The 144,179-nt window shown below is 37.1% G+C and overlaps 2 protein-coding genes and 1 pseudogene across 2 annotated transcripts; 1 reads left to right on the forward strand and 2 right to left on the reverse strand.

Annotated features, from left to right (window-relative positions):
- The first annotated feature begins 17,185 nt into the window (after nucleotides 1-17,185).
- On the forward strand, nucleotides 17,186-17,755 carry LOC131046103 (uncharacterized mitochondrial protein AtMg00810-like). Its single transcript, XM_057979769.2, has one exon. The coding sequence runs from the start codon at nucleotides 17,186-17,188 to the stop codon at nucleotides 17,753-17,755; it is 570 nt and encodes a 189-aa protein (XP_057835752.2).
- A 3,332-nt stretch (nucleotides 17,756-21,087) lies between these two features.
- LOC131046107 (uncharacterized) lies at nucleotides 21,088-89,910 on the reverse strand. Its single transcript, XM_057979774.2, has 4 exons — nucleotides 88,416-89,910; nucleotides 76,898-77,469; nucleotides 76,425-76,644; nucleotides 21,088-22,689 (listed from the first exon to the last, which is right to left on the reverse strand). The coding sequence occupies exons 1-4, from the start codon at nucleotides 89,634-89,636 to the stop codon at nucleotides 21,379-21,381; spliced, it is 3,324 nt and encodes a 1,107-aa protein (XP_057835757.2). The 5' UTR covers nucleotides 89,637-89,910; the 3' UTR covers nucleotides 21,088-21,378.
- Nucleotides 89,911-132,467: 42,557 nt separating this feature from the next.
- LOC131046104 (uncharacterized) lies at nucleotides 132,468-141,011 on the reverse strand (annotated as a pseudogene).
- Nucleotides 141,012-144,179: the final 3,168 nt, after the last annotated feature.

The raw sequence follows: 144,179 nt of genomic DNA on the forward strand, positions 1-144,179 counted from the left end.
ATTTGGGGCAAAAGGTTTGAAATCCAAAAAATCTACTTACGAAGAGAAATGGGATTCTAACTGACGTAAGTTGACTTCCAAAGAAGCGGAAATATGTAAATAATAATTTGTAAATCAGATTTAAGCAGAAATCTGTATACGTTAGTGTTTTAATTGCACGCATGGGTGACAAATCGAAATAATAATTTGTAGATCAGATTTAGGCAGAAATCTGTATGCAGTGGTATTTTAATTGGACGCATAGGTGACAAATCGCACTATCATTTTACGCATTACAAGCTTTCTTGTTAACTTCCTCGACTTTCCTTTGAATCATTCGATTATTTCAAAACCAACAGTGTAAAAAGCTTTTGGGATTATCCCAAAAGGCAGTTGGATGATTTGATGTGAAGATGAGCGTTGTCGAACGAAGATCACATTCATATTTTAATCTAGTGGCTATTAAAGCTTCATGGGGTTCAATTTCAGGTTAGATGGCCTGATAATTTGTGGACACGGAGAAGCTCATTGGTCATCAGAGCTTCCAAGGTATCAATGGTTTGTAGCATTGACATCTTTTGATATTAATGCTTTCTGAAGCTTGGAATTCTTGATCAAAAAAATCATGTAAACCTCAAATTTGACCTCCTCTTTCAAGAATTCATGGTTTTTGAAAAGCGAGGCTTAATAATGGTAACCGAATTAAATATTGAAATCGTTGCTTTCCATTTGTAGGAAAGAAATTTTAAGGAAATAAAGATAACATGAAATAAATTTGGTTGTTGAACGTTAAAATTAATCAAATGGATAATTGGCTTTCTCAAGATTGATTGATTTGTATTTGGGAATTGCCTTCACAAAAGGCAAGATAAGTTACAAATTATTAAATCCTGATTTAGATCAAGGGAATTAGAATCTTTTACCTGACATATTAATGCCTCACAAGTCTCTCGGAGAGCACAGTTGATTTTGATGAAGATTTTGTGTGGCAGATTTGATATCACCAACTTGAGTGAAAAATTGTGATGCAAGGCCCTTTTAGGGTGACAAGGTAGACCAACAGTTGATTTTAGTTTAAATCAAATAGATGAGATTGAGTATCTCGTTCAACCAGTCATTTCAAAGGACATAAATCAAATCTTACATCGGAGACCTTAACCATCTAATACGAGGGAGAATCAAAGGTACGAGATTGACTGGGGTTTAGGCTTTAATGAATGGACTGGACGAAAGTAGTTGGATCGAATTCATTTTGGTTCATTAGTAAACTAATGAGAATCATCATTTAGAGCATCGTCAATAAGATGTTTGCTACACTTTCAAATTCCACAGCCACCAAAGATATGTTTGGCATACGTCTCATGGATTATGAACAGCCAAGTTATTAGTGTTCCTAATATCCATATATCTAAGCTTAAACAGGCACAACAAAAAACATTAAGCTTCACAAGCTTATTAGTGCCGCTTTAATCAACCTTGGAAGTTACTCCCAGTGCAGGTAACATGTTTCCTTCATTAATTATTATTTAACTTCCCTAAGACAATATTGTAAAGATTCTACAAGCAAATAATTCTGTAAAGATTTCATTATACAAGAATAAAGCAAGTTGGGGAGGGATACTAACAGTAGTACATTTAACGTTTGAAACTTTGAAATATTGGTTTAGAAATTTAGCAACTGAATAACAAATTATAGATTGAGACAAAACCCCGACCATTTTCTGCATTTAAAGTCACTGTAGCGCTATATGTGTCAACCAATGCAACCTATTCTCCTAAGCTACAGAATGCTATATTTATATCAACATGGACCCAACAAAATTATGAATTTTAGAGTACCCTGAGCAACACCGCATACTATATCTCATGGGGAAAATACCTAAACTCCGAGCATCTCAAAAAACACCCACATGAAAAGATCAAGGAATATAGAAATTCCTACTTCGGTGTTCTATTTCAACTCAGAAAATTGTTTTCCTAAGATCATTTTCAATTACTGTGCTCGCTAGTTTATCATTGTCTTGATCTATAAGAAGGTTTGGAAGTTGGAAGTTTTTCCTACCCTTTCCCTCTATTGGAGATTAGTGTGTTTAGCCAATTCTTGTATTTAAGTGAATCGCAACCTGTGGGTGATTTCCACTAAATCGTTCACAGTTTACAATTTTTTTTTTAGGTTACTTATTTTTAAAATGTCTTTTCTCCCTAGTCAATTTCTTTTCTTTTTTTGAGGTAAGGCCCTAATAAATTAACACACTCCAATAACTGCTATGGTACAGTGCAATGGCCCTTTTCTTTCTTAATACTTTTATCCAATACTTGTAATGTAAAGCACTAGCATCTGTTATGTTTGTACTTATAAAAAATAGTCACATAAAACAAACAACCAATCACATGGTCCCACATAAGGCAACCAATAATACATGCCTGGATGCACATGTTTAAATCTAACTTCTTTCAAAGTGTTTTTGGACAACTTAGCAAAGATGTAGCTGATGTGACTACATTGTTGATGCCGAAAACCCCAAACAATAGCTTTAAGCTCTTAACTCATACAGTGGTATGTTGAATTTTCAAAATTCAATACACTGTTTAAGAGCTTGAGATGCGCAAGTTAGAGTGCATAACTGCCGCACCCTCTCCCATAATAGGATAAAATTCATGTTTTTTACTAGGTGGTAAATATGTTCAGTCTTTTATTTGATTGTTTCTCCAAAGTTCTATGCCATGCTTTCCTGCAAATTTGTACTTTCAATATTCCTTTACGCTGCTTCCTAAATTTCTAACTTTTTCTCAGTTTTCCTGCCAAAATATCAGCATGTTATCCACATGTTCTTATATTGATGAGGAAGGTATTACACCTACTTTCCCAATTGTCTGACAATATATGGCTATGGGGCATGACTTTTTAAACTCTCTCTGTTGAAGCCCTTATTTTACAATGAAGCAAATCTAGCTTCCAACCATATGGAAGCACATATTTGTTCTTCAATCTAAAATATAAATAAACAACAGAATCACAAACCTTTAATTTCTCAATCCTGTAGACCACTTTTAGATAGACAATAGCAAAACAAAACAACCTTCAATTATAAACGCGTGGGATTATTTTAAAGAGCTTAATCATGCTTACGGGTTTAGATCATATGCCTATTACCTTTTGTTTCCATCTGCTGAGACCCTTCTTTTAAAAGAAGCAAATCTAGCTTCCAACCATATGGCAAGCTTATGTTTGTCTTCCATTCTAAACCATTAAAAACAACAGGATCCACAAACCCTTATTTCTGAATCCTGGAGGCCTCTTTAGACAGTCTTACAATAGCAAAAAAAAAAAACATTCAGTTCTGAAGAGCATCTCCTGGTGTGTACTATATTTAAAAGGAACCTCGCATTGGATCACTTTGTAAGCTTAATCATACTTGCAGAGCCTTTAATGCCTATTACTTTTTCTTTTTTTATATTAGCTGCTTTAAATGTGCAGAATGAAAATATAGATTTACCTCAACAAATGAACTATAAATACTAGTAAAATCGATCATTAAAATAGTAAGTAAGGTTCATGATAGTCATTTTTCTTTTTAATGCCATAGCTTTAGCATTGTTACTTTTCTCTGGTTTATGTTTTCTATTGTATTTGTTTTTATCTGTACTACTTTTGAATGTACATTCTTCAATTTTTCCAATGTCCAGCATTATCTTATAGCATGTATAAAAAAGAAAGGGCCGAATACATGCATTACAATATAGTTTGACAACAAGACTTTCTCTCGTCAAATACAATGCAATAAGTTTCACCAATTGATTCCATTTTTTTATGCATAACAAATACCTATATCCAGTATTTTGACAAGTTATGTGCTTGATTGCGTGGAAATGGAAGCACCACATTCTTATCAGAGTAATCACAATCTTCTATAAAGTGAATACATTAAATTTGAAACTATGCATGTCCCACAAGGACAAGAAAAAATGCATATAAAACTAGTCATAACACATCTCTAAATATACTTCCTTAAATGACATCAACTATCTTCAATTCAATGAAAATATGAATTCCATGCTGTTGCAACTGTGAGTCCACTGGAGCTCCCATAGATGACTTCGTCAAAGAAAAATTCAAAAGGAATAAAGTGAAGACATTGAAAGAAATGAAATACACAGCACCGCCTAAACATAATTGTAAATATAGTTAAGAGGCAAAGAACCAGAGACAGAGATATGGGAATGCCAGACACCTCAAATGTCACAGATAATCCAAGCTCCTGAAAACAGAAGATTAGAAAGTAGGCAGCAAAGAGGAATCTGAACAAATTGAGCTCAAGGCTTAATCTTTTTGACATACTGGATGTATGCTTCTGTTGCCAGTTACAATTGGTAGTTGGTTGTCTATCATCCTTGATCATGACATGAATTACTCAAAACATTGCAGAAACGATATCACAGCTACAATTTTGAAGTTTTGAGAATCCACAGTTCTATAATTAGACAAATGATTACAAAATAGTAGAATTAAAAATGAACATGTACCTGTCATTGGCTAATATTTGTTAAGACTACTATATTACTTGGGGAAGGGAAAGGTTAGAAACTTAGAAGGCAGCCAGGATTGCAGATAGCTGACTTTATCAAGATGGGCGACAGTGGCTCAAGAGGTGGCACTGGTGGAATGGTGGTTAGCTTGGTTGTAAACAGGTTTATAACTAGTTTTTTAACATTGTAAAGTATTTATAGTCTATTGACATCTTTCAAGCAAATGTGTGTGAGTTAAGCATGGCTAGACTCAACATGTTCAAAGAAGGCTGATGAAGAGAAGACCGCAAATATATTTTTTTATGATATCTTTGCCAATAGTTATAAAGAATATCAAGGTAATTTCAACTTCAGAATTAAATTTCAAATTCAGCACTTTGTTTGTAAACTTTAAAAGCATTTAGTTTCATTGTAATTTTAATTTGTTTGTACTTCATAAGTATCAAAGCCACTAGTAAGGGTTTTATGACTGATGAATGGAGAGAAAAACCTAATGGGATAAATTGATGACCATGGATAGGGTCAATGAAGCCATTCGAAACTATTATTGGGGTGATGCAAGTAGATTTGCCCCCACTTGAGAGATCATTGATGCTAATGGGGAGGTTATGGAGGGTCTCTTAACATGCATTGAAAGGACGACACCCAAGGCTAAGGTGAGAGATCTCATCATTTGCGAGTTGCAGAACTATAAACAATCTTGGGTTAGGCTCTTTCATTGGCCACTAGCTAATCGAGGAAGATCAACCCAAACATCAACTAAGAAAAAGTGAAATCCTATATGTTGCAAGTTACAAATTACAATCATTATTAAAATATTGTATATTTACAAAACTCTTAAATATCTTAGTTACAAGTTCTTGATCAAAAGATTGGGGTGCAAATGCCTAAAATCTCCAAAAGCTAGCCCTCTGAATTCTGTCTCAACCTTCTAGAGCTTTGGTTTGTGACTGCCACTAGAGTGTGTTTAACACCATTCATATAAAAAAGCGTAATAAGTTGACTCAACAATGCCTCAACAACCTACTTTTTGTGCAATAGAACCTTCAACTTTGCAAAAGAAAGGTAGAGGTCAAATCTAAACAACCTCTTAATTTGGATGAGATTAATCCCTATAGTGATTGGACCATGTAGGATGATCAGTCCTTGTTTATAGAGGATGGGATTGTTGATTTTGTGAAGCAAGCTATGGAAGATATGGTTGCAGCAAATGCAAGGGAAATTGGATTGTCATTGGATGACATTGATGCGATAGAGGAATAATTTCCATCTAGTAGCAAGGTGGAGCAACAAGCACAATCTTCTACACCAAGGAAGGAGCGACAATTGAGTGCAAGGACTAGACCCTCTAACCACCAATTTTCCACTAGAATGGGGAAGAGGAAATTGTAAACAACTTGTAATTTTTAACTTGCACACAAAAGTAATTTATAATTGATTTCCAAAGACAATCATCATACATTAGCAATAGTTATCATTTAACTACTGTATCTAGCTCCACATGGTGCAATTTTCTATTCCATTTGTACTCAAGAATCAAATCTAATAGAAAACACTTCCCTGTGGTTTTTTATACTCATTCGAAATATTTTGTAAATTACTAAATATAGCATATGTGGCTTTTAATTTTGCAGAAGCTAGGAGCAATTCTTTGGATGAGGCAATTTGTGTGCAAGTCTTTCTAGGAGTCTAAGTGAACAACTACTTCTACAACACATGGCCCAAACACAAGTGGAAGAAACATTAATTCTTTCTTCACACCTCATAATACACCAAAATCACAAACCACTTTGAAGAGTACATGATGAAGGAAGAACGTCCATAAACAAGCAAAAAACGTGATAGAAAATTTCTAATACTACTCTAGCCTATTGTTCCATCTTGTCAAGTCTCCATATTGGTAAGGTGTAGTGTTGTAATGTCCCCTCCTCATTGATGTCTTTCCAGTGGTCCATTAGCCTATTCCTGAGACCCGTAGGCTAGGTGGAATGAAGAATGAGGGTCAAGCATTGATGAGGCGAGAACTTACTATTTTTAGTAAGTCAGGGGTTGGCCATTTTGGTGATACTGTCCTACTAAGCTTTCCATGCTCTGTCACTGGGTGCGAAGATCATGCTTTTCGGAGCAATAGTTCATGACTTACTATTTTTAGTAAGTGGCAATATGGCATATTTCTATTTTTGGCAGTGGACAAGGTCCCGATCCTGCAACAGTTCAGTGGTCTTCCTGGCGCAGCTTCATCCTAGTTTTGCCAATAATCAGTATTGGAGTCATAAGTGATATAATTAAATATTATTTCCTTATCCTAAGGTTTAATATTTAATTAATTTGATTACTTGTACTATTGATTAATGACTATGGAAATTGCGCATATTATCTCCTAAGTGCTAGACGAAGTTTATGTCTAGATAGGGACGCCAATTTGATGTGGGAGATATTATTTTATTCACCGCAAATGTTTGCTATGTCAAAATCGTGGTCTTGTGCTTTTTGGCGTAATTCTTTGACTTGTGGTTTGGCCGCCATCCTTGGGTCCACATGGTAAAGGAAATGCAAATGAAGAAGTTGAATTTGGGCGAATTTGTAAGCATTTGCATTTGGTTTTGGGGAGTTAGAAGTTATAAATAAGAGCCTTGGGCTCCCATTTTGGTTATCATATGAATTTGCATCGTTATGCTGCCAACTTGGCGGTGAAAATTTGAGCTTCGAAGTGTGGCTTCCTAGCTAAGTCTCAGTTTCGTACTTGCAAGATAGTACCTAGCTGTGTCCATGTATTTCCAGTGCTGTTGGTGAGTGAGTTGCAGATTGTGAAGTGTTTTGTGTGAGATTGGAGTGTTTTCCGGTTGCTGGTCGCAGAACTGTTGAAACTGCATTTTGCTCATACCTCTTGGCCAAGCGATTCCATCATTCTGGGTACCGGCTCATCCATCCTTCCTACCACTGGCGATGCATCTTGTAAGTTTTTGGCATCTTATTTTGAGTGTGGATTTTTATATTGAAAATCGAACTCCCCAAGTTAGGCGTTGGGTTTAGTGAGTGCATTGGGAAACGTGCAAAATAAATATGGGTGTTTCGATAGCTTCCTTTGGGTTTGTTTTCATTGTGGCTAGTGTAGCATTAGTTTAGAACTGATTTTGGGTGAATTGGGTGAGTAATGAGAGAGATATGAGCATTTTCGTGAATCCATAGGCTGCTGGTTTTGCATTTCTGGCTTGCAGATTTTGATGTTAGCAGAAATTTCATGCTTATTATTTGGATGTTCAGCATTACTCTTCTTCTCTCACTATCTTGATTATTGTAAGGTTAAGTAGTAGTACTACTAACCAATTCTGGCTTGCAACTCTCATCTCGCTGAAAAGTGGAAGAGGCTGGCTTGCCACCTATTTCAATTGAAGTGTAATTCAGTCCTCCTGCTGCATAAGTGGTCGAGTGATGATTGATTGTAATGGTCCTCCCACTGCATAAGCGGTTGAGTTGAGTTTGTTTGAAATTTTAGTCCTCCCGCTGAAATATCACGGTCGAGTGATTTGTGCCTTTGTATGTTTCTCTTGGCAGGTTCACCGCCAAGTTTCTTGCATTCCCGCTAGATAAGCAGAAGGGGCTGGCTTGCCGCCCAGTATTGTATTCCACTTCATTTTTCAACAAAATTGAGATCTAACGATCCCCTATTCACCATATGCTCTCACCTTTCCACATTGGGCACTTGGCGATCAGAAAGTGGAAGGGTTGCATCTTTCAGCAAGTTTTCAGTTTGTGCTTTCTAACCTTAACGGGTTATCTGTTTGTGGATGATTATTATTGGCCTAAACAAAAAAAAATAACTGGGATATTACAATTGTATGCTATTAAAATTGTAGATCTTGGGTTCAAAGCCTTGTCTTATGAGACATTGAGGGTTGGTATGTTTAATGACCCGATACAAGATGCTAAGGATGTTATTAAGGAACGCTAATTAGAGTAGACAAGGATTGGATGCACTATAATGTCAAATGAGTGGACAAAGAGAAAGAATTGAACTCTCATCATCTTCTTTGTCTCTTGTGATATTGGCATGATATTTTTAAAAATCCTTGAATGCATGAGATAGGATCAAATATGCAACTACATTATTCAAGTTGTTTAGTTTATTAGAGACAATGTTGTTGGTTGTGTTGTTGTTGGGATACTTTTGATAAGCAAGTATCCCTCCATGATTTTTATGTCATGCATGGCATACTGTCTTGATCTGAACCTAGAGATCATTGAAAAAATTGAAAGGGTTAGCGAGGTATGGTAAAAGGCTCACAATTACTAGGTTTATCTACAATCACATGAGGAATTGTGTATGATGCACTCCTTCACAAAGCGTAAGGAGCAAATTCAACCAAGGGTGAACAACTATTTACCAACAAAAAATGAATTTGAGCAAATGTTCATTTCAACTAAGTCAATTAAGTCTTGCTTCACAAATCAAACAAATTATTAAAATAATATTGTAATATTTAATTATAATGTGTTGGAAATTTGAGTTTGGTTGTCATTGATGTCAAACTCAGTAGTCCGGATGGAGTTTGGTCCAGATATGACCCTGTATTGTTGCAGGTTTTCCTTGTCTAGCGTTTGGTGTTGCTATTGAGTTTGATGCTTTGGTGTTGGTCGTGGCAAGTTCAATATGCAAGAAAGGGAAATTAACATATGCGGGAAACAATATTTAATGTTCCATTGCTAGAATGCTTTGCATTCCTTTGGATGGTAAGGATTATGTCTTATGGATGTTGCATTGATTGGTTTTCTAGTTCGTGGATGGAAGAAGTTGTTTGTTACTGTTCTCTAACAGCAAGGGTGTCTGTCAGACTAGTTCGGAAAGTTTTTGGTGGCCTCCGGATATGGTGAATCTTGTGTTGCAGTTTCCTGTACATGTTTGTGTGGTTCGTAAGTGTTTCTCAATTCATTCTCTAGTGGTGTTTATGTTTCGGAAGTAAGTTGTATTGGTTTGTGCATGGTATATTCAGCTATGTTATGCTTCAGTGTGTTCATTTGGATTATCTTGTTTGGATCATACCTTTCTGGGTCGGTTATGCATTGAAGATTGAGTTAGAACATTGCTATGGGTCTTACCATGATGGGTAGAGATCTGTGTTAGGAAATTTGTATTGGAAGATGTCTTTTGGCCGACTAAGTGCTAAGCCTTATTGTTTATCTACACGTTTCATTTGGTGGCGGCTTTGGAGGATGTGTTGGTGTGTGCGGTTTGTTGGATTCGACTTGGAAGGATGTATTGTGATGTTTTTAGGTCCCCTCTTTCTCCTAGAGTGGACCAGTTTGAGTATCTTGGTCCAGGTGGCTTATTTTTGTGTAATAATGTTTATTTTGTTCTCGACCAATCCTCAATTAGGTTTTTGATGATCTATCTTATATTTAAGGAGTGTGGATGTGTGAGTTGTGCATCGGATAGTGTGTGAATTGATGAGAAGTGAATGTGACTGACATGCAAGCAGATTTGAGACTGCTAATGTCTGAAAAGTTAGATTGTGAAGAGCTTTGAAAGAATACATTCAGTGAGACAGTGTGTTGTGACAGTGGTGATTATCAGAGATGTTTGCCATGATGTTGGTCACTTGAGACAAAGGTTCAAATACAATTTCATGATCAGGTCTACTATTCTTTCTATTGCCGAAAGACAGTGGGTCTCTTGGCAGCCTCTTTTGTATCTTGCCCTAAAGCAGTGTGCCTCAATTGAGCAAATCCATGTATCTTGCCCTAAGGTAGTGCGCCCTAGTTTTGCAAGTCTATCAAGTGCATGTTGCTCCTTGGCTATAAGCCTAAAACTTTGTAATCAATTATATTTATATTGTGAGTATGATTCTCACCATGGTTTTTCCCTTTATGGGATTTCCACGTAAATCCAATGTTCATGTGTTGATGGTTGATGTTTTTAGTATTGTTCTTAAACATCGTTTATTATCAGTTAGATCAGATTTAAAGTGTTTCGGACTGATTCTCAACACCCCCCCCCCCACCTCTCTCTGTCCCAGTCCTAGAGTGGGTTTAACATAATGATCAATTAAGTTGTTAGCTAGACTTTAGGAATATTCATTATTCTTTTATTTGTCATCTGCTTTTCTTAGTTGTCAATCTTATCATTATCAAATAAAACATTTCTAACTCTCATTGAAGGAGACTTTTGTTATTTTGTTAATATTGAATATCTTGGTAATCATTCTCCATGTCATTACTTTTCATAATATCTTATTACAGCACATGTTTTTAAAACCTTGGGATCAATGAATATGAGTTCATATTCGTGATAGAGGATTTACCAAAGCAAACTATACATTTACATCCAAAAAAAAATTCAAAAAATTTTTTAATAAAATTCATGGGTGTGTTTTTTACCCAAAATTCAAAAAAAAAAAGATTTTATGGCAGATTTTTGAATAAAATTCATGAGATTTTCTACTAAAAATTGCACTTCGTTTTTTGGGCTTGAAATCATATGGGTTCTTTTGTTGGCAACCGTGTGCCATTTTTGTATGCAAATTGTGCATATTTTCTACTCAAATCCTGGCTTTTTTGGGTGAAAAACATGTTTGGTTGAACACAAAATCACACCAGGGTTTTTCGAGGAAAATCGTACAAGATTTGGATGATATTTTTCTGCGTTTTGAAGCCACAACAAGATTGTTCGACCCGGGCAATGATTTTTACCAGATTTCTAATGGATTTTTTTGCAAATTTTGGGCATCATTTTCAGTGTTTTTGGCCCACAGCGTATTTTTTTGGGCATGCAATGATTTTACAAACCTATTCCTTGCACAACTTTTGATAAATCTTGGGTATTCTATTCTGCATTGGGCATTTTCCAGCGATGCCTAGGGTTTGATGACTCATTTCTGCTGATTTTTAATAGTTTTTTTAAAAATTGTGGTGCTTTTTGGATGGCTAGGGTTTTTGCCGACCTATGCAAGTTTTCCAAATAAATATTGCAGATTTTATTGTTGATTTTCATTTTTTCTATAAAAATCGCATGTTTTGGTCGATGTTCAAGTTTTGCAAATTTTACGTAGATATTTCAGTGATTTCTCCAAACATCAGCAAGTTTCTCATTTTCCGTGAATTAGGATTGCGGGAAGGATGGCTTCATTGACTAGTATCATGCTAGAAGATAGCCAAAGGTTCACTAGCAAAAATTACAACACTTGGAAATAGAAGATGATCACTATTTTCAAATATTGGTGCCTTGATCAAATCGTCCTCAAGACTATAGCCAGACCAATGGTTGCAAGTAAAGACCAAGACAATTGTGAAGCCATTATGCTCATTGAATTATCAATTACAAATGAAATGCTTCTGAAGATTCCTTCAAGAAAATCTTCTACGAAGATTTGGAAACACCTTTGAGTTTTGCATAGAACATCAAATAAAGGGAGGGCCTTCTTATTAAAGAATATGTTATTCTCAATCATGATGGACGAGAACATGTCTTTGCAAGATCATTTGTTTAAGACCTTCTTATTGAAGAATATGTTATTCTCGATCATGATGGACGAGAACATGTCCTTGCAAGATCATTTGTTTAAGATCAAAACATTTGTGATCAACAATAGATGATGATCGCACAATGGAAGAAAACATGGTCATTATAACACTAAAAAGCTTACCAGGGTCCTATGAGCATTTCATAGAAATAGTCCAAATGTTGTCTACTAATGTTGACCTACAGTTCAATGATTTGTGCAACAAACTCTTGCAGCTGGACAAATTGAAGAAGCAGTTTGGTAGCAGCAGTGATTCACTGAGTGTAGAACAAGCCTTTACAACCAAGGACAAGGGCAAAGGCAGGTGGCCTTAAAAGAAAGGTCAATGAAAGAATGAAGATACTCTAAAGAAACAAAAAACTATCATATGTCATTATTGCGGTAAACTTGGTCACATGAAGAAGCACTATACAAAGTGAAAAGAAATTCAACCAGGGAGAGCCTCCACCAAAGGCTCACGTCACAGAGCATTATGAGCAAAAGGAGTCAACATTCTACGCCAAACAACCAGCTACTCGCTCCAAGTCTTTTGCATAGTACATCACTTCTAGAGAATCCGAACAATTTAAACACACGAAGGATTGGTTCCATGAGTATACGACTTGCTCAGATTCAGTGATCTTTGGTGCTAGTCAGGAGCATACAGATGCCAACAAAAGAAATGTTCAAATATGCTCTGGAAGGAAATCTCTATTTTCTTCAATGTATACTATGTTCTGGGAATGGATCTCAATCTACCCTTAGTGAGTCAAATTATGTGCCATTGTCCCAAGTTGGATGTCATTTTCAGTGAACAAAAGTGAAATATTGTTGACAAGGAGTCCAAGAAAACCATTGCACGCAACACCCTATACCCTCAAAAAAATGGCGTGGTTGAGAGGAGGAACCATACTATTACGGAGATGGCCCAAAGCATGTTGGAAAACCAAAGTGTTCCCAAGAAGATTTGGGCAGAGGCAGTTTACATTACAGTGTACCTTGTCAGCTAATGTCTCTAACACAACCAGTAAAGGAGAAGACCCCAAAGGAAGCATGGTCTAGGAGGAAATCAAGAGTGAGCCATCTTAAATTTTTTGGTTCTACTAGGTACACCTGGATTTTAGATGCCAAGAGAACTGCCACGACCCATATTATTTTCACTATTATTATTTAATAATTAAATTGGTTTTATATTTATTGGGATTTTCCAATGTGTTTATGTCGATGCATTAAGTGCTTGTATTTTGAATTCAAAAGGACTCGCTAATGGATGAGCAGTTATGGTATGCAATCTGCCACATTCCATCCATTTAAGTATTCCAAAAAGATGATGAGAAGAAAGTGGGGATTTGGCATGCCAAGTATGGATAGATTTCACCAGTAGTTATGCATGGAGGGAGGCCAGTAGTCATGCCATTGGTATGAACAAATAACCATTGAAACAACATCACAAAAAAAATGGCGGATAACAATAATTGTGTGCTTGGTTTGGGGATTTTACCACTCCACCTTTGAAACAGAGGTGGGGGAAGACGGGAAACAAGAAGTGTAGAGGAAGTTCTTTCGCCATGTGCAGAAGGAACCCTTTTAGATTGTATTTTAGATCAGATTTGATAAGATGGAGTTGGGGAGTAAGGAATCGAGGTGGAATATATAGGAAAAGCAGCCGAGGAATTCTTTGATACAAACTGCTATCGTTCAAAGGTATGTACCCAAATGTACTGCACCCATTAACTTGAATGCTTGCATAAATATATTTGTAAACAAGTTATTAGGGGCAAATGATAATGACTTTACTTTGTTGTCACCCATATCTTTAACCTTCTAATCTGATAATATATTATATGAGCTAAGTTCAAGATTCAATATCAGGCATTAACCAACTTTACAGTTAGGTTGAGATCCAATGAAATAGTGAATACATGTAGATGGGTGGAATTGTGATTTTCTTACAAACCGTTTCCTGCATATTGTGTTTGCTTAGAAGAACCAATCTCGACTCCAAGAATCAAAAGTTAATACTCACAAGGTAAAATGACAATCATAAAGCCTATAAGGTGATTGATGAAGAAACTATTATGATAATAGATAGTTTCTATTTATTGTTAATGGTTATCTATTGTAATATTCTGTAAATACTTATTTAGCTGTTAGCTAGACTAGAATGTTTCTATTCTTCACGATCGTTTCCTAAGGAAACATCGTCTTTCTTCTTGTATATAAAGATCTTTTGATCTTTGTTAATATCAAGCAAATATTTACCAATTACTTCGTAATATGGTATCAGAGCCTGAATAAAGAATTTGTGAATTCTTTTCTGAGATTTTTCAGGCCTCTTGGTTTTGCTGCAGATTTTCGGAAACTTTTTGTTTTCAAAAGTTTTTCAAACAAAAAATCGTGAAGAATTTTTTCCGTTTTCTTTTTTGAAATCTTCTTTTTTTCGAGGTTGTTAAGGACTGTGTTCATCCCGTGTAATGGGATTCTTCCTGTTTGCCTCTGTCTGGCGAGGGTTTTCAGCATTTTTCGGCACAGTATAGACCCACCATTTTTTTTGCAACCTGCAACTTGGTCAAACCCGCGTTTTCTGACTTTCGGCTAGGGTTTTGACCCTCCAGATTTAGTCGAAAAAATTTTCTGAGCACAGATTCGTGGTGGGTTTTTCGAGAGCTCAACTGGGCTATCCTCTGTTTTTTTGGGTGCCTTGATTTTTGTGCCAAGATTTTTGAGTCAGTGGATCCAAATTCTGACAACATATTCTTTCTAGGTTTTTCAAGCTCTCTTCTGGGTCCTCCAACATTTTGCCTCGAAGTACGTGCCTTCTCAGCTTTTCACGTTTTTCACATAAATTCGTGCCATGGCATCTCTGACGAATATTTTGCTCGAGGGAAATCAAAATTTCAATGGTCGGAACTATAGCACGTGGAAGCAACGGATGCTAACCATCTTTGAATATCGTGGCAGCGATCAGGTGGTTCTAGGTACTACTCAGCGTCCGACTACAGCACACTGAGCAGACAGAATCTGCCTTTTACGCCTTCATGGCTAAAAAACCCACAGATCATGTCAAATCGTCTGCCTCGTATATTGATTCAGGTGCCTCTCGTCATTTCACCCACTGTCGAGACTGGTTCACTGACTACCAGCCTTATTCAGATTTTGTTATATTTGGTGGTGGGGAAGAATACGCGATTGTCGGCAAAGGCAACATTCAGATTCAATCTGTTGGGAGGAATCTCATTTTCCTCAATGTCTTCCACGTTCCAAGGATGGAACTCAATCTACTCTCAATCAATCAGATGTTGTGACACTCTCCACGGTTGGATGTCACCTTCAGTTCACATTAGTGCACCATCACTAATCGGGAGACTCAGTCAGTTGTTGCAATTGGTCTTGAGGATCATGGTCTTTTCAGATTTGCAGATTCTGGTGTTTCTCAAGACCTAGCTATGGCTGCTCGGCAGTCTTCTCTCAGTACACTTTGGCATTAGCGATATGGCACTTAAATGTGCGCTATCTTGCTCAGCTTGCTCGGGACGCACTTGTCCTCGGATTGCCAGAGATTCAGACTCAGCAGCTTGGAGTTTGTGATGCATGCCAGACTGGGAAGCAACATCGCACACCCTTCAAAAGTGGCGATTCATGGCGGGCTTCTCAGGTACTTCAGCTTGTTCATGTTGATATATGCGGCCCTATGGCTACTCCTTCTGTTCTTGGGTCCAGGTATTTTCTGTTGTTTGTTGATGATTTCAGTAGAAAAATGAGGGTCTATTTTCTAGCAAAGAAATCAGAAGCGTTTACTTTATTTCACAAGTTTAAATCTCTAGTTGAAAAAGAGTCTGGGAAATCTATTATTGCTCTTAGATCAAATAATGGAGGGGAATTTTGTTCTAATGAATTCTCTAGCTTCTGTGATATTTATGGCATTAAGCGCCAGTTAACCACTCCCCACACACCCCAACAGAACAGTGTAGTTGAACATCGAAACAGAACAAATACTGAGATGGCTAGATCCATGCTCAACCACAGACATGTTCCGAAGCAGTTTTGGGCAGAAGCAGTTAACACTGCGGTCTACCTTTTGAACCGGTCACCCACTGTGGTGGTCAAAGGCAAGACTCCGGAAGAGGCTTGGTCAAGCCGCAAGCCCAAAATCAGTCATCTGAAGGTTTTCGGCTCCCTTGCTTATGTTTGGATCCCTGATGCTTCACGCACCAAGTTGGATGCCAAGAGCCAAAAACTTATGCTTATTGGATATAGTAGTCTTCACAAAGCCTACTGCTTGATCGAGATTGAGACATCTCGTCTCCTGTATAGTCGTGATGTAGTCTTTGATGAGCAGCAAGGACCTTTCATGTCTGTCTCTCTTGTTCCTGATTCAACAAACCAGCCTATGAAGGCTCATGACTTGGGAGTTAGACTTCCATTAGGTCCACCTGATGGGAGGGCTCCTGCAGCTCCAGTAGCTCCAGTTATCCCAGTGATTCCTGTACATACACCTTCAGCTTCTCCTGCAGGATCACCCAGATTTGCAGATGCTTCACCTGATTTTGAACCGGATTCTTTTGATGAGGAACCTGATCATAGAGCATTTCCTGATGCTAATGTTGATCCTTCTCCCCTCCGGCCTAAATGGTGGGCCAAGACACTTGCTGATCTTCGGGATGATGAACTCATCGATGGGAGCCCTGTTCGAAAAAAGAGCAAACCTGTGTGTTTGAACCTTAGACATACTCCGAGGCCAAAGGTATTCCAAAGTGGGAACAGACTATGCAATCTAAACACCAAAGCCTGTTGAAGAATCACACCTGGGAACTTTCTGATCTTCCATCAGGGAAGAAACCCATTGGCTGCAAATGGGTCTACAAAATCAAATACAAGTCTGATGGTAATTTGGATAAGTACAAAGCTCATTTAGTTGCAAAGGGCTTTTCTCAGCGTCAGGGCATTGATTATGAGGAGACCTTTGCTCCTACAGCAAAGATGAGCACTATCAGATTAGTCCTAGCCATGGTAGCACAGTTTGGCTGGAAGGTACATCAGATGGACATCAAGAGTGCTTTCCTGAATGGTGACCTACAAGAAGAGGTCTACATGACGCAGCCTCCAGGTTTCAAGGTTGCAAGTAAAGAACACCAAGTTCTCAAAATGGTGAAAGCTTGAAGCAGGCCCCTAGGGCATGGTACATGAAAATTGATAAGTACCTCAGTGATCAAAGCTCCAAGAGGAGTTCTTTAGACTCAAACTTGTACATCAAAACTACTGACAGTGATATCATCCTTATGGTCCTTCTGGTCATTTATGTGGATGATTTGATCATCACCGACAGTTCGGCATCTTTGATTCAGGGAATCAAACAGAGTTTATGCCAATCTTTTGACATGACTGACCTTGGGCTCATGCATTATTGCCCAGGTGTTGAGGTTTGGCAGCAGCCTTCTGGTATATTCATTTCTCAGTCGAAATATGTTAGGGCTTTGTTCGACAAGTTTTGTATGCAGGATTGCAAGAATGCATCTACACCTACAGAGAAAGGTCTGAAGTTATCAGCCCAGTCTGATTCTCCTCCTGTTGATGATACTACATACAGGCAACAAGTAGGTAGTTTCATCTACCTCTCTGCTACTAGAGCTGATATCAGCTTCGTAGTCAGCTACATTTCACGCTTTATGACAGCTCCAAATTATATACCTCTCTGCTACTATACCTGTACCATAAGATTTTCTTCAAGAGAATCTAGATCAGCATCCAAATGATATAGTCCCGAAAGCTGGTGACCATGCTGATTTGGATGGAGAGGTTTCTACAAAGAGGCCTAAGTTGTGGGAAAAACATGTTGGTGATGTTTGGGATGATGAATTGATTTCAGGCAAATCATACAAAGGCAAGAGCAAGCAAAACACAGTTAACTTCACTCTTATGGTCAACATTCAAATGTTTATGAATCCCAAGATTTTGTAAAGGCTAAAGGTAAACGTGAATGGGAAAAGGCCCTGGACATCGAACAACAAAGCCTTATGAAAAATAAGACTTGGGTTCTTTCAAATCTTCCACCACGGAAGAAACCCAATGATTGCAAATGGGTGTACAAAGTCAAATATTAAACTAATGGTACACTTGACAAGTACAAAGCACGATTGGTGGCTAAAGGATTCTCGTAACAAAAGGTATTGATTATAAGGAGACATTTGCTCCTATAGCAATGATGAGCACCATATGATTGGTTCTAACCATGGACGTACAGGTTGGCTAGAAAGTCAATCTAATGGACGTAAAGAGTGCCTTCATCAGTGGCAACTTAAAGGAATAAGTGTACATGACTCAACTTCAAGGATTTCAAGTTGCAGGAAAGGAGCATCAATTATGCTGACTGATGAAGGCTCTTTATGGCTTTAAGCAGGCACCAAGGGCATGGTACATAATGATTGAAAAGTCATTTGGGTGAACAAGTGTTTCAAAGATGTCTTTCAAATCCTAACTTGTATGTCAAAAGCGTAGACAATGACATCATCCTTCTGATCATTTATGTGGATGATATCATCATAACAGATAGTGAGACACATTTGATTGAGAAAATCAAATTAAACATAGGCAAGGCTTTTGATATGATAGAATGAGGCCTCCTACATTATTGCTGAAGTGTGGAGGATTCGCAAACAAGAAGTGGTATTTTCATTTCTCAATAAAAATATGCTAGGAGTTTGCTAGAAAAAAAGTTCAAAATGATAGATTGCAAGACTACACCTATGGAGAGAGGGTTGAAGCTTTCAGCCAAAGCAAACTCAAAGGTGATCAATTAATCAACATTCAAGCAATTAGTGGGCATCCTTATCTATCTTACAACCACTAATCTGACTTGAGCTATGTTGTGAGTTACATTTCCAAATTCATGACAACACCTAAGGCAAAACATCGGGTTGCAGCAAAGAGGATGTTGAGATATGTAAAAGGGAAACTCGACTTTAAAATTTTGTATAGCAAAAGAAAAGATCCTAGGTTGGTTGGGTCCACAAATTAAAATTGGGCAAGTTTTGTTGATGACCTGAAGTCCAATTATGGGTATGTTTTCAATCCTAGTACGGGTGCCGTCACATGGACCAATAAGAAGCAGCATGCAATAGCTCTTTCCTTGACAAAGAAAAATATCAAGGAACAATCAAAGCAACATGTGAGGCAGTATGGCACTGAAGGATTCTTTCAGATATGCACATGTCTCAAGCAAGGCCTTCACCCTTGTTTTGTAGCAATCAAGGGGTGCTAAAGCTGGCCAAGAATCCAATCTTCCACTAGCATACAAATCATAAGGAGCTTCATTATCATTTCATATGGCAACTTGTAGAAGATGGATCAGTAATGTTGCAGTACGTTCCAACTAAGGACAAGATTGCATACATTCTTACCAAGTCTTCGAGTCCTGACAAATTTGTAAAATTTTGGGATAAGCTTGGTGTAGTCAACAAATTGACCATTAAGGGAGAGCATTAAAATAATATTGTAACATTTAGTTATAATTATCAATTAAGTTATTTAAAAGACTTAAGGAATATCCTTTATTATTTTACTTGTCATCTACTTTTCTTAGCTGTCAATTTTATCCTTATCAATAAATTTTGTAACTCTTATTTAAGAAGACTTTCAGTCCTTTGTTTATATTGAATGTCTTGGTAATCATTCTCTCTGTCATTACTTTTGGTAATACAAATAGCATAATAGTGGCAAAGTACATTTATTCTACAAGTTTTTGGGATGTGATTGAACAAGTCATAGAATTTTCAGAGCCTTTAGTAAACGTTTTGAGGCTGGTGGATGGAGAGAAATCCCCCACAGCCTATTTGTATGGGGCCATGGAGAGGGCCAAGGAAGTGATGAGGGGTAAGATGGAAAATAAAAAGTGCAAGCACAAGTCATTTTCGGACATAAAAGCTAGGAGATGGGATCAACAGTTGTAGTCCCCTCTCCATGCTATTATATATTATCAAAGTCCAAAACTATTGAATAGCCCATCATATAAGGATAATGACGTTGAGGTCAAATATGACCTATTCATGTGCATAGAGAAAAAATTTCCTAGCACAGAAAAGTTGAAGGCAGTTATGGCAAAGCTGCCAACATACAAGCAAGCAAAGGACTTTTACTCAAATATGCTTGTCATGCAAGAAAGGACGACCTTCAAACTAGGCAGACTCTATAAATTTCCGATAATATCTCAAAATTGTGAACATGTACATTAAAGATGTTAAGCTTTTACTAGGTTTTACATGATATCAAACCCCAAATCCTCCCTATAACATAAAAAATGACAGCACAGATCTTAATCATCAAAATTAAAATTGAAAACAAATTTAACAAAAATTAAAGTCAACGCTAAAGTTTCCAGAACCAAAATCAAAGTTAAATTCAAAAGGTTCAAGCATTTCTAATTATTAATTTCAAATTGCAACCAAATTATTATAGTTGCTATAATTATATCAAAAAACATCAAACATTATATCTCAAATTTGATGCATTATTTGAATGTGTAAATTTGAATCTTGATGAACACATAACCACACACACACAAACATATGTATGTGTGCATCCACACACACACACACATATATATGTGCATGTGTAAAAAGAACACAGATACACATGTAATATATATGGATGAATAAACACATACAATATAAATGCATGTGTATGAACACACGCAATATGTGTGTGTGTGCACATGTTAGTGTACAGCCATCCCAGACGTGTCCCACCATCCTCATCCCAGAAATGCCATGGAACATAGGAAAGCAAAGCTAAATAGAAAAAACACAATTTACCATCTGTGAATGAACACTTGTATACATTATGGTTGACCTCGTTAGTGTACCACATCAATCATTGTTTCAAATGCAAATTAAATGATAGAAGGGACAAAGCTTTTCATTCAGTTTGGGTTATCAGCAAGTGTTGTGATATAACCATAATCAATTGCTAGAAAGCCCGACAAAGTAACAAAATTACAATACATATAGTTTGTGAGCTCCTAATTCTGAGGTTCAAAATGCCAAGCACACTGATGTGACAATGTAGCATGCATAATTCCACAAAAGTCAAAGATCAAAAATTGAGTGATTTTATTTTAAGTTCCATATATCGTTCAAGATGTAATTTATATGCAACTATGGCAGCTTTAGCTGCTATGAAACATTGGTTCATCACTTCTGAACTATCTAAAACCAGCTAATGTATATCAGCAACCAAAATTCAATTGGTACCAAGTTACTCTTGTTTTGTGAAAATGAAAATTATTCAGCCCACAAAAAAGGGACTACCATGCAATAAATGATATGAACTATTCAAAAGGAGCCGAGTTCAAAAATTTTCCAGTACAACCCTTTTCTCTCACTCAAATAAACCTCATTCCCTTGATTCTAATGTGCCTTGAAACCAAATACTGGACTAGAGCATACATAATGCCTAACAATGCCAAAACTTTAATAGCGATTATATCAGTCATTACAACTGAAGGCAAATTGAGAGGCATGATCAATAATAATATTAAATCTGACTGTCTTGCATAGTCCCACATGAAGCGATTGAAAAGTATATGATTAGGTAAAGTTAGCATCAACAAGGCTGTGTTTTTCACAACAAAGAACCAACCTGGACCTCCAGTCTCAAGTCCCCACCCAGCATATCCATGCCATACTTCATCCCATAGTTTGTATATGCTAGATGCTACTAAATATAAAGAGATGACAGCAGTAAGAGGGAAGTACCTTTGTCGGTCCCCAAAGCCAGTAAAGAAGCTTGAATCCTGATTGAGCAGCAGCAAAATTGGTGCCAGAATAAATATTGCCCGATTTGAGCCACCAGATAAATGTAGATTCAGTATTAGACATATTAAGAAACAGAGTCCTGTAGCAACATTGCCAACTGCCGGCATCCATGCCCCTTCTGCTGCTAGTTTCTTTACTGTGAAGGAAGCTACCATGGATGCCCGACGTTGTTGAAGAAGGCGATACTTTGGAACAAAACTCTGACTTGATACCTTTGGCAATCCTCCTTTCTCCAAGACTTTATCTCTCATCAATGATGCTAGTTCAAACTTAATCTCCAAAGCTATCAGCATGAAAATTGCAGCATACAATCCCAACAGAGATATCCGAGCACCTTCAAGAGCTAATAGTGCTACAAACCTTTCCTCATCTCCATTTTCTGCAGTAGTTAACCGCAGCTGACCTTCAATCAAATACATAACAGGTAAAAGTGCAACCAGAAACGCAAATACCCAGGGTAAAAACCTTGGACTCGACGAAGAAGGAAGATGTGTAAAGACCGCAAAGACGGATGCACATGTAACAGCTCCTACAAGCAAGGCATGTAGAATGGGAGCTTGAATAAAGAACTCAGCACAAATATATATACCCAATGTGATCCCAATGCCAACAGCGTACAGTATCCTGAGCTCTACTATGTATTGCACTGGAATAATTTTAGTAACCGCAGCAAGAGAAACCATTATTATTCCGATAAGTAACCATGATGGCCAGGAAGCCTTCTTTTCAACTAAACCATATATAGTAATATCATCAACAGAATAATCTGATATGTACATAAACTTAGACTTAAAAGTCCATGCCTGTGGCAAAGGGGGCTGCATGTAAATTAGTAAGACACCAACCACCACCACCAGCAGAAGCACACGCCTTGCCAACTGCACAAAAATGAACACATATGATTAAAGAATTGATGAGAATGTTAAATGCAAAGCATTACTAGTATAAATTATTCTCATTGAAAGTTCAATAGGATACTAAAATTATTTTTGATTGAATATAAAATGTTATCATTATCAAAGAGTCTCTGACAATGTGGATAGCATAATTCAGAGATTAAAAACAACCAGCATATTCCTCAAATTCCTAATAACTCAAATAATATCAACATAACCAGCATATTCCTCAAATTCCTAATAACTTAAATAATATCAACATAACCAGCATATTCCTCAAATTCCTAATAACTCATATAATTTCAACATAACCAGCATATTCCTTAATATAATAATTAAAACTTTTCTTATTACAATTTTGTTCCTTAATATGATAATTAAAACTTTCTCACATTAATATTAACTATTATTTGATTTCTATTGTTCCATTTCTTTTGTTCTTTTTTAACTCTCTTAGATCTCATGCTCCCTGTAACTCTACTCTCTCCTCCTGGTGAGCGATCATAGAGTGCAAGCCAAAACATTGATTTTAAAACACTCCTACAGAATTGCATCCAGAAGCATTCTTGATCTCACTAACATGGACTGTGTAAATCTTATGTCTGTTATACAAAAGGGGGGCAATATTGAAAACATCCACCACATTCAAAGAAACATATTTCCACTGCAAAGTAAATTGTTATAGTAGGACTACAAAAATTTGTCTACAGGTCATTGTAAAATTCACAAACTAGCGATCTATAATGAAACTAGTTATTCCATTTCTCTACACATACTATGATATCATCCATAGAGTTTTAAATTCAATCTCTGAAATGATAAACTTGTGCAGAGAACAAATGCATAGCTTCCACATCATTGTGAAAATAGACTGCTTCTGAGATACACAGTAGGTGTAGCTGTGCTGACATAATGGTTGTATCATCTGTAAAATCCTCGGTGATGTCACCCAATTTCTATAAAGTTGGCAATTTGCTGATAAAAGTCAGGGTGCCACTGAATGTTGGAAAATTACAGACAAACCTTAGGGTACAGTGAGGATGAAATGTCAGAGATAAAAGTGGAATTTGCAGCCTGCCAATGACAGCAACAGCATTTTTTTTCAGTGCAGCCAATTTGCCCAATTGAGAATCTATGGCAGTTACTTTACATGCATTTTGGCCACGAACTTGACATTGTAGATGCAACTGTATTGGAAATTTGGAAGACGAGGGAGGAGAATCTTCTGTACTCTGTAAATCTGTAAAAATTGGGTTAAAGGTTAATTGAAGAGGGGGTGATGTTTATTGGAGGTATAAGAAGCAATCCTAGAACTGATAACATATGAAAACGTACAGTTCTACATGTGCTTCGCCAATTCACTACTTGCAACTATTGATCATAAATAACATCTGGGCACCTAGCACTCCATCTGAGAAACCTCAGCATCTACAGCACCAGTTATTCTCTCCCTTCCCTCAAGTGATTTTTGGCACTGACTCAACTCTAATGCATAAACCAAACCTTCTGATGCCTGCCTTTGCAATTGCACATTTTTATTTCTTTCAGATGATCAGAAATTAGCCTATGCATAGAGCATGAAACCCAAAATTACAATGAATGGAAGCATCTAAGCATCTCTTCTTTTAAACATGCAAGATTTAGATGCCCAGGAACTATGCTGCTAAGATGTGTACCTCATCACTAAGTTACCATGCCATGTTTTGAAGTAGTGAATTGACTTTACATAATTTACAATGACAAATGAATGGTCTTCACATAATAAGTTTGCAAATCAATACCAAAACTAAGAATACATCCCAGAGAAAACTGGTGTGAATTCTGCCATATTATCTGAGATCTTCCCAAGCCCAATAATAGAACACTATGGCATCAACATGACAGTTGAAGAAGATTTTGCCTGAACAATCAATGCCTTCAGTTCACACAAACAATCAATAAAACCAAAGCCCATGCTTGAAACTCATCTCTTATAGCGTTGTGTAAGATAATTACAAACTTACAAAATGGACACTTGCTGCACTTCTGAAACATTGTTCTGCCAGTAAAATAACAGTTTTTAATTCTTATTGGTGGGTCTCCAAAGCCTGTTCAACATTCCTTCCTCTTTCCTTGTAAAATCTGTTATAGCTTATAATTTTATGGAAGCTATTAATAACCCAAATATAGATATTAAATACCACTCTTTACACAAAACTTCTTGTACACATGAGGTCCTTTGTGCCTATATGCTTCCACTTTCACACAAGTACATCTACATTGAAACACTTTGCCAATTGATATAATCATGCCTTCCCATCATATCTGGGTGGGCACCTGTAAATTTGACAGAAATGTTGGCAATGCATTTTGTGAAAACTTGTATTTTTTGGAGGCATCAATTATCACAATCTGTAATATCCCCTTTTTGAAACTGAACCAAATCGGAGTTCCCAAAGCCTATGTGTATTCCCCATAGGCTGAAAGGAGGATATGCAGGAAAATAATACAATAATGATTTATTTAAATGTCCACATAGCACCTAAAGTTATAAAATTCAAAAAATGACACTTAAAGTTAATTTATTATTATTAAATGGAGTGAAAAAACAAAGAAAATTCATAAAGAGAAAAATGGTGAATATTCAAATAAAAGGGATATTAATAATTAAAAATATTTATATATATTAATATTCAAATAAATTTTTTTTAAAAAGTAAATTTTTACTAACTTTTAGAGTTAGCTGGAAAAACCATAAAAAAAAAAGAAAGGAAAACTGGAAAAAGGTAGTTCATTCTACCATTGCAAGTTTCCAAAAACACTTGTCCAAAGCTTTGGTTCAGCAATTTTCTTTGAGGATGAAAACCCTCTCAGATCTTCAGGAATTGGAGGTCAGAAATCTTCTAGTTATTACGGTTTGTTTCATCCAGAGGTCAAAATGGGCTTATAGAGGATTCCGGATTTTCACAGGTTTATGCAAATCAGAAAATTCAAAAATTTAAAGAAAACATATTTGTTGTTTTTTTGAATAAATCAGATACTATAGTTTGTTGCTAGTAAAATGCTTTCAACCCAGCCATGATAATATTGACCGCAAAAGAAGGCGCCATACCAATGTAAGGGTATGGAAACTGTTCTAGGAACTACTACTGATCTGGACACTTGTTTGGAAGGCCCGCTCCTGCTAGATTATTACAGGAATGTTTGAAATTGGAAGGAGAATAGGTGTCACCACACTTTTGAAGCATTGATACAATACCAATGTAATTGCCTCCTTTTGAAGTGTGACTTGGGGATCAAACAAGTCAAAAGTTCCAAGAAAATAAGGTAGTACAAAATTTAAGGTAGCTGCAGGGATTTGGAAGTCAAGAAACTATTAGTTGGGCAGTTGGGGCTGTGGCAATATCTTCATCCCCGCGGAATCTGCAGCTAAGACAAATATTTAATAAGGAATCCCCATTCGATTGAGGTGTTGATTTTCGACAGGTAAAATGAGTGGTTCACAGTTCACACTCTTTTGGGGGTAACGTGGAGACAACAAAACTATGCAATTTGTCTTTTAAGGCAGGTGCATCCCACCTATTCCATCTGACTTCTTTGATATCATTCAGACTAATAAACAAGGGAATTGCCAAGCTGGCCACAGCAGTGTGTTCAGAAAGGGACAAAAATAATAATAAAAATCGTTACACCGACAAGATCTGAGGTCTTAGATGAGACACAGTGATTTGGAGAGGTAAGCATAGCATTCTGCAGCATGGGACAGAGATGTGGAACCCTGCATTCCACTAAAAGATAATTCCGTAATTCAGATAGCCTGCTTTTTTTCTGCTATTTGAATTTCAATAAAAAAAAATTTGAAATTTAACACATGCATGTTTATGAGTTTAATTTTGCTGCAACAAAACAAAAATTCAGACAGTTGGAAAGAGAAAAAATAAATAAATAGGGAAATTGCCAAATAATATTTGCAAGGAATATTTCACAATCTGATCTGTGGGCATCTCATTCAGCATATGGCTGAACAAAGTAGCCAGAAACTCCTATGTCCCTCCCTGGGCACATGTATCCCTGTATCTAAAACAAATACGAATCCAATACAGCCCAAATACACATCGGATATTGTACCCATGCTATTAATATAATATTATATTATTTCTATAATGGTCATCTTAGTTGTCATCTTAAGTTATTTTTAGAGTCAATAGCTTGTCACTATTTTTAGCTTCTGTTTTAGCAGCAGTTAACTGATTGTTTCTTTTTAGAAACATCATCATGTAACCTCTATTTAAGCAGCCTTCGTCTCCTCTGTTTAATACATCGATTATTTGAACAGGGTATCACAGCAGGAGCCGGTCTGGGTCTGACTCCCTCACAGGGGGACCCAAGATTTTGGGAGGGTTCAATAATTCGCGATTTTTAATCGTGTGAGACCTCGAGGTTCATGTTTGGTGACTTCCACGACTTTTTGTGAGGGCATAACAGTCTGAAGCTATAATTCGAAGAAAAAAAATTTGGGGCAAATTTTCGTGGGTGGGCTTTTTCAAGCAGTTTTGAAGGTTTGTTTATCGTGGCCTCAAATCATGTCTATTTTTCGAGGGTTTGTAGAAGCTTTGCGGGCCAAGTTCTGCAAATTCGTGGGAGTATTTATTTTGGATTGCGGGTTTGCTTGTGTGGCGTTTTTTTTCTGCAGATCCCAAGGTTGTTATTGTCTGCATGAAGGCTTCTATTGGTTTGTGGCCGTTTTTCTTTGCGACCGACCTCTCTCCCCAACTCAGCTCTATGTGGCATTGGCTCTATCTAGGCGCCGTTTTTTTGTGAAGGCTTCCTGGGCGCTATTCATTTTTTTCGCACGGCATCATTTGGATGCGAAAGACTGCAAACTTTTTCCCGTCGGCAACCTGTTTTTTGGTCATTTTTGACAGTCGCAATTTTCTGAGGGATTTCCTACGTGCATGATTTTCAGCCCAAATTTTTTCCGTCCTTGGGTCTCTTTGCAGCAGTAGTATTTTTTGCACACAACGGCAGGGATTTCGCGAATTTTTGCATGCGACGATTTTGGGCAGCACTTTTGATGGGTTTCTGCAATGTGTAAGCTGCCAATCTGGGTGCCTTTTCCCTACAGCAAGGGTTTCAAAACATTTGTTTTTTTAAAAAAAAGAAAAAAAACATGGACAGGTTTTTAATTTTTCCCTTAAAAATTATTTGGTGGTTTTTGTAATTTTTTTGTCCTTAAAAAATTATTCTGCAAGGTTTTATAATTTTTTTCCTCAAAAAAAAATTCTATAAGGATTTATAATTGTCTGGGTTTTTATAATTGTTTCCTCAAAAATTATGACAGGTGTTCCTATTTTAGGGTTTTTACCGTTTTTCCTGAAAAAACAATGATTTGTAAAATCCAGTTTTCAAGGTTTGACAGTTTTTTCCACAAAAACTGTGGTATCTTGCAACTTGGAGTTCCTTGGGCGAACATCTGCAAACGTGGTATCTTGCAATGTGTTTTGGAGTTACTGCAACGAACAGTGCTTAGTGCTCATCTGCAAAAGTTTTTGCAGTTTTTGCTAAAATCGTGTTTGTTGCTCTTTGGAGGGTTTGCCAATTTTTCCTCAAAATCGTGGTTTCAATTTTATTTTTTTCGACTTAGTAATTCGTGTGTACCGATTCTGTAATTCACATGTCAAGGTTACATCAGGTTGAACGGATTCTAGTACTCTTGGTCATTAACGTTCTACAGATCCAAGGAGGTTCTCAGCAGCAACAAAGTGCTCTAAAGAGAAGGGGCAACATTCTTTGCGTTTGTGATCAAAAGACCTGCAGTGTCTTCTGTAGGGTAGTTAGTATGATGACCATAAGGGAGGGTATTAATATAATATTATATTATTTCTATAATGGTCATCTTAGTTGTCATCTTAAGTTAATTTTAGAGTCTTAAGCTAAGTTGCCAGTACGGGTACGGGTACGGGTACGCTGGTATGGCATTTTTTTTAGGGGGGGGCCTGGGTACGTATGGGTACGTCAGTACAAAAAAATGTAAAAATCATAAATATATACATATATACACTCTAATAAGTAGAAACAAAAATTAAATTTAGAATCCCACATATCATCCATATGCTAAACAAAACTTGGAACTATCATATATGATTCATATTGATATAACTATAAGTCTATAACAAAATTACAAACTTTGAATGTTATGATAGATATCGAATTCATTGTTCACTGGCTCAACCGTTCAACAATAAAATAACACAACTAATAATCAGCAATAGCATCATATGGGTCACTAGGAAGATCAAGATCAACATCATCATTGACATTAGATGATGTAGGTAGAGTACTGGAACCACATGCAGCCTCACTGCCACTTGCACTAGTAGCACATTAGCTATCAGACTCCCCAGAAAGTAAAGATTGTGTGGCAGCTGAAAAATCCAAATCAATTCGCTCTGGATCTACATCCCAAAACTTTGTGCTCCCATCCTTATACTCATTTTGTTTATGAGTAAGAAGGCGCAAGTTTGAATGCACATAAACGAGCTCTTCTGCCTTACTTGCTGCCAGTCGGTTGCGTTTCACTGAGTGGATAAAGGAGTATGTGCTCCAATTTCGCTCAGATGAAGAGGAACTAGCAACCTATTGAATAATTGACACAAAGTGAGAGGGTGACAATTATAAAATAGTAAAAAATCTAAATTTAGAGAGCAATAAAAATTAAGAAACTTACTTGCGATAAAACTTTGATTGCAAGAGTTTGAAGGTTTGGTGATGTATGGCCATTGAGGTACCACCAAGCATGAGAATCCTTTTTATACTTGTCACGGAGAGCGGAAACACTTTGACCATTGGAGGCTACAAAATCAGCAAACTCACTTGTCATTAAATCCTCCATTTCAGAATCTGGGAAGAGTTTAGTAAGTGCTGTCCTACACCCTTCACTGACTTTTGAATCTCTATATGGTGGTACCCTTGATGGCTTAGCAAGCATTTCATCACTATAAAATTTGGGAGTCAATGCAAATGCAAGAAGATGTAGTGGGGTGGTCATTTTGTTCCACCGCTCAACACAAATTGATTGAACCTCTTTGAAGAAAGTTTCTTCGGGATCTTGCTCTTTTGCATTGATGATGGCTTTCATTTTCTCAATCATCGAGTCAATGCCATCATATACCTCTCCCAAACATGGGTGATCCATGTCAGTATAACGGATCATACTCATGATGGGCTCAGTGAAACTCAAAAGATATTCAACTCGATCCCACCAAGTGTCATCTAGGATCATGCCCTTTACATTTGCTGCCCTTTTAGTATTGGATTGCCTCCATAGGGACCAACTTTGACTAATTACCATGCTAGCAAGTGGCTGTCGCACCTTCACAAGTCGCCTCAAGACGATTGTGTTGGATGCAAATCGGGTCTCGGCAACCTATTCAAAAATTAAAAATAAAAATTAGAATACAAAGAAGACATGATAAAAAAATAAAAATTAAGTAACCATCAAAGTGAAATGTAGATTTTAAAAATTGAAGTGTTTCAATTACCTTTAGCAACTCCAACTATGAAAATGATCTGAAAATGGCCTGTGACATGTTATGGTTTGTGATGAACATTTGGATCTCTTCAGCCTCAACATAAATTTGTTTGATCCAATCTATTTTCCTGCCTATCTTTTGTAGCATGAGGTTGAGAGAGTGGACAGCACAAGGTGTCCAAAATATGTGTTCAAACCGTGTCTCAATAAACATACCTGCAGCTCTACAATTCTTTGCATTGTCCGTTATTACTTGGACAACATTTTGAGGTCCCACATCTTGAATGCATTGTATAAGGATGTTAGCAATAAATTGTGCATCCTTCACCTGTCCCTCACAATCCACAGCTTTCAGAAACATTGCCCCTTTAGGGCACACTGCAATTACATTAATTAATGGCCGATTTTTGGTATCCTTCCATCCATCTGAAATGATGGACACCCCTATTTGTTTCCATGAATTTCTAATGGGAGCCAATGCATTGTCTATGTTTTTTACCTCCTTTGCTAGTAAGGTGCTACGCACCTTCTCATAACCTGGCCCTGTGTACCCTTGTGGAGCCTCATTTACCTTTTTCAACATATCCTGCCAATATGGTGATCGTACCACATTAAATGACAAACCGTTTGCATATAGACATCTTCCAACGGATTGATCTGCAATCTCTCTAGCATCATTCTTAAATGCTCTCTCTAATGGTCCCCTACTTCTCTTCACAATAACAGGTTCTTCACTAATTGGGTCCAAGAATGGGTGGCTCTCTACCACGATATCAGGAAAATCGCTATAAGATGGAGAAGTAGGGGGCCTCTTTGATTTACTTCCTCTTCCTGTCAACAAAGGATGGTTTGAGGCACGACCAACTCTTGCATCTGCTTCCTCTTGCTCTCTAATATATCCTGCTATTTCTTGAGGTGACATCCCATTTCCATTCTTTCCTAGACATGGTTTGATTCCTTGTTGGGGAATGGCACAAAAATGGGCTTTGACACGACTGTAGGAGCTAGTTTTTTTCGTACTACAGAAGTTGCATATCCATAAAAATGTTCCACCACCTTTTACTTGGTCTATTATTTTGACATATTTCCATAAAGGTGAATTTGGGTCAGTTTTGAAAGTCCGTTGAGGAGTAGAGCTAGTAGTCGTTGCCATTATGATTTCTACAACAAATTAAAAAAAAAAATATTAATATTTAATATTAAACAATAGATTATAAATGTTAAATATATAAAATTAAATTTAATAATTTATTTAAAATGAAAGTGAAATTATTATAATATTAATTATGAAAGTAATAACAACATTTAAATTTTTTCGAACTTCTAAATTACACAATAAGTAATTAAATATACCTATTTAAAATTTTAAAATAAATTAAATAATAAAACTATTTTGCTAGTTAATAATTACACAATTAGTAATTAAATAATAAGTCTGCATCTTAATTTAATTTTAATCAAAGAGGCCCCCTACTTCTCCATCTTATAGCGATTTTCCTGATATCGTGGTAGAGAGCCACCCATTCTTGGACCCAATTAGTGAAGAACCTGTTATTGTGAAGAGAAGTAGGGGACCATTAGAGAGAGCATTTAAGAATGATGCTAGAGAGATTGCAGATCAATCCGTTGGAAGATGTCTATATGCAAACGGTTTGTCATTTAATGTGGTACGATCACCATATTGGCAGGATATGTTGAAAAAGGTAAATGAGGCTCCACAAGGGTACACAGGGCCAGGTTATGAGAAGGTGCGTAGCACCTTACTAGCAAAGGAGGTAAAAAACATAGACAATGCATTGGCTCCCATTAGAAATTCATGGAAACAAACAATGTGGGACCTCAAAATGTTGTCCAAGTAATAACGGACAATGCAAAGAATTGTAGAGCTGAAGGTATGTTGATTGAGACACAGTTTGAACACATATTTTGGACACCTTGTGCTGTCCACTCTCTCAACCTCATGCTGCAAAAGATAGGCAGGAAAATAGATTGGATCAAACAAATTTATGTTGAGGCTGAAGAGATCCAAATGTTCATCACAAACCATAACATGTCACAGGCCATTTTCAGATCATTTTCACAGTTGGAGTTGCTAAAGGTAATTGAAACACTTCAATTTTTAAAATCTACATTTCACTTTGATGGTTACTTAATTTTTATTTTTTTATCATGTCTTCTTTGTATTCTAATTTTTATTTTTAATTTTTGAATAGGTTGCCGAGACCCGATTTGCATCCAACACAATCGTCTTGAGGCGACTTGTGAAGGTGCGACAGCCACTTGCTAGCATGGTAATTAGTCAAAGTTGGTCCCTATGGAGGCAATCCAATACTGAAAGGGCAGCAAATGTAAAGCTCATGATCCTAGATGACACTTGGTGGGATCGAGTGGAATATCTTTTGAGTTTCACTGAGCCCATCATGAGTATGATCCGTTATACTGACATGGATCACCCATGTTTGGGAGAGGTATATGATGGCATTGACTCGATGATTGAGAAAATGAAAGCCATCATCAATGCAAAAGAGCAAGATCCCGAAGAAACTTTCTTCAAAGAGGTTCAATCAATTTGTGTTGAGCGGTGGAACAAAATGACCACCCCACTACATCTTCTTGCATTTGCATTGACTCCCAAATTTTATAGTCATGAAATGCTTGCTAAGCCATCAAGGGTACCACCATATAGAGATTCAAAAGTCAGTGAAGGGTGTAGGACAGCACTTACTAAACTCTTCCCAGATTCTGAAATGGAGGATTTAATGACAAGTGAGTTTGCTGATTTTGTAGCCTCCAATGGTCAAAGTGTTTCCGCTCTCCGTGACAAGTATAAAAAGGATTCTCATGCTTGGTGGTACCTCAATGGCCATACATCACCAAACCTTCAAACTCTTGCAATCAAAGTTTTATCGCAAGTAAGTTTCTTAATTTTTATTGCTCTCTAAATTTAGATTTTTTACTATTTTATAATTGTCACCCTCTCACTTTGTGTCAATTATTCAATAGGTTGCTAGTTCCTCTTCATCTGAGCGAAATTGGAGCACATACTCCTTTATCCACTCAGTGAAACGCAACCGACTGGCAGCAAGTAAGGCAGAAGAGCTCGTTTATGTGCATTCAAACTTGCGCCTTCTTACTCATAAACAAAATGAGTATAAGGATGGGAGCACAAAGTTTTGGGATGTAGATCCAGAGCGAACTGATTTGGATTTTTCAGCTGCCACACAATCTTTACTTTCTGGGGAGTCTGATAGCTAATGTGCTGCTAGTGCAAGTGGCAGTGAGGCTGCATGTGGTTCCAGTACTCTACCTACATCATCTAATGTCAATGATGATGTTGATCTTGATCTTCCTAGTGACCCATATGATGCTATTGCTGATTATTAGTTGTGTTATTTTATTGTTGAACGGTTGAGCCAGTGAACAATGAATTCGATATCTATCATAACATTCAAAGTTTGTAATTTTGTTATAGACTTATAGTTATATCAATATGAATCATATATGATAGTTCCAAGTTTTGTTTAGCATATGGATGATATGTGGGATTCTAAATTTAATTTTTGTTTCTACTTATTAGAGTGTATATATGTATATATTTATGATTTTTACATTTTTTTGTACGGACGTACCCATACGTACCCAGGCCCCCCCTTAAAAAAAATGTCGTACCAGCGTACCCGTACCCGTACCGGCAACTTAGGTCTTATCCATATCTGATATCGTATCCGTATTTGTATCTGTATCCATGTCCATGCAACTTTGTGGCTGAAAGCTCTGGGAGCATCTATCCATAGTTAAAAGCCTTGCCTTCAAATCTAGTTAAAATGAGCAGTGTGGCAATCAACCAATTAACCCAAATTTTATAATAAGAAAGTAATTCCTCTACTTCAATTTCTAAGTTGAAAGAAGAGGATAAGGTGGGTCTGCATGCTTGATTGGATTTTTTTTCTAAATGTTCTCATTTCTTTCATAGAGGTAGCTTTAGACAATTGGGCAAAAGCCCCAGTGCCATAATCTAAAATTTCAGTTCAACAGTTTCTCTGCAAACCAACCAAGAAGCTGCAGATAGCCCACATCCTCCCAGACATGTCTATTTCACTGAATTTCCCTCCAAGAAAATCCAAATTTTGACAGGGTACTCTCCTGTTGGTTGAGTCCTCAACTCCTTGTATTTTTAATTGTCTTTTTCTAAATGGCACAATCAACAGGAAATTGGAAGTTTGTATCATAGTTTAAAAAATCGCCGAAAACTCACCTGACCCACGAGTTCTCATGTACCAAACCAGCTCAGAGAGCAACTTACCACCAAGTTTTTCACAGTAATTCACAAGCCTAAGTCAACAACTCATCTACCAACAAAATACATCAATCCACCCCAAAAGAACTCATTTTCATCATTTTTTTCAAGTATGGAAGTTGTTCAACATTTGATAGTTCAGTGGTCTCAAAGGCCTTAATTTAGACTTGGCAGTGGGGGTCTGCCCCTCAACCCAGCCCTATATCACAACAGAGCACATGCCACCAGCCCTGCCAGCCCCAAATGCCAAATCCGATTTTGAACTATAAAAATAAAATATTATTGGATGGATCCATGTTTTCAACAGATGAAATTCATAAAATATTAATACAGATATGTAGTTTATAATTATATGACACTGTGTAGTAAATTGAACTTGAATTTTGCTCAATAAAAACACAAGGAAAAACTACTTCTGACATTAGTAAATTCAGTTCTTATGCATAATTTCAAAAATCATTTTGAAATTTGTGTGTTTCAATGTTTCCAAAATTTGCCAAGTCTGAGTTTTTAAAACCTTTTAGGTCTGCCAAGTTTTTTGTAAATGAGGACAATTCAAAGGTATACACATCAATGGTTCAAGTTACACTATATACAGTAATTCATCTTCTTCTATGGGCATGTGCAATTTGAGGCCCCAAGGAAACGCAACATGAACCATTTAGGTATTGGATCAATGATCCAAAACATGATTTAAGCCCCTTTTAAAAGATCTGCATGCTTTATAAGTCCAAAAATATTTTAGAAAGGATGAATAACTTTAGCACAATAAGTACAATTGTTGTCAGTTGATGATTTGATTAAAATCCCTTGTCCTGATTTAATTCTTGGAATGCCCAGAAAATATAATTTATATAAAAATAACATCTTTACATTTTTGAGTGACCCTCATTCAGAAATGATAAAATATGGAAAGATTATCAGAGGTTATTCAATTGAGGAAAATGGGATTCTTTTGAAAATCCATTAGACAGAGGGTCAAGATCAAATAAAAGAGGCTTATGCTTTTATTGTTTCAGTAAGTACAAATAAAATCATTATCAATATGATTAAATTTAGCTTTGCTGAAATACCCTGATTTAAATATGGCAACAGGGAAAATATAGCACATTCTCAATGTTTGTTTCATAACAAATTAGATCGAACTAATATTTTTTTAACAATGATAATTGGAAATAAGAAAAAGTTGCCAGACATTTTGATCCTATAAATGTCAACTTTACCTATGAATTATTAAAGTAATATTATTATAATGGTAATGTAAGTCAGTTAGTTAGTATTTAGAAACTTTCTTTTATGTCTTTTGTTCTCAATCGTTTCTGTTTTAGAAACATTGCTTGTAATTGAAAAATAAATTGAATGAATGATTCAATAATCGGATGATTACATTGAAAGATATACACACGTATATATAGAGGTTACAAGACGATGTTCTATAATTAGAACATAACGTTAAAGTAAAAGATTAAAGAGCTAAAAGCTAAATAAAGCTTAAAAGCTAATTAACTAAAAAGCTAAATGACCATTAAACAAGGAACTAAATATAGGTGACTAAAATATATAATTAAATATTCTAATACCCTCCCTTAATGGTCATGCTACCCTACAGAAGACACTGCAGGTCTTTTGATCACAAATGAAAAGAACACTCTGCTGTGGTGGAGACCCTCCCTGGATCTAAAAAGTGTTAATGACCAAGAATACTAAAAGCCATCCAAGCTAATGTAGCCTTCACATGTGAATTAGAGATCTGGCACACACGAATTATTGAAGCATGAAACAATGATTTTGAGGAAAAAATCAGCAAACCCTTTTGTAGAAGAGTACCAACTCCAAAATTGACTGCAAAATACCACGGTTGCAGATGTTTGCCCTGGTAGGTGCGACCCAAATTGACTGCAACAAAGCACTATTTTGAGGAAAAAACCGTCAAACCCTGAAATAGGAACCCTCGAAAAGAGAATTTATGATTTTGAGGAGAAAATCGAAAACCAAGAAATCTGAGGTTACAAATCATCGTTTTTGTGGAAAAAAAGGGTAAAACCCAGATAACTAAAATCTTACGCAAATATTGCGGATTACAGATGAGATAATTTTTAAGGGAAAATTATAAACCCTGCGAACAATTTTTGAGGAAAAAATCATGAAAACCCTCCCATAATTTTTTGTGGAAAAAATCAGAAAACCGACAGACGGTTTTTCAAGAAAAAATCGTGAAAACCCTGGGACCTGTAGGACGAGGTCTGGCCTAAATCAATCTGATCAAGGCAACGATATTCAGATAGCGTGAACATGCACTGTTTCCAAGTGTTGTGGTAGTTGTTGAACTTATGTCTGTGTTCCAACATGATGTTGGTCAAAGATGCCATCACAAAAATGGAGGTTGAACAAGGTCAACCTAATGAAAGCATGAGACAGAAGAATCTGATTCAAAAATCAGAATAGAAACAGCTGCTGAAAAAATTGAAACCCTATAGGATAATTTTGGCACGAATTCCAAGGCACGAATTTCGAGGTTTGGAAGAAACCCAAAAATTAAAATTTTCTGCACACTTAAAAAAGCATAAATGGTGCCAATAAAACAACAAAAAACTCAACGTCTATAGAAATAGCAGAAATTGTGAACTGTTTTTAAATTCCAAGGCAAATTTGCTAGCACAAAAATTGAGGCGCGGAAAACGAGGCACCCAGAAAAATCTGAGACCTATCTAAAAAAACTCTCAAAAAACCCACCAAGAATCTGAAAACAGAATGCAGATCCGACGGCTCAAAAATTGAGGCACGGATAACGATGCACCCAGAAAAATCTGACGACGACCCAGTTGAACTCTCGAAAAGCCCACCAAGAATCTGCAACCAAAATAAAATTTCGACTTGAACAGAAGGGTCAAAACCCTAGTCGAAAATTGCATAAACCCTAGGAAAATTGTAAACCTGCAAAAAAAAAAACTGCCCGGGAAGAGAAAAAAATCTGCTTTTTTTTAAAAAAACAGTTTTAAAAAAAATCTCTTCAATAAAAACTTCGAAAAATTTTAATAACAAAAATTTTTCGAAATTTTTAATTTCCATGCTCTGATACCATGAAAAATAAATTGAATGAATGATTCAATAATCGGATGATTACATTGAAAGATATACACACGTATATATAGAGGTTACAAGACGATGTTCTATAATTAGAACATGACGTTAAAGTAAAAGATTAAAGAGCTAAAAGCTAAATAAAGCTTAAAAGCTAATTAACTAAAAAGCTAAATGACCATTAAACAAGGAACTAAATATAGGTGACTAAAATATATAATTAAATATTCTAATAGTAATCTCTATTTAAGAAGCCTTCCACTACTTTGTAAATAATTGATTATCATTTCATGGTATCAGAGCAAACGACTTATTTTGGCGAGTTTTTTAATAATAAACTTCAAAGTCTATTTTCCTAAAAATTTCGTGAAATTTTTATAAGTTTTTTGTTCGACTTTTCTAAATAAAAAATTGTGGTCTTTTCATCTGAAAATCAAAGGTCTTTTTCTGAAAAATCTGATCGATTTTCTCTGCTGAAAATTGCAGGTTCATTTCCAAAGATAATTTGTGTTTTACCCTTCTAATAAAAATCGCGTGAGTTGCTGCAAATCGCGCGACCCTGGTTTTCTTTTTCGCACAACCTGGGTCTTGTTTTTCTGCACGACTTCTGTTTTTCATTCCTGCTTGTGATATGGACAAGGGTTTTTTGCAGCATTTGGGCATATTCTTTTCCTGCGCAATCTGTTCTTCTGCACCTGGTTTATGAGACAAGGGTTTTGGTGGAGATCGCGGTGGTGTTTAATCTCTGCGTTTTTGCACGAATTTTTTTTTCAAAACAAATCGTGGGGTTTATTTGTTCTTCCGTGATTATGGTTTTTGGCAGATTCATGCGCACCGAGAGTTTCCAGTTTATGCAAATGTCGTTGACAATATTTTGAAATTGTGAGTCTTGCCAATTCAAGTTTTCTTTGCAGACTCCAAATTGCCTAGTGTTTGACTGATTTTTGCCTAGTGTTGCTGGATTGACTTTGACCTCGTTTTTCGTGCCTTCAAAAAATGGGAGGGATGGCGTTTTTTACCAACATGTTGGAAGGGATTGGAGATTCGATGGTCAAAATTACAACACCTGGAAATAACACATGCTCACCATTTTCGAGTACCAGTGCCTTCACCAGATTGTCCTTGGTACATACACACGTCCCGCTGCAACAAGCAAAGACCACGACAAGTTTGATGGCGTAATTGTGAAGCGGTTATGTAAATAAAATTATCTGTCACCGATGAGATGCTTCCAGAAATACCTTCTGGCAAGACATCTACACAAATCTAGACTCACTTGAAAAACCTACACGACACGTCAGACAAGGGCAGACACTTCTTCCTTAAGAATATGTTCTCAATTATGATGGATGACAAGATGTCTTTGCAGGATCATCTCATGAAGATCAAATACATTCGCAATCAACTGGAGGCCATTGGTCGCAAGATGGAAGAAGAGGATATGGTGGTTATCACGCTGAAAAGTTTACCACGATCCTATGAGCAATTCATCAAAACTCTCAACATTACATCCACCAATGTTGACTTAAGTTTGACTACTTCTGCAACAAGCTCTTGTAGCGGGACCGGTGGAAGAAGCAGTTTGGGAGCAGCAATGAGACAGCCACTGTCGAACAAGCTTTTATTGCCAAAGACAAAGGCAAAGCAAGTCCTCTCAACGGAAAGGACAAGGAAAATCTGAGGAGAGTTCCAAGAAGAATATCACATGTCATTATCGTGGTAAGCTTGGTCACATGAAAAAGCACTGCAAGAAGTGGTTGGTTGATCAGAAATCTAACTAGGAAGGGTCTCAGCAAAAGGCCCATGAGCATGCTGAGCAAAAGAGTCTACCTTTTATGCATTTATGACTAAAAGACCAGCAGATCATGTCAAATCTTCTATGTGGTACACCGATTTTGGAGCTTCTTGCCATTTCACACACAGGAAAGATTAGTTCACAGAGTACAAGGCTTGCTCCGATTCAATGATCTTTGGTGGTAGTTAAGAGTATACAATTGTCGGCAAGGGCAACATTCATATTACATCTAGTGAGAGAAATCTGATTTTTCTCAATTTATACTATGTTCCGAGCATGGGCCTCAAAGATCATGGGTTGTATTGGCTGGTTGATACTAGAGAATCTCAAGAACATGCAATGGCTACAAAGAGTTCATCTATTAGTGCTCTTTGGCATCAACGTTATAGGCATCTCAACCTATCATACCTATCTCAGTTGGCTCGAGAGAATTTGGTAGAAGTCTTACCTAAGATTCAGTAGCAGACACATGCTGTGTGCGGAGCTTTCCAAGCAGGAAGGCGGCATGGAACTCCTTCTCCAGAAGAACAAGCTTGAAGAATATTGAAGGTCCTTCAACCGGTTCATGCAGATGTTTGTGGACCAATGAATACCGCCATTGGTCACTACTTCTAGGTACTTTCTTTTGTTTGTTGATGATTTCAGTAGGAAAAGGTAGGTGTTTTTCTTAAAGGCAAAATTAGATGTCTTTAATGAATCTAGATTCAGCAGCAGACACATGTTGTGTGCAGAGCTTGCCAAGCGGAAAGGCACCATGGAACTTCTTCTCCAAAAGAACAAGCTTGAAGAGTATCGAAGGTCCTTCAACTGGTTCATGCAGATGTTTTTGGACCAATGAATACTGCATCGGTCACTAGTTCCAGGTACTTTCTTTTGTTTCTTTTGTTTGTAGATGTGTTTAATGAATTTCAAAAGTGTAAAGCATTAGTTGAAAAAGAGTCAGGATGTCAAATTATAACTCTTAGGTTAGCTAATAGGGGTGAATTATGTTCCAACAAATTCACCAAATTCTGTGCTAAAAACAGTATTAAGCATCAACTTACCACACCCTATACCCCTCAACAGAATGGTGTTGTTTTGCAGAGAATCCATACAATTACGAAAATGGCTCGATCTATGTTGGAGCACAAAATTGTTCCTAAGAAGCTTTGGGCTGAGACAGTGTATACTGCAATGTACCTTCTTAACCAGTCTTCCCACACAGACTGTCAAGAAGATGACCCTAGAGGCAGCATAGTCTAGGAGGAAACCAAAAATCAGCCATCTCAAGGTTTTTGGTTTGACAGCATATGTTTGGAATCCAGATGCAAAGAGGACCAAACTAGATTTCAAAAGCTAGAAGTTGGTGCTTACAAGCTATAGTGACAATTATAAAGCCTATTGACTGATTGATGTGGACACTGATCGTCTCACATTTAGCAAAGATGTTGTAGTTGATGAAGGTCAATCATTTCAGCTCTCTTCTCCCTTAAGGGTCCAAAAGATTGGCCTCTACAAACTAAAAATGTGGGTATTAGGCTTCCATTAGCCCAACCTAAAGTGAGGGATTCTAAAGATTCCAAACTTGTGGAATCTTCTAGGCACAAACCTATACTAGTAGATTTCCCTCAGGACAACCTGGATCCGCATCCAAATGATTTTATTCTAGGCAGCCCAAGTCATTATGGTCATCCTAATTTGGAAGAAGATGCTTCTACTCTCCGGCCTAAGTGGAGGGAAAAGATCGTCAGTGATGTTCAAGATAATATGCTTGTTGAGGGTAGGTCATCCAGAACCAAGAGCAAGCAGAGTACAATTAACTTTGTTCTTATGGCCAGTATTCAGAATGTTTAAGAGCCCCAAGATTATTCAGAGGCAAAAGGTAAACCTGACTGAGAAAAAGCTATGTAATTGAGGGTAGGTCATCCAGAGCCAAGAGCAAGCGGAGTACAATTAACTTTGTTCTTATGGCCAACATTCAGAATGTTTAAGAGCCCCAAGATTATTCAGAGGCAAAAGGTAAACCTGACTGAGAAAAAGCTATGTAATTTGAGCATCATAGTCTTTTAAAGAACGACGCTTGGAATCTATCAGATCTTCCTCCAGGGAAGTAACCCATTGGCTACACATGGGTCTACAAAGTGAAACACAAAGCTGATAGAACTCTTGATAAATAAAAAGCTATGTTGGTGGCTAAAGGGTTCTCATAGAGAAAAGGCATTGACTATGAGGAGACCTTTGCTCCTACAGCAAAGATGAGCACCATCTGGCTCGTTCTAGCCATTCCAGCATAGTGTGACTGTAAAGTCCATCAAATGGACATGAAGAGTGTCTTCCACAATGGTGATTTAGAGGAAGAGGCATACATGACACAACCTCAAGGTTTCTAGGTTGCAAGCAAAGAGCACCAAGTATGTAGACTGGTGAACGATCTTTATGGCCTAAGCAAGCCCCCAAGGCATGGTACATCAAAACTGATTGGAATCCACTGGGGAAGTGTTTGCATTCCCTAGTGTGAACGATCTTTATGGCCTAAGCAAGCCCCCAAGGCCTAATCAAAGAGGAGTCCCAAGCAAAATTTGACAAAAGAGTAGAGTCATGTGTGACAGTTATTAACAATGAGTGGGTCCTTAAGACAAGGCATCACCACTCCAGGTTACCCAAGAGGCTCCTAAGTTTGGACTTCAAAGAGGAGTACAGTGACTTAGTATTTTTGCTCAATCGAGTCATGGGAGCACCTCAAGGGGCGTTATTTGAGAACTGAATGTACTATTTTATTGAAGAGATATCAAAATGAACGGTGATCAACTGGACGAAAATCATAAGTGATAACCTTGACATCCAATTGAGAGGATTGGAAAAGACGAGGACGTTCAATATGACTTCCTATCTTCTATACATACTTGCCAGATACGTTGTATACAAAGGATTGATACGCAAGGGCGAAGTCAGGAACGGGACAGGACAATTCAGAGTTTACAAGTGCTATCCACAACTCCATCTACACGAGATTGAACATTACAGAAGGGTGAACAATGCTTTCACCATGTACATCACTAGACTGCTGCAAGGCGGGATACACAAACGGTTGTCTAAGGAGGCAACTACACTTATTGAGAAGTAGGGATTGTGGTATATCCAATTTCATATCTTCACGTACCTAAGGATTCAGAGCTTTATATCGAAACCATACAAGCTTCCTAGGTATGCGACAAACATAGTAGTTTTACTTGAGGTAGTGAGACATCTTGTGGGGTATGATTCTCTCCAAAAGTCTAAGCACAGAACAAGGATGACTTTTCCTATTGCATTAGGAAAGATGGAGGTATGCCACAATGCAACCATAGCAAACACAGTTAGTAAGGAGTTGGAATTTTATTGTCTTGGAACCTATAAGACCAGTGATCGATTTGAGATTTGTAAAGATTAAAGGAGTGAAGTTCATACACAAAATCGACATTGAAGACTATTGGGCCAATCTCATGGATGAATTTGCAGTTAGAAGGAAATGTGGTCTCGTATGTCAGTGGACTTCATGAGAAAATGTAACCCCTTCTCCATTCCAGATCAAGTGCGGGATGATGGGGATCCAATCCATCCATAATATGTAAATGAGAAAAACAAGCCTATCATGTTGCCTAGTTGGACGCAATCTGAGTTGGTACATTTGAATGTTTTGATGAGAGAAGTAAATGATTACTCCACAGAGTGGGTGGACAAGTATGTCAATGAGTTGAGAAAAATGAAGGTCACCTTTACCTATGATAAGATGAGAAATGAGGAGTCCTCTCTCAATGATGATGAAAGGACAATCAATAATGTAAGAACGCACGATGATGAGACTCGAGCCCCCAAGAGAAGGAAAGGTATGACTGGAGAATCACAAGTCATAGGCAAGGAGAAAGTTAGCCAGGATTCAATGCTAAAGAAATACAAGTCTAACACTCCTCAATCTACCATGAGCTCCTCATCCATGAAGGAGAATGATATGACAGAGAAGGACGATGAGTCCAAACAGGGTTCTGACACGGAAATCCTACCGGAGAATAACCTAGACTTGCATGCTACAGAGCAATCGGCACCACATGATGATGATGAAGATTTGCCAGGATCTCCTACAGTGCAATTGGAGGTCGACTTGGGCAACAATGTGGTGAATTTGACTAAGGATACGGATATGGATGATGATGTTATTTCAGCCTTGAGAGGACTTGATTAGGACTTGAGCCTCAAAGACGGTATAGAAATTCCTACCATTCTCGACTGATTGCTCAGGAACATGGAGAAGAAGAAAATGATAGAGGTGCAGCCCACAAAAGACATTGATGACTTCGTAGCCAAGGTTGGCAAGGAAAAGGAGCAGAAGAAAGCTAAGATGTTATCTAGGATTACTAGTGATGATACAGGAGCACACATTGCACAAGTGGTTGTCTAGATGGGTGATAAGACCAAAGATGTGGTTACTCCTATGGATTATCAGGTTACCACAATTGACCTTGAACCTACTACGAAGAAGCAAGAATTCCAAGAGCTAGATGATACGATCAAGGCGATTGAGGCACGATTGGATAGGACCATTGAGAAGAAAGAGATGCTTGAGAGTGAGAACAGGAGACTCAAGGAGTACATTTAAGGGATGAATTCCCAAAGGCATGAGGATCCTGCTTTTGTCTCACCTATTGCTATTGATCGTGGATCCCCTTTTAACCATGAGGTGATGAGGAATACATATCAGGAGGTTGGAAAATGGATTGAAGACATTTTGAAGCAAGCAGATGATTTCGTAGCTCAATTTGTCCACGCATTTGACAAGACAGCGATGCTTATATTCAGGATACAGTACTTAGAAGGAGTTTGGGAAGATTTCCAACCGGTGCAGGAGAGTACTATTCCTCGCCTCAAAGTGTTGAAGTGAATTCCTATGTCCACATTGATCCAGGAGGGAGTTGTTCAGTCAAGCAATGTTCATGATTTCCATGGTTGGTATTGTTCCTTGGCCATGCGAAAAATAAAGTACGATCATGCAAAGCAAGAATGCGTGGAGATGGAAGGATTTGTTCGAGATTTATAATCCAAGATCCTTGCATCCATTGAAGAGATATCGGGACTAGATGTCCATGCTTCCAGCAGTTTGAACTTGGATGAATTGAAGGAAAAGATGAAATTTATTTACTTCAATCAATTGGAATCTTTAAAGAAGAATCAGCTAGATGACTTGGTTTCTCTCGTCAATCACATCAACAACTTGCAGAGCATTTTTTATACTTGCTGAGATGCTTTGGATGTGATCGATTTGCAGCAGGAAGGTCTACTTAGTGTTACGATGGAGGAACTCAACTCAGTCTTGGCTAGATTCGTTGAGTATGCAACTAGAGAGAGGGATGCAAGCCAAAATCTTCTTGAAGATTCCCTACTTGATGATTGTTGTGACGTATTCACACATCGCCCCATTGCAAATGGGAACCCCCACTTTTTCACTTTCTAGGTTAGTTCTCTTAGCTTAGTTGTTGGTAGTAGTAGGGTCTTTTGCTATTATACTTTAACTTGAAGAAGTGCACTTTGTCACGTAGCTAGATAGTGGTAGAGGCATTTTTCCCTCCTTAGGTTGGAAAGAGGTCAAGTGGCATCAATTTGAGCAAGATACGCAAGGAGGATTAGATTGAGGAATCCCTTGAATGAAGTTTCATGAATTACGCAAAGTTTCCTTCATCATCCGAGCGATTCGATCTTACTTCATCGAGAGGTTGCAAGAGCAAAATTTGACTAAGTGTATGAAAATTTCCTTTGCTCCCTCCTAAGAGTGAAATTCACTTCCTTTGCTCCATTCTTGGAGCGAATTTTGCTTCCTTTGCTCCTTCTCAGGAGCGAAATCCCTCTCCAAGCCTTCTAAATCGTATGAAATTCCCTCTAGTCATCATGTGATGCCTTAGTTTGAGCAAAGGATTCGACTCTTGATCAACAACCTTGAATTGGGCTAAGTGTGAAGGTCACTTCCTTTGCTCCCCTCCAAAAGCGAATTTCACTTCCATTGCTCCCCTTTAGGAGCGAAATTTGCTTCCTTTGCTCTTTCATGAGAGCAAATTTGCTTCCAAAGCCTCCCTTAATGATAATTTGACATATCTACACACTAGGAGAACGAAACTACAGGATTTAAGTTGATGAAAAGAGGAGAATTGATGAAACCTAGCTAAGTGGTTAATTTGAGGGTCACTTCGTGATAGGGAGTCCGTGCAAGTTTACCACCAACTGGAGTTCTTTGGTGTTATAATCCTAGTCTCTCTTAGGGCCCATAGTCTTCTCCTATGTACTCCCCTACCATTAGTTTGCTTGTTTCACCTTCCTCGAGCTCACAAAGTAAGCTTGCTAATTATATCCTTGCAGGGGGTGTAGCACATACACACAACATTTGTTCTCTCTTTGCAAAACCGCCCATCTTGTTTGGTTTAGCAAACTTTCTCCTTTCGGTTTGAACTGTCTAGGTTTCAGGGCTTGTAGCCTTCTAGATCTTCTTCCGGTTCTCAATAGATTCCTCCCCTGCAAGTTATCTCCTTCAAGCTACTGGCAACTAGTTGGACTATCACCAAGCTCGCCTAGGGCCAGTTTGCAGGAATAGCTAATGCCATCTCCCGGTCTCCCTCAAGTGAAAACCTACTGTACATGGTTGGCTCTACTTGACAACCTCCAATGGTCGTGTGGGGTTTCAAGTCAGAGCCATATTATTGTTACCAACAGAGAACAAAAACTGAAATGGAAAACCTTATTTACAGATTCCAAGCTTATTCACGGATTCAAACCAGTAACTCACAGAACAGAGAAATAAAGCATTTACATTAACAGAATAAGTAAACTTAAAGATTTTAAAACATTATTTGCAATTCACGAACAGAAATTAAGCTCTGAATTGGAAACCAATAAACTTCTCTTTTGTTATTCAGAAAAACAGATTTGTTCTCCGAGGCAATCAACCTCTTACAAATGCCCATTGGGTGTTGTTGGTGTCTGTTTTATCATCTACCAAACATTAGAATAGGATACCTGAAGGTATTCTATCCTCTCCTGAAAAATCACTACTGATTCCAAGGTCTATATATGTGCGAACAAGCGACTTTAGTGGAATAGCTTCTTGGGTAGTGTATGCTGAAAATCTCAAGGGGGACTTACGTTTAACAGTTGTTTTGAACTGCTGGACTTAGATGGATATAGCAATTTTAGGCTCTTCTTATTTTTGGATTTTCTGGGATTTAGATTTTCAAAAGAAAGGGAAAAAGGGATAGGGTTTGAGAAGGCTAATCTAATCCTACGAATTCTGGAGACGGTATCAACTGGGTGCTCTCGAGAAACCAAACCTTGCTTCACCACACTAGGGACAAGTACACAAAGTCAGTGCAATCTTCGATGGGTTGTGCTTATGATTGAGATGTTGGGATGCACAAAGGATGGGCTCAAACTAACTTTGCACGGTAAGATGGAAATCATCCATTTACCAAAAGTATGAGCAGAGATACACCATTAATTGACACTTATCAAATCCTTCATTCAAATTAACAACAATGAAAGCAAATCTAAATTAATTCTAACTGAGTGTTGAGGAAATTGAAACCATGCAAATCATTCAAACAATAGGGATTACAAAGCAGCACACATGCAATATACTATCTGGAAATGACCTTAAGCAACAATACATCAAAAACCTCACCCTCTCCAAATGAGAGGAGGCAACCTTATATAGTTTTTCAAAATAAATGAATGGCCGAGATCAAACAGCGATCAAGGGCCAAGATTGAAAGTCCTAAACCCTAATTAGGGTTTCCCAAAATACTATCAACTTAAATGAATAGGAGAGTGACACATGGCACAGCTACTTATCTTACTGGAGTGAGTGTCCACTTTCTTCTTTCAGAGATTCAACGTATCTGGACACAATGAGCTTGACCTCCTCCATGGTGACACTTGGCAAACTGCCAATCTGGAAGTCGATGATGTCCACATCATTGGTACAGGTGGCGAGGATGCCTTCCCACTCAACTGCTTGGGTAAGAAAGTTCTCATCGATGAAGAGGAAGTTTGCAATCTTTGAAAGATCGCCTTTGTCAATCATCCCTGAATCCTTGAAGAAGCTTGCCTAAATCCTGGCTCTCAGGCTCTCCACTTGTAAATGTTTCTCCCTTATGCTTTCCTTCTTCCAGATCTCTGATGCCACACAGAATACCTTGCCCAGGATCTCTCTAACACTTTCCTCTGTCTCAAAGCACTTGGTCTCTAACCTTAAGATGTGGGAGTATTTCATTATTAATTTCATCCACCTCTTCCCAATTGGTGGCTAGATCCTGGATACGATCAATCAGTAAAGAAGCCGACTCATGTGTCGATACTAAATTCTCTACCAGTGTGTCAGCACGCACCGAAGCGTATGAAATCCACTCCTTTGCTTGAGTGTACAAGCCCTTCATATCATCATAGTCCTTCATTGATCCCTGCTGAAGAGGTTGTGGCGGAGTAACCAGGACCTCACGGTTGAGTGGGTTGGTAAGATGGAGAACGTACTTTCTCCACTGCTGGTTCTCTTCTTCAACCTTCTTCCTCTTTTCTTTTTCATAAGCTAGACTCATCTTTAGAGCGTTGCAAGAGTCGTCAAAATATTGGACCTCTTGGTCCTGGGTGGGCTTACCCAGTTGTATGGTGGTAATCTTGTAATCATCCGCGGTGACATTGTCTCTAGTCTTCCCTTCTTTGGGCACCGCTATCTGGACTGTCCTGAATCTTGCACTGTCTCGCTGAATTAGGGAAAACTTCCTGGCGGGCTTGGGTGGTTTAGTTATAGTGGGCTCATTCACCTTCTCCAGAAATGTTGCAGTGACCTCTTCAGAGCGGGCCTCCTTGGGAACCTTGGCCTTTATTCTTTCTCTCAGCCAATCCGGAATGGTTGATTGCTCTATAGTGTTCCGGTCAAACTCATCATCTGCCTCTCCTAGGTTTGCTGGTATGCCATCCAAGAAGACTGTAGGTGCTTCAGCTTGCTCTCTGTCTGGACTTTGGACGACCACTTCCACTACTTCCCTAACTGGTTGAGAAGGCACTCTTACTTCCTCATCAATCACGCAAATGTTCATCTCTTGCTCCCCAATTGCATTCTGATTGGACACAATGGAAGCAACACTTAGGATGGAGTGGCCTTCGCTGGACTCTCTTCTCTCACCTACAACCCTTTTCCCTGTGACCTTTGTGGAGCTTCCAACCAACTCCTTCCTCTTTCAAGACCCAACACTTTCTGGATTTCGAACATCACCGGCAGAGGTACAAGGATTGATGGACAAAGTATCATCTACTCCCATCAATTCGTAAGTCAAGGTCACACCTTTGGCCTTCAACTGCCTTGTCTTTTCAGACGTCCACCACCTCGAATACTCAGTCACCGACCTCATGAGGTCTACTAGATCTGATTTCTCTCCCTCTGTCCAATCTATTAAAACTAGGGGTTCATTTTTCATCTTTTCAAAGCCCGGTTGCTGAAGTTCTAGGCTTTCTTCTACCTGATCGACAACTCCGAATACTTATGTTGCTCTCACCATGCTCAAAGGGATTCTTGACCAGAATCTCTTCCTGATCTCGAAGCTATCGGCTGCATTAGCCCAGTAGTCTTCTAGATCCAGTCTATGCTCAAACGTTGTTCCTTCAACCTTCTTTATCCTATGGAATGGATCGAAATTCCTCCTTGCTTTGTATTGATAGAAGGGATACCAGGCTAGCTCCTTGTCAGCGGTCGCAGCAGCTTGTGATGACGGACATGTTTCCAGCCCATTGCCAATTGTAAGTGAGGACGTTCCTGCCTTCTTTTGCTTATCCCTTTGAATCACTATATACTCCTCCAATTGTCTCACAACCTCGAGCAACACCACTCGGTTGGTAGGGTAAGCTGGAAGCTTGTATGGAGGTCCGGAGAATCCCTGAATTCGGAGGTAAGTGAACTTTGGATATTGGATGTACCAATACCCGAACCGACTGACGAAGTCCATAGACTCTTGAGAGAGTCTCTGGTGCAGCCCACCTTGAAGTGTCCGAGTAATGTGCATAAGGAAAGTATCATTGACTCTTTTGAAATGGAATTTCTCTTCCATGTGGAGATAGGATAGCAATCATACACTGGAAACTGGTTCTCCTTGTTCCCAACTTCTCCTCTACAAGTGAGACCTTTGTACCTATAGGTCCTGGCCAAGGAATAAAACAAGAACTCATGAAGAAAGTCCTATTCGTCTCCAGGTTCCTCAGTTGGATGTCTAGGTTGTCGTTGATCATCTTGGCCCAATCTATCATTTTTACTCCATTGATTACATCCAGGGTTCGAATGGAGCTCCCTAAGGATTTCCCATTATTCTATCGAGCAGGACGATCATGTCTCCGATGTCTTCCTTGAAGTATGCTCGCACTAGGCTCTTCCTCTGAAGTTTGGAGGCACCCTTCCTCGGCTTGTCTAGCCAGGAATGGTTGACTATGGCATCATATTCCTCCAGGTGGTCCTGATACAGACTGTCAACTTCGTCCTTTGTCATATACACTGTGTTGTGATACTCTGGGATCCTGAAGGCCTCTTTGATGGCCTCATCACTAATATTCGCCAGCACTCTTCCGTCAGGTGCAACAATGTCCTACTGATGGGGTTGTAGTGTTTGGCACATTCGACTAGTTCATTGCACTGCATGGTGGGGAGAAAGCCAACAGCATGCACGATGCCACTCTTCATCATCTTTCGCGCAATGGTGGTAGGCACAAGGTTGTCCAGACCAAACATTCGCTTCTTAAATTCCCTCAAATTGATGTGTCCGAGGTTGGTGTCGCTGACGTTCTTCCATTTTGAAGTCATCCTCGACTCCAGGGGAGCATCTTTATCCACTTGAAATTTCATAATGTCCAGGACCTGCAGACAGACAATGAAATTTTAAGTTTAGAAGATAAATTGCAAAATTTCGAAAATAACGGGGCTGCGAAATGGCTAAGTGTTGGAAAATTTTCATTTTTATTCCCATACTTAGCCCAAAAAAAATTGAATTTAGGTACAAGCTTGTCCAGACCAAACATTCGCTTCTTAAATTCCCTCAAATTGATGTGTCCGAGGTTGGTGTCGCTGATGTTCTTCCATTTTGAAGTCATCCTCGACTCCGGGGGAGCATCTTTATCCACATGAAATTTCATAATGTCCAGGACCTGCAGATAGACAATGAAATTTCAAGTTCAGAAGATAAATTGCAATATTTCGAAAATAACGGGGCTGAGAAATGGCTCAGTGTTGGAAAATTTTCATTTTTATTCCCATACTTAGCCAAAAAAAATTGAATTTCACCTCAAAAACCCTCAATCTTAAGTCTGGTTGTGGTTACCACCAAGTGTCAAAACTTTCAAAAAAATTGATTTTCTTTCTCCAAAATTTTCGAAAAAAAAATCATTTATTAAATTCTGGAAAATATTCAAAAAATTCATAATTTTAATTGCACCTTCGAATTGGATAGAAGTAAGGCTAGAATTTTCTCTAGAACACTTAGAAAATTCAGAAAAGTTTAGATAATCCTTCATCGTACTAGTTGCCTTTCTCCAAAAATCCGTGAAAATTTTGTCAAAAAAGTTATCCAACTTCCAGCGATATCAGAAATTTTCTCCAGATGATCTTCAAACTGAAATACTTCACTAAGCTCTCCTTAGTAACTTCGAACTTCTTGGTGTAATAATGAAGTTGATAATGAAGTATTTGTAGACAAGGTTAAATCTTCAAGTAGAAACCCTTGAAATCTTCCAACTCATACTTCCTAATTTTAACTTCATGTTTCCAAGTTTTTTCTCTTTCAAAAAAGCTTTCCATTTTGATTTAAGTTTGAAAATATCTAATAATATTCCAATATTCTTTTCCAAAAAAGCTTTCCATTTTTTATGTAAGTTTGAAAATATTCAATAATCCTTAAATATTTTCTTCCAAAAAAAAACTTTCTATTTTGGTCTTTGAGTTCGAAATCTTGGAGGAGTTTTGTGACATCATGTTGATTTCGTTTGACTTTTCATGTGTAAGTGGACTTTTGGAAGCTTACCTTCATTATTTTCAAATTTTGGCGGACTTTCCTTTACCTTTCAATGTATGGCAAAGTTGAGAAGGCCTCCACATGACCTAGGCGGACTTTGGAGTTACCTTCTCCTAGAGCGGACCTTGGTGAGCCCTCTAGCTTTGGCGGACTTCTAAGGACTCTCGTCATGGGCGGACTTCTAGACCTCTCCTCATGGGCGGACTTTCCTTTACCTTTCAACATTTGAAGGCCTAGGGCGGAGTTTTGATGGGTCTCCAACATAGGGCGGACTTTAGGCAAGGCTCCCACCACTTGAAGACCTTGGGCGGACTTTTGAAGGTCTTCCACTACTTGACATGCTTGGGCAGACTTTTGAAGGTCTTCCACATGGCTATGGCGGAGTTTGGAGGGCTCTCTCGATGACCACACACATGGCGGAGTTTGATGTATCTCAAGGATGGCGGACTTTTTGATTGCACCCCTTGGGTAGACTTTGGAGGGTTCCCCTTCATAGCATGGCGGAGTTTGGAGCGCTCTCCACCACGGCGGAGTTTTGGACTATCTCCCCATGGCGGACTTTGGAGGGCTTTCTTGGTGACCCTCTATCCTAGGGCGGAGTTTGAAGGGTCCTCCTTCATGGCGAACTTTGGTGGCATCTCCCCATGGTGGACTTTGGAGAGTCCCAAGACATGGCGGACTTTGGTGGCATCTCCCCATGTCCTAGGCGGACTTTGGTGACTTGACTACCAAGGCGGAGTTTAGACTAACCCCTCTTCATGGCTCCCCACACATGTGGCATCATTTATACAAGGCTCAAGGCGGACTTTGGAGGGTCTTCAACACATGGCGGACTTTAGGAGGGTCTTCTCTTCATGGCCTCCCGCATCATGACATCATTTGAACCTGCAACCATACTTTAAAACCTTTGTTAGCCAGACTTAGAAGAATTTTTTAGAAACATTTCAAAATTTCACAGCTTAATCAAATTTAACTGGATTAACTTAAAATTTGAAATCCACGCCTAGGTGGATCATCTAAAGCAGTATGATCCCTAAAATCTAGGGATTTAGCTTTTTAGGTCAAAACTTGGAATTTTTGACTCCCAGTCGAAGCTGGTCAGTGGTGTAAGTGTAAACCCTAGGTTCGCATCCCGAAAAAGCAAAAAGCCTAAAATCTAGGGATTTACCTTTTTAGGTCAAAACTTGGAATTTTTGAGTCTCGATCAAAACTGGTCAGTGGTGTAAGTGTAAACCCTAGGTTCGCATCCCGAAAAAGCAAAAAGCAGGGATCCCTAAAATCTAGGAAAAACTTTCTTAAAATAGCCACACCGGGGATCGGGCTGAAAATGCCAAAAACCAAACTTCCTAAAAAAATAGGAAAAGGCAAAAAAGCAAACTTTCTAAAAATAGAAAGTTGTCCAAATTCGTCCAAATCAATTGTGATCTTCGTCCTTTGGCCTTTCTAAGCACTCTCGAGGTGTTCGTATTTCGTAATCACATAATTTGAAAAAACTAACTTTCAATTGTCAGGGCCTGAAATGCTCAAAACTGGACAAGGCTTGGTGAAACTGTAGCGGAAGGTCATAGGACACTAACAAAACCCTAGAAAGCAGGAAAAGAGAGGGTTCCCATTTGCAATGGGGCGATGTGTGGAAAAGGTCACAACAAGTCTTTTATATCCTCCTTCCCCTGTTGTGAATCACTCCAAATGGACGAGATTAACTTCAACACAAACGGTTACCAGCTGCAACCGAGTTTCAATTTCCATCGAGTCATCGGGGTAGCAGCAAAACATGGCTTCTGATGGCCAATGGCAACGCACCAAATAGAAAGCGATACCCGATAACAACACTCCGAACACCGACAACTTATCAGGTCATCGAGGTAAGTGTGAACCACTCCAGCCGACACCCGATAACTCCACTCCACGCCTAAGCGATCTCATCGGGTCATCGAGTGGCAAGAAAACACGTCCTGTTGATACCCGATAACAACACTCCAAACACCGATGACTTATCGGGTCATCGAGGTAAGTGTGAACCACTCCAACCAACCCCATAACTCCACTCCATGCCTAAGCGATCTCATCGAGTTAGGGTAAAACCAGGTTTGCCAATAACCGATGGCAACGCTCCAAACACTGGCGGTCTCATCGGGGAAAGACTTGCCGATGCCAACCTGACAAAATGCATTCTAGGCTTCCTGTAAACAAAGTACTGGACTTGAACTAGTCCTTATGTAAGCACATGACCTTTGCAAGGTCTCTCAAGCCAAAATTGTAAGGGTATCTACTCAACCCTTAGGTGCTCCTGCACCATACTCCCCCAAAGAAAATAAGTCAAGTGACTCCTTGAGGCAGCAAAGCAAATAGAACTCCATGCCTAGAGAAGTCTGCCTCAAGTATCCAAGTAGCCTCTAATGTTGGAAGATGCTGCCACTTGACCAAGTGCTCCATGTAGGTGGTATGCCTTGTTTTCTTCAAAATTCTTGAATCTAACACCTTCTCGGCTTGTGGAATGGGTGCAGTTGGTAAGGGCAGGTCTGAGAGTGCTTGAGAGACTTCTGAAACTCGACTATCTTCTGCTGGAAGTGTGCCCTTATACTACACCAAATCTGCTACATTGAAGATTGGTGACAAAGCCATATCACCAGGTAAATCTACCTTGTATGCATTGTTGCCATACTTGGCCAAAACTTTGCAAGGACCTACTCTTCTCATCTTTTGAGTAGTGTCCAATAGGGCTGTCCTAACCAGCTCATGAACCTCTTGCATTGATTGGGCCATGTCCAAGGCATGTCCACTCTGTTGTCTCATCTTTCCCACATCTCTGAGCTCCAACACTCCTCTTGGATGAATGCCATACACCACCTCAAAAGGACTTTTACTGGTGGACCTATTCACACTATCATTGTAAGCAAACTCAACTTGATGGATGATCTGATCCCAAGCTTGACCATACTCTGTTGTTAGGCATCTAAGTAGATTCCCAGTGTTCTATTGACCACTTCAGTTTGACCATCCGTTTAGGGATGATAAGCTGAACTGAAAGACAAATTAGTACCTAATCTCTACCATAAAGTCTTCCAAAAATAACCAATAAACTTCGCATCCCTATCTAACACAATACTGATAGGTAAACCATGAATCCTAATAACTTCTTTGAAAAACAAGTGAGCAATATGACTGGCATCATGAGTGACCTTGCATGGAATAAAGTGAGCCATCTTACTAAACCTATCAGTATATTCAAAAGATTTCACCGGCAAGTACAATGATACCAAGAAAGATGATTGCGCAAGAAGGATTTTAGGATATTCAAAAGATTTCATAAAAAGGAGAAGTCATACAATCACCTCAAGGCGAGATGAGCAAGCGAGGGAAGAAGGTCAAACTTGATCATCATCACACCAAGCTTTGAGCAAGTAACTAATGTTGAGTATCAAGAGATATCGCTCAACATTCCTTCATGATGATCTACCAAGTACAAGAGCAAGTTGAGGTGGCATCCCAGTCACTACTCCACCAATCAAAGAAGTCTCACGTCAGTATGACTCGATTCAATGGACCAAGCACAAACCCCAATGTACATACCCCCACTATCTATTGGTCAAATGCTCTAGAGATGACGTGTCAAAATGTTGTAATTACTTCATTGGCTAGAATAAATTTTGTTGTAACAAACCCTAATTAGGGTTTCATTGTAAAATCTTTGCCATTGATGGGGTTGATCCTAGCCATTCAATGTAATGAGCTCTCTATATAAAGCTCAAGCTCTTCATTTGTAAAGGTTAATAGAATAGAGAATAGTTAGTAGTAGAGGAATAAATGAATAGGAGAAGAATAGAAAATAGAAGATAAATAATAGTTAGAAGTCAAATTAAGAGGAGGAAATGTTGTTAAGACTTGTAAATGGAGATACTCTTTTCATTGAAGTTATGTTAAAATGTGTTATTTCAACAAGTCCCATGGTTTCTACTCCTCATTTGCTTTCATGTTGATTAGATTGAATGGAGGAATTTGTTGAATGCATTTGCATAGAATCCATTTAGTCCATACTACTAGCCTCTTGTTGATTGCAAGTGTGCCGTGCGTGCTCAACTGGAGTTATATGAGCTTAACTTCAATTGTTATACATCCATTGTTTACGCATTAACTTGAATGGTAATCAATGTTTCATGGTAATGATTTGAACATGTTTGTATTATACCTTAGAAGATCACACTGAGCTAGTGTGAGATTGTTCGATTTGATGGTGAGACCTTGCCCAGTAAGATTCCATCAAATCATTCACTCTTCTCATGCATTCCTAGGAGACTCTATATAAACCCATTTGCCTCTCATTTGTAAGAGAGATTTTTGAGAATTGTCATTTACATGCTGCAAGTTTGAAAATAATCATTGAAGTTTGATGATTTTGTTTAGATTTTGTATGCATTTGTGGTTCTCATTGCCTCCAAATTTAGATTAAAATTTAGATTAGAACTTAGATTAGAATTTGTTTCAAGTATTTTAGATTGGATAAAAGAAGTATTGAATGCATTTGAATGAAATTTGTTTAATCCATACCAATAGCTTCTTGCTGATTGTAAGTTTGCCTTGTGTGGTCAACTGGAATTTGAATTAGACTTTACCTCAATTATTGCTCGTCCATTGGTATGCATTGCCTTGATAGTATTGATGTTGATGGTAGAATTTCTGAACCCTCATCCTTTTTGCATTTTATTTAAAATCTTTGTTAGAATAAATTGAGTCCAAATTGCAAAATCATTTGAAACCATTGGCAAATCCATGTCCATTTATGATAACCTTGAATCATTTAGAACAATTGTGTAAGTCCCCAAGTGAAAAAGCAATTCTCATCAAGCCATTGAGTTACCCACATGTCAAGAACTAACCATAGAAACCTTGGAGTCGTCTTAGTTGATTAGATATTTAGCATCTAAGGTGATTTTGTTCAAGAGGGTAAAGTATTTGTGTTCGATTGTGCCTAAGAAACACATCAACAAGTCCCTTGTAGAAGAACAAGTTATTTCTTCTAATCTCAATGAAATTTATTCTCGCAAGAAGATCCACTAGAAACAAAATCCATATTCAAATGGTTGCAAGAGGAACATAGTAATACCAAGTCTTTTCACTTAGCATGTAAAATAAGGCAATAGAATAATTTATAGACAAGCTCCAAATGGAAGATGGCAGTTTCATTTAGGAGACCCAAGCCCTCAAATCTTCCTTGCTTTCCTTCTACAAGAACATGCCCTTGTTGGATGATAATGAATCTTCTGAAAAGCAAGATCACTTTACTAGTCAAACTCCTACCCTAGTTAGTCAACCTAAGAATGACTTGCTCATGCAACCTATATCTAGAGATGAATATAAAGCTACTCACTTTGATATGGCAAGAGAAATGTTGACGTGTTTCTTATGACAACGTCGATCACAAAATAAAGTTGCCTAACAGTCACTCCACTCTCTCTTGATCAAAGTGTGATTGTGTGCTAAGATTGCAAGAAGTTCAGACAATCGACTCCAAAGTTCCTATATGCAATGGACGTGACTCAGTTGGCTAATGTGATATATTGGTAATCCAAGGGGACTTATGCACACTCGAAGAAGATTAAACAATTTCGCAACTTTCAAGGAATTTACTCACGAATGATTTAGCAATGAAAGGCTCATTTTTAGGATTTTTGACTTAAAATATGCGGAAAGTAAATGGGAAGGGTTTATAAACGATATTCTAATCTAATCTAAATCTAAGAACAAGGAGACGGGGATTGCTTAAGAGAAACCAAACCACACTTTGCTTCGCCACTAAAAGACAACTACACAAAGGCGGTGCAATCTTCAAAGGTTGTGCAAGAGTTTTTCATACCACCAATGGACACCATCATAGAACAATATCCACCCGATTATCGAAGATAAGTTCACACGTATAAAAGGCTCAGACTAACCTTACAAAGTTAGTAACAATCAGCTACTAACAAAAGGTATGAGCAAGGGCTTGCACTATAAACAATCTCATCAAATCTTGTTCATCTAACAACTGAAAGCAAATCTAATCTAAGTGAAGAGATCGAGACCATGCAAGTTACAAAACCAAACAGGTATACACCATCAAATTGAACATTGTATTAAGTTTACAACTTCAACAACTTATAGCAACAATCTTAAAAGCAATCTCTCCTCTTTTACAAATGAGGGGAGTCACCCCTTTATATAGGCTTCATGCCTTGGCTACATGCAAAACCCTAATTAGGGTTTTCCCCTAAAAGATTCCCCACACATGATGCAACAAGGTGGGAATCTACAATAAATACCCATGACGCCCATATACAATTAATTCCAAAATGCATTAAATGCATCGTTCCTCACTAAATTTGCCCAAAATGCATTGAATATTCCACCATGCAGAAATCGCCCCATCATGCCTTAAATGCACCATCACCTCCACACGTGATGGCTGCATGCAAAAGGAATCTTTCATAATCTTTTAAATGTGGCGGCGGCATGCAAAAAAGATTCTCCATTAATCCTTCATGCGTTGACTCGGCTGCCACTTAGTCAAAATATTCCAGCAATAAGTATGCAATTATGTCTCGGTCAAAAGATCCTCGTCCAGAAATGGACAACCATTATCTCGTTCATTTATGGCATATGCAATGAATTTGGCGATGACGGCCTCTAATTCTCCTACGGAGAAACTTGGCACGCTCACTATCCGAAATTCCATCAAAGCAATTTCTTCTCATTCTTGGATAAAAAACTTTCCCATTCTGCTACCATTTCCCGTGTCCTCCACATAGTGTTGGAAAAGGAAGAAACATTCTCAAAGTGGGCCTTGGAAAACGCTCCCACAAAGAAGAATTCATGCAACTGAGCCCTTAGAAAATTTACTGTCACTCCACCTTCATTCAGCTTCCTTGCAAACAATGTCTCAACTATGTTGAGAATTTCCTCCTACACCTTCCTGATTAAATCTCTCAAAGGCCTCCATGTTGAATCTCTCAAAGGCCTCCCTTCCAGTGCAGACGACACAACACCACTGTAGGAAGTCATAAACTTCATTCTCCTGGATCACCTTACCATCAATCAATGTCTGCTTTGGGACTTTCATCAAGGCTTTGAGTCGTGGAATGGTTAGATTCTGATAAATGTGAACATCTTCCCATGCACCATACACAACTTTCAACAGGTTCAAGAGGGCAACAAGTCTAGAACGAAGGCTAGCCAAGTCTTCAATGAATTTCTCGGCTGCGTTGAAAACATTCTATATCCACTCCTTTGAATATTGGGCAATTTTCCTAACCTCTTCGGCTTCGTTAATGGACTCCTTAGGAAGAGAAGAGGGAGGAATAAAAGATAGATCCTCTTCCCTCAGTGGGTGTTTGAAACTTTTAATATACTCGCACAAGGCCCTGTTTTCACTGTTCGGCCTTTTGCACTTTGCCTTCATCTTTTGCATCTTTTTTGTCATGGCCAAGGATTACCCTTCAAAGTCTTCCAATATTTGAACTGTGGAAGCACGCCCTAAATCAACTTCTCTGATTACATAGTCATCTGGTGTGATCTCATTTTTTTCCTTATCCGTTGCAAGCTCAGCTATGGGCAAAGTTCTAGATCCGGATTCATCCTTTGTGACCTTGGAGAGCTTCCAGGCAGCCTTCTTTGTCGATTTATCCATCCTCTTCAAAAGTTCTTCCAACTCTTGTGTTGGATCTACTTCCCTCTCTGGTTCCTTTCTTAATCTGTCTATCAGCCAACCTGGAGTAGTTGTCGACTGATCATGAATTTCCATATGTTCCTGCTCCTGTGAAGCCTCTTCCATTTCTCTAAGGATTGTTTCTACAAAACTATCTTGGCGCGGCTCCTCTCAATGGAGAGGAAGTTCTTGCCTTTGAAATTCTGGCTCAGTAGGCCTATGCGCAACATTGATGCTAAGAACATCTTGTGTTGGGGCATTGTCAAAAACATTATCTTGAGGCTGATTTCCCGAAGTCCCTTGTGCAAACATTTCCATTTCTCGTACGCCAGAAGAACCAACTGGAATTGGGCACCTTCCACTCTTACTCTTTTCTGGTGTGGTTCTTCCTGGTGGACTTCTTGTTGGACATCTGATTGGACCTCCGGTTGAACATCTGGTTGAACCTCCTTCCTTTTCCTTGTTCTCAACTTCTGTGGTGCACTCTTTCCCTCACTAGGTCCAGCCTTTCCCTGCGGAATTTCTCCTTCTTCAGCTTGGGCCTGTAATGATCCCTTTGTGGCATCACTGTGGGAATCCAGATTTCCCATTAAATGGTAGCTTAAGCTAATATTCCTTTCCTTTAGCACCCCCACATGCCGATCAACCCACTGCCTACTGAACTTCAAAACTGCCCTAGCTAAAATGTCTAAGTCATCCACCTCGAGTTTTGACCAATCTGGCAACTGGATGGGCTGGTCCTTGATCCTTCCAAACTTTAGCTGCACTACGTTTGGTATCCTCTTTCACCTGATTCGGGACTTGTACTATTTCACCAATTCTGATCATGTTGAGGGGCAGTCTACAAAACATTTTCTTCCTGACCTCAAGGTCGTCCTTGGCACTAGCCCAAAAATCTTCGACGTGAAACTTATGCACAAACTTCATTCCAACTACCCTCTGAATTTTATGATATGGATCAAAGTAGGATCTGGATGTGTTGAATGGTAACTGGTAGAATGCCAATTCCTCCGCTGCCTTTTCAGCTGCCGCCAAGTTTGGGCACAACTCTAGCCCAAGACAATTGGGAATTCTACGGACAGCTTTCTCTTCTTCTTCTAGGTTTGGTCATATGCTATCAACTATTTGACGAGTTCCAGCAGCACCAATTTGTCTGAGGGATATCTTGGCAGCTTGCATGGCTAGTGGGAAAATCCATGTGTCTTGATATAAGTAAACTTTGGAAACTGGAGGAACACGGCTCCAAACTTCGGCACCAATGCCCTGGCTTCTAGTGACACCCTTGTATGGAGCTCATTCTGCATCAACCTATTTAAGTACATGGTAAAGGTGTCATTCACCAATTTGAATGAACTAGTATTGTGTAGGTGTCGTTGGGGATAGCATTCGTGGACCTTCAACTGTGCAAGTCCGCATCCCATGGGCCAAATTCCTGGCAAACCATCAAAGCCACCCATCCTTGCAAATGAATAAATCACATAGGAGCTCATGTAGAAGGATTGGGTCCTCTTTTCCTTAAGATCCTTAAGCTGTTCATGCACGCAATGGCTTATTAACCTGGCCCAATCCACTAATCCATTGGCATTCATGACTTCGCCAATGAAGAAACACATCCAGGTTTCAAAGTTGATGGCCTGCGGACACCCCATAATTCTGCTCAACATCATCAATAAGTCCACATATTCTTGCTTGAATTCGAAAACAGTGAGTTGCTTAGGCATCTTTGAAATGTGGGGTCTTGGCCTCTACATCAAGTTCTTGTTGATCGTTTCAGCACATCTATCAAGACCTGCATCATATATTGCTTTTGCTTTTTCCTTAGTCCTGTAAGCCATGGAATGACCAGCTAGAATTCCAAAGGTTTCCCCAATAGCTTCGGCAGTCAGGTTGGCAAGGAGCTTTACTCATGTCATTGGAATTGCCCTTCTTTCCGAAATGTAGTGCTTTGTGCATTCCAAGATCAATTCTGGACACTAAATGGCTGGAGGAAATCCAGTTGCGCAAAACAATTCCACTTCTAACAATTTTGGCAGTAGTAAGCAATGGATTACATCTGGCTGTTCCAAACATTTTGATCCGGAAAGCAGCTAAGTCGGAAGTTCCAAGATTTGTGTCGCTGATCTCCTTCCACTTGGACACAATTTTAGACTCCGAAAGGAATCCCTTCATCTCATTTTTAATCTGTGCCTGCCTGGAAATAGCCACTGCTTTACTTGACTTTGCCATTCTTCCGCGATCAACTTCTGAAAAAGGAATAAGAAATTCTTCAAGCTACTTCTCTCCAACTTTAGAGCTCTCCAAATTCACACGTGAGAAATGAATTGTGTGAGTGCTTAAATAGAATTCTCTCACCAACTTGCTAAGTTGGCAAAAGACTAACTTTGGCAGTTGTTTTAATGATGCATCATACTTTCCTCTGTTACAAGTGTGGTTGTCGTTGCACCAAAAGATCGACCTGTTAATGCCCGATACAACCACTAGACTTATAGAATCCACAAGAGCCGGTTAAGCCATCTCACAAACCCGAGCGCTGCAATGCACAACACAAGGAGACCAAGGGCACACACCTTGCAGCATCCTCTTCAACGTGGCATGCAAACAGGTCCTACCATTTTCCTTAAGTTTCAAAGTGGAATTTTCATTAATTCCTTGAGTCATGCGTCATAACTTGGAATATTCTTTCTTTTTGTGTCGCCAACTCGCCAACTTTCCATTTTGAATAAAGATTTACTTGAGATTTTTACCATCCATCCACTTGGCAAGAAACCCTAGGAGAGAAAAAACTTCAGGAGCGAGAAAATTTGATCAGGATGAATTTTCTTGAAGTTTTGAATTTTCCTTGTTCCAAAGAAGCTTTTCCATTGATTTTGCACAACTCCTATTTTTTAGGGATTTTTCCAGATTAGGGTTATAGCATCCAAGAGAGAGAACATTATTTCCCTAATCCAAATCTGAAAAAAAATTGAAATTTGGATGAATTTTGATGCTCGAAAATGGATTTTTCAAAAATTTTCCCAAGGGGAATGTTTTTTCAGTTCATCCTTGACCTATAGATTTCCATGCCTTGGAATTTTGCTCTTCAGGCCTAGGCGTGGAATTCACTAAGTGACGGAATTTGACTTGGTTGACATTTTCCTTGACTCCCCTTTTCCAGTACTCCATGCCTGACTTGAGCGCCATTTGAACTAGGTGGAGGAATTCTCAAATTTCACGTTTTTCCACAGCACCACCTCTCTAGCACCCATCCTTGTGCTTGGGCGCCAAAACACCAACATGAAGGAATTTTGAGTTTTTTCACTTTTCCATGACACTTACTAAAAATAGAAACTTACTAAAAATTGAAACTATTAAAAATAGAAAGTTTTTTTTTGGCAAAATTAGACCAATCAGGGAGGGAGTGAAATCCCTAAAAAATAGAAAGTTGCTCAAAATTCGCTCAAATTTCACAGGTAGGTTCCTTAAAGGGGCCTGATTCCAATGCAATGCTCAGATTTTCAAAATCCCTAGAGGAAAGGCCTCAAATTCAAGTCTGAAGGTCAAAACACTAAAACAGACGAAACGGGCTCCAAACTTAGCCAAATTTGCTCAAACGAGCTGCAGACTTGAACAAATTAACCCCCAAACACTTGCAAACTCAAAGGAGTTGCAGACCGAGAGGGCCTAAAAAGTAGGGGGTCCCCATTTGGAATGGGGTGATGTGTGATTAAGTCACAACAAGAGAAAGCCCCAATATGGATTGGTTCCTAGTTCTCTTCTTCCAAATTTTTTGGGATCTCCTAAGGGGTGAGCTTGGGAAATCATGCAAGAATCGGAAGAGCCTAGATTTATGTTGAAACTCCTCAATTCACTTTTCTCACCCTTAATTCCAAGGAGAAAGAAGCAATCAAGATTAAGGAAAATAGATATATTGCCTAGTGCAATATCATCTACAAAATCATAATCATATCTAATGCAATTGCTAATAGGCTAAAAAATCCTCTTCCTACTATCACCTCTAAGGAATATGGGAGTTTTTGTGCATGCCTTTTCAAAGCTTTTTGGTTAAAAACTCTTTCCTTATTTGCTTTCTGGTTAAAAGCATTTCAGTTAATTTCCATTCATTGAATATCATCAAAAGGTAGCTGTCACCTTGTAAAATAAGCAGAGAATCAGTCAACAATTTGTTTGTTTAGATTGGTTCAAGTGTGGTTACATTTGTCACCTTTGTGGGCATGAGAATATAGAGTTAGGTGATAAATCCGTTAACCAACAGAATTTTTGGCAACTCTGCTGGGGAAGAACGAAAATAGAAGATTTATGAAAATTAGTGTCTTGGGAAACATTTTTAATGTCCTCTGATAAGAAGACTGGCGACTCTATTTGCACAAATCCAGAGAAGGGTTTTTAGTTAAACCTAACTTAATACATGGTTAACACTTGAAAAGAAGGAAGGATTTCCAGAACTGCATTGTGTGAAATGCCCATGCCATGGGACCGGCAAGGGCAATTGAGGGAAAGTGTAAAATCAAGCCTGAAAAACTACTACTAGGTACCTTTGAAGAGAAGACATCAAAAGAATTTAAAAGGGCTTATGTTTCGAGTTGGTTTTGGCGAGGTTTTGAAAGTGACTTTTGATGTGGTATAGTTGACGATAAAGGTCACATGACTAAGGTTGAACTGTAAGAGTTCATAAGCATTTTTTGTGGAGTTGAAAAGAAGGAAAAACCGCCTCAAGTCGCTCCCCAAGATGGGCTCCTGTATGCAAGAGAGGATGAAATCCTCCCGAGGTTTGATCCTATGCTTTTGGAATATGACAACCAAATGTCATCATGCACCGCTTGCATGAATCATGTGCTGACTGTGGGTAAGCCGGGAAAGGATTCTTTGTCTAACGGTCCTTTTATCGACTTCGTCAACTCTGTGCGGGACATAACATTAGAAGAAGATTTTCTTTCTTTTTCCAGAGAGCAGTCCCTTACACAGGGGATAAGGATTAGATGGAACCCTTTGAATCCCATGTATTACCCTGCAAAATCCTATAAGGATGCCCAGACGAGAAATAATCCTCTTTTTGAAGTGATAAGCCCTCAGCCAATAAAACAGCTTCCATTCCTCCATATTTCTTATGAGCCTGAGAAAGGTGTCCTTGAGGATAGCTCTGACGATGATGAATTTCTTTCTTTATGCTATCATGCAAAGACGGGAAGTGGAGATGTTCAGTTCCTGAGTCTAAAACCCAGGATCCTTGTCGATGATTATTTGTCTATTAATGAAATAATGGATATATCCTCAATTGTTTAAAGTCTTGAGTTGTCGTCATGTGAAGTCTACATACAAGGCCATGATAGTTGTGCTGATATCTTTAAACCAAGTTGGGAGATGTATGATCCGAGACAGGATGCATTGGTTAAATCTTCTCAGAAGGATTATTGTCAGTTATCCCAAGCAAATCATAAAGAGGTAAAAGGTCTGGTTCCAGAAACCTATCATGAAGAATGGTTGTTTGGGCATGAATGCATCTACAAACTTTTGTGTAGCCATAATCGGAAGCCTAGTCTAAGTATCGTCATCCGACGTAGTTCATCTCATGTCATGCCATGCATCCCAAACCCTCCTTCCCGCACAAGTATATATTTCTCTCAACTCATAAATGGTTTCACTTGAATAATATTGCCCTCCTTCATCATAAGGCCCTTATGGCCGTGTACATATTTAGCTTCTATTTTTGGCTTGTTGCAAGTGTCGTTTGTTTCGCTTTTCGTTTTTAGCTTGTTAGCCTTGAGTTTTGCCTATTCACCCTCACCCCTCCACCCTACTGCTTAGCAGCGCCCTTTCCTTCTATTACGCCTAACTCTGTTGCCCAATTTTACATGCATTGGTCCGAGTTTTGGAGTTCTCTGCGTCTTGCTAGTCCTAGTCCCCATTCAGAGCCTATATGTTACCTATAAATTTTTAAACTTTTGATAAGTTGTTTCCCTAAGCTATTTTTCCCATTCGCTCTTGTCGCGGCCTTTCTAAATTTCCTAACTTCTATCGCGAGGTTCCCAACTTCTAGAACTGCCCGATCACTCGACCGACTTGGGAAAGTCTACATAAAGTCGGCACCTCTAGGGAATCGGACTTGTGGTCGCTCTCGAAAGGAGTTTGATGATTTGGTACTTGCCTGATCTCCTGACTTTTCGATATTCCTCATGTTGTGATGAATGTTTAGCTTCCTCAAGATTTTAGGGGATATCTTCCATTCCAAGTATGGATATTCTGGCATGTAGTTTCAAGTTATTTCAGTACCTTGGGGTGGCAGCACGAGTGATGGTAAAGATAGGCCATGCCTGGGCACTGCCGAAATTAAATAAACCTATCAGGTCTATAAGAATAACTGCTTCCTGTCGCTACTCTTGCTACCTCATCAATTGCCACGTCATGCATTGCTTCTAGGGAGCAAATCAAGGGGAGATTTACGAAGTACCATCATTAATGGCCATTAAATAGCCAAGGGCACGAAAAAGGTGGCGGCATGCGTTACTTCATTTGATGTTGTCATTTTTGCAGAAAACATTAAAGATAGCTAAAGGAGGAAAATGTCATGATTTGCACATATCAAAATGGTTTTGCCTCATGACGGTGAGCTGTCGTCTCATAACCCAGATTTGAATTGGCCAGAGAAAGAGCAAGAGGATATGGTCCGCCAGTTACGGTCTTTTGCATGGAAAGCACGAACTGATTTCAGTGAATATAGGAGGGTCGTCACCATATTAGACAAGATTGCACAGCAAGCTAAACATCATGAACAACGCTTGCAGGGCGAGCTCACGGCAGGAAGGAACCCGAATAATTAGCTTTGACAAGATGGTGCTTAAAGCTAAGAAAGGCCCTCTGGTACAGCCGGATGTTGAAGAATTGCAGAAGATATCATGATGTACTTGATGGACTTTTTCCAAGCTACTATACTCGATGAGGAAGAGTTTACAAATCTCCTTCTGACAATGATTGAAGAAGAGGAAATAGCGGAGGAGATTGACAAACAGATTACAGAACGGCACCCGACACCCCATGCTGGAGCCTGATTCCGATGACTTTATAGCTTTGTGGTCTTGTGATATGATTTGGACTTTGTTGCTTAGTAGATCTTTTTTTGTTTTGAGAACGGTCATGTTCAAGACCGTTATCTTTAGTAACTGTTTCTTGAAAACGGAAAAGACAGGGGGTTATAGTTATAAATAAGTAGATTAGTAGATCTTGAAGGATCTTTTTGGGCAAACTTTGTTTTTCTCTTAAGAACACAAACTTCTTTAAAAAAAATTATGTTTACTATTTCAAATATAGAAAATTTGTTGTTGGCTTCAGATATTCGTAATCTTTGAATTATGGTGTGTGAATGCTTTCTGTTCTTTTGAATGTTTATCGATGGATGCATCTATATTTAAAGTGGTGAATGGTTTCAGTTTTTCTATTGCTGCAAGAATATTGTCTTTGAATGGTATTTTGTAGCAATCTAGTTGTTTCAAAATCTTAGAAAATCTAAAAAGTATTTGTATGTTGTGCATGCCTTTTCAAAGCTTTTTGGTCAAAAGCTCTTTCTTTATTTGCTTTCCGGTTAAAAGCATTTCAGTTAATTTCCATTCATTGAATATCATCAGAAGGTAGCTGCCACCTTGTAAAATAAGCAGAGAATCAGTCAGTAATTTGTTTGTTTAGACTGGTTCAACTGTGGTTACATTTGTCACCTTTGTGGGCGTGAGAATATAGAGTTAGGTGATAAATCCGTTAACCAACAAGAGGATAAAAGTTATTTCCTTCATTTCGATACATGCATTGAAGTCTATTGTATGGTATAACCATCAATGTTTATTGATCACACTGGTTCCAGAGCAATTTCTTTCCTTTGTGGAAGTTGAGTGGTTTTGTAAGTTGATGCCCACAACAAGGTAAGTGGGAGTCATTTGTTGCCTTTACAAAGAGACATTGATTCTCATAGTTGGAAGAAAGAAATAGGAAGCTTGACAAGAGATCCAGAAACCCTTGATGGAGAAGCGAGTTTCCCCAACTAGAAGCTGATGTAGCAAGCATATCTCAATCAGTAGCAACTATGAAAGGTATCATGAAGGCTCTCATGGATAAACTGTGATCATTGGAAGACACCTAGAAAAAAGAAAAAGCCCACTCCTGGAAGAAGCAAAAAAAGAGGAGCAATTCCACACAAAACAACACCATAGCAAAGCATAATTAGACATTGTCATCTGTTTTAAGATACAGTGGAGGAAATTGAAGTGAATTCCATGATGGTTAGAGAACAAGTGGAGTATATTAGGTGAACAAAACTATAGAAGAGAGTGTGAGAGCGCTTGTGAGGTATCTTAGGGGCTAAATATCATTCTTTCGTGTTGGTCGAATGCCTAAGGAACCAAAGATTGTATTTGACATTTGAGATTAGTGGATAAAGAAGTTGTTTGGCTCACCTTTACTAGAGTTTCCTCGCTAATTCGAGTTCAACAAGGTAAAAATCCTTGTGTCTTCAACAGCCTTGTTGTTTGCTCTCATTTTCCTTTCATGTTTAATTTATTTTATTACCTAAAGAGTACCGCACTTATTACCTTCACATAAATCTACACGTTGATGTCTATTATTACAAATTAATATCCTCCTTGTTTACTTCTTAAAAGTTAATTTCTTGAATTTATATTCTTACTATATCGTATACTCATTCTTGCTTATAACTTGTTGGTTAATTTCTCAGATTGAATTAGAACCACCCTCATGCTTACATTTATAGTTGTATTAAGAGCACAACATAGACATCTTGTACATGAATAGTCCATGTCACAATAGTAATGACAATCAACGACAATGGACCACCTTCATCAGAAAACAAGTGTACTTGTCTGCCAAAGTCCTCTAAACTAAGCTCCCAAATAAAATATCATCATCAGCCCTAAAAATCAAAGTTTGGTGGGTCTCAAGAGAAGGATGTCACTCAAAGATCAGTCACATGCAACATCCAGGTATGTCATGGTACAGATAATCAAGGTGGACAAACAAGCCAAAGGAGATCAGGGTAAGTAGCAAACAACAATGCAAACAAACCAAGATTAATAAAGCCTTCTATGTTTGGAACATATATATCTTGGATGCCCGTCTAACCATATATAATGCAATTCTCTATTTTCCATGTAGAACTTTTAGAAACCGATTTTCTGTCATCTAGAAGCAGCAAAAATTAAGCCCACATTTGTGAAAAAGCACCCAAGATGTGGTGAAATTTCACATTGAACCATATACATTCGAACATAGAACTTGGTATTTATACTTGACTGATTTAATTGAGTATTCTTTTTACAATCTATAAGTTAACGGCCAGGAACTAAAACCCAACCTTAGCCACATTCCACCTTCCACGCCCCACACGTCAGCTTCCACTACACTCCACACCAAAAGAAAAATCACACAAAAAATAGAATGAGAAAAGAATCAAAAGGACACAGTAGATATGTTTCAGGTGACCATTCACATTCAAATTAAATCTGTTACTTTTGTCATCTGTTAGCTCCAACTCTAACAATGGTATGAGATTAGAATTAAAACCACAGATGCATGGCAAGTGACTTCCCATGATGGCCATAGAGGCATAGAATAATTACTAATTTCAAATTTTAACAATTGCATCTGAAATACTCTTCAACCGTGAAGAGGATTGAGCTCACCACAAAGTATATTGTCTTAAAGGCTAGCCTAAGCTTGAAAGAACATCAGACAGTTTGCCTGTATAAGAATCCAGTAAATCGGTCCTTCAGAATACTGTGTTATATAGGTCAATCAATTTACCATTGAAATTCATCATACTGTTGTACAAAGAAATTCTTAATTCAATTTAGTGGTTCAATCACAACACCCAGAGATCACTGCCTTAACTTCTTTCAATGCCTTGGTAAAATCCATTGCGTTTGACATATTTGTTAAGAATAGATAAGGGTAAGTAGAGTTGTGGCCTTTAGGATTGGTGAAAAAGAATCATTAAAAGCGATGTCCTTATAAGATCTTTGTGAAGGAAAAGTCAAGATTTGCTTTTAAGAGCTTTATGAAGAACTGTTGAAAAAGGTGCAACTTACAGGTCATTACTGTTGGCTTCAATCTTTATCCTAAAATATAATAAATTAGAACCTACATCATACCCGATTTTCCAAAAGAAGTTATACTTATTTCCAAGGTTATAAAATTTAAAACATAATACTTCTCTATACAGCTAGTGAAACATGCGATGAATCATGAAGGTACACATTTTAATAGCACCCTTAATAAAATTGATATGTTCCACATATCAACGAAGGTTTATCCATCTTGTGCAAGATATGGACCTCCTTTCTGCCGTACCAAAACACCAACCCACTCATTAGACATAGACAATATCAAGCCAGATTCCCAATCATCAAGAACTCCATCATATGCTATCCAAACAATTACCCAAGTTCTTTAAACTTCCTCCTATTGCCAAAGAAAATATGACTGTTACACAACTCAAAAAAATAAAATAAAATCCAAGATGGTTCAACAACAAATGTTTTAAACTTATTCTTAACCTTCTGAATCAGCACTTCAATATATTGCGACAGCTCCTGCGACTCCTTCCTATATTCATCAAATAAATAAAAATCTAAGAGCACTTTGTGATATATTGAAATTCAGTACTTGAACTATAGCAACGTATCCAGGACTCGGCAATTATTTAGAACTGGAATTCAAAGTACACACTACTGAAATCTGTAGTCTACTGTTCCCATTACTCATCTCCTATCACATCCCTTTCAAATATCAATCTACACTTTGCCATCCCTTTTGCTTGTCACTGATATAGCCAAAAGAGTGCATATCAGAACATACATTGAAAGAAAATTGCAGCCTCATAGCCACTTTAAGTACTTAAAGTTCAAACTTCTTTGCAAACATTATGAGGAAGTGAGAAATTCTGAAACTCAATAACACCTCTGTAAAACAATAACTTTCACAGACTAATCCAGTGGGTTGTGGTCTGAGGGTAAGGTGATGCACTTGTGCTACAACGGCCTAAGTTCCAACCTTAAAGGGCGGCCCTCTCCTCCAAAGGTTCAATCTTCTTACCCTTGACTAAAATCCTGATGTAGAATAATATGGTAGGTTCTTCATCTCGGGTTACAGGCAACTTTGCCTCAAGTAGAAAGCAAGGAAGTGCTGACCACTTCTTGGCTTATGTCTACCCTTAAAGGTTGAGCATATAGGAAGATTGTCCGCTAAGGCAACATAAACATCACATTTAAGGTCATAGATGTGTGTCATACTTCTAATCCTCATCTTAATATATAAGATCTTGCTTTAACAAAAGAGATATCAATGATATTGGCAAAACCAAATCGGTCCTCTACATTTACAAGTCATGAGAAAAGAGGATGGGAGAAAACTATGGACTGAGCCAATTTCCAACTCTAGATTATGTTTTTGCAATTTTTAGTTCAAATTTGCAACTTAATATCAAAGTTGCAAAGTAGAAGCTAATTATATCACAAGGAGGATCTAAGGATTACAAATCTCCAAGGGCTGGTTTTGGGACCCTCACATTGCAAATATTTTGTTAACAAAATTAATACTGCTATTGCTTGAGGACAAGCAATCTTGGGAAGGGCGGACAGTCATGCCCCCTGCCAAACTAAGAGCAAAGCACAAGTAGCACTTATAAATAACACTTCCTATGCAATTAAAAAACTAGGGCCGACCAGAATAGGATGTCAGTGGCCATGTAAGAAACATTTGCATAGCAACCCTTTGCTTGAACAAGCCAACTGATATTTAGTTAAATTAAGATTATTTAAGGGATGTTTGGCGGGCAGTGATTCCGTTAAATTAGAAAAGATAATTTAAATTAAATAACACAGCAGAGTAGCATTTATTTATGAAGGGTTGCATCCCTTGCAAGGGCAATGGACTTAGTGAAAAGGTGTGACTTTTGAGGAAGGACAAATTCACTTGGACAATCATCCATGAAGGATCAATCGAATAAAAGGAAATAAGTTGATCTATAATCCAAAATAAGGCAAATAAGAGCAGAATCTGATCTAATACTATCAGCCTGAAATTAGTAAGTTATGTGTGGAAAAGTGATATGAGTATATGAATTCAATGCAAGTGATACAGAAATGCAAGTGGAGAATCTCATAGCAAAGATAGAAGCCTCCATCACTGAAATAACCAACAGCAAGAATTTGACTATCCCAAAACATGACAAGATATTTACATACTGGGATATCTTTATCAGAAAGCAGTGGAAGGGGATCAAGATCCCTCCCTTTGCTGGGAAAAAGGGAAGGTTGGCATAGATAAAACTGCTGTGAAAAAAGCATGCAAATGGTTACCCCCGGGGAATGGGTGGTATAAACTCAACTTCGATGGAGCATCCAGAGGAAACCCAGGGTTGGCAGGTGCAGGTTGTATAATACATATGGACAATGGTAGTTGCATTGGCTCAAAATCCATACATTTAGGACAATGCACTAGCAACACTGCAGAGATGTTTGGCCTAATAGAAGGATTAAACCTTTGTAGGCAATTGAAAATATCCAAATTAGAAATTGAAGGTGACTCAGCCATTATAATTAATGCAATCAGAACCAGAACAATGCCAAACTGAGAACTTAGAAGCCTTTTGGACAGAGCTCTATCATTACTAGAAAGCTTCTCAGATTACACAATAAACCATATATACAGAGAGGCTAACTCATTGGCGGATAATTTAGCCAATATAGGGGCAGATGGAATGAATAAAACCACGTCCTTCATCCCCGTTCACTCAGAATAGTCAATTCACGGGCAGCCAGAGGCATCTTGCACAGACACCCAGATCTTAGTACTAATTTACACTCATCCCCTACTCTCATATTTTCATCCTCATGCTCTAATCGACATATATATATACATACATATGCACATATATAGATATATATGTACATATATATTTATACTTATATATTTGCATGTGTATATGTACATATATACATTTAGATAGATATATATATATATATATGCACAATTATATATATATATATATATATATATATATATATCTAATATATATATATATATATATATCTAATATATATATATATATATATGTATATATGTATATGTATTCTCATCTATGATAAACATAAATTCTTAGGATACCCAGATCTTAAATTTATTCATATACATCATATACCCTCATATTTTCATATACTATCGATAGCTATCAATTGACATATATATATACATATACATTTATATACAAATATACACATACGTATATATATATATGTGTGTGTGTGTGTGTGTGTGTGTGTGTGTGTGTGTTTGTATTTATATTCATATAAATGTATGGGCATATGTATATAAATACATGCAGACATGTATATATGTTTAGTTATATGTATAATTGGTATATATATATACACGCATATAAATACATATGTATATATAGGGATACATATACATATATATATATATATATATATATATATATAAACTCTGAGTATCAATTATCATGTATTAGGCCTTTCTTCTGCGGATATCATTCGGTTGTTTGAGGCAATCATTCACTAGAGTTGCTAGAGCGAATCATTAACAGATGATCATTAATAGGTGACCAATTACAATCTCTTGATACGAACCAGCATAGCATCCTAGACACGGATACTTGCCAGACCCACCCGATAATAATTGTACTCACCTTTCATCAGGTGAGGAGCCACTCATGGCAGGATAGCATATCTCTTAGCCGCGGTTTTATTGTTAACCCTTGTATCGAATGGCAGAGCCGGATATTAAAAGCCTTTATATCTAGAGGCAATACCTCCACTCCAACATTGCACTCTATCCTTAACAATGGATTTTGGTATTTGCTTGTATCCGGATAAACGAGAGATGGCCTTTGTTGGAGAGATCTCTAAGAAACGTTGATCAGTTATTTTAAGATCGGAGGATGATTTGGTAATCCATGCGACCAAGAGGATTCTAGGTAATGAGCTCATGAACACAAAGCATAGGAACGCGTCAACAGTGACATCCCTGCTGGTTTTGCAGCCATTCCACTCACAATGGGAGAGGATAAGGTAATTGCAGCCTCATTATGCAGGCTAATCTTTAACAACAAATACTTGGTTAATCTGGAGATGGCCATTAACTGTGTAGATGACAAACTCCTTATTCCTTACCCGGAAGAATACGTTAGGGTCTCTGAGGCTATCGATAAAGGTGAATCGCTTAGAATAGACTTCAAGAGGCCCATTCTCATTATCAAGGACCAGAAATCCTTTCTACAACGGCAACCAGATATAAGAAGGAATATTATATTCCTCAAGCAATGGCTTGGTGTGGTAAAAGAGCCGAAAGGAGAATGGTGGGTAAATTATATGATCGATGAGGGTTGGGCTCCGATGCAGGCCGAAAACCCCAATGACATGGGTGATCCAGAGGCACAGGCTTCTAGTACGGAAGTCGCAGATGACAATGAGGGATAAAGATATCCTCATATCAAGGTTTTTGCAACCGGAGATGACTTTGGCTTTGGGAGGTACCGGTATAGTTAGCTCTGTTATATAGGTATGGAAGTATCTATAGGTTATAAACTATATGCCAAACCCTGGTTATGTTTTCATTTTGACAATGGGGATGCCTTGTTATGCCCTCAGTAATGTTTTCACTTGGATCTACTAAATACACATAAATATGCTTATAACGATACTGATACTGTTCTAGTTTGGATAACTAAGGATAAGGATACTGATAATGTTTTCATTTACGATATATATATTGTTGTAGCCTCTATCATAATCAGGGCATCTCCTTTTAACACATCTTACATTAATGCATATACTCTAGTGGCAGTTTTCTTGTATTAGCATTTAGATATGACTTATCAGGTATGGCACCTTCTATGTGGCCATCCATGGCAATAATTACCTTCAGTATGCAGGTGCAGTAAGTATCATTGTGTTCCAGACTGTACCGTGGAACTAGCCTATTTGGTTTGTTTTTCATTGAATCATCTCCCTTAAGATACTCCATTGATTATATTTTTAAGTGGCAAATAAGGTGCTAACATGGAAAAAAAGACAGATGGAAGTTGTCGATTGTGAGATGTGCAGGTTGCAGGTTGTCAAGCTTACAAGCTTGGCAGAGCCAGAATTGGAGGGGCCAAGGGAGATTGCCTTGGACACAAGTTGCTCCATTATATTACAGATATATTTTCATGTAACAGCCCAAAAGAGCATTTGTATGTATGGTTTCAGCACAAATTGTAAAGAAGAGTATCCCTAAATGCTCCTCTATTGTCCGCATGAAAATGCTATGTAATCTCTTTAAGTATTTATTTTCGGGGCTAGACTGGAGGTTTTCTCTACCCAGCTCTTTCCTAACAGTGTCCCTAGTGAGCTGGGTTGTATTAGGCCTTTAAAATTAATAAAATGATTTGGCTATGGCCGTTTACCAAACAAACCAAAAAATATTGATATTTTTCTGAAATATAGGGGTAATCAATGAATACAGATCTGATTTGAATCATAAGGCAGTAAGAATCTAAATTACAAGGCAATAAGATACAGCAGACTACTTTACTTCCAAAGTAATTGGAATGCCACATGTTTGAATCCAATATTTATTTATTTAATTAACTTGTCAATCCATCAAGAATCTTAAGATCACTAATTATTCATTTGATTTCATACAATCAATCATATAGGGGATTAGTGAGGAAACATGGTAGGAAAATGCAGCAGGGGATTAGTGAGGAAACATGGTAGGAAAATGCAGCAGTACCGGTTCCCTCAATTAAGTAGACCATCCCAAGTTGAATTGCTTGTGGGCCAAGGGGTTGAATTGACTTGGATGGTTGTTCCACAACCTTGGGCTTAGTTGTGGAAGACAGTCTCCCAGCACCCCATTGTACTTTCCCATCAAATTCCTAATATGGTTGGCAGTTGGAAAAAGCTATAGCATGGATCCAAATGCATTTAGGAGACGACGTTTATCAATAGGAATCATCATGATCATTTTGTTGATGTTAAGAGATTATTTCTTTTTAAGTTCCATGGCTATTATGTAATTTAGTTAAAGAATACTCTGTAAATAAATTGTATTATTGAAATTGTTATTTTGGGCAAAAATCAGGTATATCCCCCTTTGGGAATATTACAAATTTATAAATGGTTGGCTAAAAAAGATAAAATTATGAAGAATGGCATAAAACATGAAGGTCCCTCTGGCCCTGAATATCTTGATTTGGGCCTGGTGGAAGAGCACTGCCACTCAACCCCACCGTGGGCTGCCCCCCATAGACCCTGGCTCTGGTTTAAAAATAAAAAATAAAAAAATTGTTTTGGGCTACACCGGAACAAAAAACATAGTTTTTCCCTCTATTTGGATTGAAATAACAAAAACAGTATTTCTCCCCCATTTTTATAAACTTTTCAACAGTTTTTAGTCTCCCAATTAAATCCTGGGCAATTAAATTCCTTTTCTAGTTTTGGTTTGCCAAGTCAATCCCCATTTGGAGCAATGCTACGATGATCACAATAGACGTGCGTTCTCTAAGTTCATTTTCAATGCAACTCATGCATTTTTTGAGTTAATTTTGTGTATTTACGTATTTTTTTTCTTTGCTTAGTGTTTGTCCTGAGTCTGAGTCAATATTTTGGGCTGCCAATTTTTTAACTATTGAGGTCTAGTTGTTGACTCTTATCTGTGGTGCACAATTTTATAAAATGTGGATAGTGGCACAATAAAAAACATTCATCAGATCATGAGCATGGCCTTATCAGTTGGGAAAAGATTCAATAATATTAGCAATACAACAACGATGAGAATGTTTAATGGATACACTCCTATCTTAGAATTCAAATCATATGTAATTAGTCAACTCTTCAAACATGGTTTCTACTCTAATCATGTAAGTTGTACCAGCTTTTCATCTTGTACTTTGTAGTATGTAGATTTAACTAGGGCACAAGGAAGGTGAGATGCACGTAGCATATGAATCACATTCCTTCTGGATTCTGTGATGACGGCTGAAAAGCAAAAGGTATGTAATGCAACGACAAACCTACATAGAAAAGTATTTAACAGGAGAATATATATAAATGGAATCAAGTATACTTCTGAAGACTTTTGCAAACAATACTTATGTTGTGCAAGGTTAAGTAGGAAAATTATGAATCATGACAAAAGTGTCTGCTCATACACACTGAGCTTAATTGCAATTTAACAATACATAGTGCTTCACTTCAACCATACAGTAACACTTAACACAAATGTAACATTCAGAAATTCAAAAGATGGCATACCAGAATGTGTGAAAAATGGTGCGAAACAATTGGAAAGCATCCCAGTCCTGATAAAAGAATAATAAACCCCAGCAGAAGACCATCAGATGGTGGCCTTCCATTCCACCACTGAAGAGCTTCAAAGATTGTGTTTCGACAGAACCAGACAGACAAAGCTATAACAGCAGCATGTGAAAAACCTTGCCATGGTTTCATTTTTGAACCTGTCTTTCCCTTTTCTCTGCAGCATGCAGTTCAAAAAATCAGCAGTTAAAAATAAATAAAAGATTCCAGACAAAAATAGCTTATGCTGACCATATTTACCTTGTCTATACAGCAGAGATCCCTTGTGCTACCATGTAACACAAATGGTTCTATAATGCAAGTTTCTCAATTCCAAAAGCATGCAGAGTCTTATTTGGTTTGATAATTACAAAGGAAATAACTAGGAAACTTATAAAGCAATACAAAAAAGATGGAATTGGGAGGCATACTTATAAAGAAGCAATGGAGGAGAGATGGCCAATAGTAGCAGAATAGCAACCCAAAGAACACTGTTGAACGAAAGAAAAAGCAATGACAGCTTGGCAGCATACAGGCATGTCAAAATCCACACTGCCTTGGGCCCAATTCTATCATCCAAAGCCAAGCGTCTGACCAAAGCCAAACCTAAAACAGTTGTGGTGATAACCAGGTAGCTCGGATACATAACATCATCACCAATACCGAAGTAATAAATGCTTGAATAACTGTACAGCTTATTCTCAAGGTAGCAGACCATTAACGCATGGCTTATGAGACCAAATTCCATCACAATATGAACCTTTGAAGGAAGAAGAGCAAGCCCTGGAATCACCATGGCCAGCACAGTACTAGCAATTATGTACTTGCAAAACGATTTTAGTGCCATACCAGCTAACCAAATATTAAGGTTCCAGTAGTTGTGTACAACAAACCATGCAATTGGCAAACTGGCTGATATCACAAAGACGAAATAAGATGAGAGGCTCTTCTTTGTGAAGAATTGTGATATGTAGAAACCAGCTACAATTGGTGCTGGCAAGAACTGCACAAAAGGCAAAGGATCCAAAATAGTGATGTCAGATAAACACCTGCAGGCACATGTAAATGAATATATGCATCATGTTATTAAGAAGAACCAAAACGGAAATTTATCTCATATCCATACAGAGATTTCAATATCGATTATGAACATCAAACAAATACTTTTTTAGCAGCAACCAAGCACAAAAATAATGCTTTCTGACTCTGTTATAGCCCTTGAAAGAAGATCTAATGCATATGTTCATAACTATTAGTGTAGTAGTAGAGTTGTATAGATGGAGATACGGCATGGCTACTTTTCAAGGCCCTCTAATATGGATACAGCTGGATTGCATATAGTAATATACACATGTGCACACATGCACACACACATTTTCATTACTTAAAAGCATAGTTTGTACACTTGGACTCAAAGAGTACTTGGCAAGCCAAAAATTTCCGACTTGGAGAGTACTCAGCAAAAAACTTGGCAAAACTCAGGCAACTTAAAAACAATTAAATTGAAAAAGAAAAAAAACGTTTTTTTCTTAAAACATAATCTTTATGCAAAATACAACTACAAAATGTATCAAATGAATTTGGTGGGGCTCTATGGGCAACAACCCCATTAGGGTTGAGAGGCAGCACTCCTTGCAGGGCTCAGGGATCAGTGCCCCTAATGGGGTCGTGGGGTAGTGCTGGTGAGGTAAGTCAAGTGGAGAAACTGTGCAAGTTTTGGGCAAATCTCAATGAGTAAACCTTGTGAGTATTTGCAGAGCAAAAAAACTCACAAGTACCCAGCAACTTGCTGAGTTTGTGAACCATGTATTATATCACAAAATGCTTATAGCTGTAATTTCATCATCAAAACAAATAAATTGGTAAAATCATGTGCTACAAAAAATGGCATCACTATTCTCCTCAAATTAGAGTTCCACATCATTAAGATTCTTTTACAAAAGAAAAATAAGTTACTGTTAAAACTTAAGATTGCTTTTGAAACAAGTTGATTTAGTTTTATTAATGAGATAAAATAATTTATGCATTTGAACATGAATTAAGACCACAGTGAAACTATTTATAGTTATAATACATTCAACTTCTTGATGACATAAAAGTTGTTGAGATTCTAGCTGTTTTCAAAATAGAGATCTTATTTTTCCAATTCATGAATTTTCATGAATTTCTTATGTGCTTGATTATATCTTCTTTGTTTAAATGTGAACTCGCTTGACATGTTCAAAAGACTACAAATATTTTGTATAGGAATGAATTTCCCAAACATGCATATACAATCAAAATTATTCAAATAAAAAGGGGACCGTGAGAAATGAAGTGAAACGCAGGCTGGAGAAACGATGCAGGGCAAGTCTTCACAGCAAACCAGGGGCATAACCCTTCGACATGCCAAATGATTCAGGGTGCAAAGGGGCATGGCATGCCTGGTCTGGTGATGGGAGCAAACTCTATTCCACTGGGACAACGCAAAGCAAATGGACAAATGCAGCAGGAGAACCCCAGGTGGTGATTTAACAGAGGCTGAAGCAGCAAATATCCAACTAGGTTCAGGAGGTACTTGGAACCTGAATTTGAAAAGAGACATTGGAGAAGGATGGCCCCATAAAAAATGCCCAACAATAAAGCAATCAAAATTCCAATCAATACCCTTGATCCCTGCAAGGAACGACTAGTAGAAAGGGCATTTTTCACAAAATGGGCAGGAGAGGGAGCTAGGAACAAGCAAATCATAGATTGGTGGGAAAATTTTGGGGGAGAAGGGATCAAAGTCAGATCATTGGCCAAAGGCTTTTTGATAATAGAATGCAGCTTGATGGTTTTATGGCAAAGATTATGCAAATGGGCCTTTAAAGATGCATGAAGCAAGCTTGTATATAAAGGAATGGCAGCCAAACTTTGGCCCACATAACTAGAAAATGGGAAAAACCCTATGTTCCACGGGGACACGTCCCCTGCCTTTTTTCCCTCGTACCCATACCGGGGACGAAACAAGGACGCGGGGACAGGAATTTAACATTTCCTAAGAGTCTCCTTTTTTGGCAAAAACACGGGACATTTCGGGGACGGGTGTTGGGCAGTAGGGGACGGCCAGCTGTCCCCGGGACAGCCAGGGGACACCCAACCGTCCCCGGCACAGCTGGGCTTCCCCTACGGCCCAGAATTTTTTTAAGTCCAAAATAAATTAAAAAACACATTTTTAATTTACAATAGAGGTTCGGCTGGCCCCACCAAGACCCCAAATAAACATTAAAATATAACAAACCTTAATCTAATGCATAAAACAAACAAAAGGAAGAAAAAGACACTAATTTTGACATTTGCAAAATAGGAAAAGAGCAGCAAGAAGAAAAGAAGCAGCTGGTTAAGGAGTGAACACCAAGTGAAAGAGGAGCTTAGGACATCAAATCTACTCCACTAGAGGTTGAGGAGGACGAGACACTTCCAGGATTGCTTGGGGTTCCATTGGTTGAGGAGGCAGCCCCTCATATTGATAGTGACTTGGATAGAGAAACTAGCTTTGATCTTGATTTAGACTCTTAGTCTTAGACCTACCATGTGCTGATTATGGATAGCCATGTATTTTCTTAGTTTATCTTGACATTATGATAGACAGCTCATTATGGATGTTTAATATTTAATATTTATCATTTTATGTCTATTATGGAAGTTTCTGACATATGTTTGTTGGCAATGATTGATAAAAGCATTTGAATTTTGGTAAAATGTTTGTCAATTGTCTTGTGAAATCTCAATTCAAGTCTAATGCAATGTATTAATGTCTATGATGAATGCTTTACCATTGTTATGATATGCATATTTGAAATTTCTCTATATTTGTTAAAAAACCCTATTTTTTTACAGCCGTTCCCTGCCATCCCCCAGAAAATAACCCAAAAGTACCCCTGTACCAGAAACATGTCCCGGCATCCCCTGCCGTCCCCATCCGCACAACTCAATGGAACATAGGAAAACCACAATGTGGATACAATTGAACGATCTTCCAACGGAGTATTGGAATGTAGAAATGTTCAGACAAATTGGTGATAAATTGAGAGTCTATATTGAAGCAGATGAAAATTGGGAGAATAGAGAGTCTCAAGCAGCTGCTAGGATGTGTGGAAGTAGATTTAGATGAAGGTTGCTGAGATGAATTGGAGCTAATTACAGAATATGGCAAATGGAAGGAGAAGGCTGTAACTGAAAAACCAACAGAGGTTCAGCAGATTTAAGGAAAAAGCAAGCAAGATATGCATGGTTGATTCAACAATTGAGATCCCAGAGAGAACGAAGTAGCAGAAGAGAGAAATAACATTGAAATTTGAAACAGAGCCTTGTGATTCCCTGAAGGAAAGAAATTCTGGGCTCCCAGGACTACGAGGAACTCAGGAAGGTAAGGACAGCAGCAGTAAGAGCAGTGATCAACAGAGGACGGAGATACAGAGATTTGAAAGAGGGGTTTGCAAGGAAATTTGTATTTTTTGGCAAAATGAAGATGGACAGCAGGGAACTACAAGATTGAGTAACAAGAGGATTTCTGAGGAGACAGGAGATTTCTAACGGAAGCTGGAAAGGTTTCCCAAGGGGATTGAGATGACTCTCTAGAGAATGGAAGGGAGATTAATGATGCAGGAGCAGATCCAATGGAAGATAAGAACCATTGGAGACCTTACCAAAGGAGGGACAAGGTAACAATAGTGTAGATGTTAACACTAGTGCGCTGGAGATTGCCAAAGACTTGTTTGGTATTTCCACTAATCAGGTTGACGGTAATGAGCTAGAAGAATGGGGTCAGGATTTAGCAGCCCTAGAAGAGGACATGGAGGGTGGGGTACATGAGGAGGGAGAGGTTGAAGGTGAGCTGGAGAAATTGAAGGAAATGGAGATCCCAAGAGAGTTAAATAACCAGAAAAAACTCAAAACTTCTCAAAAGCCTTCTATCAAAGTAACTTCATATTGTGGAGAAAGGAAGAAAACAGGTAGAAAATCTCATTAGGAAAAGAGAAAGCATGGATGGGCATGCAGAGAGACAGGTCACAATCACAAGATTACTGCGATCAGGGAAGGATAACACCCTTCTCAAGGGGCAATGCAGCTGCTTTCATGGAATGTTAGGGGTTTAATGCCCCTAACAAACAAACGAGTGGTTAAACACCACCTAGAGACTTCTCAAGCTGACATTATCCTCATTCAAGAGACAAAATTATCAATAGCGGAAGGAGAGCATTTGAGGAAAAGATTTAAGTTTTTGCAAGGTAAGTGGATCAATGCAAATGGAACATCCAAAGGGTTAGCAACTATGTGGAGATTGCAAGCTGTTCTAGTGGAAAAGATCGTGGAGGGAAGATTTTGGCTAAGTTGTAGAGTAAGAAGCTTTACCTCAAACCTGCAATTTTGTTTAACTTACATTTATGGTCCTGTAGCGTGCATCGGCAAAAAAGCTGAGATTGAACAGTTTTTACTCTCTTGGCCAAATGAGTTTCACATTTTAGGAGAGGATTTTAATGCCATTCTTCATAGCAACGAAAAGAGAGGAGTAGTAGTGAAAAAACTACAATCACGGGTAGATTTTAAAAATTGGGTGGATAGGTATCAAATGATGGATTTAAATTTAAGTAATGGCTCTTTCACATTCACAAATAGGAGATTAGGCTTCAGGAATATTTTGGAAAATTGGATAGATTTGTTTGGAAGAGAGATATGGGACACTTTGCATTTTTATTGAAAAATTGTATTTTACCTTGGTTGTAATATCCCCTACTAGGTTTAGACATGTTTTAACCATAATTAATCTATTTCAATATACTCATGACTCAAACTAAATATATTAGGAGACATTTCCACCTTAACATGAATCCAATCAATGATATTTTTTTGGAAGAGAGATATAGGACACTTTGCATATGGATTGAAAATTTGTATTTTACCTTGGTTGTAATATCCCCTACTAGGTTTAGACATGTTTTAACCATAATTAATCTATTTCAATATACTCATGACTCAAACTAAATATATTAGGAGACATTTCCACCTTAACATGAATCCAATCAATGATATTCCATAGTTTAATCAATTAATTTATTAATAAGTAAATTGTTCATCTATCATACATCCATAATAAGTTTACAAATCCAAGCCCTTACCTATCTTGGGACCATGTCCTTAACATTTTCGGGTCACTGATCCCTACCCTGTCTCGGGCTCATCCTATTAATTGGATTTAGATCGCCCCTCTATGGAACATCTTAATTCCCAACTTCTTGAGTACTGACAGCAGTAGCGAGGAATATATCCAAACATATGCTTCATACTGTTTATTATCTTGTGAGCTCTTTCTGATTTACAATCTAATATTTTTATTTGTTTGATCAAGACATTATATATATATATATATATAATCTTCTTGATACATTATATTATATTATAAATAATTTTGTTAATTGCCTTTTGTATGAATCACTAATACCACCATTGCCTAAAACATAAGTTGTTAGTACTTAGCATATTGGTGGCTGTAAAGACAAACAGATCTGACATGCGGTCTGCCACTAGATATTCAATATGACTGTCATACATATTGCAGTCCAAATTAATATTACTATTAAATTCTGCATAAACATTATCAAGCTTCATATAGTAAGCATTCTTATTAAAAACATCCCTATGCATACCATCTAAGCAAGTCCCTATGCTTACCTCTAAGGACAAGGATGTTACTGCCTGTAACTCAATAATAATGGTTCTGATCTGATCTGAAACGTATTGATATATTAAAAATATATTATGTTCTTTCTTTGATTGTCAATTAGAAAGTTTTAGTAAAGAAGCTTATGAGTACTGCCTCTAAACCTTCTAACCCTTATAAGATTATTAGGAACTCGACAATTAAGAAGTCTGATATAAATACTGATGGTATGATATAAATCTACCAGGTATTGCTGCGAACCTATCCTCTTTTAGTACAACTATAATGGAGTAGACCAGAAATATGATTTGTTTAGGAAAGAGTGACTGGGTTATACATACACAGCCGCTGTTTCAAAATGTAATCTCTGCGATTGTGTGAATAAACATATATGAAAGATGACTGTCATTTTCTGATCGTCTTCTCTGTTAGTTAACCATGTGTTCCTGTTATGTCTTATTGACCCCCTCTCCTTGAGTGTTAGAATAGCTATTTGTATATCTCCCTTGCTGATGAGAAATCGTGCCTCTTCCTTTGGCTCCAATCTGTTTGTGGGAGGTACGATCCTTCCTTGTTTAACTGTTGCCCTTCATAACTAATCGTTTGTCTTTTAATTGCCTTAACCTTGATGACCCATCATTTGTCTTATGCCAACCCATGGTTCTTTATTAATATTAATTAACAAATCGCTTTTACTAAATTTGTGATCGCTGTCCTCAAAGGTAGAGGAACGATCTGTCTAAACATTTGTAGTTTGATAAACAAAAGTCTTCATTACCTGCGATCTGCTGTAGGAACCACAGACTGGTATTGTATTTTAAAAAAAAGATTTTGGCAATTAGAATAAAGAGAGAATAGAGTAGTTTAACGCATGAAAGAAAAAGCAATATTAAATATATAAATTATATATTTAGTATATTAAATATATAAACTGTATTTACAATCAAGAATGCGTAAATTATGTTTATAGTATTAATTTATTTTTATTTGAATATTTCAAGAACATTATTAGTATTAATTAAATAATAATACTTAACAAATAAATAAAAAAAATTCAAATAATCATTCGTTAATAGATATTATATTAATTAATAATAATAATAGCTTCGTTTAGGTTATATATAATGATCAAGGAGGGGACATGACATTGGTCCGGTTCAGACCATTTCCCAATTCAAATTTGAAAGCATGTAGTTTCAGTATCCAGGATTTTTAGAGCTGATTGAAGAATGGTGGAAGGCTCGAAAATGTCTCAAGTAGTCCCAAAGTTAAAGATCATTAAACAGAATTTAAGGAAATGGAATTTAGAGCATTTCAAAAATATTTTTGAGAGGAAAAGGTCTTTAGAGGAGGAGTTGCAGGTTTTGAATGGAGAAGTGTTGGTGCATATGATGAGAGCAGATTTTTAAAGGAAAAACAGTTGTTAGGGGTGTATGAAGAGACTTTGGCAAAAGAAGAAATTTTTTGGAGGCAAAAATCTCATAAAATTTGGTTCAAAGATGGGGATAAGAACTCAAAATTCTTTCACAACAAGAAGAAACAATAATAGAATCTCTAAGCTCAAATTAAACAACAGTTCAATTATTCAAAATCCAGATCAGATTAGGCAGGCAACAGTCAATTTTTTTTGAGAATTTGCTCAACAACAGAGTGGGATTGGATTCGGTAACGCAAAGATAAGTTCTATAGTGTATTCCTCAAGTGGTGACAGCAGAACAGAATAAGATACTCAATCAGCCTTTCACGGAGTTAGAAATCAGATTGGCAGTTGACCAATTACCACTAGAAAAGGTACCAGGACCAAATGGTTATCCAGCTGTCTTATATCAAAAATGTTGGAACATAGTTGGAAAAGAAATTACTCAAGCAATAGAAGATTCAAGGGCTTCTAGGAAGATACTGAGGTATGCAATACTTTTTTACCATTCATTCCAAAAAAAGATAAGGCTGAACAGCTGGATGATTTCAGGCCAATATCTCTTTGTAACACTCTTTACAAGATAATGGCAAGAGCAGAGGTAAACAAGTTGAAAAATATCCTACCTGATGTAATTTCAGAGGAGCAAACAGGTTTTGTTCCGGGAAGCACTATTTTAGATGGGATGATTATTGTGCAAGAAGCAATGCATTCACTCCAAATCACTAAATCACCAGGTACGATAGTCAAGCTGTACATTCGAAAAGCATATGACAAGTTGGATTGAGATGTTTATTGAAGGTGTTGCATGACTTTGGCTATAAGTTTAACAGTGAGTGGTTAGATTGGATTTTCAGATTGATTTTGGGGCCAAGATTTCCAATGTTAATGGATTACCTGAGAGTTTCTTCGAAACCTCCAGAGGCTTAAGACAAGAAGTCTAGAAGATCCATTAATGCCATTCCTCTTTATTATCATGGCTGAAGCTTTAGGAAGAATGATTAGCAAAGAGATAAACTTAAACAAGTTAAAAGGACTGCAAGTTAGAAGCAATTTTCCTCCCATTTCACGTCAGCAATTTGCTGATAACACAATGATATTTGGAGCAGCAACTAGACAAGAGGCAAAAGCTTTCAAAGAAATTTTACAATTGTATTTGAGAGCTTCCGGTCAAGTAGTTAAGGAGAAATCTGAATTTCATTTCTTTTTCACTTAGGCTAGAAAAGAGCAGGAGATCCTAGAGTGTTGAGATACAAAAAAGGACAACTTCCTTGCTCTGACCTGGGAGTGCCTCTCACAAAGGGAGTAGGAACAAATAGGCTATGGGATAATCTAAACGAAAGGTTGGCAAAGAGGATGGCTGCATGGACAGGACATTGGTTGTCTTGGGCTAAAAGAATCATGATGTTAAAGGCAGTTATAGCAGCCATTCCTATTTAATTTATTTGATGTCTTGTCTTCCACTAGCAGCTGAAGCAAGTAAAAAGATGAACCAAATAGTGAAGGGATTCTTCTGGTGGGGGAATGGTGAAAAGAACAAAATTGCTTTAATAGCCTGGGACAAAGTTTGTCAACCAAAATTTGCAAGAGGCTGTGGTATTAAAAAAAAAAATATTACAAAACGCAGCTTTAGGAGCCAAGTTGGTTCAAAGGATGCATAAAGAACCACATTCAAAATGGGCAAAGTTGTTACAACAGAAGTATTTAGATAGTAATTTGGATTCTGGAATATTAAGAAACCTTAAATCCAACATATGGAATTTCATGTTGAATAGTAGATATCTTATCACGGATTATCTTACATGGAATATTCACGATGGGAGAACAGCAGTCTTTTAGGAAGATTCTTGATCTAGTTTGATAAGTTTGTACAACATTTTGTGATAATTAAAGCATCGCTGCAACAAAGGTGGGGTATCTATGTTCGGGATTCTGATAGAAGAATGGAAGGATGTAATTAGGAACTGGTCTTGGAAACCTTTTGACAACTTGGGACTGCCTATAGAGGAAGTAGAGCAGCTAAATAACATTTTGAAGGACAGACGAGTGAGTTTGAGAGAAGGGCAAGATGTCATAGTTTGGCATGGAGCAAAATTGGGTCAATAAAATGTCAGAGAAGGATACAATTTGTTGGAGAAAAAAAGAAATATCAAAGCTTCAGAAATTCCAATAAAGCTTTGCTGTAATAAATTGTGTATGCCCAAAGCTGGAGCATTCACTTGGGGCTGCTCTGCAAAAGAAAATACTAACTGCAGACAAGTTCAAGAAAATGGGGTATTGGGGACCTTCTAGATGTCCGTTGTGCAAAGGTGAGGAAACAACAAATCATTTGTTGTTAGAATGTGCTTTTACCCAGGAGTGATGGAGATGGCTTTGTGCAAGATTGGGATGGGTAAGTGCTCTTTCGAATGATATGTTGAGCCTTTTCGAAACATGGCAAATTATAAATAGTAAAGCCTTATTAGCTTGTCTTTGGATAATTAACCCATCAATTCTAATATGGGATATTTGGAAAGAAAGAAATTGGAGTGTTTTTTAGGATAAGGAGATGATAGTGATTTCCTTCTTAGATAAGGTGGAAGCATTGATAGTAGAGGTGCCCCATAACAGGTTAAGGGAGCAAAATCTCAGGGATACGAAGATCACCGATTGGGATACTCTTATGAGGAAACATTGGTATAGTTTGAAGATTCCTCAAGCTGTAGGACCGGGGGATTTAGATTCTCGGACTTTGAGAAAGAATGTGGTATGGCATCCTCCTCCAAAGGGGTGGCATAAGCTCAACTTTGATGAGGCATCTAGAGGTAATCCAGGGGTATCTAGTGCAGGGTGCATAATCAAAGATGAGAAAGGAGAGTATTTATGTAGGATAGCCAAGCCTCTTGGTATGGGAAGAACAATGAAGCTGAATTACAGGTGTTGATAACAGGACTTAAGAAATGATGGGAGTTAAAGATACATGCATTTATGGTGGAGGGAGATTCTCGCATTATTATTACAGCATTAAGAAGGGGATCAATGCCCAATTGGAAACTAAATGCTTTGCTGGAGGAAGCTTTGGAGATCTACAGAAAATTTTATCTTATTTCAGTGGACCATGTCTATAGGGAGGCAAATGAGGAGGGAGGCAAATGAGGAGGCAGACAGGTTAGCTAATCAGGCTGTAGATGGGGAGAATTTTTGTGTTTAGACAGAGTAGAATTCCTATGTTAACAAGAGAGTCAAAAAGTATGGTTGAGCAGGACTCAAAGTATGTTTCGCTGACAGAGACAGGATTTTCTTAATCTTATTAGTAGATAGCATCTCAACTCAAAAGTATCAAAGGCAATTGTAAAGCACCAAGGAGAGCGAGAGAAGTTAGCACATTCAGACAGAACAGAGAATGCTGATGGAAGGGATGGAGTGGCAATCTTTTGAGATATTTAAGGGAGCGGTTGTTAGCAGTCCGGAGAAAGCGAATTAGCAGCAGCAGTAGCTGCTAAGTTTATGAAATCGGGGGAGTTGACAATGCCTATGCGCAGCAGGGATCAGTTTTATGGCACGCTGTTAGATTTGCATTAGGTTTAAACCAGAAAATGATCGAATGAAAAGTTGGCTTCTATCAGAAATTGATATGAAAATTATCTTAGCTCGGCCCTCCCTGGCTTTGTTGAAAGATGTAGGAATTATCTGGAAGAGCGGAGGATCTCCTCCAAATTTATTGTAATAATCTTGACTGACTTTCAATAAAATTATCTTCTTACGGATCAAAAAAAAAATTATTCAAAAAATTGCAAGGAGATGGAGACTAAAGATTTATGCATTTTAAACATCTACGTTAAACAATAAAGATGAGGAAGCTAATCCCTACCTTAAGAGGCATGCCCACAACAATAGACCCTGTGAGAGACACCAAAATTGACAGGCCAGTAAACAACACCGAACCAACCGAACTGCTAACCAAGCCAACACCATAAGCTCCCGCAGCTGAGGCTCCTCCCAACATGGTAATTGTCACAAGAACATAATTCCAAGGAGGCGCAACATGCATATACCGTCCAAAAGAATAAAACACGACTCTGATTTCCAAACACACAGTCACCACCACCAGTGCAATGGCTCCATTCACAATTCTAACCTGCTTCAACTGCGCAGGATCCTTCGAAATCCACCACAATGCTCCAAAATTGGAGGCATACAATTGGAACAGAAAAGGCAGGAAAAAGAGCAGAAAAAGGTCGCAGACATTGGCAATTGAACTGAATATCACAGAGTGATGAGATCCGATGTAAAATAAGAGAGGTAAAAAGAGCAAACCTAAAGTATGAAGTGTACCTTCCAGGGGACCTAGAATTAGGGTTTCCTCTACAATTTGACCGCCATACCGCTTTTCAGTTTTTGTTCTGAAAGATGACTGTCTTGGCATGGCATACAGCCAGTAAAAGACCGAAACTATCACCATGAGGTAATAAGCTGCGTGGTCCATTCCGACAGCCGCCACGGCCCCCCATGTCCAGATCACCGACGCAGTAAATGGAACACAGGAGAACAAAATCCTCTCTAAGGCCATAACAATTGACGGATTCTCCAGCTGAAGCCATCGGAACTGTAAAGACGCCCAAACTCCGATCAGAAAATTGGCCTCAAAGCACACCAGCACGCCAATCACGTACAACGGCCATGAACTTAGTCCAGACAAAAGCGAACCCCCTATTAAGAACGCGAACTGAGAAATTATCAGGGTCGACCAGATGCCGAAGAAGGCGCCTTGTTTTAGCTGGATGGCGTCCAGAATGTAGGAAATCATTACACCGACTGTAAGCGTTGCCATTACCGGAAAACCTCCCATTTCGACCAGCAAAAGCGCGCAAGGGACGAGGGCGATGGCGATGCGTGCGTTGTACTCGAAGGAGGCCGAAGAGGAGAAGCGAGATTCGCCAGATCGAGACTTCTCCGAGCGGTTCAGCGGCGAATGGAGGGAAGGACTGCGGTAGGGAGTTTGATCCATGGTTTGGAAGTCGGGGGCTCCCATTGTGGCTATCCGTGGTGCAGCTCGCAACGAGGCTGCAGAGTAGGGATCGTCTTCCATCATTTTTACAAACCAGAAATTATTTCAAAACCAGAAAGTTTTTCATAGCATTGTTCACAGGTTTCTCCACCTGCTGTTTCTTCTGTTTGAGCAATTTAAACCGCGGCTTTCCATTCCGGCATTGTTGTATTCGCCATATTTCATAGTGCCCTTAGTGTTTTAATTAAATCATTTAATCCATTTGGATTTTAAGGAAAACTTGTCCCTTACCGCTTAGCCGAATCCCCAGAATAATGATATAGGAGATTTGAGTGGGGACAAAAATAATGAATTGCCTTCAGAATCCACTGGTCTCGATGGTTATCATATTGGCAAGATTGACGTGGAAATATATTAGTGAGCAATGAGGATGGTTTTAAAACCAGAATTATAAATAATTTGATTTGTTTTATTAACATGGAGTCTCATAGTGACTTTTTTAATCATTTGTATATTTAAAATATTGTATTTTGAGTTAATTTAAAATTAAATTTAATTAATTTAATTATTTTTATTATGAGTTAATCTGAAGGTGGAAGAATTAAATTACATGTTAGGGTCTCATACTTCATATTGAACCATGGTTTATTTCAAATATCACGCCAACACATGAATTGAACATCTTTTATCATGCATTATGAACTAAAAACAATTCATCTAATGATATCAGCATTAGTATTGCATTAATATGAGAGGTTAAATTGTACCCCTACTTGTTGTCTTCATCTTATTAAAAAGTTATTTGTTCTACATTTTTACAAAGGTTCTGCCCAAGGAAGTAATATTCTCATCTTATTTAAATTCTAAAGCACTCAAATCAAGTTTCTATTGGAGGATTACTTTGATTATTTAAAGTGAATTGAGAATGAACTTCTAAAATTTAGCAAATATCAAATTCATAAATTTGGTTCAAATTTGCACTCATAGAAATGAGCCTAATAAAAGAACATGTTTTTTATATATTTTGATTTGTTCATGTGATAAGCCCTAATTTTCTACAATAAGTTGTCACTTTAAGATATTTAATAGAGACATATTCTACATCAAACCAAGAGTTAAGTACTTATATCTATCCTTTTAAATTATAAATATTTAATTTTAATATGTTTATCATTTTCAACACTTATTCTTAAAATATCTTATATTAATGATAATTTATTTATTTATCTTAAAAATATGTATATAGAAGTATTTTATTTCATTATGGGTATTGATTACAAATTAGTTAGATAAGGCATTTGTGTTTAGTTGAGCACCTTTACTTTGAGGAGAATATTGCGGACTAGAATGTATTAAATTAATTTATTTTTTATGTAAGAGAATAAATCACATCCTCACATAAATATCTTAAAGTAAATTAGTTAATATATGATGAATTCCATCTTTCCCCGATGTAATGGTAATTAAGCAAATACTGGTGGTTTTAATACATTCTATGGCAAAAGCCTAATTTTTCACCATTACAGTAATAAGTGTTTACAATTATTTAGGCCATAGGCCAAGGAGCTCATTGCTATGGACTTGCAAGCTAGGCGCACAACCTTAGGGCAAAGTACAAAAGAGAGGCTTGCACAATTAAAGATCACTTCTTCAAGGCAAGATACAAAATATCTGTCATACAACTTGAGTTGGCCTAGTGGTGGAGAACTTGTTCTCTTGAAAGAGAGGTCACAAGTTCAAATCCCACAAGGGGGTAGGGTATGTACATCTTATCAGCTTCGGCCCATTTAAAGGGGATGACCCCGCAACGTGACAGTTGTCACAAGCCCTGTTGAGAGGGCAGTCTCGTGTTTGAGTCCCTTTGTCTTGTGTGGATACACTTTCTCTTGGTGGTGTTCATACCACGGTTTTCGTGTTGTAGCAGTATTTGACGGTTGACCTAGTCTCCTCTTCTGATTGGTGTCCACATTGCTCCTGTGTCTTGTGATTAGTGTTCTCATTGGTGAGGCGTTGATGTCTCTTCGTGTTCATTGTGCCCTGTCGAGATCATGATGCCCACCTGCTAGTTGATCATGATGCCCACTTGCTAGTTGATCATGATGCCCCCCTGCCAGTTTAAGGAGACAAAGCCTAGCCCGGCCTGTGTTGGAGAGATAAGGAGAATAGTAATGGAGTGATAAGGAAATGTTTGGAGAGATAAGGCATTTGGAGTGATAAGGAGAGTAGATATAACAAAAAAATATGTAAGTGTGGCATTCACATCATCGAGGAGGTGTTAATACCTCATCATGTAATCCCTCGGGGAGGGGGTCCCCCATTGTGACCCCCTCTAGTTCACAGCTCCAGTTAAAAGTGTTCTTAATAAATAAAAATAATCACAACATTACCGATCAAAAAAAACAAAGATACAAAACATCTGTCTACATATAATAAGAATAATAGATTGAACTGCAAATGAGAATAGCATCCATCAATATGCAGATAACAATTCATAACTTAATACTCATCTGATTCAACTTCCATCTCTACATTATAACACATCCAAACCTCTGTATCACCTTAAGCTCACGTCATATTCACACACACCATCAATACTTTTTTCACATATACATACACATATTATCTCAACGTATCACACAATCGATTTGTCTTTTATATACCAACTGGATCATCAATAACCTAGATATTAGGTTGGCTTAATGATGTAATGTGTATATGCACCATTGACCCAAAACATTACATGCAGAAGGAAAAAGAGGTGTGTGAACATTCACATCATGTCAACATATCTTCCAATTATCTCCAAAAAGGTTCTACACAAAACTGCACGAACCAGAGACACATAAGTTGGCTCATATCAATCTATCTCATCCAAACATTTAATCTGAACCCAGAATTAAGATATGCAGACCATCACAAAAGAAGTGCAATGTGTTAGGGGCATACTCTAATGATCCCAACATCCTTAGAGCACTAGTAAGACAAGGAATGTAGTGCATTCTTAAGCAACATTCTGAAACTGCACAAACTCAAAACACAAACATAAATAGCTCTCGTAGTAAATATTTTTCCTTCTGAAAAACTAATTCATAAGAATATTGATCTACCATAACCATTCTACTCCAACTTACAAATCTATCTAATACATATCTGATATACCTAGACCAAGATGCCATTCACCAGAGCAGTCACTAGACATAGTCACACAGTTTCTAGACCAAGCAAAAAGACATCAATCCTCTAAAAACACAATAGACCATCATTATTTACCATATAGAACACCTACATTTAATTTCCCTAGATAAAACATCATATCTACATCACAATGCACATACCCTACATATAACTCTGCAACGTATCACTTACAGGTAAACATCCAAATTCAACAAAAATATTGTCAAACCATACACAGTTGCATTGCGTCACTTTTGGACCAGCATCTGTGCCAACAAGCCAACAACCAAATCAATGATGTACTCCATACACCTCTACATTATATTACTTCCAGACCAACATCCAAATTGTCAACAACCACCACCAACAAGAAGCGCCAACAAGTTTGACATCAATGACAACAAAGACTCATGTGTGCAACAATCCCCCCCTTTGTCATTGATAAAATAATTCTCCCTCATATACAATATAGTTGTCCCCTTTTGACATCAAAGATAAAGGGAAACTCTACTTGCCAAGAAACTATACAAGTCGATAACTCCCCCTATAAAAAAATAAGCACTTACATCATAGATTTTGGAAAAGGAACAGACAAAATACCTTTAAATAATCGATTGTCCAACATTTTTCCATAAAACTATCATACATTACCAGGCCAAATGTCCTTGAATTGATTCTTTAAGATCCGCATGAGAGGATTCTCATGAACGAATAGTAGTAGAAAGAACTCTACTCTACACACTCAAGACTCAAATTTACTGCAACATCAAAAAATATCAGAATTTTGCACACTTTGTTCAACCTTTTCAACATCTACTAATAACCTTATAAATGAAGACATCCACGACTTAATTGCATCCTTAATCTCACAAAACAATCTCATGTATCCATCTCTTTGTCTTTGTTGTAGAGATAATTGTGAGTGAAGTTCATGAATCCTTGATCTCAAAACATCGTTATCATCCTTAGATATCAAAAGAATAAGCCAACTCAATAAGTTGAGACTCAATGGAGTATATCTCCTCCTTAAATTTCTTCGTAGCAGCTGGCCACCTCAAGCAGTAGCTCGGTATAACTATACAATATTATCAATCACTTTTCTGAAATCCTCCAAATTAACTTCAAGATTCAGATGTGCCCTCACACATTTTTCTGTCATCTTGTCAACTAGGTTCATCTTTGTACACAATTCATCTGAATCACTACTATCATCATCAATTGAAGCCATATGACAATCAAATTTTCCATTAGCACTTTTGGAAGCAAGTCAGAAACATCATTAGGAACAAGATTGTTCTAGTGCATATATGTAACCAATGCTTATTCAATAGCATCTTGATCATATGTAGGAACTGTAAGATACAAACTATCAATGTCTTTCAGACCATTAGGTCATCGAATTAAGTCTAGTACTTTATCAACCTCAAGAGAACCTTCCTTGGAAGAAGTAGGGGAAGCAACCAACCTTACTTCTTTCTCAACATCTTCTTGCACACTAACCTTCTCTAGTTCTCCTTCATCACTTTCCATGACTATGGTGTCTGCACTTTCTTTCTCAAACAGACTCTTATGTTCAGATTTCAAAACCTTAGAAATAAAGAAAGAGGCCTCTGCAAATAACTTCCTAGTCCTTTTCACTTTTGAAACATTTCCTACATCATCAACTCTTCTTCCACCAGATCTTCGAATGATCTCATCAAGTGTTTTGAATCTTTATACACTAATATCTTTAGGTAATGTAAGAAGAATCTTTGTGATACCCATACATTCATCCTCATAAACTTCATAGGGAAGCTTGGATACCCATGAATTCCTTGACACTACTTAGAACTCCATAAAGCAATTGTCCTTGTCCACCATGAAAGTAATCTCATTTAAGTACCAATCCACCACATTGAGAGAAATCATGTTTCTGATAATTATCTCCTTTTGAAGATCCATGAAGAATTCGTAGTAGGCATCATTACAATAATATAATTTATCCAAATACTACTTAACCTGAGCACCAACAATTACATCTTTTCTCCACATAATATTTTTCATTCTAGGTAATGCATTCAAGAAATAAAATACCAAGTAAACAATGAGAGAGCCATACTGAAAGGGGTACATTTTATTCTTTGTCATCCGAAGATTGTCCAGCAACTGATGCCTCAAAAGTTCACACAAATCATAATCCTTATTCTCCTTTACCATTTGATAAGTAACATAAACTGCCCTAGAAGAGGAAGATCCTTCCTGATTTTTGAAATACACTTTGTACAAAATTCATATCGTTGCATACCTCACACCCATATCATCAATGTTGTCAATCTAAAGGGCTCATTTATTAGATACAACTCCAATCAACTTGTTCGCTTCCTGATTCTTTACTAATTTCAAGGCAGGTACCTTTCCAGTAGAACACAAATTGGTCACATCCCTTAGGACTTCCTTGGAAATTGAGTATGGTTGATCCAACCGTAGGAGATCTTCATGTATTATTTTCAACGCAATCCTTATTACCTCTTCATCATAAAATATAAGAAAATTACTCCAAGCATCCAACTTCATGTGCCTTAGATTGTCATATTGAGACTTAAACCTCTACAAATGGTCAACTATATGAAGTCTCTTTAAATCATTGATTTTGATATGTTCATACTCATCCATAAAAACATGAATGTAACACTAAACATCCTCTTTATGAACAAATTTAGCAGGAATAAGAGAAAAAGCACTATCAGGATCTTCTACCACTAGAATAAACAAATGAGTCCTGAAAACGGGTTGAGGCTCATCATATATATTGATTTTTTTGAATTTTCCATTGAAAGATCACAAATTTTGAAATATATTTGATCGAATGTTACAGTGCCTTTGCTTCTCTTCATACCCACTAGCTCCTCAATTGTAATTGCACAAAATGAACTTGAGAAGGCAATATATGTCCATCACATTAGGGTTTTCAAGGCATTCCTCAAAAATTTGATATTTTGTATACCCATAAATTGCAATAAATGTTTTGGATCAACAAACCTATTCAAAGACCATCAGAAAATAACTTCCTAACTTCTTCCATTCCGAAGACAATTCAACAACCAAACCATAAGGGGGTGCAAGTAATCTACGTTAAGTTCTCCCCCTCAGATTATGTTATCTGAATTAGTTTCCAAAAGAGTGGTTAGCACCCATAATAGGTGTGGATCCATCTCCAGTCTTCTCTTCAACTTTAACTTTTGATTTCTTTATCCACGTCATCTTCATTTTCTCCTTCTCCTCATTGATATCAATTTTCTTTTTTGGATCAACTGTCTTCTCATTCCTTTTCCCATAGTGTTTTGCAATGTGTCCCTTTTCATTACAAGTATAGCATATTGGACTTTGTTGTGATTTATTTCTATTCATTATGTCATTTCCACTTCTTCCAAAACTCCTATTTGATTTGCACTTAATAACTTTGTGCCCATATGTACATTGTAAAAACAACAGTATCCACTGAAATATTGAACATCTTTGTTAAAACTTGAATTTCCATATCTATTCTAATTCAACCTACTTCTGCACTCACTTGCCTTGTGTTCAAACTTATTACAATAGTACTAGCTTCCATTAAAGGATTGATTTCTGATATGACTTTTGCATTCACTAGCTCTATGTCCAAATTTATTACATGAAAAACAGTTACCATTAAAAGATGAGGAATACCTAGAAAAAGAAGGAGGAGTCTCCTGAATTTCTTCAAGTTTGAGAAGCTCTAGAAGTTTTGGTTTGAAATAAAATCTTTCTAATATTTAGATTTGTTCAAGTCATCCTTGATCTTTTATTTTCCTTTATCCTTCTTGCTACATGTCTTAGAACATTCACCATTTTCAAAGCCAAGTCCACCTTTATCCTTACTTTGTTTTTGAGAACCGAGCATAGCGTCAAGCACTTCACTACCACCTTTGAGTTTCAGTCCATTATTAATCCGATCCTTTGCATCTTTTAGTTCCTTCTTAAGTTAATCATTTCTTCTTAGAGTTTGAAACATTCTTTAGTTTTCTCATTAAGTTTTGTTTTAAAGTCATCAGTGACCTTATTTCCTTTATCATGACCTTCTTGTGTTTTTCTTTGCTTTCATCTAGGTCTGCCAATGCAAACCTTAACTCTCCTTCCATATCAACTACACCATCAACATCATCCCAGTCAATCTAATCCAAAGCATCCATGTCTTTTAATTCTTCTTCAAACATAGTGTTCAAAATCCAAGATCTACCTTAGTGGTTAAACCGTCTCTTCAAGAACCAAAGTTCTAATACCAATTGTTAAACACTATCAAATGCTGAGAGCGAGGGGTGAATCAACATATACTAAAACTTGATCAAATTAAAACATTTGTTCCATAACATTCATTCATCACATATGCATGAAAGAAAATAACTAAAACAACAACTACATCCACACAAGAATACTAGAATTTTTATGTGGAAAACCCAAAGTGGGAAGAACCACTGTGAGAATAAACTCACAATATATGTAATAAGTGTTTAGAATGATTTAGGTCATAGGCCAGGGAGCTCATTGCTTCAAACTTATAGGCTAAAACACACATCCTTAGGGCAAGATACAAAAGAGAGACTTGCATAGCTGAAGATCACTTCTCCAAGATAAGATACAAAACATCCATCTAGCTACAATAAGAATAATAGATTGAACTACAAATGAGAATAACATCTAACAATATGTAGATAATAGTTCACAAATTAATACTCATCTCATCCAACTTTCATATATCCATTGTTACACGTTTGGACCTTTGTATCACCTTAAGCTTGCATCATATTCGTACACACCATCTATACTTTTCCACATATACATACACATACTATCTCAACAAATCACACACTTCTTAACACAATTGATTTGTCCTTTATATACGAACCAAATCATCAATAACCTGTATTAGGTCTACTTAAAGATGTAACGTTTACATGCACCATCAACCCAAAACATTACATGTAGAAGGCAAAAAAACATGTGAAGATTCACATCATGTCGACATACCTTCTAATTATCTCCAAAAAGGTTTTGCATGCAACCGCACAAACCAAAGACACATAAGTCAACTCATATCAATTTGTCTCACCCAAACATTTGTTTCGAATCTAAAAATAAGATATGTGGACCACCACAAAACAAGCACAACATGCTAGGGATATACTCCAATGATCCATAACATCCTTAGAGTACTAGCAAGATGGCATTCCTCCACAACATCCTAAAAATTGCACAAACTCTGAACACAAACACAGATAGCTCTCATAGTAAATATATATATGTATGTCTGAAAATCGAGACATAAGAAGATCGGTCTACCATAACCATTCTACTCCAACTTAAAAATATATCTAACACATATCTGGTAAACCCAAACCAAGATACCGTTCACCAAAACATCACTAGAGATAGTCACACAGTTTTCGAACCAAGCAAAAATGCATCAATCCTTTAGAAACACAACATACCATCAATATTAACCATCCAGAACACTAACAAATAGTTTCCATATATAAAACATCATATCTACATCACATTGTACATACCTTGCATATAACTCTGCAACCTATCACTTACATGTAAACATCTAGATTCAAACAAAATACTATCATACCATACACATCTACATTATGTCACTTCCAAACCAACATCCATACCAACAAGCTAACAACTAGATTAATGATATACTCCATACACCTCTACACTATATTATTTTTGGACCAACATTTAGACCACCAACAAGAAGACATCAATGACAACAAAAGCTCAATTGTGCAACACATTAATGGTGGATGGCCTCCATGACTAGTTTTAAGCCAAATTGGGCATTGGATAAAAGTTAGAATTTGATGTAATTATGATTTTATTTTGTGGAATCATGATATTACATGAGTAAATTTCATTAGTGGATTGATTTGGATCTGTTATCTTGGCATTATGGCCAATTAAGTATGCCATGTATATATGTGATAATGACAATGTATATGTGACTATTTGATAGATTTTGGGATGTCTTAAATTCTATTTTGTGACATGAGCCTAGGGTTAGGTCCTAGAGTAAGTGTAGGGAGTGGCTCCCAATGTGTCCCCGTAACTAGCACACTCACAATTATGTTTGGGGAGTCTCTTAACAAGTGAAAATATAATAATGAACTCGGGGTAAAATACATAAAAAATAATCGGATTCCTCTTTCATTCCTCTTTCTTTCCTCTTCTCAACCAACCCTATGTTGCCAATTGTCACCATTTCATTGGTGAAAATTATGAACATGGATTGAGCAACTTTCAAACTCAACCCTTGATTATCTTTTTCAATCATGGTCATCCATTGCCCTATTTTTGCTATAAATAGAGCTCTCATTCCTCCATTTTGAGATATGCAAGCTCTTAGTATCATACTTATGCTCAATTTTTAACACATCTAGTCTCTCTTTGCAAATAAGAATTAATCTAATAATCATTTTAGATTGCTTCTTTTATCAATAGTTTAACCACATAACTAGTATATCATGTTAGGATAGCATCATTACTAATCTTGTCATCTTATAATCTAGTTCATTTCATTTATAGGATCATGCATAGATAGGTTGCATTTTCACGTTAAAATCAATCAAAGCATCCCTCATTCTTACATTTGTCATCCCTAAATCACTTTGCTCAGTGATCTGAGAGCAGAGAAATTGGTTTGAGGGACCTTGTGAGATAGAGAACCATGGAACCAACCTTGGGAAGCTGAGTCATCCTTCATGACTCCATAGCTTGCACCAAGAAGTCCTGTGGGTGTGTAGACAAGCCTTTAATTCCACACTTAATCATGCATCACCTGTCCATTACTCCAGGAGTTAAGCCAGTTAAGCAAAAACTACGAAAAATAAATCCACAGGTGGCACTCATGGTCAAAGCTGAACTAAAGAAACTATTAGATGTCGGATTCATTCGACCCATCGACTATGCAGAATGGATTTCCAACATAGTACCAATATCAAAACCAGACGACAGTATCAGAATATGTACTGACTTCAGAGATGTCAACAAAGCTTGTCCAAAGGACGACTTTCCTTTACCGAGTATCGACATAATTGTAGACCTCACAGCAGGCCATGCAATGCTCTCACTGATGGATGGTTTTTCAAGCTATAATCAAATAAAAATAGCCCCAGAAGATCAAGATAAAACAACGTTTACCTGTCCTTGGGGAACGTACTATTGGATTGTTATGCCTTTTGGCTTAAAGAATGCAGGAGCTACTTATCAACGAGCAATGACAACAATCTTTCATGACATGATGCATACCTTCATGGAGGACTATGTGGATGATTTACTAGCTAAATCCTTCACCAGAGCATAACACCTTAGCATCTTAGCAAAGATTTTTGATCGATTGGAGAAATTCCAAGTCAGACTCAACCCTAAGAAGTGTGTCTTCGGGGTTACATCAGGCAAGTTACTAGGCTACATAGTCTCAACTAAAGGTATTGAAGTGGATCCAACAAAGGTACAAGCCATTATGGAGATGCCACCACCAAAGAATATCAGTCAGCTCCGATCTCTACAAGGACGACTTCAATCAATCAGGCGATTCATCACTCAACTAGTCAATAAAAATCTATCATTCAATCATCTGCTACATAAGAATGTACTGTTCAGATGGGAAGCCAAGTGTGCAGAATCTTTTTATCAAATCAAATAGTATCTGATGAACCCACCAGTTCTAGTACCACCAATAGCAGGAAAGCCACTCATTTTATACATTTCAACAACAGATATATCACTGGGGGCACTATTGGCACAAGAAGATCAACAAGGAAAGGAACGAGCTATATACTACATCAATAGGACATTGAATGGATATGAACTCAACTATACATTCATTGAGAAGGCTTGTCTAACAGTAGTCTTCGCTTCTCAAAATTTCTGACATTATATGCTAGCACATACAATTAAGCTAGTGGCAAAAATTGATCCCCTCAAATATCTACTCAACAAGGCAGCTCTTACATGCAGATGGGCTAAATGGGTCATGATTCTCAATGAATTTGATATCCACTACACAAAACGAAGAGCTATCAAAGGACAAGCAATTGCAGATCAGCTGGTTGAAGCACCGCTACCAGGAAAACAAACTATGGAGATTGAATTTCTAGACAGGGACGTTCTGGATATTTCTACCAAATAATGGACCCTATACTTTGATGGATCCTACGCACAACATGGTTCAGGTGTTGGCATTCTATTCATTACTCCTGAAGGACACACCATACCAAGACCATATAGGCTTATGTTCCCATGCACAAATAATGTGGCTGAATATGAGGCATTGGTTATAGGCATCAAAATGGTTGTAGAATGGAAAATTACAGAGTTAAAGGTCTACAAAGATTCACATCTAGTCGTCAATCAAATCAACAATGACTATCAGACAAAGGATGATAAGCTACTACCCTACAAGCGAATGGTGGATGACTTCAAGCAATATTTTGTACACATCACCTTCGAACAAATACCAAGGTTGAACAACAAAGCAGCTGATGCAATGGCTACTATCGCTTCATTACTACAAATTCTAGAGCAAGAGAGTCGTTACGAGTTTCTGGTAGAGCAACTATTCTCCCCAGCCTATGACCACTCTGAATCCCATGTTATCTATGCCTTGACTGGTTTGGATTCTCCATTATATGGACCGATATACGATTATCTAAAGAACAACATCCTACCCATTGACCTATCTCGAAACCAAAAATGTAATTTTATCCGACAAGGCGCCCGTTATACCCTTACTGCTGATACTTTGTACTGTCGAGGTTTAGATGGTACTCTTCTTCATTGTTTTGATCATAATGAATCCCACTTCGCTTTACATGAGCTTCACGAAGGTATTTGTGGCACACATTCAAATGGGACTACTCTTGCTAAAAAGCTTCTAAGAATGGGATATTACTGGTCGACGATGGAGAAAGACTCTTATCACTTTGCAAAAAAGTGTCCTAAATGCTAGATCCATGGCAATCTTATACATGCACCGGCACAGGAACTACAACCATTCACAACATCCTGGCCCTTTTGTTAGTGGGGACTGGATTTGGTCGGCAAAATTCATCCTTCATCTTCAAATGGACACAAGTTCATTATAACTGCAACAAAATACTTTACCAAGTGCATAGAAGCAGTCCCCATGACCACAGTGACTGGAAAACAAATTGCCTCTTTTATCCTAAACTATCTGATCTGCAGATATGGTATTCCAAGCTCCATCACCACCGATAATGGACGACCTTTCAAAAACCAAGATGTCCGAGAACTATGTGAAAAATTCAAAATACAACATCGTTTCTCTACACCATACTACCCACAGGGGAATGGTCAAGCAAAAGCATCCAACAAGACAATATTGAAAATCCTAAAGAAAACAATGAATGATGCAGGCAAAGATTGGCATGTACAACTCAATCCAGCACTTTGGGCATACAGAACTAGCATCCGCACACCTACAGGAGAAACACCATACTCATTGGTATATGGATCAGAAGCTATTTTACCCCTGGAGGTAGAAATTCCATCTCTCAGAGTCTCTCTAAAAGGCTTAATCCCAGATGAAGAGTATCGAGTTAACCGACTACAAGAACTTGAACTATTAGATTAAAGACGTCAGCATGCTTATACTCATCTCAAAGCATATCAACAATGCATGTGCAAAAGCTACAACCACAAGGTCATTCCCAAGAATTTTAAAGTTGGTAACCTAGTACTCAAGGAAAATCCTAGAAATCAGCAAGATCAGGAAAAGAAAGGGAAATTTGAACCTAACTGGTTAGGTCCCTATGTCATCATATTAGTCTATGGATCAGGTGCTTATCAGCTAACAACTTTAGAAGGAGATGTGCTCGACGAACCAACTAACAACATCCATTTGAAGAAATACTACATCTGAGTAGTCTAATGCACATAAAAAGTCAAAAAATCAAAAAATCAAGAAAAAGCAAATAAAAAGGTACAATAAAAGCAACTGGTGAAAACCTGGCAAACAGACGCTATTGTGAGAGGACAACTCCTCTATCTATATCTATATCCTTATCTCTGCAGTAAAGCACTATCGGCCATCGCCCGACATTTTATCACAAATATTCATTCAGGACATACTTAGCGTAGTCACTATCCTGATTTATCTGTCTAGCCTTTCACCACATCTCACCATGGCTTGGTAATCACTGTACATACCCACATCAAGAGGTACACTTAGCTAGGGGCAATAACCATCAAAAACTTACAGTATGTTCAAATCATCAAGACTGTTTGCAAACTCAAAACATAATATCCAACCAACCAAAGGCTCACACAAATCACAAAGCACAACATTGATCACTAAAAACAAGATTCACAAAATAAATACAATGGATGATTCTCTGAAGTATCAAATGTTGCATTTTGCATAAAGTTTTGACTATTTTTGCATTTAAACTTTTTGAATTATTGGATTCTCTAAATTTTCTCCACAATGCTTCAAAGCTAGAGAAACATCGGGAAACTCCAATATTTTCTTAGTTTTCTGTCTGTGAGGTGATCGTTTGTACTGTGTAGATACTTGTCTCGAGACGTGATTAATAGCATATCACTGAAGACATGATTCCACTTTACACATACAAATGGTTTAATCTTGTCTGTTTATACACAATCTGCACTCTGATCGTCCTGGTTCAATTATACCTTAACGCTTGTGCTATCTTGCAAAATCAAACATCATGTAAATTTTTCTCAGGTCATCATGGTTCATTTATACCATTATGCTTGTATAAATTTTCAATGTATCCGAAGATCAATCAATGCTCAATGATGATACCTATATCGAAAGCAAATAACATGTGGCTATATCAGGATGACAAATGCAAAATGAGGATGCTCAAAAACAATTAGTTGCATATCATTTTACAATTAGTTGCATATCAAAAATAATTAGCTGCATATCATATCATACATCTCATTTTCAAGATACATTTCACATCTCATAGCATCATGCATTTACATCACATTCATTACGTTTCACATCACATACATCTATCTAAGCATTGCATCATCATAGAATAAAGCAAAAGCATATAGAAAGCATAAATCCATAACGCATCACATGATCAAAGAAAATGGTGTTATATATATATATACATCTCAACAAATGATCAATATACAATATCTGTCGTGCCTATGCCCAGTACAACAAAAACAATGATAAAAATACAATGGAGACAACGTCTCTCAAGTGTGACTATCTCTTGAAGGAGACGGTCTCGCCACAGATGTCCTAGCCCCTGGATCTCCAGGTGGATCATGTCTCGACGACCCTATCATGCCTCTGCTCTTTGACCGCAATCCGGTCTCTCGAGATCAACTAGATCTCGACTGTGTAAAACTCTGCACTCGACGCTCCCTAGGCACCGATAATACTCTGCCTCCTTGGCTCTCAAAGCCAACTCTCTCAAGGTGTCTCTCATCGGACCACTTGTTGTCGCTCTCTGCAAACTTGCTGTGAGCTCCTCTGCTCGACCCCGCCGCTCTATCTTAGTATCACGCTCTAGGGTTAGCTGAGTAATCTGACGCTGCTGCACCAGCATCTGTGCCTGCAACTGCTACACTGACAACTGCAACGATCTGATATGTGCGTCCTCCATATGTGTCGAGATCCGCATCTGTAAGGGTATCCCCTGTCCCTCTACCTGTCCTCGGTGCTGGTGGAGGTAATACATCTGACCTCCTCCTCTGAGTCGGTCTCTGCACATCCTCATATCCTCCCACTGTTGCTATCACCTCCTCCACCCGCTCCTCCTCTCCAGCTCTGATCACTAAACCCCCTCTCCCTCTATCCAAGACCACCCGCCGGACATCTCTCTCTACCCGTATCCCCCTCCCACCTCCATCTCCACCCCTATCCCCTCTCCTCTGTAACTCTAATCTCCCTCTAACTGCATGCCGACCTCTCCCACCTCCTCTATCATCTCCTCCATCTCCTCCTCCTCCATCACCCCCTCCCTCATCTACCTCCTCATCATCATCATATGCTGGAATCATCTCCGCTGGATCAAATATCCTGGCTACTACCTATGCTGCAAAGAGTCTTGCAAACTCGTGAGTCATCCCTGCATCCATGATCTTAGGGGCATAATCCCAAATCTGGCCGGCTAACTGAAAGAACTCATCTACGGCCGCCGTGCTGTCAATCGTAGGACCCCAATCTAGGATATCCTGTCTCCGTCGAGCATATAGACATGCTCCCTGTGGAATGCCTTATTGTCGCCCATACTGCCGCAACACCTGACTATGCAAAAACCTCTCTATAACAAAGGGTGTTCGCCCTATCAGATACCGAGACATGAAGACATATGGCATCTCCATCCCATCCTCCACCCAAACCTCACAACCTATATATGGTCGCCAGAGGACCATATCAATATCATCTAACACTCTCCTCCAATGCTCTAGTTTGCCCAGCTTATGTTGGACAACTAAACCTCTGTACCCATATGCGTAAGCGCATCCAACAGGCCTATCTCTATCTACCAATGGCCTAGCCGCGGGAATATGCTCCCATACCCATACCTGGAGAAGTGTCACACCAGCTGATAGACTGTCGTATCCAAGGTACACTACCTCATGAAGATCCCTATATAGATGGGCCAACATTGCTGATCCCCATGCAAAATGACGACCCTGCATCACCATGTCCTCCAACACTAACCCCCATCCGATGGACAGTCCCTTCGACCTACGGTCAGGACATAGAAAACCACCAACAAAACCTGCTAGAATTGAGGGCAGAGGGGCATAATCCAAATCCAGAAACTCCTGCCATGGGACCTCATACCTGCAAATGGTATCATCCTGAAAAATCCGGTGCAGTGCCTCAGTCCCACCCTCCTCTGTCTGCTCATACGGTAGCAGTGCACCTACTATAGGAATCCACAAAATTTGGTAGCAATCCTCAGGTGTCACTGTCATCTCCCCTGTAGCTAAGTGAAAGGTGTTCGTGTCGCTATGCCACCTCTCTGCCAACGCTGTCAACAAACCCCGATTTACAATAAACCAAGACATCTCTAGCAAAGAGGTCAAACCACACCTGTCAATAATATCCATGTCTCCCTGTGTCAATCGTGGTATCAATGACCACGGTCTCGGAAATTGCTCACGCGACTGCACCACACCAAGGTGCTCCTGTAAAAAACAATGCAAGTCCAATATCAGTTCCCTCATCAACACATGGATATCAAAATCAAAATCATCACATCAACTTGTAATACAACTCAAGTTTCACAAACACACCAACTTGTAAAACAACTCAAGTTCCACATCAACTTGTAAAACAACTCAAATTCCATATCAACTTGTAAAACAACTCAAGTTCCATACCAACTTTTAACACAACTCAAGTTCCATATCAGCTTGTAACACAACTCAAGCTCCACAAATTCATATCAATCATATTCATATCCAAAACTTGAAAAACTTTGAACACATTTAAATCAAGTTCCACGAAATATCCAAAATCATATCAAAATCACTATCAACTTGCAACATCGCAAAACAAATCAAGTTATATCAGAACTCATATTGGACATATCAAAGACAACAGACACAGAAACTGGCAAAAATTCCCTTATCCCGGCACACCTGACATTGCTTACAAAATTTTCTTACTCACAATTCCACTTTACCATCAAATTTTCCTGTACGTGCTAACCTATTCTATCCAAGCACTAAACTGCATCTCATGCGCTATGCTGTTTTGTCTACGCGCTACCTGACCAACACTATGCGCTAAACAAACCCTATGCACTATCCTTTTCTTTGCATGTGCCCTCTAAAACACCCTATGCACTAAAAACAGTCTATGCGCTAGCCTGTTTTGTCGACGCGCTGCGAATTTACCCCTATGCGCTAGGTTACACCTACGCGCTATCCTACCCTCCTCATGCGACCTCCAACAAGCCCTATGCACTAGGTTTTTACTACGTGTTACGCGACTTACCCTCTGCGCTATCCTATTCACCCAGTGTGCTAACCTAACTCGACGCGCTACCCTAGCCTGCCTATGCGCTAGCCTAAAACATTCAGATGCTACCCTATTAACTGGACCCTACGCGCTACAAATTTTTTTGTATGCGCTACCTTTTCGACGCGACGCGCTAAAATGTAAAATCCGAATAGAAAATTCAAAAAAAATACCAGAAACGACAAAATCAAAAATCCAAAAAGGGTCAAAAGGTTGACTTACCGGTGGTCCATATGCGGTGGGTCTTCGATACCTCCGCACGTGCTCGAATCGATGAGTAGAATACAGAATCAACATGTTGAATCTTCTCCAAAAATCATTCTCTCCAAAGTCAACAAAGCACAAATGAGACAAAACAATGCACTTTTCCCCTTTTATAGGGTAAATCAAAATTAGGGTTCCGTAAAGGAAATTGAAACACGCTCGTAGTGTCTCATGCTGACCTATCCAACATCATTATTGGGAGATGAATCAAATAAACACATTCAACACACACCAAAATTTAAAATGCTATTATCCAAAACAATCCAAGAAATTTTTCAAATTTTTGATTCATCTCCCGAGGGGGCATTATCAACATCTTTTTATCAAATTTAGGGCATCGATTATCAAAACTGGGGCATGGCATATCTCAAAATGATATAAAAAATAAATTGATTGATCATAAATCGCAACGACACATCATTTTCTTTGAATTAACATGTGCACACATGTCACTTCAAAGAGGGGCAAAATGTAGACATATAAAAATGACCATATTCCTAAATGAATATTTTATGTTCATTCCTCTGTTTAATTAAATCCAATTTAATTGAATCACTCACATTCCTCTATTTACATTAAGTAAATTACTCAATTTATTTAAATTAAATTCACTACACCTCTTTTACCATTTAATGGAATAAATCATTTTATTCAATTAAATCCCTTCTATCCACTTTTTAATTAAATTCAAATTTAATTAATAGTTTACCCTAAATTGAATAAATCTAATTTATTCAATTTCCCCAATTGCAACCAAATTGAATTAAATTAACTTTATTTCAATTAAATCCTATTATCTCTCCATCCACTTGCAAAATCCTACATCTCCCACTTGCCTCCTAAAGCCTATTCCTAACCCCCTTCTAGACTCTTCTAATCACTTCTAAATTAGCCTAACCCATCTCCTAAAAATTGTCACATCCCTAAGCAAGGGGAAGTCACTTTTCAAAACCTCAAAGTCTTTGAAAACCCTTAAAGGCTTCAACAACTTAACTTTGAAAATCTCCCAAACCATTAATGGTTAACTCAACCCTCCAACATGATTAAAGACTTTCTCTAAACTCAACCTCCATGTAACCCAAGGGTCTCATCAAGCATTTATTGCTTTGACCATGGTTCTTCCTTAGTCCTTTGCACAAGAGTTTATCCTTTGGGTAAAAGCTTTATCCAATGGGTAATCCTAACCTAACCTTAACCCTTACCCCCTAAGGTAATCATGAGGTCTTCTCAAGCATTTAATGTTTCTTAAATCTCCTGTCAACCAACCCTATGTTGCCAATTGTCACCATTTCATTGGTGAAAATTGTGAACATGGATTGAGCAACTTTCAAACTCAACCCTTGATTATCTCTTTCAATCCTGGTCATCCATTGCCCTATTTTTGCTATAAATAGAGCTCTCATTCCTCCATTTTGAGATATGCAAGCTCTTAGTATCATACTTATGCTCAATTTTTAACACATACAGTCTCTCTTTGCAAATAAGAATTAATCTAATAATCATTTTAGATTGCTTCTTTTATCAATAGTTTAACCACATAACTAGTATATCACGTTAGGATAACATCATTACTAATCTTGTCATCTTATAATCTAGTTCATTTCATTTATAGGATCATGCATAGATAGGTTGCATTTTCATGTTAAAATCAATCAAAGCATCCCTCGTTCTTACATTTTTCATCCCTAAACCACTTTGCTCAATGATCTGAGAGCAGAGAAATTGGTTTGAGGGACCTTGTGAGATAGAGAACCATGGAACCAACCTTAGGAAGCTGAGTCATCCTTCATGACTCCATAGCTTGCACCAAGAAGTCCTGTGGGTGTGTGGACAAGCCTCTTGGAGCTTCATTTTTCACATTTTAAGTTCCATTGACCCCCCTTTCCCGCATACAACTATGTATGCTTCTCATTTGATGATAAACTATGACATTATTGTAGGAACATTTCCATTAGTTCTTTAAAATGAATGTAATTGTGTTATTTATACATGGAGATTGATTTAGTCATCTCCCATATTGTGATCATAAGACATTGATCAAGACTTAGTGGGATTTATCTCTTTAGAGTGAATTTCGAATTAACCAGAACCACCCAGAGAGTGTTTCCTGGAGTCAAATTGTGGACTCTAATTGTGTTGGGTTGTTTTGTGTCCAAATATGTTGGTTGCAGTGTTGTGGGTTGAGTAATAGTGAAATGAGTCCACCCAAACTTTGCCTTGCCTCGTAGGAGCCATCTAGTGACCCAATGTCACTCAACTTGACCCCATTTTGCATCATTTCACCATTTTCTCCCAATTATTAGTTCATATGCATATTTTGACTCCACCAAGGGGTTTAGGGTGTCTAGTCCGACCGGGAAGCTCTCTGATTTTGGAAAAATACACATCTCAAGGACATTGACGCGAGTTCACTAGTCTAGAGGATGCTAGTGCATCTTAGTAACACATGCTCAATTCAAGGACACTTATGTACCATTCTAGTGTCCTCTCAAGACTCTTGTATATAGAAATTTACTAGTGTCTAAGACACTTGTGCAAACTCATTCCAATGTCCCTAAACACACAAGTGTCTTTATTGTTTGACCCTTTTTTTGATTTGTTGTGCAGGTAGAAATGTTAGGTAACCCTTAGAGGGGTCTTGCGTAGGTTTTGAGTGAGTTTGGATGGTATCAAGGGTGTCTATTTGCAATTAGGGTTTTATTGGAGCCCATTCATGACACCTAGGACATAGCAGTTTGTCCTGTTTGTTGTATCAAACTTGGAAATTTTGGTGATGGTCTTGTGTGACTCTAAACAACTTGTAGACCTTGTCCTAAGGTTTGGGAGACCTTTTCCCCTTGTTTTTTGTAGTTTTGAGTGTTTAGCCTTCCACTTGTGCATCGCCAGTTACTAACAATTTGACCTAATCTTGAGAGTTGAGCGGTATTCATGTCTATGTTATGTGTGTGTTCACACTTGATTCTTAAAAATAATAATATTTCCATGTATTCCTTGTATTAATTTATCATACCCTCTAGGGTTCCTTGGAGAGGTGTTACAATTGTGTAGCCTTTAAATACACATTGCTTCTTCACTCAAATGCACACTATAGAATCCATCTTTATTTTTTAAAGAAAATGACCAATGATATAATAAGAAATACATTTATATCTTTACTTAATATGGTTGAAATAAATAATTTAGATCCCCTTCCACATCATCCACCACTAGCATCAAGCAAGCCAACTCTAATGCCTTAAATGCTCATAATTGCAACTTTCAAGTAAAAATATGATAACACCACACCTTTTTATTTTAATGAATCCCACACTTTTATCGCATTTGTGGAAGTAACCATGTTATATGTTAATTGCCATATTCACATATTTATCAACTTCAACATTAGCCTCTTGAAAGACATGAGAGACCTTGAAATCCTGTAAGGAATTAAGAAGCAAACAATATTTCACTCAAATATTTTCAATCTTCTAGCTTGGGGTTGTGTGCTTTCTTATAGTATTTATGATTATCTTGAAGTCACCTTCAATGTGGATCTTTGAAAGACTTGAACTTATATTATGCCATAACATATTTCTCTTAGCATATATGTGAAAATTAAATTATTATTATTTATTAGAATAAGAACATCCATGTGGAGCACAATGCATTCTTTTAAAAAGAATTCCATGTTATTTTTTATGTCTTGAGTAGAGGTAATTTTTATTCTTAATGGACCTATATACATTATAAAATTAATAAAATATAAATATAATTCATATTGTAATTTTTGTAAAGATAAGACTAAGGGGTACATACTTACAAATCCACATTTTCAAATGACTTTATTTGATCCCCCAAAAGGTGAAGCAAAATTAATTTCTGATAAAGAATTTCTAGGTGCAAAAAAGACTTCATTGAGAGTTTGGTTTAAGCCTTCGGGCTCTATACAAGAGGTTTGATCTAACCTCATTCAATCAAACCTCATTAGATAAAACACCTATAAGATTAAATCATTAAGTTTTACAAATAAATATGTGATTTTAGAAAAAAATTCTAGAATGTTTCATAAGTGAGTCAAACTATTGTGTGATTTGACCTCTCATGTGTCTAGTATACATATACTAACTAAATACCCACAAGGAGTGCATGTGGTCTTATTTCATACTCAACCTTCCAATCATTCATTTCACTCAACATTTAAACCCTTAATGAAGACATGACAATAGAGAAAAGGAAAACCCAGTGCATCCCAAGGTAAATTTTCAAAACTTGGTCACACTTTTTAGCCAACAAAGTAGTTTTGAGCAATATGGTTTCACCCTAAATGGTTTCAAACAAAACAACTTGATGGCATAAAGATTTTTAGGCAAAATCCTTTTACCCAAAACTATTAAATAGTTATAGTTTACTTTTAAAATGGAAAAAAGGTTGAACTTATATACAAATTTTTTGATGAAACATTTCTTTAATCAAAAGTGTTTCAGTCAAAATCCTTTTGACCCAAAATTATCTATGTGATAATCTATGCCATAACTTGAGCCCTTTTTTGAGGCGAATTCAACAAAAATTTATCTTCAATTCTAAATTTTTCAACCAAGAGCACTTTCATGTACAATTTGGAGCCTAAAATCCATCACACACACACACACACACACACACACACACACAAATTTGATGATGACTTTGAAAAATTTATTACAAGTAGGTTATTATAGAAAAACATGATGCTGATTACAAATTTTAAAAAATATATTTAAAATTTTATAAATACATATGATGCATTAGATGAGAGAATCTTCTCTAATAGGGTATAGTTTTTAATAGTATAAAGATTTAAACAAAAACTGATGTCCCATGAAAACTATGATTTTTTCTATTAAAATTAACTTTTAAATTATTAAAAATTAAATATTCATTGAAAACTAATTTTTTTCCTTACACTAGTTTTCAAGTTATCTACGTGGGAGAAATAATAATTAAAAAAACTATTTTTTTGCACAATCTCATTGACCTCACTTTTTTTTCAAATGTATTAGTTTTAGGTGGTTCAAGTTGAGAGATTGTAATTGTGTTTGCCAGTCCTCTATAAAAGCGTGATACAATTCTAAACTTTTACCACCCACACTATGTCACGGGTTCATCTCTTTGCCTAGTTTACTATTAGCTATGATAATGGAACAAGCATCTGATAGTACTTTTATTCACTACTAGAAAAGGCATAAAAAAATTATATATTAGAATAACCTAATGCTCCTAACTAGACTCATGCATTTCCTTATAAGTTTTCCCAAAGCTCATTGAACCTATTGAGTAGGTGGATCCTAGCATTCATCACTTACATGATAATGGTAAAAAATATCTATCCCAAATTATTAGGTCTTAGCTTCCATCACCTACATGATACTAATGAAAGGTAATCAACCTTAGGATATGAATAAATACTTCTATTAACTCAGCATACTCCCTAGCTTCTATCATGTTGAAGTAGTGATGAGCTTATTCTTTTACTAGATATTAGGATTTAGTAGTTTGGTAATCACTTTGGGAGGAGAAGGACAAGTTACATCTTGGAAAGAATTATAGCCCTTTTGTTATGTCCTTTTGGTGGCCTTATCTCTACCCTATGTGTGTTATCAAAGAAATTAATGTTGGTGTGAAAAAGGTACTTTACTTAACTAGTTTCACTTTAGAAAATATTTACTCCTTATTACTTAAGCTTACTTAGGTCGATTACTTTTGGTGTCATAAATCACATAATTAAGACACTCATCATGATATTAGTTTTTCTCAGGATTTCATTTAGGTTTTGACTCTTGTCTCAATAGCAAGGTTATTTTAATATTTTGGATACACAATAACCATCAACCTTGTATTCATTTTTTCTGGCAATATAGAAATTATTTCCTTGCACTTCTATTATAGAAGGTATTTGGTCTTGCTCGTTACATGCTTGCTCCCATGAGTTCTTTCATTTCTCAAACATGGTATCTGTTGAGCACCAGATCTAAAGTAGATAAAAATTCTTGATTTGTGAAATTAAATCATAAAATCCTCCATTTTTTAGAAGAAAAAACCATCATTTTCCTACCAAAGCAAGGTATCCTCTAAGTTGTTGAACAAACGTGATGGCATCCTATTGAAAGATTCAAATTCAGTCAATATCGATGAGACCCCGCGATGTCTCATCGATATAGGGCTATCGATTAAAAGGGAATACCGACGAACTTGAAAGAAGACTCATTGAAAGCAACGATTCCATCGACAAAAGAATATCGAAGAAAGTGAAAATGGTCTCATCGACGAGAAAAGGCTTTTGAGGAAATAATGTTGTCAGCTCAACACATAGAAGACTCACCGAAAATAACATTCTTATCGAAAGAGTGATGGTGACCAAACGGAAGAAAGTTCCATTGCTAATAGATATCGATAGGATATGAGTTTCGAGGAGACCAAAAGGTGAGTCACCGATACATGTTGTTTCACCGATGAGAATTTTATCGAAGAAACTATTAATGAATTCATCGATGAGAGATGTTAATAAAAGCATGTCATCAAATAAAGAAGGGTTTCGATGAAATGATATACTCATTCATCGAAAGGGTATAATGGTATCGATTTAAAAAAAAATTCAATGAAAAGATAGAGAGAGTTATCGAAGCTTGAAGTTTCTTCGACATGGAAGCCAATTGATATAGGAATGTGTATCGGTGAAAAGATGGATGCTCTCATCGAATACAGTGTTTCGATAGAAGGAGGAAATACCTCATCGACATAACATTTGAAGCAAAAGCATCTTCGATGGAAATAAAGGGATCGATGGACCGAAAAACTAGTGATCGAAAGACATGTTTTCATCGAAGTGATTATTAATTGCCACAAAGATCAGAATCAAATCTCGGTTAGGTCACATCACCATTTAATTCAAACATATATCTAAGAGACCATTGTTGAACTGCCAATACTAACTACTTAATTCGCCATAAGTGATGAATTGATAACGAAGGACACAGTATTGAGGAATCCACAAGCGACGAACCAGAAGTAGAAATAAGACGAATTCTGAGAGAAGGCTCACATATTTCAAGTAAGTTATCCATATATAGATCCCCTTTATAAATTCAAATGGAGTCATCATCTAAAGCTAGTAAAACTACAAAGGGAAAGGAACCTCTTACCATAGAGGAAAAACCCAAAAGACAGAAGAAGGAAGGGCATTCCTTGGCCCAAGATTTGATTGATCAATGGCCATCATCCAATTTAAGGTCTAAAAAGATTAAGGCAGATGAGGAAGGTCTGGAGGATAGATTTGAGGATCTTGGAGACACATGGACCGAGTTAAGGAGATATGAGTTGTTTGTATATGGATACGACAGAAGAGTTGCCCCTCAGCCTATAAATAATTTATGGCGATTAAACTTAGGAAAACTGGCTGTGGCTAATGTCTTTGTAAATGTAGAACTCATGAAAGCCTTAGCAAACAACTATGACCCTAAAACCAAAACCATATATAACTATATGGGTAAGCCAATTCTTTCAATTACAAGGGAGGTTATTGACACCGTGTTTGAGTCAGATTGGGAGTTTGAGGAACCAATTGACCTTGAGAAATTGACAAGTGAATACTTTAACCTAGAACACATTTACAAAACATGGAGACTCCCCATACACAGACCTAGAAATGCAGGGTCTTTAGTGCCATTAGGTAAAGATGACAAATACATAGAACATGTGGGGATGTTAAATTTGCTTATCTTTTAGTTTGTTAACAAAAGCACTAGTTAGTAGTTACATACTAAACAATCACACCTTGTCGTGCCCAAACTTTAGGGGCACAAAAACGGAACAACAAAATTTTTTTTTGACGTCATGAACTCGCTATAAATCTTGATACCTAACAACTGTATTTAAAGTTTTGTCTTATCTAGGATGTAAATAAACTTACTTACTAAGATTAGGTTAAATAACCAACTCGAGCGAGTGACTTGATTGGTGGAGATTAATTTGCATTGTGGATTAGTTAGCTAGCTCAATTACCTAAGGCAAATTGCCGCTAATTAAATCAAGGGATAATTGGCTATCTTAACGTATTAAATCATTCCAGGTCATATAATGATATTGCTAATGATTATTTGATGCTTATATAAAATTTATTATACACATCCACCCGATGAGGGTTTCGAATTACTACAATGTCATCTGCCCCTAAAACCGACAATATACTAGGGCCAATTCTAATTACCCTAAATCCCTTGATTTTGTCAATTACTTTACAATCCGACCAAAAAACGGTCTCAAGGGCTTAGGTTCATAAATTTACAACTTCCTCTTTTTTTTAAAATTTTCCTAACGTCCAATTATATGGGGGGGGGGTAAGTCCATTGATTAATTAAATATATATATTGCTGGATTAAACGTATAGTTTGTCCAACTATAGTAATCCTCTATATATTAACCCCCTTGAATTAATTAAAAATTAATTTCTAAAGAATGGGGACATATAATAATTCAATGATTAAATTAACCCCTATTATAAAAAGTCTAAAATTCCATAATAATTCAATTATTAAATTAGTCCCACAAATATATACATTAAAATCAAGGTTTAAAATTCCATAATATTTCAATTATAAACTTAACCCCAAATTATATACTAAAATCTAACTTTAAATTTCCAATTTAAGTTCCTTATATATATATATAAAATCACAATATCAATTCTTGTATACTAATCCCTCAATAAAATCAATTATAATGCTCCAATTTAAATATTTTATATATATATATATATATATATATATATATATATATATATATATATATATATATATATATATATATATATATATATTTATAGGTATATAAAATTCTTATAATGCTAACCCTAACCCGAAATTGGGTTAGGGTTGCATTTTTTTTTTATATATTATACTTGCTTTATTTTATTTTTTTATCCTTTTTTATACCCTAACCCGAAATGGGTTAGGGTTTATTAAATGTCTATATTTTATTGTATATCCCTTTTTTTTTTGTGGTTTTGGAGGTTGCAGGTACGACGAACTAGGGCACGGCGGAGGGTTTCATGTGGGGGAGAGGCGGAGGGTTTTTGCAGGTTGTCTGGGCGCCGCTGTGCCTACGCACAGTGGCGGCAACGCCGCCCACTGTGTGTACACACAGTGGCGGACGGCATAGCCGCCGCCCACTGTGTATACACACAGTGGCGGGCGCCGTTCACTGTGCGTAGCACAGTGGCGGCCGCGACCGCCCACTGTGTTACACACAGTGCGGTGCCCTTCGACGCCGCCCACTGTGTGTAGCACAGTGGCTCGGCCGTGGCCGTCCACTGTGTTACGCACAGTGGCCCGCGTGCCCATTTCCCCTTTTTTAAAAAAAAACCCATTTTGTTTTATTTCGGGGTTTGATAAAAATGTTTATGATGTATTTTTTTAAATGTCAAATGTATATTGTGTATATTATATTTTTATATATATATATATATATATATATATATATATATATATATATGTATATATATATATATATATGTATATATATATATATGTATATATATATATATATATGTATATATATATATATATATATATACATATATATATATATATATACATATATATATATATATATATATATATATATATATATATATATATATATATATAATATGCACAATATCATTTACGAATATGAAAATATTTACTTTTACAGGCATCCATAGAGTGTATTTTTTTTTTTGATGCAGAGAATATATATATATTAAGAAATTCTATTCTGCAATTCTTTTATAGGTTTTGTAACAGGGATGCACAGGATTCAGAATGTATCTTCTATTTTGTTGTTACAGGGCATGCACTTGCAGGAAACTTATATACATATATTCTATATATATATAGGTATATATTTTCAATATATATACTTCTATATATATAGAAATATATATATGACCAAATGTTGAAGTAATAGGGTTAAAAACCCTTATATTGATCTGGGGTTTTAACCATTTACATTCTATTTTTAGTTTTCTAACAGCATTAGATTAGGTCTGTTTTCTTCTTCCTTTTATTTAACTCTCCATAGAAATAAAACGATTCTGGTTCTCCTTTCTTTCTAAAAGACATAAAATAACAGGATTTAAAACTATGCAAGTAAATAGTGAGAAATAAAACAATACTAGTTCTCTCTCCCTTTTTTTTTTAAAACAGTCATAAATAGAATTTACATTATGCAAGAAAATAATAACCCTACTGCATTTCTTTTTTCTTTTCCTTACTAATGCAGTAAATAAACTAGTGAATAGTAAAGAAGGAATTCTAGTGCATTTTTTTTTTTTCTGTTTCTTTCCTTTAATATTGCAGTAAATAACAAGGGAATAGACTAGATTTAAAATGTAGACTACAACAAACACTATAGACATCAAAACATAAAATGAAATTTACATTGTTTTTCCAGAATGATAGTTACAATAACCCAAATATGAAAATGGGTAGATAATCTAACAGTCCCCTTTTTTTTTTCTAATCTTTACACAGAAAATAATAATTACATTTATTTAAACAGAAACAGAATCATTTTAAACCCTATATTTACATATGCACTTTCTCTTCTTTTTCTTTTGCTACAAAGCATAAGGTTACATTTCTTCCTTCCTTTCTGCATTTAAATGAAAATAAGAATCTGAATAGAAGTCTGCAACACAAAATCTGCAACTCCTAGTCTTTTTTTTTTTTCCCAAGCCACCTGCAAGTAAAACTTAGGACTGTGACCATGGGATGCTCACCTCCCAGCCTAGGCTTACCAGAAGCCACCCCCGAGCTAGGAGAATCAAGACCTAGACGGGTTACAATCAGGCAATACAACACAACAATAGGGCAAACACACAACACATACACTTTCCCATCCCAAGCTACACTTTCACCACACTTGGGGTGATCAATCTACGGGTGGAAGTGGACCAAGTACCATTGGGGAGACTGCAGCCAAAAATATAACACAAGCCACCTCATGGCAACTCAAAATACTCAACAGAATTCATCCCAACCACCTTATGCCCCCCAAAGGCTCAAAGCCATTTCTCTCCCCTTATGACCCCCAAATGCATACACAAGGCTATGCAGCAAGGGTCACAAAGGACACCCTTGAGATCACTCTCCTTAAGGAGAGCCTCTCACCCAAGGCTGTCATGCTTCTTCCACCCCAAGATCATCCTACTCTCCCAAGAGTAGAAGATCTTGGACACTCCCAAAACAAGAACACAAAACAGAAAAACATAGAAATGAAACTACACATTATTTTCTTCAACAACAATTTACATACACACTTTCTTTACAAGCATTTCTTTCCTTCAACAAAACAACATAACTAACATAGACAACAAAACCAAGAGGAGATAACCACCAACCTTATTCTGCCAATAGGTATGCTAAATTTAGTTGGAGATGAGCTGCCCAATCCACACAACTTTCTGCAATCCTTGGCCCCCCAAATTCCTCTAATTCCTAAAACTGGTTTTTTTTTTTTTTTTTTTTCCAAGTTTTTCCAAAAAAATCTCCAAGAATGGAGAGTGGGTGATTAGCTCACTAAGCTTCCATTCTTAGCCTAAGAAGGCCTCTCTCACTCCTTCCAACCTCTTGGATAGAGTGAGTGATCTCCCATTGGGTTGGTCTTCCCTAGGTCTTACACACTCCCTAACCTAGGTGCCTAGAGAAGGGAAATGGAATGGGGAAGAGGGATTACTATCTCCAAGAAGGTTCTCCTTCCAAGGATGGCACTCCTATAGATGGAATTCGTCCATCTTGGGAAAACCACTTTTTTGGGTGGTTAAACAAGTCCTAAGGGAAAGACACATGGCCAATTTTGGCCTTCACCCATAGGTACCCCATGAGGCCTAATAGAAAAGCTCTAAAATTGACTCTAGGAGTTGATTTGACCTTCAGAAAGTCCACCTGAAGTTAACCTACGGGTCAACTCTGAGTTGACCTTCCTTGTGGCTCTCTAACCTAGATTTCTTGGTTCCTTTAAGGATAATTAGGGGATATAACCATTAACAAAAATAAAACTTTCAAAAAGGTGACATGACAATTGCCAACACAACATACTACATAGGTGTCAAGTGACACTACAAAATAATTCCACATCACAATAACCACATGGCAATTGTCCCTTAAACAATTTAATCAATCCAATAAATACAAATTACACTCATGCAACATTTTACATTTACGAATAAAATACAGTACATACGGGGTGTTGTCTCTCCAAATAGACAACCCCTGGTTTTACTAACGCACATTGGCCTAGGCTTGATTCTCCATAATATTTCCATGGTCACATGGATAATTTCCTGCACATCTCAATTTAAGCATTAGTACTTCCCAAATAACCTCATATGATATATAACACAAAATCAGAATGCAATACATTCATTCCACAAAGGCTCGTCATTATAAAATATGATTTATCACAAATCAAAGCAATTATCATAATCCTCAAAATTTGATCCATCTACAAGATATGCAACATTTTCCTAACATTATATCAAACCCTGAAATTCAGATAATAACCTGCCTCATCACAATATTACCCTAATCTAGAATCACATAATATTCTATAATCCACAAGGCATAGAAATGAAGCATCCATATATATCAATGTTACCAAAATCATGGGACCATGCAAAGTTCTATATCCATAGTGTGTCAAAACTAGCATCCAAAATAGTTCCAAAATAAAAATAGCTGAAGAGATAGGATGGGTCGGGGTAGGGCCTCACACACCTTTTGTTGAAATTGTATACTCTCATATAAATGAGGGAACTTTTATAATATTCAAAGAGATCGAAAAATAGATTATAGCCTCATGCTCACCATTGTACCATTTTGATGAATATATAATACAATCAGTTGTTCTCTTTTGCGTATGTGTTGTGGATTACTGCATTTTCTGCAGGCAGTTTCTTGTGATATTATCTAAAGGAGATAAGGTTATTTGTGTTCTTCTAGTGAAGTTTTGTGTTTCATATTGTAGATTTGGATCAAAAGGATTTACTTGTGAATTGTAATTGTTCCTTGTAATTATTCCTTGGATGGTCTCTTAAAAGTTAGGGTTAAATTCATTCAAGCGATTTACAATAGAAATATCAAAGTGGAGCTCATAAGAAATAGTAACTGACAGACTTTCCAAAAGGGATATGTTTAAAAACTGTCTCATAAGTTTACACATTAAGTCCTAAAGAAATATAAAGACTTTGTAACCCAAACAACAAAGAAGGCACTGGTCATCTATAAAAAACAATTTATCATCATATCGGTTCACATTTTACTTTAAAGCAATAGGAGTAGCCGAGTAGGAAATATAGAGTAGATTAGCAATAGTATACACACATAAATCGAATAGCTTCCACAACAACAATCTTGAACTCATCTACTATATCTCTATCCTAGGAACTTATGCCATTCCGAGATAGGAGGAAGGTAAATCAAGATACTGAATCTGCTATAAAAGGCACTAGTCATCAAAAGCCACTAGTGAATAAGTATACCCGCCTAGGTCTTGTAGAACCTGAAGTGAGAGAGTTAATAACCAAATAGGTTCACTCTATAAGTTGGCCAAGTCAATTGGAGGGTTTGATCATAGGAGTTGGAATTTCCTTAGAACCTATCCGATCTGTTGATTTGAGACCCAATAGATTGGCGACTCTACTGGGGACATATTCACTTAAAAAGAGACTCTGCTGTGGGAAAGAACTCATATACAAGATACAATTTCCTCTCAAAAGAGAGGTGGTGACTCTAAAGTAAAGAGAAGAAGTTTTATGTATGGGAGGAGGTCAATAACGCAAGGCCACCCAATAGTACAATTAAAATTTAATCAGGAAATAAATAAAAGGAATTCAAAAGAAGAATCAATAGACAATCCGATGGAACCCAAGAATGACTTCATGAATGGAAAGTATAATCAGTACTATTCTGAAAACCATTCACATCCAGCTCTAAATAAACAAAACTACACGAAACCTACATACCCTAGAAATGAGGACTTGGCAGTTGCGGATAGAGCACGAAAAGGGAAATTCCCTCCTGGCTTTGAGAATCATCGTATGAATTCAAGGACAGGTACTTCAAGTTCCTCAGGCTCAAGCAAGATGGATGCACCAGACCGTATGGCAGACTTGATGAAACAAATGATGGAAGTAGCCATTGAAATGAAGGATACTGAATGGGTACAAGAGTGTGTAGAATTATGTGCTAAATTGGGCATGAATATCAACAAAGATGACATTGATCATGACTTGGAGAGATACAGGGTGAGGCATGAACATGCAACCCAAGGATCAAACAAGGGGGAGAAATAAAGATGAAGTCAATGCAAAAAGAAATACCTACAAGGTATCTGAAAACCCTTTATATGATCATAGGTGTAATGATCTTCCGTATACCAATATGCCTCCTGAGCACCAACACAATCACTTCAACAATTTTCCATACACCAATATACCTCCTGAATATCAGCATAATCATTTCAACGCCTTTGCATATCAAAACCATTTCGAACCACAAAACCAATTTCCCCCTAGTAATAATAATATAAGACCGAACTATGAGAATTTCTTTCAAGGTGGATATGGATTTTTGAATACATAACGCATCAGGCAATTTGATTTTTCAGGGATGATGGTGTATCCTCGTCCCATTCCGAATGAAATTAGAACTGCAATACCAAAATTCACTGGGAGTAATGCTATCTCAGGAGAAACAGATTGCAAAGCCTTTGATACAGTCATGGAAGATTTATGTCTCCCATGTGAGGATGTTAAAATGAAATTATTCATGCAGTCATTGATAGAAGATGCACGAGATTGGTTTAGAGCACTGTCGGATTTTTCAATAAGTAGCCTTGCAGAGTTTAAAAGACTTTTTCTCGAACAATATGGAGATCACAATAGCCCTGAGTTTGCACTACATGAAATCATAAGCATCAAGAAGAAACCTAATGAAGCAGTGGTTGATTTCAATAAAAGATTCAACAGAGTTATGAACAAAATCCCTAATAGAATAAAACCAGTCCTTGAAGTGAGCATCTTATACTACATGAATGCTTTTGATAGTAAAACAAACTATGAGCTCAGAACAAAAAATCATACAACTCTTCAAGGAGTTATGAAAGCTGCCATAACTATAGAAAATAATAGAAAAGCAGCTAGAACTATGGGGAGAAGGGAGGATGCAAGGTTATTCAATCCAAAGGCTCCTAAACAAACAAAGGATGAGGACAAAATGGATAAGGTGCTGACTGTTCTTAAGGATTTGTCTGTCAAGGTGAATAAAACAAAGAAACAACAATTCTATCGCCATGATAGGCCTAGATTGCATGGTATGCCTTATAATACCACATGGAAAGATGGAAAACCAGTGGATAAGAATCAGAAAGAAGGTAACCAACTACCAGACCCTTTGAGGAAAGTAGTGAACTAGGTAGTTGATGAAGATATGTGGTGCTTAGCATGTGACATGCCTCATTCTCCTTACCAATGTGCAGTGGCAATGAAGTTGCAGGGAGGAGAAGAAGAATGTGAAGAGTATGCAGATGACCATACAATAAACTTGCTGTCATTTGAAGAATATGATTCATCTGAGGGGGATGAAGAAAATGATGTAAACTCTAGGCAGATCAATCAACAATGTTGTATGCAACAAGTATTCTCAGATGAGGAAGATGAGGTCAAGCTGAGGATCCCTACTAAAGAGGAAAGGGAGAGAATTGCCACAGCTGTTGTCGAACAAGCCAAAATGACTTACATGCTAAGGAACAAAACCATAAATCCCGAACAGGGTAAACCATCAGACATGTTCATAAAGGAGAGTAATAGAACATCTAAGCCAATAACTAAGCCAAGTAAGAACCAGGAGCAAAGTATAAAGATAACTAAGGAAAAGGAGTTGCAGACTTCCAAAATACAAAAAAATGAAAAGGATGAGACAATGAACACTTCAGCATTGCCTATCACAACATCATTTGATATTGCTAATACCTTGACACAGATGAAGGTCTTTGTACCACTACTTGAGATGATGAAGTTTCCAGAGTACCGAGAGAAAACTTTGAAGGTGATCAATGGTGTTTCTAAAGAAAAGACTAAAGAACATAAACAAAATGGTCAGAATAGTAACGCTGAGAGTAGTCATGTTCCAACCATATACTTAGGGTCAACAATAACAAAAAACCCTTCTCAAGTAGACCCATTCTATTTAACCTTGATGATTAATAACAAGATGATAAAAAATTGCATGATTGATTTAGGAGCTGCTATAAATGTTATGCCTGTGGGAGTTATGAAGGAACTTGGAATGAAAGTGGACACAACTTTTGGTAAATGTTATGCTATGGATAACCATTCTGTCCCAGTAGTTGGTGTCATGAAGGATGTTGAATTCAAGTTAGGAGCATGTCCAAAAGCATCTTATAAAATAGATATCACCGTGGTTGATGTTCCTCCTAATTATGGCATGTTGTTATCCAGACAATGGTCTAATCTGACAGGAGGCCATGTTCAGCTAGACTTATCATATGCCACTATACCAGTGAATGGATAGGAAGTGAGAATTGAGAGAGAACCTTGTTCTGAATATATTATTGAGGAGGCAGAACCTGTTGAATCAATATATTTCACCCAGTCAGATATAGATAACTTTCAAGTGGAGTTGACAAAACCAAAAACAAAGAGCTTGACTCCAATTGAGTCTTCGGTCAAGGAAAATAAGGATCAAGTATGGAGGATGTATTTTGATGGATCATGCAACAAGGAAGGAAGTGGGGCTGGAGTTATATTTATTTCACCAGATGGAGAGACATTCAAGTACTCTTTTAAGTTGATATTTGAATGTACAAATAATATTTCAGAATATGAGGCTCTACTTACTGGACTTAACATGACTACCAAGCATGGAATTAAATTGCTCAGTGTCTTTGGGGATTCAGAGTTAGTGATATCTCAGATCAAACAGAAGTATGCTTCTAAACATCTCAGGTTGAAACAATATAGGGATGTTGTGTGGGACACCATTGAACTATTTGATGCTTTCCAGATAAGTTGGGTTGACAGATCAAAGAATATACTGGCTGACTTCTTGGCTAATGTTGCCTTGAAAGGAAACGATATAACAATGAATGGAGTGTCAGAAGTAGAAATAAAAGTCAGGCCCTCTGTCCTTGATAACCTATACAATTGGCAAGTTTTTCATGATGACGTTGACTTATTGAAATTTTGACAGTGTGTGGATCACTACCAAGAACAGGCTATCAATTTCAATGATTTTGTAGAAAGGACAGATGGGAAAGAGACTCTATTTGGACAGGAAATCATACAACTAAAATCTAATAAAATACCTAGAGGACTAGTTGCACTAGAAAGAACTTTCAACATGAAAGACAAAGTCGAGATTAAAGGGATCGCAATCAAGGAAACTGATGTTGAACAGATTAATTTGGTAAGCGAAGAATCACCAAGACATATTTTTATTGATAAGAAATTGACTCCTAAAATGAAGCAGCAATTGGTGATGTTACTCAGAAAGTATAAGCATGTATTTTCATGTCTTATGATGACCTCAAAGCCTACAAGGAGGATCTCTTTCAACATGAAATACCCCTTAAGCCTGATGCCAAGCCGTTCAGACAAAAGTAGAGGCCTATAAATCCAACTTTACTCCCTAAGATGAAAGAGGAAATAATAAAAATGAAAGATGCAGGGATAATTAAACCTTGCAGGTATTCTACTTGGGTTTCAAATTTGGTACCTGTCAGAAAGAAAAATGGGGACATAAGTCTATGTGTAGATTTCAGGAATTTGAACATATCATCATTGAAGGATAATCACCCTTTGCCTAACATGAATAACATGTTGCAGAAAGTAACTGTATGCGAGCTATTATCCATGATGGATGGGTTCTCGGGTTATAATCAAGTGAAGGTTAAAGAAGCCGAACAATATAAAACAACTTTCACAACACCATGGGGCACATATGTATATGCTCGAATGCTGTTTGGATTGACAAATGTAGGGGCAACATTCCAAAGAGCAATGGATGTGGCGTTTACAGAGTTAATTGATGTAATAATGGTGGTGTATTAGGATGACTTGACAACTTATTCAAAAAAGGCTAAAAACCACTACGATCACCTTGAAAAGGTATTCAAGAAGGCTTTGGAATATGGAATTTCCCTATATCCAAAGAAATGTCACTTCGGAGTTGAAGAAGGAAAGCTCCTGGGACATATAGTATCCAAAGAAGGGGTAAAGATTGACCTTGAAAGAGTAGCTGCAATAAATGAAATCCCTATCCCAAAGACTGTCAAAGCTATTCAATCATTTATGGGACAAATCAATTTTGTCAGAAGGTTTATCCTTAATTTTGTAGACATCATAAAACCTATAGTAAGGATGTTAAAAAAGGGAGCCAAAATAGATTGGGATGTAGAAGCATTGGATGCCTTTGTAGCCATAAAAAGAGCAATATCTGAAGCACCGGTATTGATATCTCCAGATTTTAATAAGCCTTTCTTGTTTTTTTCATTTGCCTCTTGTCATACAGTAGCGACAGTGTTGTTACAAAAGAACCAAGACAGTTGTGAACAACCCATTGCATATTTCAGTAAGTCGTTGAACTCATCTAATATTAAATATGATCCGAATGAAAAACAAGCTTATGCCCTGGTAAAAGAAATGAAACAATTCAGGCCATATTTGGTAGGTGCAGAAGTTATAGCGTGTTTTCCCAATGCAGTAGTGAAGGATATATTTAGGCAAATTGAGGTCATCGGGAGAAGATGCAAATGGATCAATCAGATTCAAGAATTCAATATTGAGCTTAAGATCTCACAAGTCATCAAAGGTCAGTGATTAGCTAAACTCATGGCAGGAGTAGAGGTTGAAGAGTTTTAGGTAAATAGAGTGGGATTGGAAGAAGCCAAGTTCAGTATTGAGAATACAACATGGTATACAGACATCATGTATTATCTCAAGCACATGAAATGTCTAGATAATATGTCTGACAACCAGAAGAGAACTTTAAAACTGAAGTTTGCAAAATATGTGATTATCAATGGAGACTTGTATTGGAAAAACAAAGATGGGATATTGTTACTATGCCTAGATGAACGCCAAGCAAAGAAAATCCTACAAGAAATGCATGATGGGGTTTGTGGTGGTCACTTCTCAGCCAAAACTATTGCACACATATTAAGATCTGGATATTTTTGGCCATGTGTGTTCAATGATTCCTATGCTTATGTCAGAAAATGTGAGACTTGTCAGAAATTTGCAGGAAAAATGAAGTATCAGGGATTACTCCCATTGAGACCAATGCAAGTTGAAGAACCATTTCAGCAGTGGGGAATAGACTTTATAGGAGAGATATCAGAAAAGTCAAGTGGAGGACACAAATGGATTTTGGTTGCTATAGACTACTTTACCAAATGGGTGGAGGCAATACCTACTAAACAGGCCACTAGTAAAGTGGTGACAAAATTCATAATGGAGAATATCATCACTAGATTCAGTGTTCCTGCAAGGATCATCTTTGATAATGGCATGGCCTTTAGCTTTGAAGAATTCAACAACTTTTGTGAAGAATATGGTATCACAATATCTCATTAATCTCCTTACCACCCCGAAGGTAATGGGCAGGCTGAGTCAAGTAACAAAAAAATCCTAAAAATCATCAAAAAAGTGCTAGGACAAAACAAAAGGGCGTGGGACTCAAAGTTGAATTTAGCATTATGGACAGATAGAATAACAGTAAAAAATCTATAGGGAAGTCTCCATTTGAGTTGGTCTATGGTAAAAGGGCTAGACTTCCTTTGGATAATCTCCTACCTGTGCATAGATTCATGGCAGAAGAAGGGATAGATGTTGATGACCCTTTGCAAGAAAGCCTGATGTAGTTGGTAGAGCTTGATGAAGTCAGGGCAGAAGCTCACGAACAAAACATCAAAACTCAGAATCAGATGAAAAGGCTGTATGACAAAAGAACAACAGATAGAAAATTTAAGGTTGGTGATTGGGTTTTAATGTGGAACGCCAGGAGTCAAGACAAAGGCAAGCATGGCAAGTTTGAGGCCTTATGGCTTGGACCATATGTGATTATGGATAAAGCAGGGGAAGATTCCTATTTTCTCCAAAGTGTTACAGGAGAAGTTCAGGAGTTGCCAGTACATGGACAATTCTTAAAAAACTTCTTTTCTTAACAACTTTTCCATGTACAGTAGTTTAGGTTTCACTCCCATTGTAAAATACCACATTTCCTTTGATTTTTGCCTTGCATAGACCAAAGAATCTAGATTCTTGAAGGTATCCGAAGCATACCCCCATCCCCAGTCAAAGCCACTGTTGAGCACCAAATCTAAATTAGATAAAAATTCTTGATTTGTGAAATTAAATCATAAAATCCTTCATTTTTTAGAAGAAAAAACCATCATTTTCCTACCAAAACAAGGTATCCTATAAGTTGTCGAACAAACGTGATGGCATCCTATCGAAAGATTCAAATTCAATTAGTATCGATGAGACCTAGTGATGTCTAATTGATATAAAAGGGAATATCGATGAACTTGTGAGAATACTCACCGAAAGCAATGATTCCATCGACAAAAGAATATTGAAGAAAGTGAAAATGGTCTCATCAACGGGAAAAGGCTTTCGAGGAAATAATGTTGTCGGCTCAACACATAGAAGACTCACCGAAAACAACATTCTTATTGAAAGAGTGATGTCGACCAAACAGAAGAAAGTTCCATCGATAATAGATATCGATAGGATATGAGTTTCAAGGAGACCAAAAGGCGAGTCACCGATACATGTTTCACCGATGGGAATTTTATCGAAGAAACTATTAATGAATTCATCGATGAGAGATGTCAATAAAAGTAGGTCATCGAATAAAGAAGGGCTTCGATGAAACGATATACTCATTCATCGAAAGGGTATGATGGTATCGATAAAAAAACATTTTTGATGGAAAGATAGAGGGAGTTATCGAAGCTTGAAGTTTCTTCGACATGGAAGCCGATTGATATAGGAATGTGTATCGGTGAAAAGATGAATGCTCTCATCGAATACAGTGTTTCGATAGAAGGAGGAAATACCTCATCGACATAATATTTGAAGCAAAAGCATCTTCAATGGAAATAAAGGGATCGATGGACCGAAAAACTAGTGATCGAAAGACATGTTTTCATCGAAGTGATTATTAATTGCCGCGAAGATCAGAATCAAATCTCGGCTAGGTCACATCACCATTTAATTCAAATGTATATCTAATTGACCGTTGTTGAAATGACATTACTAACTGCTTAATTCGCCATAAGTGATGAATTGATAACGAATGACACAATATTGAGGAATCCACAGGCGATGAACCAGAAGTAGAAATCAAACGAATTCATAGAGAAGGCTCATAGATTTCAAGTAAGTTATCCATATACAGAGCCCCTTTATAAATTCAAATGGATTCATCATCTAAAGCTAGTAAAACTAGAAAGGGAAAGGAACCTCTTACCATAGAGGAAAAACCCAAAAGACTGAAGAAGGAAGGGTGTTCCTTGGCCCAAGATTTGATTGATCAATGGCCATCATCCAATTTAAGGTCTAAAAAGATTAAGGCAGATGAGGAAGGTCTGGAGGATCAATTTGAGGATATTGGAGACACATGGACCGAGTTAAGGGGATATGAGTTGTTTGTATATGGATACGACAGAAGAGTTGCCCCTTAGCCTATAAATAATTTAAGGCGATTAAACTTAGGCAAACTGGTTGTGGCTAATGTCTTTGTAAATGTAGAACTCATGAAAGCCTTAGCAAACAACTATGACCCTAAAACCAGAACCATATTTAACTATATGGGTAAGCCGATTCTTTCAATTACAAGGGAGGTTATTGATACCGTGTTTGAGTTAGATTGGGGGTTTGAGGAACCAATTGACCTCAAGAAATTGACAAATGAATACTTTAATATAGAACACATTTACAAAACATGGAGACTCCCCATACACAGGCCTCGAAATGCAGGGTCTTTAGTGCCATTAGGTCAAGATGACACATACATAGAACATGTGGGGATGTTAAATTTGCTTATCTTTTAGTTTGTTAACAAAAGCACTAGTTAGTAGTTACATACTAAACAATCACACCTTTTGGTGAAATTGTATACTCTCATATAAATGAGGGAACTTTTGTAATATTCAAAGAGATCGAAAAATAGATTATAGCCTTAGGCTCACCATTGTACCATTTTGATGAATATATAATACAACCAGTTGTTCTCTTTTGCATATGTGCTGTGGATTACTGCATTTTCTGCAGGCAGTTGCTTGTGATATTATCTAAAGGAGATAAGGTTATTTGTGTTCTTCTAGTGAAGTTTTGTGTTTCATATTGTAGATTTGGATCAAAAGGATTTACTTGTGAATTGTAATTGTTCCCTGTAATTCTTCCTTGGATGGTCTCTTAAAAGTTAGGGTTAAATTCATTCAAGTGATTTACAATAGAAACATCAAAGTGGAGCTCATAAGAAATAGTAACTGACAGAATTTCCAAAAGGGATGGGTTTAAAAACTGTCTCATAAGTTTACACATTAAGTCCTAAAGAATTATAAAGACTCTGTAGCCCAAACAACAAAGAAGGCACTGGTCATCTATAAAAAATAATTTATCATCATATCAGTTCACATTTTACTTTAAAGCAATAGGAGTAGCCGAGTAGGAAATATAGAGTAGATTAGCAATAATATACACACATAAATCGAATAGCTTCCACAACAACAATCTTGAACTCATATGCTATATCTCTATCCTAGGAACTTATGCCATTCCGAGATAGGAGGAAGGTAGATCAAGATACTCAATTTGCTATAAACGACACTAGTCATCAAAAGCCACTAGTGAATATGTATACCCGCCTAGGTCTTGCAGAGCCTGAAGTGAGAGAGTTAATACCAAATAGGTTCACTCTATAAGTTGGCCAAGTCAATTGGAGGGTTTGATCATAGGAGTTGGCATTTCCTTAGAACCTATCCAATTTGTTGATTTGAGACCCTACAGTGTCAAATCTTTGAATCAACAAACCTTTTCTTATTTTTTAAGGGTTTTGGTTAAGGACTTTTACTTGATGTCTCCTAAGTGAATTGAACCACATAGTTGTGTGTGCTCAAAAGGCCAAAAGCTCCTATTTTCAAATATGACACAATAGGGTTTGGTGATGAAAAACGTTAAGCTTTTTTTGGATTGACTGGACTACCACTATCTAGTTCAAATGACCGTACAACTGCTATTAATATGTTATCTTGATTTCTATGCAAGTTATTAGAAAACATATTTTTCTTATATTTTTATGTAGTGAATACCACAAAAGTCTAGTACAATTTTTTTAAATATTAAAAAAATATACATAGAAAGCTTTTTTTGGTTTTATAAATTATTATTTATAAAAATTGACTCTAGGCATTATGCAAGTAGTTATAACCTTATCATGGTAGGGTAGGAAACCCTTCAAGCCCCACTCCATAAAGGAGTGTAGTACCCAAGGGACCACCCACTATCTATGATCTACATTGTGCTAAGGGTAGAAACCCTTAGGCTGCATCCCCTTTAATAAGGATGGTGATGGGGGCGGGGAGGTTTAAACACCCTCCATAGCCAATTTTTTCTTTAATATTTAAAAAAAATTACTTGTGATACCTATATGTAGATTAGTCTCTATATTCATATGTAGTTAAGATGAACAATCTTTTTTTATATAGATAGGTACACATTAAATACAATCTTTTTATATAGATTTATTTCATCTTTAATTTTTTTTATATTAAATTTATTGATAGGTTATATTTAAACTTTTAGATGTTTTTCAATTATTTCCCTCACTTTATGTTTATGGACCTATAAATAATTTCTTCTACTCACAACGTGATCCTTTTTCAATCTTATCTAGTCTTATGTTTCTCCTAATTTTGCATTCAGATTCTTAATTTGTTACTTGCCCTCCTTCCTTTCATTTTGGTTTTTCTTCCCTTTGTTCTATTTTTAGTTTTTCTATTTTATTTTTCAAATGTTGGTTTCTGTCTTGAATCATGTGCAACCTTCCCCCTTCCCCTCTCATTTTAACCTGTCTTGGTCTACAAAACAACCATTATCCAACTCTCTTTTATCCTAAGTGTGGTCCTAAATATTGATGAAAAACAAATCTTACATAGTTGAATCCAAAAATGACACACAATAGATATCTAGACTCAATCTATGTAGACAATAAAACCATTGTTATGTGTTATATTTTCATATAGAGTACTTACCTTAGTTGAACCTCAAATTTGAACTAGGCATACATTAAGTAGGTGTGGGGCATCAATCTTAACAATGTAACCTTTCTCGATAACAAAACCATAGACCTTCTTACACCTTGACACCTCTAAGATTAACATTGAATATCCTTACAACAAATTTTGCTAAGTAAATTTTAGTGCAAGTTGGACAATAAATATATTCATGCATGGTAATGAAATAATAATCTCCCATTGTACTCCAAATTATATTACAATTAAGAATATCTAAAAAACAATCAATTTGTTGCACATGACACGACATATGCCTTTTAAGAAAAAAACATACTATCATATTTTTCAATTAAACCTTACATCTTAGATTCATATTCTTAAAATTTAAATAAATCTTAATAAATAAATAAATAAAAATCATTTTCTATCTTATAAAAATATAAAGCTTAAGTTTAAAATCTAACTAATATTTAATTATTTTTAAATTTTTACATAAAAATAAGAACAACTATGAAATATATTTTCTTCTTAAAATTAAAATTCTAAAAGAAAAAACATTAGAAAATTATTATATTTACTATATACATGAAAATATACATTTTATTTATCTATATAATTTATTTATTATTTGGTAAAGACATTTGTTTTATTTTATTTTTTATTTTTTTAATATATGTTAAAATAGATAGCATCTATATTTTTCCTTATCTACTTATTATTTATAATTAAGTACTCTAATAAACATAAAAATGATATTTAATTTATTTTGATTCTTTTTGAAAAACTAGACATGTTTTATGCCTTATGTATTACTATTGAAAAATAAAAATTTCATGTACTATATATGTATATAGTAAATAAAATCATTGTAAAGTAAGACCATATATTTAAATGGGAATATAATCTAATCATCACTTCTAATTAAATTACAAATATGAAGCTAAACATGACAGAAGAAGAAGAAGAAGAGGGAGGTTTGCCAAAGCATTTCCCCAATTCTAAAACTTCATCGACCAGGAAATTTTCTAGTTTAAATGGCACCATTTGACAGCTTTCATTAGCGCCCAGAACTTCTGAAACAATAAGTATGTTAAGGCAGGCATCCCCCATCATCTTCATAAGATGAAGGCCTGAACTGCTTTCTGGCTGTTCTTTATCTGATGGTTCTGAAGGTCCCAGCCTTCTACAAAGTCAGGTGAAAACTGCCATGCTGACTTAGCTGGCCCAGTTGATGTCCCAAAATTCTGCGGTGACTTAGCTGGTCCAGCTAATATCCCAAAACTCTGTGGTAACCTAGCTTGCCCAGCTGATGTTCTAGACCTTTTCCTCCCTTTTCTACTAGACCCAAGAGAGTCTTCAATTGGAAAAAATCCCGAAAGGAAACTCTCATCTTCTTTAAAAATTTGGAGGTTTTTATGCTGGAGTATATCATTGGCTACATCAGTATCAAATCCTAAGATGCACCCAAGTTTCAACATCTCACATAAACCTGCAACCAGATCTGAATGTTCTGATAATAGACCTTTTGAAACTACCTCAGCAAATTCAGTTGCCAACCACATCTTTTCCTTTTGGTTGTGTGGATCACATTTCTGTATCAAGATCCTCTTAATATCTTTTTCCCAACGCACAGGAGAGTGTGCAGCCACTTTAATGTGCTCTGTCTCATCATCTTCAGTTATTGTCAAAGTGTACGTAACTGCAAAGGGTTTAACGGCTTCATAAGCTGTAGATTCCAAAAGAGCTCTCACAATTCGATGCCTTTTACGTCCTGACAATTTGAAGGATGGATTTGCAAGATACCCAAGGATAATTATATACAGATCTTTTCTGAACAGACCCTCTCCTGTTTGAAGCCTGTGCAAATAGATGACAGTTGAAACAGACACCTCCTTTTTCTCTACTGCTTCTGATAGTTTTAGAGCTCCAAGATCCTCATACATTGACAACAATAAGTCCAATGGTATTTTGGGATCTGAAGGGTTAGGATGCCAAGCAAATTTGACCTTTGTAGAAGCTTTTCTTAATAACTCTTTCAATGCAAGGTCGTCAGGAATAAAGGTTTCATTAGGCTCACATAATTGGATATGTCCACTGCTTGTGTGAGCTGGAAACTTTAGACCTTGCTTTCCAAACAGTCTTTTTATAGCCGAAGGGTATTCTCTCCAGTGCTTTAGAATATTCCTCCAAACTGAATAGCACTCGGGCTCAGTTACTACATGATTACTCATTATCCAGTCCAGCCACAAATTGCAGTAGTCCTCAATCCTGGGACGTAGAGACACACCAAGATGGCTAGCGAAAAAGGGAAGTAGAGTGTGTTCATAAAACCTTTCTAGGATTCGTAACCTGCCATCGAAGAGGCCATCGTCATCATGGACTACACCCATTTTTGAATCCTTCCACTCGCCTGCAAGCCCACCACTCCGTGGAATCCATATTTTGAGAGGGTTCAAGGAATTAGGCCGCCAATGGAAATGGTGAAGATATTTGTAAAGCCTTGTTATGACTTCGAAATCTGTATGAATTTGAACTATTTTGGCAACTACTTCACATCCCATTCCAAACTCAACAACCACCCCAATCCGTTGGAGAGCACTCTTGAATTCATTCATATTCCTCTTGTAGAAAGTACAATCTATAAAAGAAAGGTCGTTTAACTTTACACCAGCCGATGACCATTAGATATCATACAAAAAAGATTTATTTGGAGATTCATACCCTCTCTGGGTTCTTAGCCATTTTCCTTCCATGATACTACTTTGGAATCTGTTGGGAAGGGAAGTCAAATATTGAATCCACCCTAAAAGCAGAACAACTTGCTCTTCTTCGATGGGAGAGGAAACTGCAGGCAATGGAGAATTGGGAGGAATTAGCTTGGGAATGTCCACTGCTCCAAGCCCATTTCTCATAAACAACTCAAGTTCATCTTTCCATTCCCCTCTTAGTCCACTGGCATTTGCTTTCATGTAAACAGGTGACAATGCAACAATCCCTTCTGCAGCCCATGGATTGTCTCCTATTAGCTTGTGCCACTTGCCCATAGATGCAGGCACAAGTTTGGCTTTGCAACCACTTACTATGGATCCTGAATCACTAACTGCAGGCAATTCCTTGCACAAAAAGATCATCTGTATTGAATCCATATAACCATTGACAGACGAAAAACGAAGAAACTGAGCCACACGGATTATGAATTCTTTACTACTAGATGCCTTTGCCTCTTCCAAAAGCTGCTTACTAAAATTTGAAACAGAAAGTTCAGTGATCTTAGCATATTGATCTAGCCATTCCCGCAATCTATGTTCATCATAATAGCCCAGACTCTTCATGGTCATCTGTGTTGCATTTGGCATGAATTTGTAATGTGGACCACTTCCCAGCAGTTTATTCCACCTCGTCAACCATGTAATATCTCTTTCCCCCGAGGAAAAGTATATTTTGGTTCCCTTATAAGATATATCCGACAAACTTGCCCACCCCACACCATTGAAGCCATTGTCAAACTTAAAAAGAGGAAATAGCTCGAGAGAGCTTGGAATTCCTCTCTTCCAATGTTGTGCAATAAAAGAAAGGAGTTGCACATATAAATCCTCAGAGAGATTCGCAACCCAACCAGGGGTACTTTGAATACATGTGGAGTACCAGTCATCGAACACATACTCCACTCCCAAGAAATCCAGAGAATTTGAGTTGTCAAGGCACGAGTGTATTATGAATAATCCAGTAGACCACAGGGCACTGGGCTTTTCCCGGCCTTTTTCGGTTGCTGCTTCTAATATTTTTCTAAAGCCTGGAAGTATTTTGCGAGCTTGAATGGGCATGCAATAGGCATTTTCAGGTTCACATAAGATGACTTCTTTTATCTTGAGCCTGGCTGGATTTCTTCCCTAATTCGTCTTAGTTGCAGATGAGAGGGAATATTAATAGGGAGGTACCTGAAGCAATATGATCTCGCAGAAGGATGAGCCCCCCTCACACTTTTCAAAAGAGACAGAAAAGCTTCACAAAATGCCGAGGGAATGCAGTCAAGAATCCCTTGATTCCACTTGTTGTCCCAAATAATACTTTCCCTCCAGGAGGCCAACAAAAACTCTGCTTGAATTATGAAGGGCAATTTAGTGACTATTTCTGTGGGAAGAAATGCATAAATACCAGCACCTACTCTGTTGCCTGTGGTAACTCGATCTTCGCGGGGAAAAGCAAGTGTTATCACCCAATTGCGAATGTCTCCTCTCCTCCACCCGGTAGTTCGATTTCACTCGAAATCGTTGCCTCCACATGTAATAGCTGCATTCTCCATTTTTTTTCCCATTTTCCTCTGCCGATAGATGGAGAATAAATGATTCACTTCCCTCTTTCTTCACATTCTGAAATGCTATTTCCTGGGACACAGTGACTGCATTCACCCGGGGACTTTGATGTTGGCCATCTTCACGAACGGAGTCTCTTTAATTTTGGACATAAACAGAATGACTTCTGGTTGAATGTTAGCAAGTTGGTCCTTCACTCCTTCCACCTTCTCTGGGCGTAAAGGGAGAACTATAACAGTATTAGGAAGCTCACCCTGGCATTGGCTAGTGCTACTACATATCCTTTCGAGATCTTCAATATTTGGTTTGTCGATCCACTCTGGAACTATATACCCAATTTTGATCCCAGAATCAGATGGAGGGATTTCATTGAATCGAATTTTATATCCATTGCTGAAAATGTAAGGCTGATTTGTTACCAAGAAAACGATCTTGAATCCAATTCCTGAAATTTTAAAGAAAAAGATATATCATTTCAGAGCAATTATAAAGAAAATATAAAACTTCACCATTCATTCAAGCAAACTGAGACAGAATTAAAATAAACTTGGAAGTTCTATATAAGATAACATATATTTTTAGAATTTTGAAACAGTTATAGAGCTAGTCATGCAGCGTCAGAATGTTTATACACAAGAAACAACTCTTTTTCAGATAAAAGGAACAAGCTCTGCTTTCTCAACCTCTCAGGAAAACTGTGGTGAACTATTGTGTGGAAGAAAATCTCTTGCCAATGTAATTAATGATGATTGTAAGGCCCTTCTAAAAGCAACATTGGAGGAGGATTCTTGAGGGTGGAATCTAAGGAAAGTAGGTAGTTGGGTAAATTCCAAGACTATTGTATTTTCAATTTCACAAATGAGTTGTGGAGATTCTTCAAACAAAAATTTAAATAAAAAGAGGAAATATTTGTGAGTCATTTCGATCCTTTCAATTCTTCAAAATTAAGAGAAACACTTAAATAAGGGAGAACATTCTATGGATGCGCTTGCACTCGTGCCGTTGCTAGAATCGAGCTAGAATAACCCTTTTGCTCTTTCATCTAAAAGTTATTGTGACTTTTTTCAATGGATAAAGTTCAGTTCTTCTTAGAGTATTTTGGTTTTAAACCATCTTTGATTCAATTGATCTTTTTTAGTCGATGGATTGTGTACCTTAGGTCTGTAATTTTCAGCTCCTTTGCTAAGAGTATGCTATTATATTGTAGTCTTTGTGTTAGTTGTTTCTCTTGTTATTTTGATGGGCTTCATCATAATATCTTTCTCATGTATAAGATTTGACACCTTTTAAAAATTCACTTTTATTAAAAAGTAAAATATTTTTAAGTAAATAAAAAAGCTTGAAATTTATATTTTTTAATATTTTTTATTAAATATATTTAAAATATCTATTAAATAAACTTATTTCTAAAAATAAATATTTCATATTAAAAACATCTCTTATTCACTAGTACATCTACTTATAAAAAGAAGTTAATCAATTCTTCAAATATAGTTTAAATTTTTTAATTCATAACAAAAAACTGTGGTCTTATACTAAGCATCAACTTCGTGAGAGCAACAACTTGTACAAGAGATACAAAAATATTTTAATTTCTTAATTCAATTTTATACACAACAAAAAAGGAGAAGATTATTTATCATAATCTATAATTTCTAAGTAAAGCATATTCAATCCTATATTTTCAAATTTTAAGAAATGGAAATGGATTCTTTTATAGTCTATGATATCTATTTTTTGGTTCTGAGATGTTAGGTCTACATATTATGTATCCCAAAAAAGTAATCCCAACAACCACCTACTAATTATGAATACCCAACCACATACTTTTCATTTTAAGATTTGAGTATGGAATATAAGAAATCTAAGCTATGCCTTTGGATAAAAAGTACTCTCAATTATGCCTCATGCTCAAGACAATAATATGGAAGAAAATTTAGATTGGGATTGGAAATGGTCTTAACAAGTCAGTATTATTGTAAGAGATATAAGTTAGTTTAATTATATTTGATAAAACTATTGAATAAATATTGTATATTTTTCATAAGGTAATTTTTTTTATATTTTTCAATATTTTGTATAACACATTGCACAAGAAAACTACTTAAAATCTTTATATTTACAGATAAAAGACTTCAAAAGTCTATACCACAACCAATCCATCCTCTATTCCCCTGCCTACCAAATCATAACATGACCCAATTTAATATCCTACCTTATCTAGCCATAGTCATCATCTCCTTATTTAGCCCAAACTCTCTAATTTTGGCAAGCACGTAACTGTTGTTTCCAGTTTGAGTGATTAAAAACAACTTCTAAATTTAGCGAAAATAGTCTAACTGTGCCTCCTAATCCTGCAGGATCGGTCTTCAGAAACAAACTTCAACTATATTTCTTGGCAATGAAAGTTGAGAAATATATTCAATTATCACTACTCTGCATAAGTTTATTTGGCTTGTTGCAATTTTTGTGTAGACACAATAAAAATAATGTGTAGACTCTATACTATAATGTCTAGACTCCATACTATTTGAAACAATAAAATAGAAATCAATGAGAAAATAGCAGTGTTGCAAAGTTAAATAATTCTCCATACGATAATAAATTTCTTATAATAAACAGAGATGCTTTAAAACCTGACAAAAAAATTTAAAACCTAAAATAGCACCCAAAATTAATTCACATCCCCGTCCCTGCTAAAATAATAAAGCTACAAAAGTAATTCACTGCATGCTATCAAACCCTCAATTTATACACCTCTTAGCTGAAGTGAATTCACTCTAAAATAACTGATGGACATACAACAGAAGTAAGTAGAAACCAAACAACAATATAACCCCACGCTTAGCATAGAAACACAAACAAAAGACTCAATCATAGCTGAAATATCCCATAATAGCTCAGATATTCAGCCAAGAAAAGGGAAGAGGGCCTGCAAATTTTACCAAAAATCTTGTCCAAATAAACAAGAGCTACACAGTTTGTCTCCCCTGCCCCTCTAGAGTCTAGACTAACATAATTAAATGGTTAGTACAGTTATGGGAATGGGTATGGGTACCAGGGGCATGCTAGTCCTTGGGTACGGTACTTTGGATAAATACATAGAATTGTAAAACTAAATATATTTGATATTATGCTACTTCATCATTGATCAATATAAAATGTCAAAATAGTAGTAATAAAGATAACTATTAAATGTCAATTGATAGTTCATAATTAAATGGTTAGTACAGTTATAGGAATGAGTATGGGTACAAGGGTCATGCCAGTCCTTGGGTACGGTAAGTTTGGATAAATATATAGAATTGTAAAACATAATTAAAACTAAATGTCCATTGATAGTTCAAAATTTCAATATTATGTCATATGCCATATAATATATATCAGCTGCCTTTCAAAATGCCAAAATGAAAAAAGAGAGAGTGAAGAAAGCAAAATGATCTTTGTATTGGACTAAATGATATTTTTTTTAGAACATTTTAAGATTTTTGGATGAAAAAAAGAAGTCACAAAATGTCCTTTTTTTCTTGTTACTTTTTGATGCTCAGCATCTTTGGATACCCTAGATATACCTGGATACACCCAAGTACGTACCTTGGATGTACCCCAGCTGAACCTGTACCCAGATGTACCCGATACGACTGTGGGAGACCTTAAGGGTGTACCCAATAACTTAGATAGATACATTGACAAAGTTTCATCAATGAACCTGAAATGTGCAATGCCTCTTTAGCTCATAGCTTCAAACTTTTCTATTGCACGAAAATGTAAGAAGCTTCCATATCATCCAGTATATCAACTTTTAGCTCATTTCCCTCTTTAATTTTTTCAACCTAAACCCCTCTAAAGATTTTTACATCACAACCAAATAAATTGAATCATTTTGAGATTTTCTCAGAATTTTCTCCTGGAAAATCTGCTATCCTGTTGTTTGATCAGTCATTTGATAGACTGACCGACATGCCTGCCTCATTCATTTCAGTCATAATCAAAGTATTCTTTTGATTTGACACTGATCAGTATGTCGATGTATAAACAATATTGTATTTCCACAATTTATGAGAATGAATCAGAAAATTTTAGATAGAAAATTTTTAAGAATTTTTCATCAATATTTTAGATCCCACTCCGTGATCTGAAACAAAAATTATTCTTAAATTTTCTACCAAAAGCTATCATTGAGATGAAGCAAAATTATTCTTAAATTTTTCGACCAGAAGATTTCCAATTCATGCTCATATATGTAACTCAACTGAATGTACAATGGCAAATAAAAATCAATCGAAATGCGGTGGGATAAAAAACTAGCCCATATATGATTCAACTTGCATTTCAAGGAGAGTCCTAACTACCATTTACCCAAATGGAGAGTTATAACCGTAAAGTTCCTCATTCCAGGAGTTCAACTTAAATAGATAGGGTTACTACTAATGTGTAAGACCCCGTTTTTGCTAGACACTAGGAAATATGCTTAGTACAGAACATGTATTGTCATTTTAAGAATCTCCATCATCCACAACTAAATTACAGCAACTGTGACTACTTTATATTCCCTTTACAATCCATAACTACGAATATGAGGGAAACTGCAAACTTAGTATATGAATCCGAGTTTGTTATCCATTATGAAAAAATACAAGAAAATTAGATTTCAGTCCACAACCTGCACCGATAGAATCATTTGGAGCCATATAAACAACATAATCAGATGATTACATGAACTAGTATGAGGGAAAGTAGTGCATGTTTACAAAATCTGCACAAAAACCATTCTCAGGCATGATCTCCCTAGTTCATTTAGTAAAAGCTTTAAAAGTAAACCTTCCTATAATTGTACTGTAAACAGTGCATTTTAAAGGCACATGCAGGTACCTTTCTCTCCAATGTAACCTCCCTGTCTTTTACCCTTTTTGGTCGATCGTCCAACACTGTAGAGGGATTCAATGTTTTGGGGAGTGAAGCCCTTCTCATTGTTAAACACCAACAGAGTAGCAGGGGCACCCACACCAATCACATCTTTGCTCGTAACCACAAATTCCAGTGATGGCTCAACATCAGGTTCATACTCATTGTCTTCTACATTCTGCCAAATCAGACACACCCAAACTTTACTTTTGCAGACATAAAATAAAAGGCAATGTCAATTAAAAGCAGAAACAACTTGAATTATATCACCCAGAAAGCTACCTGTATGAGCTCCATGAGAAAATGGACATCCTTGGTGTAGAGTTCTGCTGACAGATTTCTAACAGCATGATGAAGGTCGTCTGTAAGGAGGTTTTCCTCTCCACCTATGGAAAACTTTTTTCTTCTTATCTCTTCAATATGCTCTCTGGGAATCGCCATTGGTAAGTCCAGAATTCAAAGTCCTATTAACCCAACAAATTAGGCAAATATATCATTACAGAATTCAAAGTCCTATTAAACCCAACAACTTAGGCTTATATATCAAAATATGATCTGCATAAGAATTTGTATATATGCTCTGCAACCGAAGCACTCTAGCCAATTTAACATCATGAAAACCAAAATAATAGCAATGCCGACATTATGCACTTTCAGTAAGCAAAACATAAAAACATGAACCAAGCACCTTAAAATGATTTCTATAGAAGTGAAAAGACAAAATTCAATTATACAAAGATTCAAACATTGTTATGATCTTCTACAACCTCGAAACGATGTCTCAAATGCTCAACGAATTCTGCACGTCTGTCTTTGTTTATTATAGGAAATTAAAGGAAAACTCAAAACACCCATCAATGGTGTACTACTTCAGCTCTCCTTGATTATATCCTTCCCTCGCAAGTAAAGGGAGAGAGAACGTCATATTACTTCGTGCATTCCTAGTGTTTGTTCATGTTGCACCTTCAAAATTTCTTTCCTATCAACTTTTGCCTTAACTTTTTGTGAAGAATTAATCTGAATGAATATACCAAGAATTAAGTCTTATTGAGTTAAGGTTCAGATGTTATAGGGGATGTATGTCATCATGATGCTTCAAATTCTGAATGAATATATGAAGAATTAAGTCTTATTGAGTTAAGGTTTATATATTATAGGGGATGAGGTCATCATGGTGCTTAAAAAAATTTGACGAAATGGATACCTCTTTTTTCTTGGGTCTTAGTTAATGAAGTTCACTTTATGGCTCATGCTTCCATATTGAGTATTAAATTATTTTTTTACATGTGTTTGCATTTATTTAAATATAAGTACAAAACTATTATTTGCAAGTTACAAGCGGAAGGTAAGGAAAGGGTTTGCTCAACTTTTGTTTTGATGGTTAGTATATATCCTTGATTCTCTCTCTCATATTTATCATATGTGGGTTGAGTATTATAGTTGAAGTTTGAAGTTGTGATCCATGATAAATTTGTGATTTGTTTTAATAGTTCTGTCAAGAGCACTAGGAAGGTGTCAAGAAGGTTATTTTTCCCTTGTTTCTTTGACCATGGGAATAGTATTTCACCTCTAATAGCTCTAAATTCATCATATACATTTTCTTCAATATTAATCCTTATTTTTTGTTTGACTTTGTATTTGGATTGCAAAAATACATAACTATTCATTGTCCTCGATATTTGCTTCAATAAATTGTTTGGAAGGTTATATTATAGTTAATGTTTCAAGCTATGGGTGACAAACATTCATTATTTTTATAGTCCTCCAAAGAGCACTAAGAGAATTTGCAAGGATGTATTTTCTTGTTTCTTCAATCACGAGGATTTAATATCTTTTTGCTCCAATAACTCTCAATTCGTCATGTATGCTTTTTTTAACATTAAACCCTATTTTTTTCGTTAGGCTCTATATTTGGGTTGTAGAAAATTTTGTGGTGCTTTGCAAAGATATTTATAACCATTCATTGTTTTTTATTAAAGGATAAACAAGGTTTTGAAGGGACCCAAAACCGTTTACATAAATGAATAGATGATGAACAAGATAATCCATGCCAAACAACAACCATCAGCTAAAGAACATAAATACAATTTTTGCAAACCAACACCCAACTAGGCACAAATATGTTTTGAAGGGCTCCTGAAACCCTTTACAAACAATTGAAGGACAACTTACCAACAAACAATATCTAGAAAGAGACCAAAAGGATGGAAACTAAACCACCTTTGGAACCTTTCTACTACCATGAGCACCCTTAACTAGGGACAGAGAAGCATGGTTACACTTAAAAAGACATCTCTTCCTTCTTTGCACAATCGCCCAAGAAAGATCATCCTCTAAATGTATGAAGCAAGGGGAAGCGGGAGGACCTGCTAGCAAAGGCTTTATAGGTAGAGAGACTGGAGCAAAAACTAGAGCCAGATCATCTTGTGGGCAAGCCACAATAGGCTCTAGAGGCAAGTTTGAAAACATACACTGCTCAATAGGGCCACAAGGAATCTCTAAAGTAGTTGCAACCTTCAAAACCAATTTTGGACCATCAAGAATTTCTAAAGTCACCATAAAATTTGAAACCAAAATTTCATCCCTAGAATCGTTCTTAAGATTAAAAAATTCTCCCATAGGAAGATGCTCATGAAGAGAATTTTACCACCATGTGGCATCAATATGACAAGATTTTTTACAATCTACAACAAGATGACTAGTAGCAAAATATCTCTTGTAGTGGAAAGGGAGACCCTTGTAGTCAAGAATTTGAGATCACTACTATGAGGCCCTACCCCGACTCATCCTAGCATTTCAATGATTTTCATGTTGAGACTATTATGGATGCTTTATTTTATGCATTATGGATTTATAACTTATATGATTTCATGATTTAGATAACATTGATATATATGGACGCTTTATTTATATGCTTTATGATATAGAACTCTATATGATTCTAGAATAGGATAAATTTGAGATGATGTATGTCATTATTGGATTTGCAGGACTTTACTATGATGATAGAAATAGGAATGCATGTTTTATGTATGGATCAACATCATGAGGATTATGATAATTTCTTATGTGGATTTATTTGGATATAAGATATATCAATTTATTTAAATGTAAATTTGTATGCAGAGTGTTTGATGTGTATTCTTGTTCATGTGTTTAATATTATATGAGGTTATTTGGAATTACTAATATGTAATTGAGATGCGCAGGAAAATTATCCATGTGACCATGGAAACATTATGGAGAACCAAACCTAGACCTATGTACGTTTGTAAAACCAGGGTTTGTCTATTTGGAGAGACAACACCCCGTGTGTATCGTATTTTATTTGTGAAAGTAAATGTTGCATGTGTGTTAAATTGAATTTATAAATTTGTGTAAATCCAACAAGAGACAAATTTCATGTGTAAATTTTGTAATGTATTTTATTGTGTCACTTGACATATGTGTTGATTTATGTTTTGATTTTTGACTTGTCTCTTGGAGGGAGTTGTTTCAACTATAGCTTTTTCAAACATTTGAATGTGGTTCTAAAATTTCCTTGGGTAGAGAGTCTTTGGAGTGGTCAACTCAGGTTTGACCCGAAAGTTAACTTTAGATGGGTTTATA

The sequence above is a fragment of the Cryptomeria japonica genome, chromosome 9, assembly GCF_030272615.1.
Source record: "Cryptomeria japonica chromosome 9, Sugi_1.0, whole genome shotgun sequence".
Lineage (NCBI taxonomy): Eukaryota > Viridiplantae > Streptophyta > Pinopsida > Cupressales > Cupressaceae > Cryptomeria > Cryptomeria japonica.

Coding starts and splice junctions, on each gene's coding strand:
- LOC131046107 (XM_057979774.2), bottom strand. CDS start 89,636: ATGATGGAAGACGATCCCTACTCTGCAGCCTCGTTGCGAGCTGCACCA. Junction 77,470..88,415: donor TTGTGGGCATGCCTCTTAAG/GTAGGGATTAGC, acceptor CCTTTTGTGCAG/TTCTTGCCAGCACCAATTGT. Junction 22,690..76,424: donor ACCATTTTTCACACATTCTG/GTATGCCATCTT, acceptor ATTTTTGTGCAG/TTGGCAAGGCGTGTGCTTCT.
- LOC131046103 (XM_057979769.2), top strand. CDS start 17,186: ATGAAAATTGATAAGTACCTCAGTGATCAAAGCTCCAAGAGGAGTTCT.